The following is a 144,179-nucleotide window of genomic DNA, read 5'->3' as shown; positions in this document are numbered from 1 at the left end:
CCCTTCCAGCCGGGGGCTATAGGATCCGCTAGGTGGCGCCCCCCGACCGCGCAGCGCGGCCCCTCCGGTCCCGTCTTCCCTGGGGCCGGGCTGCGCTCCTCCTTTCCCGGTCTCCATCCCGCTCCCTGCATCCCCACCTTGTCTCTGTGTCCAGCTCCGCTCCACAGCTGCTGGTCTCTTAAATCTCTCTTTTCCTCTTCAGGCTGCTGTTACCGCGGGGCTCTCTCTGAGCCCAGTCCCCTCAAGCTCCCTTCTCCCATGTCCCATCTCCCTGTTTACCCACCCTCACCACCAGCCAGAGTAAACCTTTGCTCCCCGGTCAAACGACCCGGCACAGTCAGGCACTGGACTTCCTGAAACTGACCCCTCTTTGAAACACAGCATCATGTATGGGATGTGCTCCAGTCGTGGTTCACAACTGGACAGTGGGAAAGGATCCACCACGAGCATTCGCTGAGCTGCTGCTCTCGGTTGTTGCTATCACTGTGGTTGGGGGTTCTCTTGCAGAGGGAGGGAGGGGGGAAAGAAGCTTTAAAAGCAGATAAATAAACTAACTCCTCACCCTTGGAATATCTGGTAGCAAAAAGCCAAACTCTCCAGTGGAGTTGTCTGGTTTCTATTCATGGATTTAGAGAACCATTTAGGTTGGGAAAGACCTTTAAGCTCACCCAGTCCAACCATTCCCCAGCACTGCCAAGGCCACCACTGACCCATGGCACTGGGGGCCTCACCTACACAGTGTGTGAACACTCCCAGGGACGGTGACTCCAGCGCTGCCCTGGGCAGCCTGTTCCAATGCCTGAGCACCCTCTGGGGAAGGAATTGTTCCTAATATCCAATCTAAACCTCCCCTGGTGCAGCTTGAGGCCGTTACCTCTTGCCCCATCACTTGTTACTTGGGAGAACAGACCGACCCCACCTCACTTCATCCTTCTGTCAGGCAGTTGTACAGAGCAAAGCAATTGTAGAGGGTAGACAGTGGTTCGTTTGACTTCATCTGGCTCCGTGGAAAAGCTCCCAACAAGGTTTACTTTGTGGAGCTGTTGACGGGTACTAATGCGGGTACTTCTGGACTTGATGATCTTAAAGGTGTTTTACACCCAGTTGATTCTATGATTCTATGAAGATATTGTCCTTTTGTGATGGTTTAAATGACCAGTCTGGGTTCGCATCTTCCCGCAGAGCCCTTGCTATAGCAGCGGTGCTGGTGTGCTATCCTGTGAAAAGGCAGGTTCTGCCCTTGCCTCAAGGGCTTAACAAATGTATTACTCAGTGCTTTAAACACTTAGTTCACGAAAACTGAAAGTCCACTCTCACTTCTTTGGTGTGAGGCATTTTCAGGATGGGATGCCAGGTCGGTTTAGAGCGGGTTACTCACATGTGACTCAGCAGTTTGAATGGGATGCCTCAAATGACTCAGCTGTGTCTTAAAACAATGCACTTTGGTGAAAAGGTATGAATCAGAGAATCAGAATAATTCATGCTGGAAGGGGCCCCCGGGGTCATTCCACTTCTGCTCAGAGGAGGGCCAAATTCAGATCAGGTCGCTCTCCTTGTTCAGTCATGTTATGCTTGTCTCTAGGGACGGAGATTACACAAATTCCTGCTCTCTGTGTCTGATTGCTTTTTCCTAAAGTCTGCTGGGTATGTCCTATGTCACAGCTAGTGCCTGCAGCCTCTTATCCTGCACGAATAGTTTGGCTCCATCTCCTTCCCACCTTCTGCTTAGGTAGTGGAAGGTTGCAGTAAGATCTCCCCAAAGCCTTCCCTTCTCCAGGCTCAGCAGGCTGGCTCAGCTTCTCCTCATACTCTACATGCTCCAGCCTCTGGCCATCATGGTGGCCTCTGCTCATTCCACTCCACTATGTTCATGTCTGTCCTGGTCTGAGGAGCCCAGAACTGGACCCAGCACAAGACAAGAGCAGGGTGCTCAGAGAAGCTGTGGCTGCCCCATCCCTGGCAGTGTTCAAGGCCAGGTTGGACAGGGCTTGGACAACCTGGTCCAGGGGAAGGTGTCCCTGCCCATGGCAGGGGTTGGAACTGAATGAGCTTTAAGGTCCCTTCAACCCAAACCAATCTGTGATTCTATGATACTGATGGTCTGTCTCACCAGTGCTGAGCAGAGGGAAAGGATCATGTCCCTCAGCTTGCAGGCAATGTCCTTCCTAATGAAACTGTTGGCTTTTGGCCCTCCTTGCTCCAAGGGCTCATCACTAAGTCACGGTCAGCTTCTCCACCAGCACCTTTTCTGCAGAGATGCTGTACAACTGGTCAGTGACCATCCTGTACTGGTGCATGCGGTTACTCCTTCTGGGTGCAGGACTTTGCATTTGTCTTTGTACCACTCCATGATGTTCCCATTGGGTGGTTTCTCCAGACCGTTGAGCTCCTCTGCATGCAGCCCTGCTTCCCCTCCAGTGTAAGGCCCATTATGATTACACCACTGAATGCATCCCGGAAGGGTTGAAATGGGAACAAGCAGGTCACACACTTAATACATGCTATGGGATACTTGGGTCTCACATGCCAAATCCAAGAGGTTATTCAGGGTGAAACCAGTTTAATGACAAGCATGAAACTGATGACAATTTATGCAGTCATTATTAAGTGAGCAAACTACCACACGGTGTTAGAGAAGATCTGCAGAAAACCCCATTAATAGACTGTTGGAGCAAATGTGGAAGTGCAAAACTCATCGACTGTGATGTGCACTAAAAATAGAGACTTGATCCTCTGTCCTCCCTTAGGAAGCCTTAACCAGGACTAAAGAGAAAGCTTTCTGGCTGATGTCCAACCACTGGATTTTTAAGTCCTGTAATTAACTTTCTTTTCATTACTTTCTGGTGGGAAGTTTTCTCTTTTCCCCGTTTTTGCTAAGCAGTGGTGTGTGTTCAGTTGCTACGATGATGAGAATAATGGCATTCCCATCACAGCAAAACGGTCTAAGTTGAAAAGCTGATGTGAGTTTCTACATTCTGGTGTTAAAGTTATAAATGACCCGTTCATTATTTATGCTATGCAGGGTAAAGCTTTTAACAGAAAGTTGTTTTTCAATTCACCTTCAAATTGCGTGTTTTCTGGCCTAAATGTTTTCTAGATGTGAACTATAACAGTATAGGTCTTTTCAACTTATTCAGCAGAGCTCGTAGCTGTAGTTCAGAAGCTGCTGTGCAGCAGAGCTGGAATTCACCAGACCTTTGTCCAAAGTCAATGGGTAATGGGGTTTTGTTTGATCTATAGAGATCTACACTGCTTGCCTCAGGTCTCCCTGCCCTACAGCAGGGATAAAAATGCTGCCTCCAGAGTTCAAAGCTACTGTTCACTCTGAAGTGCTCCACAGCCATAGGGACTGTCGGGTTGCTTGTTTCTGAGCAGTTTCTAAGGGCTATAACAAAACAGATTAAAACCCTGAATGTCCATTTCCAAGTCCAGGCAGCACATGAATCCAGACGATGGTTCCTTCGCGATCAGCGTCACAAGGCAATTGTGTGACTGCAGATCACAGTGAGAACAGTGGGTTACAAAGTATTTTCAGATTGTAATGGAACAAGATATAAAATACACTGTTATCAACAAAAAATACAGTGATATCTTCCACACTGAGTTCCACACTCTCTGGCTCCCAGCCCCAGGAGACTTGATTTACGCAATGACTTTGCCTATAGCTGCTGTCTGGCTACCAAGTCCTTCCATCATGCTGCAGCCTTGCCCACATAGCAACCTCAGGAGTATTGAGTGTGAGCTGAAAAGTGGTTAACTGGAAGTTAGCTCTTGAAACAAGCCCCCAGGCAGTGGTGGAGCCTCCCTGCTTCCCTGTGTTCCAACCAAGGTCTGTTTGTCATTCCTTTCATAGCATGCACAGCTCCTTGGAGCAAAGGGGGGGGAATTACTTTTCAGGAGGAGTTAACCACAAACCTGCCACCAGCAAGACAAATTTCAGCAAAGAAGCAAGCAGGAAGGTGTGATCCAGTGCACACGTTCCTGAAGAGGAGGAAGCAACAGCTGGTGAGGCTGCAGCATGATGGAGAAACATCTGGAAGCCATGGGAGTCTTTAACCCAGGCGGGACAGCGTGACGCCGTGTGTCTGCCTCGTAAGAGCTTTCTGGGCCAGCTTCATAGGGAAGCTGTGTATGAGATAAGGGAGGTGCTCACACCGGGTGTCAATGGGGTCTGAAGTGGAGTCTGTTGAAGCCAGGTTTGGGTATTGCTCTTCACCACTAATACTGATGAACTAGAGCGGGTCCAGGGATTAGTGAGCAGTTGGTTGCTGTGAGGAGCAGTTAACAGCTTTGCATGGCTTTCATCTAGAAAACACAGGTTTGAAGGCAGGGAACACACAAGTTCAGAGATGTTTGCTGCATGGGGGCCGGTGCTGTGCTCTTTTCCACAGACAAGAGCAATCAGCTTGATTCTCAGTGAACTGACAGCAGTGGGGTTTCTGCAGACTCTCACTAGCACAGCCCAAGGCACTGCAGTTCCTGGTGTCAGCCGGAGGCTGATGGGCCTGGAGCAGACAGCTGTGACAGATGCTGCAGCTCAGCAGTTGATGTGTTAATTTAAACCAACACGAATCGAGCTTTAAGTTATTGCACGAGGCTACGACATACAAGAGTTTGGGATGGGACCGCAGGATGCCTCTCATCCAACGCCCTGCACAAAGCAGATCCCAACAAAACAAGGTTGCTCAGGGCTTCATTCAGCTGAATTCAAGGACTTGGTCCCAGATCGGAGGGTCCACAACCCCTATTTGTGATATCTGACCACCTTTAGAGTGATTTTTTGTTTTCCCCTTATATTTTATTACCATTTCCTGTGTTGCAACTTGTGCCCATTGCGTGTCCCCTATCATGGTGCAATCATCAATAACATTAGTTATTACTTAATAAATCCTTCGATTAATAGCAAGTTTCATGGTAACTGTCTACTGAGCTCTAATTTCCTGATGCAGGAGCAGAAGGCACACACCATTCCCACTTCATCCAGGTCTGAGCATCAGAACAGGGTGGCTGCAGTGACTAAGCTATGGAGACGCTGCTCTTCCCCTGCACAGCCCCAGCTGTGGCCCCGGGACAGCTGCCTGTGCACAGGGTGATGAATTCATCCCTGTCTATAGTTGGTGCAATAGAAACCACTCTGAGATCCTTGGGGATGAAAGGCTCTGTAAAGACCGGAGTTGTTTATGATGATGATTACTGAAATAAAACTGTATGATGTTTTGATGTAAGGAGTTCATTGGAAGGTTTACAATTCAGGGTGTTTTATGAAGGGAGAAATTGCTTCCAAGAACCATGTTAGAGTAAGTCTCCCCTTAGGACGATGCAAAAGGAGAGTTCCAGTGTATTACAAAATTAACATGGCTATAGCTCTGTAAGCTCTCAAGATCCCTCAGTATCAGGGAGAAAGGGGAAAGGACAGTCAGGCAGCCAGAACGGGAATGTGTCTCTATTGGGAAACCATTAAAAAGATGCAATGTGGTGGCTGGGACCCAGGCAGAATTTGAATGCCATCCCTTTTCTATAAATAATACATACACATCATCATATTTTTAATGCAGAGTCCAGACGGAAATAATCTCTCTTGATTAAACTGGGATAGAACATTTTGGACTGGAACTTAGAGGTCCCAAGTTCAGGGGTCCTGAGCGGTGTGTCCCAGCTGCTGGGTGCTCTCCTATTCCACTCGAGCATCTCAAGAGCAAAGGTATGAGGATGCTGCAGCAGAAGCAGACCAGAGGGCTGCAGCCTCCTGCTGTGGGGGCTATCCCAGATGTACTACAACCCCCACTGGGAAAATGGGGTGTTTACCATGAATGATTTTTCATCTCTGGACCATGAGTGGAGCATTTACCACCCAGATCCAAAGCCCCATTGTTGCACCTGTGTCAGTTCAAAGTGATGCTACTTGGACAGAAAGAAAGCTTTTGGGGCAAATGTTGGAGTTTCCTGTGGGAATTCAGGGTGGACAAAAGAGGGCACATCCCATCCAGCTTTCAGGAGCAATGCTGCTCTGTGTCTGGAGCACTTACGTGGTGCTCAGTCACTGTGAGCTCCAAGTCACTCATGTATTACTGTCATGATGCCTTACACGCTGTCCCACAGGTGGTGGGATGATGGAGCAAGGCCTCAGGGGTCTGTGCTTCTGAAGTCTGGAGAACCTGTTCCCCTGCTGTTTTATGCCACATCAGATTAACTTGCATGTCCCTGTGGTGTAGTCTGGTTTGCCCTCATTCCCTTTCAAAGCCCATTTGCACTGCCTTTGTATGAGCTTGTGCTGGGCATGGGAATTTGGCTGTGACTTGACATCGCTCAGCTCAGCTCTGCTTTACTGCAGACAAGCAAGGAGAAGTTGCTCTAACGTCTTGCCCTGGATGACAGGAAATACCACAGCCCCTTTCTGCTAAGCACTGAAATCACAGATGTGCCCCTTGTTTAGTGTTTATGACGTGGGCAAGGCATGAGCAAGGCATTGAGACCAACATACACAAGGGTTAAGCAACCTGGTCAAAAGACTTGCAAAGTGGCAAATGAAGTGTCCAGGTCTCTGTCGAGTGTTCCCTTTGGTGAGAGGCACTGCCTTGCTCACCTGTCTTGCTGCCTTTGAATTGCTCTATGTGCAGTTTCTATGGGGACTGGGTGATTTACACATCCTGCCCTCTCTGAGCCTGAACTAGAGAAGAAAACTGATGGAACAGAAATGAAGTGGCTACTAATTAGCAATTAGTTCATTAATAGAAGGTATCTGCTTCGCATTAGGCAGGGAGAGATGAAAAAGCCTGAATCCCATATCCCCAGTGACTGGGTGTTTATGGAGTCTGCATTAAACCAGGAATCTGGCTTTTTTATGGTTGCTTTTTTCCCACCCTGGAGATGCCTGTGTGTTGAGGGCTGAGCAGTGGTGAATACCAGAAATGACACAGGCCATCATGCAGCACAGGGGACTCACCTACAAAGGACCCCATTCTCCTGTGAGCAGGGGTGATCCATGCTGCCTTGCATCCTGCTTTATTGCTGGCTCTGCCTCATCCAAATTCCAAACCTTGGTGCGGGCAGAAGCTGGGAATAGACACCTAGATTTGGAAAGAGAAGCTGGGATTGCCCCTGCAGTGCATTCAGTCGGGCTTGAGCCTGGGCTTTGTGCTACTGATGAGAGCAGTGTCCTGTCCCAGGTGCCCAAACCCCTTCCCAGGACATGCAGCCTGCTCCAGGGAAGTGATGGAGCTGAGAGTTTGCTCCTGTGAGTGCAAAATCCCAGTTACCGGAAGAGCACCAGCACCTGAATGACCAAACCAGTTGTTAAAGCCCTTTGAGCAATTGGCTTCCCCAGCTGCTTGGGTGCTTCAGGAAATGCCCATCACTGCCCTGGGTGGGTATTTAAAAGCAGGAGCAGGAAAAGGCACCAGCTCTACCAGAGCAGCGGCTGTTTTTTCCTAGAAAGCAGGGAGGAGGATGAAGAGTTTCACGTGGGATGCTGTAAAACTGCAATCCCATGAAATCCAAAGGTGAGCTCCTTGTACACAGCCTTGAGAGCACTGGGAAGAAGATGCCAGGGTGGTTCTTGTAGTTCTGCTTTCTCCTGGAGCGTTTGGAAACCATGCATGTGGAGAAGCAGGGCTGGCCAAGAAAACAATTACCAACTGTGGTTGGGAAAATGCAAGCTATCTTTCCCTGCCCATATATCTTTCAATGTGTCTCCCTCCCTAAGTTTTCCCAAACTCCTCTCAGTTATCTCTCTGTCCAAATTTCCTTCCCTTCCAAAGCTGAAACAGTTTCACTGTATTGAAATTAAATGGAAAAAGAAACCCCAAACTAAACCTGAAAGTGATTAAAATGTCTTAATATAACCCCCCTTTTTCTTCCTTGAAATGACTCTGATCAAATCCTCTCCTATCAAAGCAGCAACAGAGCTCAGGAGGGACAGGATGGGCACCAGGTTTTGGCACCAACAAGGGCAGCAGGCTCCTCTTTCCCTGGGCACTGCATGGATTGTCTGCCATGGATTGGGAGTGTTTGGATTTTGAGGCTTGTCTACCAGGCAGAATTGTCCCAAATAAGCTGTTTTGCAAGAGCTGTTCTGGAGCTGCTGCTCATCTGAGCCCCATTGAGGGAGTGTATTCCAGAGCAGTAATTTTGCTCTGGAAGTGAGTATCAATTATTCCACTGTAAAATGACTCTTACCATGGGAGACAGTGGTCTGAGCAGGGATATGTTCCAAAGCAGTGATTGTGGAATAGGTTATTCTGCAATAGCTTTTCTGGTCAAGTTCCTTGTGTCGGCAAGCCATGAATCCCTGCTGCAGCACGGGTGGGAATGCACCCAGCACACGCAGCCTCCAGCTTTATGGTGAGCTGATGAATCCAATAGTGTTATTATTGTGCTTGCCTTCGATTGAGAAACATCTCTGTTAACACTGTCATCTCCTGGATTTTCCCGCTCTGTTAAGCATTACGCACTCATCTATCTCAGTGCAGACATGTGGGGTTCCTCAACCCTTCTCTCCCTCCCTTCCCACTGAAAAGGTGATGTTTTATTAATGGATCCAAATGGATGAAACCCCCTTTTATTCTAACTGCATCTGGGACTTTTTGCCAGTGCTCCTTGGATTCCCTTTATTGTTTCCCCGGATGGCTGGTGAGGTTAAACCACAGCATGCAGCTCAGCCCCACAGCAAGAGCATCACCCTGTGTCATTACCCAGTGCTTGCAGTCTGCTCGAGCAGCTTTCTATCGGTATGACTGTTTTCCTGCCTGAGCCAACTTGAGTTAATTTGGAGCATAAGATTTCAGGGACTGTATCAGGTCCTTCAGTGAATTCCAAATGGATTGCAGCTACTCTGCCCTCTATTAACCCCATCATCTCGTTATTGTGTCCAGAAAATCCAGGGGGAAGAGCAAAGAAAGCCGGAGTCTGGCAGGATTTTGCTTCCACAAAATCAAATGCAAGTTGGAAGCAGTGTAAGAAACGCTTCCCTGGAGCAGGGTGGCAGGTCGGTGGGGCAGATTTCCTTGGCTATAACATGGACTTGTTTCTTTACCTCTGCGTGCCTCTTTCATCTGTAATTTGAACAATGTCTTCCCCAAAGTGCAGGTATTTGTGTCCTTTACGGCTTGTAAAAAACTTTCTGAAGCATCTCATGGTTTGGGATGTTACGTTCTTAGCTGCTATCGGCTTCCAGGGGCACTTCTCTTCCTCAGGGCTGGGCTCTTCAAAGCAGTTAAATACAGAAAGTAATAACAATTAAAAATACCCTCTCCTTTCATTTCTCATTAACAAAAGCTTCTGGAGACCTAATACTGACAAAACCACCCGGTGCTTTTTAGGACTTTGAAAGCTGTTGACCTCAATAGTGCTGTTGGACACAAACCAAAGGGAGAATCTTGCATCAAACGCTGTATCTTCTTCCCAGCCCTCCCAATCTATATCATGTTGACTGCCTCTGGGCCTTCTAATGGGTACTGGTTCTGTTATCCTCCAGGTGTTTAATGGTTTCTCTTCACTCACTCATTGCTTTCTTTCTTCTCCCCCCCCCAGCCCCCATTATATGGCTTCTATCCATGTAATGATCTTTGGTATTTGCTGCTCGCCACATGTAAGTGTGTCCTGGTCTTCAAGCTCATGATGAGAAACCAAAGCAGAAACCTCTTGATGGTATGAAACCCAGCCAGTCAGTGCCCTCGCTGGGATAAGGGGAGCTGAGCAAGCTTATTTGTGCGTGTTCACTTTACCCAGCAAAGAAGAGATGTCTCTTCCCTAACCCTGAACCTGGCTGGCAGAGCCCTTTCCTGCTAAAACATCCCGGCTTTTCACTTGCGCCTTTGCCACCGGAGCAACCCGCAGACCAAAGTGGGTATTCCCATGCAGTGTCTGTGGCTTGGTTGCAATGGAGATGTAGTCAAAGCCAGAGCCTGCTCCAGCCCCTATAGGAATTGAGACGTTCGCTATCGCTGGGACGTGGTTACGCACTTTGGCCTCAGCATAGGCTGCTTTGTTGATCCCAGGGGTTTCTCAATATAGGTTCTATCAGAGTACAGAAGGAAAGAGATTAAAGATAAAGCCTTGGGAAATGGTTTCTGGGAAGCTGCTGCGTTCATTCTGCTTTCCTCCCAACCGCATTATCTCACCACAATGTCATAGGGGAGCACTGAGGCATCTTTGCCACCTCCTGTCATGAGGTACCCTCCACAGCCAAATCCCAGTCTCCCTTCCTTTAAAAATCTCCAAACAAAACATAAGCCTCGAAAAGCATATTTCCTCTTTATTTTCCTATTTGCAATGTATACTTCTAGAGGGATGGCTCCTCCTGTGTATTACTTTCCAGGAAAGTAGTTTCTGGTAGGACACTTCTTTCTTAGTACCTGCAATGCACCTCAACACAGATTTATTTTTGTATTGAAAAAGACCAGAAATTCAAAAAGGAGTTGTTCCTGTAGAAGAACTTCTGATATATTTGAATAGTAAAGGATGAAATAAATTCCCCAGGCCCGTGTCAGAAGAGGAGGATCTGGAATGTCTTTATGCTTTCTTTAGCTCTGGTATTAACCCTCTGTGGGAGTCTTGCTTCCTGGAGACCCTGTATCGGGAGAGGGTCCTTGCCCCCCTGAAGCTCTTGGAAAATTCAAGCTTAACTTCTCTGTGTCTCATTGTTCCTGTCTCCAAAGCACAGGTTGTACACAAACCCAGCTCAGCTCCAGGTGTTCAACTGATGCCAAGCAGAGCACCTCCAGCACAGCTGGTGCTGGCCATGTACTCATCTGCTTGTATTGCTTATAGCTCTTATCCTTCCCCACGTCCTCTCTCCCCGGGTGATTTATTTGTGCCTTCATGCTGTCACATCTTGATTTATGCCATTGCTGCTGATGGCAGGGCCTTGTCTGGATGCTCTGCATCTGGTGCACTCCATGGCAAAGGTAATTACCAGTAGCAAAGAGCAAGAGGTTAATTCCAGGCTCCTTTCCTCTGCCTGGACCAGGCATAAATTCCCACTAGGAACAACTGTGCAAGCAGCTGCCTCTTAGTATGGAAATTAATAATCCCAGTTCTAAGAAAGTGAAGTGTTTATGCAGTGCATAACTGGAGAGGTAATGTTTAAGGCTGGTTTTGTGGTATTGGAATTAAGCCTTCTATGTAGAGGTTTAAATACTGATTATCTCAGTCCTTTTTCATTCGAAACCCAGCACATGTAAACTGAAGGGAGCAAGTATTTTTAAAGGGTCTAGAACAATAAGTCTGATTTTCAGGCTGATGGAGAAATGTTAAATATGTGTTTTCCTCCTTCATTTCTGTTGCTTTTATTATTATTATGTTTCCAGTAAGGGGGGTGAAGAATATTTCCCTGTCTAGCACTCTGTTTCATTAAGCAAACTGATTGCTATTAAATCAAGCTTAATTTGCTCCTCTGTCATTTAGTGACTTTACCTGTAACCCATGAAACAGGCTGATGTTTGATGCAAGCAGAGGGGGCAAAAACACGTACAATGAAGTGGGGTTTTTCCTTATACTCATGATAGTTTCAGTCCATCGGTGGGATGCTGCACACACATGGCTCAGGTTAGATTGTACATGGGTATTTGTGGCACAGGGTGTGAGAGCTGCATTTCTGTCCTGCTGCCTCAAAGCCCAGAACTCAAAGAGGGCAGAAGCCAGCACAGACCCTGCAAAGGCAAGGCACAGGTGGTTTTAGACCTCACTGATGCTATAGAATCACTGTTCATGGTGCAGCTGCGGTGCCTTTTATTCACTTTATCTACCTGGCACTCATCTCTTGCAGTAGCTCATCAGTTAGGAAGAATTTCTCATCATTTGGTGCAGCTGGGTGTGTTTTTAGATACCATGAAGGGAACCAGAACATGGGCTGCATAGTCCATAACTTACTTAGAATCATAGAATAGTTAGGGTTGGAAAGGACCTTAAGATCATCCAGTTCCAACCCACATGCCATGGACAGGGACACCTCACACTAAACCATGTCACCCAAGGCCTTGTCCAACCTGGCCTTGAACACCGCCAGGGATGGAGCATTCACAACCTCCCTGGGCAACCCATTCCAGTGCCTCACCACCCTAACAGGAAAGAATTTCCTCCTTATATCCAATCTAAACTTCCCCTGTTTAAGTTTTAACCCATTAACCCTTGTGCTATCACTAATGAAGAGTCCCTCCCCAGCATCCCTATAGGCCCCCTTCAGATACTGGAAGGCTGCTATGAGGTCTCCACGCAGCCTTCTCTTCTCCAGCATGAACAGCCCCAACTTTCTCAGCCTGCCTTCATACGGGAGGTGCTCCAGTCCCCTGATCATCCTTGTGGCCTCCTCTGGACTTGTTCCAACAGTTCCATGTGCTTTTTACGTTGAGGACACCAGAACTGTACAGCCCAAGTGAGGTCTCACGAGAGCAGAGTAGAGGGGCAGGATCACCTCCTTCGACCTGCTGGTCCACAGCCAAGGTTAGGGTGCAAGTGCTGACCGAGTGATCTGCTTCCTGCTGTGGAACTGGAGAAAAGTCCAGAGCAATAGCCACAGGTCTGTGTTCAACAAGATACAGCTCTCAGCAGCAGCTCTGAAGTGGCTGTCAATGTGGGTCAAACGTGGGAGATTGCACTGGTGTAAGGCCAAGGGGAGCATGCTGCAGTCGTGTAAGTCCAGGAGCTGTGACAATAATGTGGGGAGTTTAAGAGGTAAAAGATGGGTTTGGTGATGGACCTGGGGAGCAGATCAGAAGTTGCTGCTGGGGATGCAGCAGCAGGCAACAAGGGAGTGTCTGAACAATGAGGTTTTTACTCACGTCTTTTATGTGTTTCCTTAATAGTCTTGGCACGAAAAGCTGCAGTTTGTCAGTAGGAATTCCTCCTGTGCATTTCCTCGTGCTGTGCCTGCTTGTTGTTTGGTCTGTGACCTGTAGTTAGTAGTGAGCTGCCCCTGGCTGGGGCTTCACCTGAGCTGCAAAGGGAACAGGACATGGCTGAGCAAAGTCGGGGAGATGTGTGTCCTCAGTAGAAGGCAAGATGCTGTTTCCTGAGCCACAGGAACCACTGTACCAGGCAGGCTGGTGTGGTGATAGCATGGAGATCTCCTCTTCCCAGCTTCTGGGTTAATGGGAGAGGCTCAGGTGAACAACCATATCATTAACAAAACCTTAAATTCGTGCTCATGCTTATTTCTCCTTTGGGCTACAACGCAAAAAGCAGTGAGATGTGTGGGTAAAACCTGAAGCATCTTTGTTGAAACCAGGTTTAGGACTAATGGAGGGGTGGCAGGAGGGGCTCAGGTCAGGGGAACACCAGTGTAAATCCTGATTGTCGTGGTGTGGTTTTTTTGTTTGCCTTTTATTTTGTATGAATATGGGATTTATTTACAATGGGGATTCAATTAAGAATGTGAAATTACTGTCTTCTGAGAGAGTGCTTCAGAACAAAGCAAAGGACACTTGGAGTAGTTTGTGAAGGACAGCTCAGCGGATGCAGCAGCCCCAGCATCCCTCCAAATGTTCATTGTAGGATCCTGATGAAAGAACAGCTTCTTATGACCAAGATTCTGGTTTCCATTGCAGAGTCCTGTTGACTCTTGAAGCAGGACAAATGGTTCAGTTGAAAGACGACAAAAGCTTTGCATTTTTTGTAATATTCTTATACCTTATTTTTCAGAAAGGAATTGAAAATAATCCCAGCATATGAACCTCGCACTGCGAATGAGTTTCTGAGTCTGGCTGGTGTGGTAAGTGAATGTTTAGGAGTTAAGTGCAAATAAGGTGCAGTTATGCATTTAGGACCTATTCTGATGTGCTTTTCTTTCCTGGAGGAAAGTCACTTCTTCAGAAAGGATTTAAGGGCTGGGGAGGGACTAAGTAAAAACCCAACAGGAGGATAGTTAAATAGTGATTTTCTTTTCCTAATCCATTTTATTCTTACATGTCTGCCCAGGTAGCTCACATTGGTTTGATGTTGAACAGTCTTCTGAGTCTAAAAACTGAAGCAAACGCAAGCAACTGCAGATGTGCTTTACCTTTGAACACTCGTGTAGCTGCATGTCTCATAATTACACTCCTGTGAATACTTCTGGTGGACCCAAGGACTTAATCCCACAAATCTCACTTGATCACATCACTCTACGTGTGAATTTATGCTCACAGGATTAAACCTTGCCTTCAGCTATGAAGCAATTAATTGTTATAAGCAGAAAACATGCAGGGGTGGGGGAAGAAGGGCCAGGTTAAAAAAACCTTACACTGTAAGTGGAAGATCTTTCATTACTGGTAGGTATTTCTGTCGCTAAGGCTTATTGCTGAGGAAGCTGCTGTCCCAGGCTCTTTGCTTACAAGGCAAGGGCTGATTTACTCCATTTGACACACAGAGGGAAATGAAACCTGATTGTGATTCCAGCCATGTGAGCGTGCATGTGCCAGAAATGCTTTCCCAGGAGAGTCCCTGCAGTTCATCGCTCCGGTTTGCTGATTCTCTGATTGCTACCAAGCTGACAGAGCTCATACAGGAGCAAACCGCTGCTGCAGATGGGAGCTGACCACCCACCCAAGGCCAAACTGGCTGGGAATGCTGTGTAAATGTGCAAGGAGAAGGCATGGGAAGGGAGGTTTGACTCTGAGTCCAGGGCTGAGCAAGACGTAAGCTGAGTTGGTTCAGATGCCCAGCTCTAAGTGCTGCTCCATGGGAGGTGTTCCTGCTCAGGCTGGATTGGAAGAGCACGATGGTGTGTGAGTGCTTAGGGAAGGGACTGCACAGCCAAAGAGTAGTTGCCCAGTTACCTCCAATGACCTCCAGCAGCTCAGCTGCAGACTTGAGCACACTTTCCACTTGTTTGGGTCTGTGCTCAAAGCCTTGCTCCTGTGGAAAGGAGTTTTCTTCTTTAGAAGGGATCTGTGCTGCATTCTCCTGAAAACCTTCGGTGTAGTGCACCCAGCCCCCCAGCCCATCCAATCATATGAAGATGAGGTTTTGCTGACTACTCTGGTGTAGTTCATAAGCAAAGCACACTGAAGTCACCTGGTTGTTGAGGAGGTCTCATCTGCACCCAGATGGCTCACCTGGTGATGGTGAATCTCATCCCTGTTTGGTGTAAATCAGGAAAAGCACTAATTCACCTGCTGGTGGCATTATCACCTCTTGTAATTTACTACTATCCTATGACTGAAGATTTAGATTGAATCCCTTTCCTTCCTCAACAGTGAGGGGATAAACTGGGATTTCCAAGAGGCAAGAGAAGCAGTTTGGAGCTGGCCCACAGCCATCCTTTGCTTTCAATAGCTTTAAAGTTGTGGAAAGGTTGTCACTGCACATGTATGGAGCAGCACTGAACTACTGCAGCCATGATGGTCTAAGGGTACATGCGAAGAAAAGCTGGATTTTAACTCCTTCATTTCATCTGAATACTTGGGGTAGGGGGAAACAAGAAACTCATGGACACCTGAGCTTTTCTTCCCATCTGTATCTACCTGCGTGTTCTTGTGTGACCACTGATACGCATGGGGTGTCTCCACTGAGACGTTCAATGCCTGTATTTGAATGAGTAGATCACAGACATCCAGGGTGTTCTGCCAGAAGCCCCAGTGGTTTGGCAGGTTTCCTGAAGCTCATGCCCCTTCTTGCTTTCACTGATGTCCATCTTAATTATTATATATATACTGTTCCTTGCTGCACGTAAGAGTGTTTCCACAGCTCAGAATGTGTGAGAAGGAGGCTTTGTTGTCTGTTTTCACTCACATAATTAGGCAGTACTGGTAACTTTATGTAAAGGAATAGGAAAATGATTAGGTTGCTTTTGGCCAAGCTCATTGCCAACATCACAAACCCCTGAATCCAGAATGATTTCATGGTTTGCTAGGTTGCTGTAGTCTTTAGATGAGTTTAGCTAGTTAGGTTGATGGTTGATGATACAACCAGTCTCTTCAGGGCTTTCTATCCCTTTTTTGTTATATATCAACCTCTTGAATCATGAATCAAGCCACTACCATTAATAATGGCTGGAACACATCTTATAGTTAGAACTAGACTAGCCCACACTCTTTAACAATCTGCAATGGAAATGCTTGTCACCAGCTCTGCTAACAGCGTGTAAGTCTTAAACAGCAATGGCTCTATAGGACTAAAGAAACAAATGGAAGGCTTGCTGTTTTATTAGCCCAACAAACTACAGTTCACTCCGGTCTCTACTTCCCTTTCTGCATAGCAATCTATGCCCCACTTCCAAAACGCTCATGTAAACAATGGGGAGGGAAGCCTTTTGTGTGGCTTTTGCTAAGAGCACAAGTTGTGTGGGCAATGCAACGCAACAGAATTTCAATGAGATTTGCAAGCTTATGCATGGGGAGTTATTTCATACCTTGTATTCTCTCTTAACTGACTCCTTATTTTTCGCACATAATGATGTATATGAAGGTGAAAAGGGGAAGTGCTTTGGCACAACAGTCAAGCCTGTCTTTGAAGAACCCAAGGAAAAGTTGTCTGGGTGGATTTATTCCTTCTGTAATTAAAACACTTTGGTGCAATCATGGCATACTCCACTCTCTGTAAACTGCTGCTGTGCTTAGTGCTCCGAAGGTCTCTTCTCTTTCCATTAGTCAATGTTCTGCTCTGAATTTCATGTTATGCTTTCTTTTGGGAACAACTACATTTGGATTTTGATATTGCTTTTAATGTTGATGTCAAGTCTTCACCATTTTGCTCCAGATGTTCAAGCCCCCATTGTCTGTGCTGTATCCTCATTCATTGTTGATGTCTCTACATCTATTGCTTTATCATGACAGTAAAGAGAGACATAGGTACTGCTTGCAGGGCCCAAATTTACGTGCATGATGAGCAATTCAAATTGCTATCTACTTTACATTATGCAAAGAATACACTTGACAAAGAGCTCTGACAGCTCTGGACAGTGAGGGCTGCACTGAAGCAAAGTAGTAGGACTACATTAAGTTTATGCTGGGTGCTCCAGGAGACTGCATGTGGCTTTCCACCTCCCTGTTTGCAGATAGCTCTTGCAGGGCTGAACACTTGCACATCTGTGTTTTGGGTTTGCTTTTCCCCATCATTTCCCTTATCAATGCAGTCTTTTCTATGTACTGGTGGCAGCTTCAGCAAAAGGCAGATCCTGTCATGGTGGATAAAATCAAACATGCATAGATGGCACAGAAAAAAACACCCAAACCCCCCAGAAAACCCCACCAAAAGCAAAATGAATCAAACAAAAACACTTCAGCCATCTCTCATGAGGTAAAAACACTCACAAGGTGTTTTTACATGAAGAAGTTTCAATACTATGAGATTGGGATGGAAGGTAGGTAAATTCTTTGCCTCCCAACTGTTTGCATCTTTGGAGTTTTGAAGGAGTTGGTGGGTTTTTCCTATAAGAAAGGAGTAAGATACTTAGGAGCAATGGGGAAAATGGGCCCAGAGAATCTGGACACTGAGGCTGTTCTCCCTGCCTGGCTGCAGAACAGCTCAAGGTGTTTCACCCCTTCTGGGATCTCAGGTGTGATCTTTCTCAAAGCCCATCAGCTGCATTTTTTGGTGGCATAAAGTGTGAAACCTCCCGGTTTTGTGCCCCAAAGGAGGACTTGGAGATGCCCCAGTGGGCAGAAGGTGACTGCCCCAGGAAGCACCACCTGTGGTACCCGAGGCACCTCTGATGCTGTTGGCATCAGCAGGGCCTTTTGTTTTGCCCTTGGCAAACACTGGTGGTGCCAGTTTCCTGGGTGAGAGGATGCACAAAGTGGGATGTGGAAGCCTCTGTGGGCTCAGAGCGATTCCTTCCATGGAGAGCCTCTGTGCTGAACCTTGTTCCCATCTGTGCTATTGCAGTCACTGCTCTGGAGCATCAGGCAAAAATACGGCTTTCAATCTCATAATGTGCTGCCCAAGCAAATGTGAAATATTTAATCTGGCATTGCCAAAGGGGTGCTTTATGACTTATGCCAAATTACATTATATAAACATAATTAAAGGGTTAGCTTTGTTTGAATCTGTCATTCCGAGCAATAAAGATGTCAGATAATTTATTGTTACATTCTGATACTCACCCTATTAAGCTAATAAGTGTTTTTGTGTGTGTGTGCATGTATGTATATGCAAGCAGCATTCATGGAGTTAGTTGGAATTGTTTTGAAGGTGACAGGGTGTGAAGATATTGCTGATGGGACCTGTATGTGTTAAAGGTGGAATATGAGACCAAAATTGTTAAGCTGTGATGGGCAAGGGTTTAACAATGTGAAGCATTAAAAAGACATGATCCTTCTCATTTAAAAAGGGATTATTAATGAGTTACCTCTTCTGCCCTGTAGCCCCTTCCTGCCTGATACACTTCATTTTGCCCTGTAGAAGGGAGCATCCACTTTTCCAGTGTTCTTCATTAAAAGTCCACCACTTTAGGTAACCTTGTTATCAAGGTGGAGTTAATTGGCTGGCTTATTGAAGATGAGGGATGGTTTAGCCAGGTACCTGCTTGTGCTATGGGTACCAGTGAACAGCCTTGGCACAGTGTAGGATGGAACAGAGCAGTCTCCAGAGCCTGGGACGTGTCTGTCATTATCTGGGGTGGATTCAAGTCACTGTAGTGCTTCACACGCTGGGGCTGGTGCAGGCTGATGTTCTTGGTACACACTCAGCTGCTGGAGCAAAACCCCTCCCTCCCTCCTACCCTGGGTACTCTATTTCCAGACCTGTGTTACAACCACTAAATCAATGGAAAAACAAACCCCAATCCTGTCAAGTACTAGGACAAATATTTTCAAGGCTATTTTAAGGTTTATAAAAAACATTAAACTGGGGAGTAAAATACACTTGACATGATTAAACTGCCTTTATTTTAGTCACACATATGGATTTTTTTGCTGCAATGCAGAAAGTAAAGATGCCCCAGAGTCTCAGACTTGCATTATCACTGAGTATTTCTGAACTAGTAGGTGCAATTGTTCTCTTAAAACCTGTTGTTAAGATAGGCTTTGTTTAAAGCAGGCTTTCCTTTTTGTTGCTGTTGAGTAAATGCACTGAGCCATAGCATGCTGTTTGTTCACCTCTCCAGAGCAGGGGGTGCACACAGAGCTGAGTTTGTGATTCCTTCACCATTCATATAGCATAAAGCCTCCTATTTAATATCGAGAGGTTGCAGTTGGATGCCTGAGCAGCCCAGGCATACTAGAGGATTAAAAAAAGAGTAGCTCAATTAAAGACCAGGGCAAAAATAGATTCACGGGTTTTCTGGTTCAAATTAAACTCTTAAAGGCCTCTTTCCCAAATTTCTTCCATTTGAGTTTTGGATCCAGTCCTAAACACTAGGTCTGAAACCACAAATTGCATCGCAGTTTGTGCCCATGTCAGTGACAGCCTGGATCCAGACAGCAGGTATAATCACAGTGAAACCTGGGGATGATGTGTCTCCTGCCTAGCTTCAGCAGAGCCTCTTTGCCTTGTGCATCCTCTCTGCCATGCTGGGCCATCCCCATCTGATCCATCCGGGGCCAGTCTGGGTAAATATAATCTGTTACACGGCTAAAATAGGCTCTGTGTTAGCTGCAAGGACCAATAGGGGTTATGTTGTTTATGAATTCAATTAATAAATTAAACTTGGTGGGGGACCTGCAGCATTTCCCAGTTGTTCTCCAAGTATCACAACAAAGCTCCTCATTTTGGGAATGGTATCTAGGGGGGTATCTGGCTTTCTATTCCGGGGTTTGGTTTGGGCTCATCTCTACCCAAAATATTGTTTTAACCACTCTTTGTATTTCGTTTCCCTACTTTTCCTTCGGAATGCTTTGAGAAAGGATTCTGCCAAAGACAGAAATGCTTTGAGCCCTGGAAAACATTTTTTGCTGTGTATATGGAAGGCGGTGTTTTCCTTGGCTTCGCTTGTGAAGTACATGGCACAGCATGCATGAAATATTTGAGGCTGTGAGGAGACATGAGCAGCTCTTGAAGGGAGGGGATAAAAAAAAAGAGAAAGGAAGAAAGCTAATTTTCATTCAATGGTCTCATTTGCTTATAAGCACTCCCAGACAGGAGTGGGGCAGAGTGAGGAAGATGAGATGATTTATGAACTTGTACTGTTAAAGGTGTTATAAAGTCAGAAAGAAACAAAACAACACCCCCCCTAAAAAAGCCCAGACTCAAGGTTTCTACATCTGTGAGCAGGAATTAAACCATTAGTGTTTGATATAAATTCATGAAGCTTTTGAAACACTGAAGGTTGAGATGAAAGAGCTGCCTCATGTGCCCAGATTGTGGGGGAAAAGGGATGCCAAATGCCCTCGTCCTCACCTGGATGCACTTTTCCTGTGGAGGGTGCAGTATGGGGTGGAAGGTAATGGGAGTTAATAGGGTTGTAGGACAATTTAGGGTGGCAGGGACCTTTTGAGCTCAAAGCAGGGTTGGCAGTGAGTTGCTGCCTCCATGGGCTCCTCTTTTGTCCTTAGAGTGGCCAAGTGGGTCCCAGTAAAGACATGGAGTAGAGATGGCAGACTCAATTAAATGGGGCTCAACCCACTCTTTAGCACCGAGCCCAAACTAGAGCAGTCTCTGGGTTGCCCTGTTTAACAGTAGTGCTCCATGGAGGTCCCAGGGTGATGGGGGGATTTGGGGCAGAGCTGTGGCTGCTCAGCCCACAGCCCATGCCTGTTCCTCCATGGAGTAGTGCAAAAGGGCTGCTTGACCTCATGTCTTCAGTGTGACACTTTGATCTCCACCCGTTGCTTCTGCCAAGATTATGGCTACAAGAAGAAGCTGTGATAGCAAGGGCTGCTTCCAGACAGTGTGTTGTCATGCTGCTTGCCAGCCATGCATGGGGTTGAAGCAAGAGGAATGGTCATTCTTTAAATCCTAATACTCTTTTGCTCCTAATAGAGCCCTGTGATACCCCACCAGAGCAAACCATGATGATAATTCTACCTCTCAGATTCCCAAATCCAAACCACAGCCACCAAGATGCAGGCAGAGCACTGCCGGAGGAGAGGTTGGGATTGCTGGGAGATGCATCAGCCACGGGGCATGACCTGGCTCTTCAGCACTGCTCCTGCCTGCAGCTGATGGGCACTTTGTGCTCTGATGTGCTTGTAGTTCGTTGCTTCATGCCTTGCCTGGCAGCTTTCCTGACGTGCCTCCACCTGCAAGCGAACGCCTTCTCCTGCAGCCCCTGGCAGAGCAGTGCCCCAGTTGGGAAAGCTTCTCCATGAGATGCTGGAGGGCCTGGGAAGGAGAACCAGGGCTTGGAGGGGCCAGACGTTCCCTGGGACAACCCCTCACTCCATCCAGGCACCGTTCCGCTTGTCAGGGGAGCTTTTATTTCTCCAGAGCAAATAAAGTTGTTCCGAAGGCAAAGAAGTGGTAAGGTTGAGGCTCCATGGGCACCTCACAGGTTGCTGCTTGTTTGCTTCTGAAAAGCACTGAGTGTTTTAATTCAGTTGTGAAGTGTCCTTTGAAAGTGCTGGGGTGCTGCTAAGGGCAGTTTCTTCAGCACAGAGGGAAGTGAGTGGATCTGAACGCTGCGAGACAGATGGGATCAACAACATGGATCAGCAATTTGCTGGATTTGGGAGGTTTGCCATGGTTTGCATGGCCAGAGTGGCATGGGTTACCCTGTTCCCGTGGCCTCCATGTCCATAGCACAATGTGGGCTCCACATCAGCAGCTCAGTCATGCCCCATGGCTCTTCAACACCTCTTAATTTTGCTGCTGCTTGTCAGGGTCTGACAGGCATAACTGGTGTTTTGGAGGGGGAAGAGGAGATTTATAGACTTTTAAGTTCAACAAAAACCATTGCAATGAGTCTGACGCTGGCCAAAATGACTTGATGCCACCATTGCTGCCAGTACCCCATGTTGTGGTTGGAGCTACAGCTTCTCCTTCACAGCATGCTGATGCATGGTCCTTAGCAGTCCATATGTCATTTCTGAAGGGTTCCAAGACTTCATTTACCTCTTCAGGCCTCCACAACCCCAATGCAAATATAGTCAATAAATCAAAAGAGGCTAGAAGCTGTGTTTCTAGAAGGCAACGTTGGCTGTCAGATGATGCTCACGGTTGTTCCTATGGCTTCTCTCCTCAAATCTATACTTTCCTGCAGCTGGAGCAAATCTTGGCAGGCACACGGATGTTGCACTGGGATGAATGAGAGCAAAACCATCAAGAAGACCTTAGAGAGGATGGCTGGTTCCTGATACAGTTTGTCTGCACTGGTGCCTCCCAGCAGTAGTAGCTCCTCTAATCTATCAACCATTGAACCATTCAGCCTGATCTCTGTAGCTCATCTCCAGCTTGAACTCTTATCATAATTGACAGGAAAAGATTGCCTTTTGAGTGGAAGAGAGTCTCTCCCTGTTGGGCTCCGGAGGCAGAGCACGTGCACAGGGCCCTGGCACTTTTGCTGCAGGAGTCATTAAATCTGTTTAATTTGGCTCTGCCTGTGTGCCTGGTACCTGCTTCATTGCAGGAGAGCCAAGCACTGTCACAACAATGCTTGTACACCTTCCTATAGAGACTTGGCTTCGGGATGGAAGAGAAGGGAAACAGGAAAACCGTTTCAGGGAGTGATGCTTTGCTATTGCTTGATAACGATGATCTAAGTAACCCACTGGGGAGCAGGCAGGAGGAAGGAGCATCTGTCTGCCAGCTAGAGCTGTTAATTGCTAGTATCGAGTGAGCAGCTGCTTGGTTTTGGTGCACAGAAGCTGTGGAGCCTGCTGAAGGATGGGTTTGGGGATAGAAAGGGATGTTTTTGCTTAGGAGAGGGAAGCATGGAGCAGCTGAGACAAGTGCAGCTGGTCTCAATCAGCTGAGCTGGGAGGGAAGGGCAAGGAAGCCAACCTGCTCCCCATGGGGGAAGAAGAGCTTTGAGGAGGCAATAAAACACAATGAGGCTGGGGAAAGGTTGCGCGGTGCAACAGGGAAACGCTATGTGTAATGCTCGGATCTCCCCAGAGTCTGGGTGGGATCTGGGAGGAGCAGGGCTGGAAACGAAGCATCCAAGGATGAGCGATGGAGATGTGGGGTCATGTCCCAAAACACCGACCCCTCAGAGGAGTGTTTCCACCTTCTTCATCCTCACCGTGGTGCAGTGTCCTTGCAATCTCTCTTGATTTAGGGCATGGCCTAGATGTAATTTGGAAGAATAAAGAACTGAGCCAAAAAAGCCATCCTGGTGCTTCAGTGTAGTGAGCATGAGCCCCAAAAGGGCGCTCTGTTTAGGCAGACAGGTTCTGCTGTCCATGCTTGGTTTGATCTTCCAAAATAACAGGGTGCGAACTTTGATATTTCCACATCGTATGGCAAGAAGTAACGTGTCTGTAACAGTCCTAATCCTGAGTATTACCTCTCCTCCAAGCCTCAGAGATGTACTGATATACACACCCTGCCTTCCTGCATGCGGGTGGATAATTAGGAAGAAAAAATCCTGCAATCTGTATGTTGGTACATGTCCTTTCAAGCAATCCTGTTTTCCATAGGGATCATGTGCAGCTGAAGTGCAGCCGTTGCTGGTGTCCTGCGTTCTTTGCAATGTGCTCATAAGCAAGCAGTGATACAAACTTCAGTTCCTGATCATTTTAGACAAGAGAACAAAGCAAGAGCTTCAGAGCCGTGTACAAAGGCAGGAATGAATGAGTCTGAATTCTCTTAGAGGCAATTTCAGGGTGGTATAAATTGAATATATTGGATTGAATGATCATGTGGATTGTTACCTTTGATTTTGTTTTTAATATTTCATGATAAGGGTAAAACCAACAAGTCAAATCCTCTAATTAAAATCCTCTTGGCTGGGGATATGAATAGTATGTAAATGGTTCCATTTGCTCGTTACACATCCAAAATGGGACTACAGAAGTTCAGAGTCTACATCTCCAAGTGATAATATCTCTCCCACTATCTTGTCATCAGCCTGGTCCAGTTGTCTGCATTTCCCTACGTTATGCACCCATGAGTCAGGAAAAAAGGCCTTAAACCTAAGACAGTTATAGGGGATCTTTTTTCATTTTCTTTATTTTTTTACTTATTATTTTTGTTCTAAATAATTCATAAAGGCCTCTTTTAAAGAATAAAGGAACAAAGGAAAGTCTTTCACCTTCCTCCAGGTGAACACCAACTACTGACTGAGACAAGACAGTAGCGATGCCTCTTTCTGCTTTCAACTCTAATATAACTGAGCTTTTGTGACATAAATTGAATTGTTCAGATTGCTGGACACAGGCTGAAATGTGAGTGCATAACAAGAATCTATCAAGTGTTTGAAGAGATCAGGGGATGTGGGGGAATAATACTTGGAGTTAAAAGAAATAATTCCAAAATATCTTCACTGAAATTAATGGGTTTATTTTGGCTTCATTCTCTTGTAAGCAGGAGGTTGGCAGCAGTGGGGATAAGAATGTGGCTTTCTCTGAAATAAGAGAGAGAAAGTAAAGAATACAAGCTAGGAAATGGTGCAGAATTGGGTTCTTAATAAACCCCCTCTCTTTCTGTAACTTACTTATTGGACCTTTTTGGGGAAAAACAATTGTAAAAATTGAGTGGTAGATAGGGGGGTGTGTGTGAGACAGGACTGGTTTGGCTTAAAACCTGAGGTTATTCACGTGGTCTTGTCTGGTTGCATTAAATCTAATAGAAGGAGAATAAAAAGGGTGACGAGGGAGAGGACACCAGCCCCGTCTCCAGCAGTGCTCAGCAAGGCGAGTTCCTCTCACAGGATCAGGCAGCCCCTTGAATCCATTCCCCTTCTATGTACCATGTGCATGTGGGTTGTGTGCAGACTAAAGACTAACAAGCAGTGCTGTGCCCAGGTTGGGCTGTGGTCCCTTTGTCATTAAGAAGTTCAGACCCTGGTGTGCAGCAAATCCTCTGCTGTCACAGGGAATCACAGCAAGTGCAGCCCAGTTGTTTCTTGTGAATAAACTGGGACAAGTCCCCAGGATTACTGTGATTTCTACATGTTCATCTATTGCTGCATCTTGGGCAGCAAGGTGGGATGGTCCCTGTGCCCTGCTACACATGAAGCTGTGTCCTGATGGAGCCCCAAATTTCTGAGGAGGGCAATGAAGATGCTCAGACAGCTCTCTTATAAAGACAGGCTGAGAAAGCTGGGATTGTTCAGCATGGAGAAGAAAAGGCTCCAGGGAGACCTTAGAGCAGCTCCCAGTGCCTAAAAGGTGCCTAAAGTAATCAGAGAGGGGCTTTTGATAAGGGCCTGTAGGGACAAGACAAGGGGAATGGCTTTAACCTGCTAGAGGGGAGATTGAGATGAGCTCTTAGGCCGAAGCTCTTCCCTGTGCGGGTGCTGAGGCGCTGGCACAGGGTGCCCAGAGAAGCTGTGGCTGCCCCATCCCTGGCAGTGCTCAAGGCCAAGTTGGACACAGGGGCTTGGAGCAAGCTGCTCTAGTGGAAGGGGTCCCTGCCTGTGGCAGGGGTTGGAACTGGATGAGCCTTAAGGTCCCTTCCAATCCAAACCATTCTGTGATTCTATGAGGTTCCCAGGAACCATGATGTCCTTGGGGTAAAGCACTGCTGCTTGTGCTGCCTGACACCAGGAGACACTGGATTAAATGTGGCTCACCATGGCTGGATATGCCACCAGCGGGACTGGGTTTGTCTTCTGCTGGACTCTCACCTTCTACAGTTCCTATAAAATGCTGTTTGTCAGTCCACAAATACTATCTACAGCCTCTTGTCAGGTGTGAGGATGCTACTTTTCATGGCACTGGTGAGGTATTTGTTGACCCATCTTTTCCTGTAACCAGTTTTCAATTTCCACCATTGCACATGAGATTTACAGAACCAGTTGAGTCAGGTCAATTGAATTATCCCATTGCTGTTTTGGATGAGCCCAGGCAGGTTGGGGTCCTTATGAGACCATCTGCAACCTCTCCTCTGTCTCCAGAGGCTTAAATATAGAAATCCAGTCCTGCAAAGAGGCCTCCAATATGCTCTATTGGAATGGGAATTGTAACACTCCTGGACATGGCTGTGAAGTGTTTGCAAGATGATGGTGTAGTAGATAGCATAGTGCTATGATTTTTGTTCAAGTGCATCCAAATGGCCTTAAAGGAAAAAGGAAAGCACCCCAACAGCCCTGAATTGGTCAGACAGTTGGACTAAATGATTGACACAGGTCCCTTCCAAATAGTCTATTCAAAATATCTAGGATATTATACTTTGTCATTCAATCCCAAACACACGTGGATATGTTTGTGCTTAACAGGAGTAGTGTGATAAAAAATAGGTCAGTCTTAAGCGTTCATTCCTTGCTTCTAAGCTGTGTGTAGTCCCAAATGCTGCCCCTGTTGTGGCATTATCATAAGCGACTGTGTCATTTGGGTAAGTTGTTGAGATGAGTGTAGACAGAACGTAATTAAGAGTGTGAATGAGCAATAACTGGTTGCCATTCTGGCAGCAAGATTATTCAAGGGCAACCACTAGCAAGGGTATCACAGTATCACAGTATCACAGTAGGTTAGAGATTGGAAGGGACCTCAAAAGATCATCTAGTCCAATCCCCCTGCCGGAGCAGGAACACCTAGATAAGGTTACACAGGAACGTGTCCAGGCGGGTCTTGAATGTCTCCAAAGGAGATTCCACAACCTCCCTGGGCAGCCTGTTCCAGTGTTCCGTCACCCTCACTGAGAAGAAGTTTCTTCTCAGGTTTAAGTGGAACCTCTTGTGCTCCAATTTGTATCCATTACCCCTTGTCCTTTCATTGTTTGCCACTGAGAAGAGCCTGGCTCCATCCTCGTGACACTCCCCCTTTATATATTTATATACACTAATAAGGTCACCCCTCAATCTCCTCTTCTCCAAACTATAGAGACCCAGCTCCCTCAGTCTTTCCTCATAAGGGAGATGCTCCACTCCCTTAATCATCTTAGTTGCCCTGCGCTGGACTCTCTCCAGCAGGTCCCTGTCCTTTTTAAACTGAGGGGCCCAGAACTGGACACAATATTCCAGATGAGGTCTCACCAGGGCAGAGTAGAGGGGAAGGAGGACCTCTCTCGACCTACTAACCACCCCCCTTCTAATACACCCCAGGATGCCATTGGCCTTCTTGGCCACAAGGGCACAGTGTCGGCTCATGGTCACCCTGTCGTCCACCAGGACCCCCAGGTCCCTCTCCCCTACACTGCTCTCTAACAGGTCGTTCCCCAGCCTATACTGGAACCTGGGGTTGTTCCTGCCCAGATGCAGGACTCTACACTTTCCCTTGTTATATTTCATCAAGTTATTCCCCGCCCAGCTCTCCAGCCTGTCCAGGTCCCTCTGGATGGCAGCACAGCCTTCTGGCGTGTCGGCCACCCCTCCCAGCTTAGTGTCATCAGCAAACTTGCTGATAGTACACTCAAAGCTGAGAAACACCTTCAAGAAGGCAAAGCTGAAGCATTTTTGCCCCTGCCATGTGCTGGGTGATGGGCACAGGGCTGAGATCAGTGCTGGGGGCTGTGTTTTGCTGTTACACCCTCACCTGGAGCAAATTGCCTTCAACTTAGAGATGTGAAGTGCTCCTGCTAGTGCCAGTGAAGGGGAGAAGGCACGTGCCCACCTGGGAGAGGGGCAAAGGATGAGGAGCCTGACAGACAAGTTCCCTAGGGAAGGGCAGCATGGATAAGCCTTTGGATGGCATCAGTAAGGTTGTGGTGAACCAGGGCTTGCTTTTCTCCATGAATGCGGCACCTTGGGTGTTTTCAACCTGCCCCTTTCCTCCTGACTGCAGTTTTTGTCATAAGATTGAGCTATTAAAACATTAATACAAAATAGTTAGTCCCTAGCATGCTGTAAACTTCTGTACAGTTTTTCCTCTCTTTATGCACACACCTATCATGTCCCGGTGTGCCTGTGCAGTCATTCAAGGCTCATGAATTAAGGGAAAGACAACTTTTGTATAACATTGGTCTGACAGTTCTTGCTCTTCTGAAACATGGCACAGAAAGAGGAGGTAAAGACACAGGGTTACAGAACTGAGCCAAAATTCACAGCACCTCTTTTGCATAGCATTTTATTTTAAGAGGCCACACTAACCTCTTGTCCTAGGGAAAACTGATAGGAGACTAGGGTTTGGGATTTTACTAGCCCTAAGGGAATAGTAGCTCTGAATTAGCATAAGGAAGATAAAGTTGCGTAATGGTTTCCATTATAACTCGTTTTCCCTTAGCAATTTGTTACAATTTTCAGCTTTTGGGCTGAAATTTTCTGGGCTTGTTTTCCACCTGGAAAAAAACCCCCATACATATGTATATATATATATGTATGTATATGTGTATACTTACATCAACGAAATATTACCAAGTCATCTCTGCATCTAAGTTTGTGGCTCAGTAAAGTTGCTGTCAGGGAGCTGAGCTGCAAGTGGCTTCTGGAGCACAGCTCTTTGCTTAAAGGTGTCCACAAAAAGCTCCTGTACAGAGCAAAAGTAACAACTAACTTGGTTTGTGTTGAGCCTGTGAAGGCTTCAGCTAATAAAGGCTTGGTATCTATGCCTTGATGAGAAGCATAATAATAAATGTGGTTGCTATATATCGCTTAGGAACATCTGAGGTGGAGGGAAGAGGTTCCTACAAGGAGCTAAAGAGCTACGTCTATATTCCTGAGGCTTTATATGGGGTAGCTTGGGGCTGTGACAATAACCTTGTGTGAGTGTTTGCATGGGGCACCTTCCACTGCTGTGAGATAAGGAGGAGCATTATCTCATCTCCCAACACTGTCTCATGGGGGTCATTCTCTGCTGCATGATGTAGCCTGTGTGTGGGGCAGATGTTGCAATAGTGTGGCCAAACACATCCCACGTATGGCGCTTCATTAAATACAAGCTATTGCTGTTCTTCTTAGTGTCAGGATTTGTGGACAGTTTTCTTCAAAGGTCATCTAGTGCAACCCCCCTGCAATGAGCAGGGACATCTTCAACTAAATCAGACCCTTACAGCTAAAATTGCTTTTAAATGTGGACCTTGACATTTGAGCTGGTGGAATTTTCCAGTGATAGGTAAAATTAGATCTTTTTGTTTGCTATCTGCCATTCATTTTGTTTGCCTTGGTTAAGTTTCCAGTTTTCCTTTTATACAGTCTTTGCACACTGGTTAAACATGCTTGGTGGGAACACTCTTGTTGCCTGGTGTGTAGGGAGATGCCTTGGTAAGCCAGACCTATAGACATCCCAGTCTGTAAAGAGCTTCCTTCACTGGAAACTCAGGCTATTTTCCCCCGTTTGAAATCAGGTCCAGTAGCAAGTACCACAGCCTGACTCACACCAGATAGAGCCAGGGTAATAGCCTGAGTGCTTCAATGGCTGAAGATGCAGAGCTGGAAAATATATTCTTGCCTCTGCCAATGATGGTTTCAAGAGTTTCAACACATCACATATCCCCCCTGTACCTGTTTAGGCTAATGGTGATTTTCCTCTGCGCGCTGTTATGGACCTCATTTAGCTCAGCCTTGTAAACTTAAGACCCTCAAACAACTCAAAAAGCTGCTTCAGCACAGATCAAGCTCCTGAACTACCCTTTTGGTATCCAGAGCTTCTTCTGGTACTGATAAAGGTGCTTTTTCATAATCAGAAACTTTTTATCAGCTCAAGATTTTGCTCAGGAGTTGGATTCTTAACCCCCGCTGTATTCCACTGCTGAAGCCACTGACATGGGGTGCAACCCTGCTCCTGAGCTCAAAATTTGTGTTGGTAGAAGAAAATGAGCTCTGAGGAATTAAATACTTGCTTCAGCTGCAATTATCTTCTATTGAATGTCCAGAACTATTGCAGGAGTTTGATCTTTATAGATTAGACTAAGGTGATCTTAGTTCCAATTTGTGTCTACACTGTGGTGACTGGATATCAAGGATATCTCCAAGTGTCACCTTCCAGTCACTTTCCATTTAATTCGAGAGTGCTTTTCTGGCTTGTGCTTGCCCAGAAACTTGTCTCCTTTCCACTCTGAACATTCATATTCATGCAATTAAAGGTTTTATGCAGGTTGTGCCATACCTTCCTTAAAATAGCACATGTATGTGTTTAATAGAAGGCCATATATGTATACGTGTATGTGTTTAATAGAAGGTCATTCTGGAGGGTTACAACTATCCTAACACCTTAGAGGACATGAACTGTTTTCATGAACAGTTTAAATCAGGCAAGCTTTTTCCCCATTAAGGCAAGGAGCTCTTTGCTCAAGGCAAATATATTTCATAGGGAAAGGAGAACTTGTCCTTCAAACCCAGCCTTGAAGACATCATGGGTAGCTATGGAGAAGTCAAGCGACCAAGTGAGCCACTTGTCTGCTCTAGCAAGTATCCAGTGTTTGGGAAGCTGGGCTGTACTGGGCAGTAAGGCATGTACCTGGGTTGGACACAGCAAGCGCTCCCAACTGGGAGGCTGATGCTTTCTGTTAATAAATGGGCAGGCTTTGGGCAGGGAGTATGCACAGTCTGTAGGAAAGATCTCCTGCGTCCCGCTGAGCAGAGGCAGTGCTAACGCATCCGCACCCAGCTTCAGTGTGCAAAGGGAGATTTGCTTTTCCCAGCTGGCTCGCCTTCCCCTGCCAGCCATGGAAGTTATGTGGGGCGAATAAATAGCTGGAGGCAAGAATGGGAGGAAAGGGATGAGGTCAACTGATGGAGAGATGCAAGTTTTCCTGGATAAAGACATCAGAAGCAACTTCCCTGCAGGCAGCAGTGCTGAGAAGTGCCTGACATGAGTGTTCCCAATGGTTTGTGGTTGAGTGTCCCAGTTTCCCAGCTCTGCTTCAGCCAGTCACCCCAGCTGGCACCTTGTGACTGCATCCTGCTTGCAGTTGTTTGAAGAAGGATGGTGTTATTTATAGGTGTAGTTGAGAATGTACTAAGGAGGTAATTTCACCATGACAAGGGAGTGACTGTCCCATCTACATGGTAGCTCTCTATTCTTGTCCAGCATAAAGTAGATTGTGCTATTTGCTTGATGTTAGGGTGTTGCCTTATAAACTTTAAATGTCTATTGAACTTGCTGAAGGGACAGGGGACTGGTGTTTCTATGCTTTCAATACTTAGAGGCTTTGACTCATGTGTTTGGCAGGAGGTGTCCATACAATATAATGAATTTGGGGTCATGAGATTTGTCCATCACAAGACATTAGGTTTGAAGAAAGGCCACCTCCAGGCCACTGGAATGAAATTGATCATCCAGAACATCCCTGGGCAGCCGGAAGTTCCCAGGAAAGGTGAGACTGGGATGCCAAAAGGGGTAAGACTCTATGGGTCCTTTGCTGTACCACCTCAGAGGAGTAAGGTGTAGCCCAAACTGCACTGCAGTATAAAAGGACCATAAGGATGATTAGGGAACAAACGAACTGGCCAGCCTTGTCTCCATATGTGTGAAGTGGTGAAACAACAATCAAAGAAGTGACTAAAGCCACAGGAATGAAAAAGCTGAATGTGATGATATGAGAAAGTCCAGTTAGTGCAAGTTGTGGAAAGTGTTTTCAATGAACTGCCTTAACCAGGAAAGGGTTGTAAGGGAGGAAAAGCTTTGCTCTGTGCATTTCAGCAGTTGAGAAAACAAATAGAGATGAGGGAAAGGAATGAGGTGGGGACAAAACAGAGAGAATATTGTGTTATCTGCTACAATAAGCAGCATGCCCTCATACAGCACAAAGCACAAGGTGCTGGCCACCTCGCTTTAGAGGGGAGGCTGAGATGAGTTACCCTGGTAAGAAGATGAAGGAAAGGGAGCATCATGGTCATGAGAAAGCTTTTGGTTTTCTTATTGGTGAAGACAAAGAGAAGTAAGAAAAGACTCGGCAAAATGGAATAGTGAGGAGTTCAAAACCAGTAAGAAGGTGAATGCTTTCATGCAGCATGAGCCTGGTGGGTCATGAATACATACCCCTGCGCCACAGCCTGGCCCAATGAGCATGGGATAAAGCGAATTGAGTGCACTTTGATTGCTCACATTTTGTATTCATTAATTCACTCATTCATTCATGAGCTGCCTTAAGGTGCTGCTGGAGTTAAATCCTGAAAGAGATACACAAACAAACCCAGCATGCAAAGCAGTTCCTCGAAGGGCTGTGCAGCAGGCGAGCCCTCAGAGAACGCCGAGAGGAATACAGCAATCAGGGCATCACTCACTCTGTTAGTAACGTCTTTGCCTCTATCTCATGAAGAGTTTGTTTTGGCAACTGTGAAGCTTGAAGAAATACTGGGTGTTCCAGTTGTAAGTATTACGTATCTTTCCTGATCTGGGGAGAGCTGCTTGGATGGAGAAGGATAGGATCATTTGCTGTAAGGGATGAAATCTGTCAATGAAAGGATAAGGCTTTCCTGCTAAGAGCAAGGAATATCTTCATTTGATGCCTGGTCTAGCTTGGCAGCAGACAGAAAATTGCGGACCAGTATTTGTATTAATCCCCATGGAAGATTTGGGTAAATCTAGGCAGTCGATGTGGATCTATATTCAGTTCCAAAAAGGACAGAGTTGTTTCTACACTGTAGTAACTTATGCATGTCAGAAATATCTCTGTAAGATCCTTTGAGACAAGGCACAGATGTGGGTTTTTTTGCAAGGCAGCAAGGTAAAACAATTGTGAGTTGGGTGACGGATGACAAGAACTATCTACTTACTGACTTATCAGGTGTGAAGCCCTGCAGAACCTGGTATGGCTCCTGCCATCCTTTGGTGCTCACAGGGAACAAAACATCAAGCTCAAAGAGAAGTGCAACATCAAAATAATCCTCTTGCCACTCTGTATTGATGTGTGAAGAATGAGCATCTTACAGAGGTCTTTTGAGAATCAAACCAAACTAAGAGTTACTGATAGCATTTTGTTGTTAAAGCTTGTGGGAGTGCTGTGTAAGCAGCATTATCTGTTCTTTTGTTTTTATGTCCCTTTTTTTTGTGCCAGATGGGTTGAGAGGGTGTTTCTGCATTGGCCACCCTTTCTTGGGCCACTGTAGCAAAGATGATGTAGCAGGAAGCATCTGACAGCCTTGTAGATATCTTCAGTGCATTTGTGTTCCTTGAGCTGTCAGGATAGGCCAGACCATCCTCTGGTGCAGGAAGTGAATTATGAGCAAACCCTGAATTGTTTCTTCATCTGGATCTGCACTTCCATACAGCAGCTACAGGACCTGCATGTCTGCCGATGTGTGCTCCTGCTCTACAAGAGCAGATTCACTTCTATTGTCTGGTCATCTGAGTGGCAGGTACTACTGAGATTCTTGAGGCCAACCAACCTCAACAGAGGAATAAAAGGTTGTAGGTAGTTCAGCACACCGTGGCCAGTCTGTGCATGCTACAAGTGGTTTCACACTGGAATTGTGCTCTTGAAGCTGAGCTTGAGCTGGAGTCTATGCAAGGAAGACAACAAGAACTTGAGCTTGTGTGAACTTCAGCCTGTTGCTGGTACCCAACTGAAACACAGATGTGGGACCTGAATGAAGGTGCAGTAAAGCTAATAATACTAGTGTCCCCAGCTAAGACCCATGGTGTAGGCCCTCAAAGGAGAAGTTGGTTTAAGCAACTGGATCCTCATTCATCTACCATCAAACTCCACCATTCTGGGTATAAGGTCAGAAGTTGAAATTCTTAAACCTACTAGATAGTACATAACAGTTAGAGGCACTACTTCACCATAGGCTTTGAACAGTGTGAAGAGCAGTTCCCATGATCATCTTGTTGTCTGTATTAACTGTCTCAAATCCTCTTACTCACATTGCCCCACAGCCTTTGCAACACTTGTAAAGCACATCATCTATAAACAAGGGACCAATAATCTCTGAAGGCCAAATCCTTTCATCCAAACCCAAATAACTGTTTAGTTAAAGTGTTCTATCGAAATGGGTACCTTCTTCCACAGATGATCAGGAAAATTTGTCCCTTGGAGGAGATTTTGGCTCAGATCATAAGTCGTGTCAATTCTTATGACTGCAGAATAAACTTCTGTTTTGGCAGCTGCAGTGTCTAGCCTTGTTAGCTTAGTTTATTTCTTTGTGAGATCTGAAGAGCTTGGATTAAGCTCCAAGAAGTGTTGACCATAGCAAATGTGAAAGAAGAGCAAATCTCTTGCTTTACTCTTCCTTGTCTCTGAGGCTGGATGCTTCATCAGGGCTTGGTGCTGCAAAGACACCTCCTGCATCCACACAGATGTTCAAGCAATAAATCTTTCTTATCTCTTGTCCATGCAGCATCTGAGGATGATGGGGATCTCCCATAGGATTCAACCTACCTGTGTTCTAGCCATGCAAGCTTCTGACTGATTTTGAGGGTTGTGGTAGGATGACTAGTACAGGCACAGAGCAGAGGAACAGGCTACAAGAGGAGTATGAAACACAGGAGGCTTGGAGGGTTTGTTTTGTTTATCTATCTAAGAAACATCTGTTTCTTTTCAATAGCAATAACAGGCTGGATGTTGCCTTGATCTATTATTGCAATTCCTATTTGTATTATTGTAAGGGCTAACTGTTAATGGCAACGCCTCTCCTGATCACTGTACATGTTGTTGTTTGGCACCAACACAAGCAGCAAAACTGTTCTCATTTGACTGGCAGATCTACCCAACATCCATAGCTCACAAAGCAGCTCTGGAAGCTGCTGTCCCCTGGGAATGCGCATGTGCTTGAATTTATGAGGCTGCCTTGAATAAAGGCCTAGAAATGCTGCTGTTGAGAAGAAAGTCTTAATGCTACTGTGTGTGTTTTCTGGTTCTGGGCTTTTTTTTCTTTCTGCAAGCCTCTCCTTTATAATGTCTTTCCCCAGTGACTGTGTTATTTTGGTAAGAGCTTTCATTTTTCTTTTTCTTGGCAATATTATCATGATGCCAATGGAATTTCTCTTCATCAGGGACTGTAGCAACAGGCCAAGGGGGAATGGATCTGAACTGAAACAGGGGAAGTTCGGGTTAGATATAAGGAAGAAGTTCTTCCCTGTGAGGATGGTGAGGCACTGGCACAGGTTGCCCAAAGAAGTGGCAAATTCTTCATCCCTGGCAGTGTTCAAAGCCAGGTTGGACAGAGCCTTGGGTGACATGGTTTAGTGTGAGGTGTCCCTGCCCATGGAAGGAGGGCTGGAACTGGATGATGTTAGAGTCCTTTCCAACCCAAGCCGTTCTGTGATTCTATAATTAAAGACTTTGGTTTAGAGTCATGATGAGCACAAGGACGTTATTCCGGCAGTGGACAGTGAATGGTTAAATACATTTAATTGGCTTGCATGTTTTATATCAGAATAACATGTGAACTGCCAAATAACTAATGCTCCATGGACTACTACAATTGCACACAAAAGCTATAAGAATACCTCTGATAAAGCTTTATCTTGGTCAGTGTTTATTCAAAGAAAGCCACTTCAAATGAGTTATTGCAAATTTCCTCCTTGCAGGAGTAAATTACTCCATTCATTGTAAATTACGTCCCCGCGAATTCTGAATGATTTGTGTTCCTGTGAAAAGGTTTTTCCTCTGTACGCTCCATGCACTTCCTATTATTCCACGTCCAGAGAATTTCTTTCCAGTGCCTGGGCTCACTCCAAGCATATCTGTGGCTTATGTCGAAAACTGATCACGGTAAATACTCTGATTGTTTCAGCTGTGGCTCTGTGTGTATCTAGCCTGAGCTTGGCTCAATATTAATACAGTTGAATGGGGATGGTTTGTTTTCCTGTGACTGCGTTTGTTCCGTGGATGCTTCCATGTCTCATAGATTTTACTCCAGTTGAGCATTTTATTGAAGTAAGCACTGATGAATGTGCTTATTTTAGGAGAATCTGACAAAATAATAGATCATTGCACACACCCACGTCTGAAATGAGCCCTGTGCTGTAAACAGCACCTGTGATTGTCAGAATCAAAACCGCTTTACAAGTGCAATTAATTTGTGGCTATTTAGTGCTGTCATCATAACGTATGTTTCTGTTCCTGATTTTTGCTGATCATTGTGAACACCACAATGTTTTGGCTTCGTACAGTACAAGTAAAGAGTAAACCGGAAAGCTGCACAGTTTCTAAAAGCTGTCATAAAAACACTTCCATTGGTGGGTGGCCAAATCAAAACATATTTAGTAAACATGAAAACAGCCATCTAAGGGCATGCCTGCATGGATGGATGCAAGCAGATGTGAGCTCCTCTCTTGCTCCCCAAGCCAACTGGGCACAAGCCAGCTTCATTCAGAAGCCATGAAGCTGTGTTCGTGAAGTGCTGGGCTTAGATATTCCACCCTGTTAGGAGCATGTTTTAGCTCCCCTCAAGAAGCCAGAGAGCTCATGCAAGCATGGTGTGATGCTGAAGCCAGCTTAATTCAGGCTGGCTTGGAAGGCAGACAGAGGAGCCCACGTGTGTCTGCGCCCATCTGTGTAGACATGCCCTAAGCCAGGCTGGGTGAGATTTGGAGCCTCAATTAAAAATGATGTTAATTAATTCAATAGGCCAAAATGTTGCCTGCAGTCAGTATGAATTTCTATTGGACACAAAGAGTGTTTTTCCACTTCCTGAGCAGACAAAATAATGGAGTTTGTATCTTTGAAGTTGGAGATGACAAAACTGACTTAGATCGCTTCTGTTTGAAAATGCCTTCGTGGTTTTATCTCAGGTTGGGTGCTCATGTGGTTCCCATCCCCACAGTGCCCGGACACCCTGTGGCCTTTGATGTACAATTCTAACAACACCCCTGTGAGAAGGGAATGTGATGTTTTTCCCATTGGGTAGATGGGGAACAGAAGCCCAGAGACAAAAGGGAGCTTTCCCAACACTATGTGCTTCCTCATGCAGTGGTATCCTAAACCAGCTCCTCCAAGGAGTTATAAAGTGTCTCAGGCCTCCTTCAGAACTTCCCTTTGGGCTTTTTTTCATACAGAAAATTCAGTGTCTTTGCTTTTCTAACCTCTAACAAATCATGCACTGACCTAGCAGACTAAGGTCAGTATGGGCAAGTCACTCTGCTCCATGACCACTAATAGACATGCATGGCCACCGTGTGGTCTTGTGCCCTGGCCTGTGACCGTCCTCACAGTTTCAGTGCTAACAAATGCCTGCTTTAATTAGCAATCTCAGATCTGGTGCCCTGGCACCATCCAGGGGAAGATATGAGCATGGGGTTGTTCCCAAAACTTCTCTACTTGGGATAGGGAGAACATGCACTCAGCCAGCCTCTCCTGTGTGTTTTGCTGTGCTTTTTCCTGTGTGCTTTCCTCTGGTCCTGTCCAGGGCTGGGGAACAGCCCTTTGCCCTGTTTTATTTGGCCTTCTAGGCATCATATCACTTCATTTTCAGAATGCCCCCATGGACTTCCAGGGAAATTGGGATGTTGCTTGGCCTCCCACTCGGGTGGGACAGGATGCGGGGAGGAACACTGCATCGTGGGAAAACATCTGAATTATGAGCCCCTTTGGGGGTGAGTAACTTCATACCAATGACCTGCAAGCAGAAAAGCAGGCTGAATTAGTGCAATAAAGTATTAATTGAGGAGATTGCCATAATGTTACAGAAATATTCCTGTGCTGGTTTACCCCACTGCTGTCAGGGAAGCGGGTTACTTGATATTTGACTTTACTCACTTGATATTTGACTCGGGTAAAGCCTTTGGGTTGGCACAGATTTTTGTGGCAGTATGCAGTGGGGAGAGCAGGGATGTGATGTGGAATAACAGGGACTCAGATGTTTTGAGACCATGCAGTTGGCAAGTTCGTCTTGTCTCAGGCAGTGTGAATGGATCAGCAGTGCTTTGCAGGTGCAGAGGGGAGGGTGTTTTTAGGGCACCTCTTGATTCCCAAGGTAGGCAGATGTGCTTTGAAGAGGCTGAGGTTTCTGAGCTGTTCTCATGGCTCCTCTGCTTGCCTAAGGACAGGGAATAGGGCTGGGCTTCAAACGATGAGTTGAATCCTGCCCTCTTTGAAGTCATTGGCAGAAATTCTCAGTACCAGCTATGAGGTCTGTGTGTCTGAAGGCGCTGCAGCAGAGCAAAGCACCTTGTCTCAGGCTGGCCAGTTTAACTGGAGAGCCTGGAACCCACTTGTCTGGGGGGACCCTATGGGGCACATAAGCTATGTAAGTTCAGGCTGAGATGCAGAGTGCTTTGTGGCTCAGAGGCCTCATTAAAACACCCTGTAAGTATTTATTACAACCCATCCCTATTTCCTCCCTCCCTTGAAAGCCCATACTTAACTCCTATGAACAACCTTTAGTCTGGGGGTATTCAGACACAGTTCAACGGGCTGCAGGCAGGGTTTTCAATGTTGAAAATTAGAGAAATAAAATACTGCAGAGAAACAGAGCCAATTGGATCTGGAAGGTGTGGAAGAGAGAGAAACAACACTGTCAAGGCTCTTGGCATAGGAATGCTTGCATGTGTGTTTGCTCGGCTGTGCTTCTGATAGATGCCTCAAGCTTCCACACATGGTGCCTGGCACAGCCAAAGTGGTGAGGTGCAACAGTCATGGGAGCTCATGTGATGGTAGTGGTTGGCTTTGACTCTTTGTATGGGTAAAGTGGCTCTGCATTCTTCAACCCCTCCCATAGGCTTGTACTGTCCTCCAGTTTGCATGATCTGGCACAAAGTTATAGGTGTTAATGCAGTTACCAATGGGCTGCAGCCATGAATGAGACAGGACTGTGCAGCATCACAGCCCTGGATATATTGCACTGGCCCAAATGTATGAAATCTATGGTAAGACTTCACTTTACTGTGTAGTCACTGATGACAGCAGTCAAGAACTCCAGATGTTGAGCTTGTTCTTTGTCTCCATGCCCCAAGGCCAATAGGGGCCAGAATACCAGAACCGGGTGCTGCAATGGCACAAGATGCTCTGGGTCACTACTGCGAGCATTTGTCCTAACAGCAGTTATGTGCAGTGCTCCTCCCAAAGGGTGTCTCTACTTCATCAGCTGGATGGATGCTCCCAGCTGGGTTGAAAAACAATACCGTGGCTCCATAACATGCCCATTTCTTTTTAGTTTGTTTTCCATTATGCTAAATGTCAGCATGTCTGATGCCATCTTACATTTAGACCAATAGAGCAGGTATCTGCAGGACTGCAAAATCACTGAGGCTGAGTAGTCAGTTATCTGCCCTCTCCTTATTTGACTGCTGTTGCTCTCTGTAGCCTATTCCTCCCCCTACCAAGAGAGATTTGTTGCTATCAAAGTCCTGCAGCTGGCATATTTCTAATTGTCCCTTTATTGCAGTCTATCTTCTGTAAACAATTAGCGAACCCTCTTTGGGATCTGGAGTTATTGTGTTAACTTCCCCATTGCATAGCTTTTTTTGGCTCTTTTATTGCTTGGCAAGAAAGATTTAGTGGCCAGAAGACATTAATATGCTTGCTCTCCAAGTTCCTGGGCTTTGGTTAATCACTCCAGCTGAAACCTGTTGATACTGGATGATTTCTGGAACTTTATTATGTGAGGCTTTATAGTACATTTAACAAAGGAGCAATAGATGAGTTAGGTGGCAGGCACGTTTCTATGACGGAAATTGCTCTCCCCTTTGGGACAGGATCCTAAGACCACTCAGGTGAGTGAGATTCTTTCCACTAACTCAGTGGTGTTTGCTCTGGTCACTGAAGGAGGGTAGAAGGACTGTCACCCAGCCACTTGTGGTTGGGGGTCCTTTGCTACCACTACACTCTGAGCTACACCATGATGGGCCTGGGCAAAGAGCTGTTGGTGAAAAGCCCGAGTTATTGAGGGCTTTAGGGGCGCCTGTCAATGTGAGCTATGCCTAAGGACTTCTCCCTGAAGAACCTCAGTATTATGTTGTTGTTTTGGAGTCACGTGTACAAAGCGGAATGATTTTAATGTATTTTGTTTCCCGATGTAATGGTGATTGTGATTCACAACTTACACAAAACCAGAGCACAGCCATTAGCTGGGTTTGCTGCATGACATTACTTGAGGAATCTCAAAACCGTCTTTGGTTGAGCTCCGATGCACCCACCATAACAAACTGACTCAGACCAGCCTGTTTTGACTGTGAACGCTGGCCTTTTATCTCCTTGTGTTGTGCCATCGTTTTATCTACACGCTGAAAGCTTTCTTTGTTCAACTGCTGAAAACTGGTTACTCATCAGACTTGGAAGGGGTCTGCTGTCCTGTCCTGTCCTGGCAGGCTGCTGCTCCCCCTAATCCAGGGCACCACATTCTTCTTGAGCTCTGAGGAAAAGGGATTCCTCCCACCATTTTCCAGGCATTTCAGTGTCAGCATATTACATAATTCATGCACAGTTCAAGCCATGTTAGCGTTGTTTTTTTTCTTGATTACTCCTTATTATAGTGCTATGTCAGCATATTAGTTTGTTTTCTTTCCTGTTAGCTTCCAAGATTTTGCCTCAATCCCTGACATATGTTAGTGCTTTCATTGGCCAAAATTATGGTCACTGTGTGAATAAGCTTTATGCAGGGAAACTGAGCATCCACACTGGGATGCTGTAGAGGAGGAGAAAGGGCTGAGGAAACACTGAGGTTTGGTGCCTGAATTGCCCATGGCAGGGAGTTGGATCTAGATAACCCTTAATGTCCCTTCTAGCATAAAACATTCTATGATTCTGTGATTCATCCCATCTTGTTTCAGTACCAGAGGACGTTCCTTGCCTTAGGACTCTGGTGGCCAAAGATCCCTCTTCCTTCAGTAGCAAGAGACAGACCCTTCTAGAGGGAAAGTTGCTTCTTTTAGCAATGCACTAGAGATGCCTGTTACTATTGGAGGCCCAAAGCTTAGTTTTGGTGTGGTACCCAAGAAGAGTTAATCACTTCTGTCAGTTGAAGAACTGGAGAAAGCAGTAATGATGTGCTTCCCCCTCCCTCTTCCCCTGTGCCCAGGCCAGTAATTAAAGTATTCATCTGGGATATGGGAGACTCCCAGGAGTGATTTTCCCCTGCTTGATGGGACTTGAACTTGCTTTCCCCAAAGAAATGTCCAAACGCAGCTCTCAAAGCCTCTCCCAGGCTCTAAAACTTTTAAAGATGTTCCCATTTGTATAAAGTAATCAAATTGCCACTGGAACAGTCCAGGTCTCCCCCCTTCCCAGCTCAAAGCCCTAATAACAGGCTGTGATGATTCAGGAAACCTGCCCACACAATTCGTGGCTTCTTTTTGAAGGGCTGAGATTTCAAAGCCAACCTCCATCAAGAAAACCCTCTCTGACTGAGTTACCAAATCCCAGCAGGGTCTTTCCACCAAACCACAAGGTGTGTTAAGCGGAGATGCTCCTCTCTTCAAATCCTCATGGGTATGCTAGGTCCTACAAAGAAGTACTTTATTCAGAGAAGTCACCTTGCCTGTGGAGCCCCCAGGCAGCTATCTGTAGTTGATGTAGGGGTGAATCATAAGGAAAAAGGGTCTTGTGTAAAGCAGGTTTTTCTCCAGCTCAGACTCAGGAGTCTCATGGGGCCAGAGGACCCCATCAGGAGGGTGAGCTTTATGTGCTCCAGTTCAGTTTTTACTTTCAAGTTTGCATTCAGCAAGGCCGTGAGTATTCCAGACCTTCTCTACCATAGGTTTGCTGCTGAGGACAGCTTGGTGGGCCATGGAGGCTTAAACCCCTTCTGTAGCAGTATAATATTTCACTCCAAATGAGGTTTTCCTATTAGCAGCAATTTAAATAAGCAGTAAATTTCCCTGTGCAGTCAGTAAGAAGCACTGTATTTCATCAGCATGTGAACAGGGATTCATTAATGTTCTAGCTTTATTTTAACACATTTTTCTAAGCATTAAAAAAAAAAAAAACCAAAACATTCCCTTTGCAGTAAAATATTTTATTTTCTGGTTGGGGAGGGGGGTGTTCTATTTTAAACACACACATTGTGTGTAAGTTTATATATTTTTATATACATATGTATATGTATATACATAAAATAGGTGTGTGTGTGTATATTTTATATAACATAGGCTTATGTGTGTGTCTATATTATATTTGGCCTCTATCCACTCTGGCCTGACTGCCCTGAGCTTAGAAACTAAACAGTTTCAGGTTTGGCTGGTGCTGGGAAGGTGGGGAGGGACCACCTGGGAACCTGGGTGCTGCGGGGACCGGCCAAGGAGTCGTGGTTAAACACGTGGTGCCTTTTAGACCGCAAGAGCTGCATGAGTGGAAAGACTTCACTTGGCACCATTGTTGCTGCTGAGCTGATGGATGGGAGCTGAAAAAGAGGAGAAATAATTATATATATATATATATATATGTCTTAATAAGTGAAAAATCCCTCCTCCTCATGGCTGGGTGTGGTGCTTCAGATGTCTGAACAGCAGAGCCTCCCTACCCTCCGGAGCTTACACTGCGAGGCCTTGAACCTGAGAAAACAAACACAAATATGCTTAACAGTATGCATGTGAGAACCTGCAGAACTGTTTGCTCTGGAGCCTGGGGGGAGCTCTGTGCAGGGAGCTGGAGGAAAGCCCATGCTGGGCATTGATAGAGGCTTCAGTGTGGAGTAGTGTCACCATGGGCTTGTCCCCACCGCGTTTTGACTGAGTGTGGTGAGGATGCCAGTGCTGGCAGTGGGGAGGAAAGAGCCTTGGAGCTCTTCTTTTAAGGTCTGGAGCTGGTTTCACTTCTTTGTATTTATGTGCTTAGATGAGTGTGTCTAAAAAGCAGCTTGCCCATCTTTCCTACCATCTTGCTCCTTCACGGGTACCAAGGGAGATGCATGCAGAAGAGGTGAGAGATTCATCCCAAGAGGTTCAGCAGAGGTTTGAGGGGAGGGTTTTGGCTTGGTTTGCATCACTTCTGGACCCCTTTCTTCTTGGCTTTCCCTATGGATAGGAGTATGTGTGCACTTATATAGCTCAGGGCACCACAGTACATGCCTAGGGGACAGCCTGTGAAGATGCTTGTTCTGCCTTGTTGGGATGCTGTTTGTCACCCTGTCACCTCTGTGGTCACTGGGGTGTGCTTTTGGGATGCATCTGCTGTGTCTTTGTGAAACCTTTTGCACAGCCTGCTGCCAATACTCCGACAAGGATGATTTTATACTATAAATCTCACGACTAGTTATTTATAGCCATATACGTAGCAGGGGCTGGCCTTGGTGCTGTGTCTGGAGGGCTTCACCCCCAGTGCATTGCCAAGAAAGGCCCCCAGACAAAAGCAGAGATATGAATAAGGGCCAAGGATCATTACCTTGGGCAACAAAAGCCATCCAGGAGAACAAAAATAGCACAGAAAGAGCCCACAAAAGGCAGAAAATCCTTCCTTCCTGCCACCTCCTCTCCAGGCCTTGCCTCCAGTGCAGGGGAGTGCAAGGGCAGGCGATACCCTCGGCGAAGGAGCCGCAACAAAGAGCGCATCAGCACATCCCGGGCCCCAGGGCTACCTTTGCAACCCCACCGTGCCCTTCCCTGAATGGGACATTCATTGTGTGGGGACACAATGGCGGAGAACCCCACGGTGACACTGAATGAGTTACAATGCCAACATCTGTGTGACAGTTTCTTTGCCGGGTGATGGAGAAGAGGCAATAAATTCCTGATAGGCTGACTTGGGAGAGCAGTCACCCATGGCAGGGCCGGGGCACGCAGGGATGGAGTCGCCTATTTAATGCTGCCGCATGTGTCCCCAGCTCCCTGCCTGTGCCTGGAAACGGGGGGTCAAATGCTGCAGCCCCCCTCTGACAAGGCGCTGGTGAAAGTCAACAGAGAATTAGGGACAGGCAGCAGCCACCGAGCCATTTAGCTCATCTTCTTGTTGCCGTCTGCTCTTTGTTCGGCTTAATGTGGATTGACCCGGTGATTGTTGGACTGTCTAATTCTTCAAGCTGGAGCTGAGATGCCTGCTTTTGGTTGGGGTGGTTTTGTGTTTTTATTTTAATGAAATGACTTTCTCCAGCTGCCTTGTCTCCAATGAAAGGGTGAAGCAGTCTGCAGTGGCGACAGGCAGTAGTGACAGTTTGAAGCTTGAAGAACGTGGGTTGAAATAAAACTGAATACAGAGATCCCCTCTGCTTCCTAACTTGGATGTGGAGCAACAGGGAATGGGTATTTTCTGTTTGAAAAACAGCTATTCATGACTTTAAAACTATTTCTCCTCTTAACACAGCCTTGCTCTTTATCTAATGCAGGCTGTGTGGTATCACCTGGTGATCCTGCAGCAGGGCCATCCCACCTGGCTGAGATCCAGCAGCTCTTTCATAAGAACATAACATCAGCTTTGGACTGAGGTTGTATTTTCTTTTCCTGCCACGTGTCCATCTATTCATTATCAAAGACGAGTTGCCTGCTAAAAATAAGCCCTGGCATTTACATTTGCCCATTTCCTGAGGATTTCTTAAGAACAAAGAAGTGCTGATTAACGATCCTGTCACTGATTAATTATCAGAGTTTTAAGAGGCCATGTCTATCTGCACGGCAGCACAATTCCATGTATGTTTAAACATTCCTTCTGCTGCATTATACATCATCCTCTTGGGACTACTCCCCATCTGACTTGGGAAGCGTTACAACTTTTCAGCTCTTGTTTGCTGCAAAGACCAGCCTCCCTTTTAATGGTTGAGCCTGTGTAAACTTGCGGGTGAGTTAAAGCAAGTTTCCCTTCTGAATCCAAACGTCAGTCTTTAGTGATGTGCAAAATTGTTTTTGGCAGAGCTCCTCTCCAGTCAACATGCTATCTCCAGTTAATTATTATAATTTGACCTAAAACTGTTACATGTTCTGGAAATTCTCTGAGATTGAAGGGAAATCCTTTGAGTTCTTAATCCCTTAGCGTGCCATCTAAAACCAACTGAAAGCTGATGCATTGATCTGTCTTTTGATCTTTTCTCTCTGAGACTATAATAAAACTGCTGATCCATGATACCCTCAATTTGTCAGCAAAAAACACTGCATATTTATTTATTTGTTACTATATGGATCTTCAATTTGACTTGGTCTCCCTGAACCTCTTATATCCTGGTAAAGGTACAAAAAGAATTGTATAGGAGCCAACAAGAAAAATCACTTCTAAAAAGTCATTCCTTGATGGAGTTGCAGCCAGTAGGACCAGAAAGTCCTGTTAGATCATCTGGCCTCATCCCCTATAAAATACAGAGGTCACAGAACTTAGAATCATAGAATAGTTAGGGTTGGAAAGGACCTTAAGATCATCAAGTTCCAACCCCCCTGCCATGGACAGGGACACCCATTTAGTTCTGTATTAGGCTCAATATGTTGTGTTTCACTGAACTGTATCTTTCAGAGGAGTATGCAGTCTTAATGTTAACATGTCAGAAGAGAGATAATCCCCCTGGGTAAGAGGCTGAGCGTGCACAGAAATCAGAGATAAAACCCCTACAAAAATATAACCCCTCCATTCACTTCTATTAAAGTAGGATTTTATTTAAAATACATTTTGTCTTCTTTAATCCAGTGTCCATAAAAACTTCTGAAACGTGACTGATTTCCTTTGACAAATTACTCCGTTATTAAAGGAGCTCTGGAAACAGTAACTGATATTCAACCTATGTATATTATATTTCATTCCATTTCCTTAAAATGGCCATACCTGTTGTTATTTGTCTCATTCTATTGCACAAGTGTTTATATTTACCCCTCAGGAATTTTTGTCCCATGTACTGTACAATTCAAAGGAAAAAGATGATCCTTGCTTTAAATAACTCACGCTCCAATTGTTTTTCTCATTCAACCCCCCTAAGTTTCCTTTGCTTTGTTGGTGACTAGATCCTCAATGTACCTGCTTTGACTCCATCATATAGAGATGGACCAAACCACACACAGCCTTCAGCATCTGAAGGGCTTGTTCGGTTATACCCTAGGAAGTATAACTTGTTCAGTTATGCCCTATTAGGCTCATCCTGTACCTGGCATAGCTGGGTGTAATAGCAGGGTTTGCCCCTTCTCATGTCCCAGAGTGGTGGACAAGCTATTTTGCCTTGACCCATAGCCACAGAGATGGCACACTGGCTTTGTCTTCCCTTCCTCCACATAGCAAAATCTGTCCCTAGATTGTCCCCTATTTGCCTTAAGGGAGGAAGCTTCTTTTAGCTGCTCGAGTCACTGGACTTCTGGGGGACCAATGTGACCTCCTGGATGGGATTTGGTGTTTGGTCTGACTAACATAAGATTTTAATGTCTGAGGCACTTGAAGCATCTGAGTCATTCCATTAAAATCACTAGAGGCAAAGAATTGAGGCTCTCTTGTATTTCCAAAAGGGCTGATTTTTGCCATATTTTAATCCCCCATTCTTTTTCAGGACTGAGCATTGCACCAGGAGCCTAAAGGCAGCTCTTCCTTTTCTGCTCTCATTTCTGACTGTCACTTGGCACTTCTTGGTTGCAGAGAGGTCTTGACTCCATTGCTGGAGGTTTCTCCTTTAGGCTTTTCCTCAGACTGGTTGTCAAGACAGGCTCATGGGAGCAATGTCTTTGAGTCCTCTCACCATGAGGAAGGAACTGAATCCAAGTTTGCTGTTTCTTGGCCCTGTGCCGTGGCTGCCGTGGTGCTGAGAGCTTCCACTTCCCGTTCAGGACATGTTTTTGGTAAAGGTGCCATTGGCTGCTGTGCATCATGCTGACACGTCATGTTCAATTGGCCCGGACATTACACGATGGTGGAAATCCCTGGTGTATCCCAAGTGATTTGGGCAGAAAATGTTTTCTTTTTCTTGTTTTATCCAAGGAGGAAGCATCTCTGAAACAACTTTGATCACCCACTTACACATGATGGAAATGTAGGTGATTTCAGCAACTATTTTTTCATCAAATAGGAAATTTGATATAACTTCGGAGCCACCGTGTTCTTAATCCAATATTGTGGCAACACAATTACAGCTGACCCAGAGTGGGGTTAGCACAGCAGGATCTGGATACCAGTGGCACACAGCAAGGAGAGGAAGGTTAGGGGACCTGACAGGGCTGTGCAGCAAGGCAGGGAAGGCTGTGATGCTTTCACTGGGGGCACTGTGAGCTAATGTACAGACCTGGAGGAGCAGGCTGGAGTGAAAGCTTTGGTGATGATAATTTGTGCTGATCTTAATACTCAGGGGACCATCAGGATTCATTTTTTTCATAGTTCTTCTCAGCCTGGAATCAGGTTAAATCTTTCTTCCTCCAACCTGTGGATTGGGATATAGCTTCAGAAATCTGTCCTGGATACTGAGGCATTTCTTATTTATAACTCCATTCAGACCTCATTAATATGTTTGATAATCCTCTAGAGCCACTGAAGAGGATACTCCATGTGTCCTACTGGGTTTGTAGATATGGTGTGTCTGTGAGCCAGAATAGAAATCTGAGCACCCCAATTCACATTGTCTTTGTTGCTGTTAGATGTCTCTGCAGCTTGGATTTATACCCATTTTTTCCTGACAAAGAGAGAGATGGCTCAAAATATAGAAAGTCTGGGAGCTGTCTTCAAAATTGGACATTCAGGCATGTCTGCACAGAGAGAGTGTTGATGCAAGGTACGAGAGCTCTTCTGGTGTTGGATTAGGAGCTCTCGCAACACTGTCATGGAAATAAATATCTTTGTGTTCCTTGGAGATCAAATTAACAAGTCCCTTGTTCCACATTAAATGGAATTTGTACATTCCTGTAGCCTTTTTATTGTGTCTCTTTGGGATTGTATCAGCAGCTGCTTGGGCAAATGCCAAGTGAATGGGACTCTGCAGCCACTTTCCATGGAGAAAAAGAAGCCAAGTGAACCCTGTGCTTGAAGCTCTGCTATGGATATTGATGGTTTTGCTTTGAGCATGCAGGATCCAAAATGCCAGCCTGGATGCCAAAGGAGCTATGGCAGCAGGGGCTAGCACAAGAAGAGCTCCGGGAAGGCGATCCTTTCCTCTCTGGCTCTGTCCATCTGGGTCTGGCTCCTGTAGTGGTCCCACTGCTGTCGAACCCAGTTGAGCTCCCACAATACCTTCAGCTTCAGGAATCTACTGCAGAAAAGACTCCATGTGGCCACAGCTGCCTCAAACCCGATCCTCAGCCTTTCCTTGGAGCAGGTGTAAAATGTTGGCAGTTGCAAATTCTTCTCCTAAACCCCTTGGCTTTAGAGTGTTCCCATTAGAGATAGTTGTTTTCTCTCCCCTTCCCAAAGTACTGCAGCACTGGGCTGCCCTTGGAGCAAGTTCCAGCCCCTCTCCTCACTAGCTCAGCCGTACTCCTCCTCCAGGGCTTGTCCAGACTTGGCACAAAGGTGCTAACACGCTTGTACTGACACATTTCCAAATGCAAGATGACATATTTTCAACTGAGCAGCTTTATCTTTTCCTGCTAACACCTGCTCAAAGCAGCTCCTTCTGTCCACACTGGGATTTCAAAACCTGTTTGCTCAAATATTTTAGCTGCCATGTTTCAGGAATGCTCTTTTCCCAGCCGCCAGGATAGGCAGGACATAGGGGGCTGTGTTCCCTCCCCACGTGTGAACCTGGAGCTAATGACAAAGCCTGGCTTTGGATAGTGCAGGATCAGGTTTAAAATGAGTGACAAGCTCTGTTTGCTTTCGCTCGGCATCCAGGCTGGGGTGGGAGAGGAAAGCTTCACAGGCCAGGCTGCAGACACTGACCTCGTGCAATTCAACTTCTCTTTTCAGCTTGTTCCAAATGAGATCAATTTGTCCTGACACTTCCACTCCTTTCTGACAGTGTCTTCAGTTTTGACTCATTTTTCCTTGCCCATCTAAGAGCATCTAAACTTAATCAGAAAGATGATTAATTCTTCATTTTCAAAAGAACTGGCATCAGGTACCTCTGGCAACAAGAACCGCTTCCAAAGCCAGTTGGATTGAGCTCCTTCCTCCCCCTACATAAGTCAGGTCAGGTCAGGATTACCTGAGGTCTCATCCCAAAAATCCTCCAACCTCATCCACACATGAAGCTGTTTGTGTAATACTAGGAAGAGCTGTGGGAGTGGAGATTGCAGGGCTGGGCTTATGAGTTTCAGGCCTTTTGGGGAAGAAATCATTGTTCACTGTTTCCTTCACAAGTTATACAGGACCAAACCAGCAGAGCAGCTCTGCTAATGAAAGGGGCAAGTTAAGGCTCAATAATGATGCCCTGTCGGGCTCAATTCTGCCTGCAGTGAGCTCAGTCTCAGCACCTCAGTCCTCAGGTGCTCATGCTGAATGTACCGGGTTCCCTCTTGGGAATAAAGAACAACCCAAAATGAAGGAGATTGGCAGAGTCTTGCCATTATTTAGTGAATGAGTAATGAGATACTTACTGCTCCTCCCAGTGCGTAAGGAGTGTAAGACATAAAGCTGGAACCTGTGTCTGAAAATTTAGGCAGGGCTACAGCAAGATTTATTTCAGGGCAAAATCTGGTAGAACCCAGCTGAACCGCCCTTTGTGTGGCAGTGCTTCCCAAGCCCTGTGCAGTCTTCCAGATTGAGCAACACCACCATTTACCTTCTTCCCTTTCATGTTGTGCCCCAACCTGCATCTGCCCATGACTTGCTTTGCCAGCCTGGATCTGCGTAGCACCTCACTTTGGTGGGAGCTCTGCCGAAGATGATGGGCTGTGCTCGAAGGGGATCACGGCCAAGAGGAATTCCATGGGGAATTCACATGGGAAAGGTGATGGAAAGATGCTTTGGATAGTGGGCCAAGTGGGGTTAGCTGGAATGTTGCTTATCATTGCCAGAAGACAAGAAACCTGGTGAACATACATATCTTTCTTTAAGGTCACCCCTTGGTTCTTATACACATGTGCTCAGTGGGGGCAAACCCCTTCACTGTATAACCTAGAAAGAGGCCTTTGTTTCCCAATACATTTCCTTAAGTTAGTAGTGTTTAATAATATTAGTAGTGAAAGGAATAAGGGAAAACCCTCTGTTTGCAACTGCAGTGACAGCCAGCTCTTGCATTAGCTGGGTTTGTTGGTCTAGGTTGTATTTTCTGTAGGCCAAACATTGTCTCCTGCAGCTACTGAAGCAACAGGCAATTCTGTTTGTGACAGCTTGCATAGCTTCTGAGATAGTTTTCATTTTTCATAGGAACAGGAAAGAATTGTTTCAGAATGTTCTCCTAAAGTGGATTTTCATAACATTAATGTGTTTGGGTCAAAAAGCCCATTAAAAAAACTATCCATACCAAATCATTACATCTCTCCCATTATAGATTCCCCAGACTTCCAGAAAATCTCCTCCAAATACGTGATCAACCCCAAATGTCTTTGCCTGTGCTTCCACATGGTGACACATTTTGATGAAATGGAGATTTTCAGTGTTTCCCTTAAAGTCCCTCTGTACACAACCTTTGAAACCTCACTTCATAAACCTCTATTTCTAACAAACTTATCCGTTGCTCAGAGTTCCCAGTGAAGGCCCTTGGGTACATTTTTTCACTGGTTTCACTAATTCCCTTGCTGAAAAACTGAACTTCTTCTCTTAAATGTATCTGTAAGGCTGTAAATCCAGTTCAGTCATAAAAAGTGGATCTACTTGCAGAACATATGCATTTTCCAAACAGACAAATCTTAGGGGACTGACTGTGTTCTGGTCCATGGAGCTAAGCCAGTTTGCCCCAGCTGGCCCCCTTTCTAAAATGAAGTGATGAAAATGGGTCACACAAATGGTAACTGCTTGGTGACTTTCATTGCCCTGATCTCAGTGATGCAGTGTGATTTATGATCAAAGCGTAGCATGGATGGGAATGGTCGGCTGTTCCTCAGGTACATTCCTCTTCCAGTTCTTGTGTTCGGCTGGTTTGTCACTGATGCACCTTTGACTATTCACACCTCATTTCAGATGTGGACGTAAGTAGCAGTTTTTATTTGACGTGAAGAACAGAAGTAATCACAGTGCTTGGAAGCAAAAGGCGCTGTTTGTTTTGCGATGCACACAGGGATTCCTGTTTTGCAGCTATGTTGCGCATATTTCACAGCCTTGTAGACAGCTTCTGTCAATTAATGTGAATTATGGCTCCAGAAGCATTCGTTTACCATAAACCTGCAGTACATTAACTCCTGAGTTTTAATCCCTGCCAGCGGCAAATTCATTGCAATGCAAATAGAATGATTTTGAAACTTGTGACTAGAAAGACATTTCTCTTGCAGGACTGCTGCTTCGGATGCCTTTGTATAGCTCATGATCCCGATGGGGACACTTTGCATATCAGGATCAGGCTACAGGCTCCTCCTGGAGCATGGGACTACTTGCCTCCCATTCTGTCCCCACCTAGAGAGGGAAGACCATTGCCCCTGGAATGGTGATAGTGGCACAAGGTCGTAAACCTGGTCTATTTGTATGCAGAAAGCTCAAGGAAGAGGACAGCTCCTGCCAGCACAACCCAGGATTCTCTCCTAAGAGAACACAAGAGCCCATACAAGGACAAGCCCCTGGCTCACTCCTCTCCTTCTTCCCACCTCTGCTGCAGGCTATGTGGTCTCAAAGCCCCTCCTGAGCTCTGGGGCTTGCCAGCTCCCTCTCTGAGATGTTCACTCCTACCCCCAGTGAGCGGCCCCATTCTTTAAGAGGCAGATGAGTCTTCTGTTGGTCAAGTGCTTTGTACTGGTTCATGGAAGAGTATGCTAAGGGTAAAGCAAGGGAGCAAGCAAGGTGGCTAGCAGGTGGGAAGATGGAGTGTGGGTTGATGTGATGCTCCAGGGTTTAAAAGATCGAGTTCATCTTCTGGCATTGCAACCTGGGAACTTGGGTTTCTTGTGAACTCTGTAGGCCTCTTGGTAATGTTTGATATGTGTCATGGGGAGAAAGACTTAGAGCTGTAAACAAAGTTAATCTTAGAGAGCAAAGGGAGATGATTGCCTGCAGGGCCTATATCCATGCAGATAACCAACTAAGTCTTGTCTTTTAATAGCAAGGAATGCAGGATTTATTTAATTTTTTAGGCAGGAAGAGTTCACAAAGTTCTGCAGAGGACTTTCTTTCCTTTGGGATCTACAGATGGGATGCTGGCCTGTAGAAGCACATCCTGTGTGTAGAGGTATTTAGGCCGTGTGATCAGGCACTCCACTGGGAAGGGTAGATAGATTTTGGGTGGGGGTTCTGAAACGGTGCTCAGCTGAGAGCCCATCTGCACTCTGCTAGAGGCTCTTTTAGAGTATTTGGTCCTTTATCTAGTCTAGCCTGCATTTCAGTTGGCCATTTTTGCAATGATGGCAAGAGAAAACACTAATCCAGGCATATCTATACAGTGTGTGGATATTCTGCTCAGTGTGTCCATAAAAGCACCTGGGCTGGCAGATAAGGCAACTTTCTGTCTTTTCTCAAGCCAGGGGAAAACTTTCTGAAGCACTGACTTTCATGTCTGCTCCCAAGGTAGAGTTTTCCTATGAAGCTAGGGTAGCTGTACCAGCTGCTCTCTTGCACTATGGCAATGCAAAGCAAACCAGAAAAGCTGGCTAAGCTGCTAAGAGAAAGAGCTCCCATGGACTGGGGGATCCTCTAGTAGGGCAGAGTCAGTGCAGGACAATTCCCACTACCAGCACGTGGACTGGATTACAGCCAGGGACAGTGCCAGTGGTGCCTGTATTCTGATGCATAAGTGAGCTTGTAGAGACATCGTTCAGATGATGACAGCAGCCTTTGGAGACTTTTGGTAGTGATCTATGCATTGGTTGAATTGACTTTGCATAGTCTATAGCTAAGTGAAACCCGAAAGTTATGATGCTCACTGGTTGGTTCCCCAGTGCTGCTCTAATGCTGCTGTGCTGACTGACCTATGCTGATCTCTGCCATGGCTGAAGAAGAGTTTCTTTGCTGTATAATGCGCTGTTGAGAGCTTTTACATCTCCCAGATGGATTAGAATGTGTGTGTATTTTTGACATAGCAGACACTTTTCACTGTATGTGTACAGGGTGTTAGGAGCAGCTTGAGGAAACATCTTAGCACAGCAAAGCAAAGCACAGCAAAGTTTGATATTTCTTGCAGACCAAGAAATTATTCCTGGGTACATAGGGTATTAAACCAGAGCATTTGCACCTCATCTACTACCTGCTGGCTTAGGTAGAGTGCCTGTAACCACTGGAGAGTGTGTTCTTAAGGGAATAAAATGAGACAGCTTTTGCAACTGAAACCTTCACAACATCAGCTTTGAGAAAGCATGACCACAGTGGAAGGAGCACAGTTGGATGGAGGCCGGGGTATGGACACTGCTCCCAGGCATGGGGAAGTGCATAGGGAGGAGAATCGTGCCTGTGAGCATGGTTGTGGCAAGTGGGCACAGACTGAACTGTCTTCCAATAAGCCTTTTGTAGTGGGTGTGCATTGCTAGTGCAGCTGGAAACCAACTTCCACCAGCTCCCAAGACAGGCTGGAGCTCACAGCAATGCCCAGTTCTGCATTTCAAACTTTGCTGGAGCATGCAGAGCTCTTGCTGGTGCCAGTTGATGCCTGGTGCTCGAGGGCTTGTTTCCATAAGCTGCCATTGCTTAGGACTGCCCTTTTATGAGAGACTCCTGCTGGTGTGGGTGTTGACCCATCTCATATATACAACCTCAGAAAGGTTTTCATTTATCCAGTGACCACCGAAACTAGTTCCTTTGCTATGGCTTGTCTGTTGTGGGAGACTGCCTTGTGTTGGAAAGTATATTATCCGACATGCCTTAACTAGCATCACGTTAAATGCTGCTTTGCCCAGCTGTCCTTGCTTCTGCCAAAGGCAAAGTAATATTGAATATTGTGGTGGTGCTGATCTAATCATGTTAACGAATATATTTTCTAAGGCAAACTTTTCCACTGTAGACATAATCTGAAGTTTTAGACAAGTAAAGAGTACATAACTGATTCATCTCTACTTGGTGTCTGCTCCTTATGGTTGTAATTACCAGCAGCTTTTACAGAGGGTTTTGTTAGAGAGAACATTCACCCATTTATCTCAACAACATAGTTAGTGGGAACAGTGGGGAACTTGCAGAAAAACTTATTGCTCTCTGTTTCTCTTCCAACATCAGGGCAGGTGGGATGCAGGCATTAAGAAGGCGGTGAAAGCCATTGTAGGCACAAAATAAGGAGCTGAGAAGTGTGCTTTTGGAGCCTCATTCCTTGTTTTTCCTGACCTGACCTTGTGCCATGCATACACTTCTGAGGAACGTGGTAAACCTTCTAGTTTGAGTCAGGAAAGTGGGTTTTGAAAATCATTATACCAAACTCTAACCAGGGCCAGCACATGCACAAGGGCGCCTACATGCGTCTGCAGCTTGCACCTGGGTGGCAATTATTAGCTGGTCATCCCAGTTCATGGCTGAAATTCCAGCATTACCACTCTGCTTGCAGGGAAGCCAGAGTGAGCTGTGCATAACCACCCATTTAAACTTATAGAGGAGTTAGGCAATTTATGGAGGTTTTTAAACATTGCAGAGATGGAGCTGGAGTTGGGTTCAAACCGTTGTTCAGTCTTAACTTTCTCCTGCAAGCCCAAATCAGCACAGCACTTCCTATGGGAACCACTTCTGAGATTCACAGGCAAAAAGCACGGCTGATAAGATGCATGGCTCTGAGGGGTGATTTAACAGGGCTTCCCTTCCACATGGAGCTGCGCCATGGCAGTCCTCATGGTCACAAAAAGCTTTTCATGGGATGGACTGGAATTTGAGGGAGAAATGCCCTCGATCAGCTTCTGGAGCACTTTAGGAGCTGAAGATGATGAAACAGTGAGTGAGGCAGTCCTGCAAGATCTGAGGCACCGCCACCGCTTATGCATGGATGTACTAATTGGTGGGAGACTGGAGGCAAATCTGAATAAAAACACACTGCACAATTATGAGAGATTAAATCAAGTTGGATTAATTGAAAGTGCAGGAGCGAGGGGAAGGAGCGCACTGCTGCAGCTTGAACAGGTTTTACAGAAACTATGTCCACCAAACCTCCCTGACACTGAGCATCCAACCAGAGGCAACTCTTGAGTAACCAGCTGGCTTGCAATGCAAACCAGCTCCTTAAACAACCCTTTTTGCTTAACACTTGGACCACTTGGATAACTCTGCTAAGGACTAAGTAAAGAGGTTTGCAGAGATGCATCCAGAGAGGACTGGAGGTCAGAGCTTTTAGGTATTGTAGGGCTTACGCTCATTGCTTGACTTTCTTTGGTGCTGTCTATAACCTGGCTTTCCACCTCTGCCCTTGCCAGAGCAACCACTGTGCGCTGCCCAATGCCATGAGATCTCATTCTTAAATCTCACTGATACTCAAATATAATTAATAGTAAGGTTAACCCAAGAAGCCCAGGAAAGGCTTTCTGCCCATATCTGCTCAGGGACTGCATCTCTATGAGAAAAACACATAGAAACTGCAAACTCGAAATGAAGCTCCAAAGGAGAGTGCTGGGTCATTTGAGAGAAGAAGTTTTAGCAACAAATCCAGCCTAGCTACCCATAGAGTGTTAAAATATTACTCGTTTTTATATGGCTGAAGATCAAGTGAAACACAGGTGTGACTGAAATACTACCTGTCACAGGGGTTTTAGTGGCCAGTCACCACCACACATATAAAAGGCTGTTCTACTCCAAGCAGCACCAGTGTCAGAGTGAAGACAAGGGGGGAAGTGCAGTCAGAACTGAACTAGTAACTAGATTTGCAAAACTTTTATTTTTTTTCATGTCTGAAGATTGCCTTTTTTGAGAAAAAATGTATCTATTCTAGCTTAAATACAAGTGAAAATCAGAGCTGGTAACTGTCACCTTCACTTCCTTTCTTTGGAGCTTCAGAGGCTGGGGTTGTGATGCTAAATGATGTTTAGATCTGTAGTTGCAAAGAAAAGCTGTAAATGGCCATTGGAAAGTCCCCTCCAAATTAAACAGTGAGAGGTCAAATAAAATGAGCTATGACTGGTGACTTAGACTGAAAAGTAGCAATTATCCTGCTTCTTTGGGCTGGAATTAGAAATCTGGGGGTCTGGTAGTATAGAAAACTGCTATAAACCCCATACCCTGCATTTGTCTGGCACAGCAGAGTGTTGTCTTCTGCTGACCAGAGCAGGATGCTTCTTTTTTCCATGTAGATTCTTTGGTGTCAGGAATGGATCACCATGGGGGAGTTGAGGAGAGTTGTCCTAGGGGCACCTTTTCATAGAAGCCAAGGTGGAAACACAGGCTGGAAATCCATTCCCTGGCCTCTCACTGAGCATGGATTCGCATGGTACTGTGCAGCCGCTTGCTCACTGAGTCCATTAGTGACCTGGTCCACGGGTTAGTCCTGTAGTGACCATAGATGCTTTTTGAAACACATTATGGGAGGAAATGGAAAGTATTTCACCTTATCTGACTCAGCGAACCCCCTTTTGCAAATGGGGCTCCTAAAGTACATCAGTGTTCGTTTGCCCAGTGAACCCCCTTTTGCAAATGGGGCTCCTAAAGTATATCAGTGTTCGTTTGCTCCTTTTCATCCCTAAGCGAGAAGAATTGAAGAGGAACGCGCTTTCCCTCCTGTTAAATACTTCTTACATGTCAAGCGTGTACATTGCTGCTGGCAAAAAGCAGCCAGACCTGTAGAAGGAGAGACTGCTGAGGAATGTGTGGGGTGTTTGGGTGGAGCACAAAGGAGCAGATGTTCCCACAGAACAACAGGGTTTTATGGTGAATGCACAGAGGTAAAGCCCTGGCTCCGGGGCAGCTGGATGCGTTAGGTGTACTCCAGAGTAAGAGTCACAGATGCAACAGGACTGCAGGAAAAATAACTGCTGGGATGTGCCTGAACCCTTGAAATGCTGCCTGTGTGGGTTTCCCGCTGAGGGAGCTGACTGGGATGGTTGTACATGGGATGATCTGTGTCTAGTTTGCAGTCTCCCTCAAGCACAGAGTGATGAGGTTTAATGTCAGGTAGAAAAATGCCTGTAAAAAGGAGAGGTGGGGAGTTTCAAACCTGGGCATTTGAAGATGAGCCAGCTAAATCCACGTCTTAGTTGGCAATAGTGAAATGCCGTGTTTTTGGCTTGTAAGTCTTGTATTTTTTAAGGGAGTGGTCAATAAATATGAAATACCTCTGCCACCTCACCCAGGCCAAGACAAGTCAATCCTCTGCTGCATGCCAGCGTGGTCCTCATGCCAGGGTTCCTAGGGCTACTGCTGCAATATGTTGCATGTATGATTAGCTAGTTAATGAAGCTATTGCTTTAATTTGCATCATATTGGGAGCTTGTGCTCTCAGCCCTTATTGAAATAGGCGCCTTAGCTTCAGTGTGTGTGAACTCTGGTGATTAACTGTTTAAACTCATCTGTTAAGCTCAGCAGCTTTGGCATCATCCTAAAAGATTCCGCAGGGATCTGGAGAACCCCTCTTGTGCCCCCACTTGTCTCTGAACCCTGTCTACCTCTGTGTTCGTGGAAGACTTGCCACCAGCTCACCCTGTTTCTTGAGCTTGAATTGCTCTTGCTGTGCTCAATGTACAAGTCTTTCTTGCTTTGGCACCTTTAAGAAGTGAAAATAGATTGATGGTTAATCATGCATTTCTCTTCTGATTCCCACTCTCTGAACATTATGTCCCACCCAAAATCTGCTTCATCAGTGCCTGTACTTCAAGAGTAGCTAAGATGAATGGCGTGGGTTACGCTCCTTGAGTGTTACTGAGAGCTTGGTGATATCTGATTTCCTCTGTCTTGGTTGTATCTTGCTCATGCGTGCATTCTGCACAGAAATCTGACAAACGAATCACCAGGCTAAATTGAGATGTTTCGCCTCGTCTGATATTTAATGTGCACCATTGGCTCCTTTGAGGCTGGAATGAAGTATTAGGTTACAGTTGCTGTAATTAGCGGTTGTGTGAAATGATCGTTAAATCTGCTTTCTGAGCCAAACAAATTATTCAGACATTGAGGAAGAAAACTAAACAAAGGTCAGATCAGCTTTAGATTTCATCATTTGGAATTATATGCAAAATAAGCTGGAAGGTTTGAATGGCAGAGGGGCACAGGGACGTGGAAGGTCTGTCCCTTTGTGGCCACAGATTCTCATTTCCCAAAGGGAGACAAAAGCTCCCATCATAATCCATGGGGCTGTGTTTGCCCTGGCTGTCTTGCATAGCTGAATCATGAGAGATGATGTGGACTTTGTAAAGGAATATCTGTAGCACCATTTCAGGTGCTCCTGCAGTTGAAGGAAGGGGAAATCGGCTGATATGCGAGAACTCTGAGGAGCATTCCAGACCAAGAACCACAAAAAAAACTAGTTACTGGGTGAATAAAGAAAAAGCAGGTACTGTGGCACTGGTGCAGCTTCCCTAGGAAATGCTGAATAGCACAGGCTGGTCCTGCCATGTGCTGTGTGCAGGGGTGCACAGGGAGGGACACACCGCTCCCCAGTGCCCATCTGCAGAGCAGGCAGGAGCTAAAATAAGTGATGACAGTTTTAGCCTCTTATTTGAATGCTGGCATTCAGACTGAAACTTTTCGGTCAGCTGAAGTGACAGTCTAATTTTAGGTATAATTCTCTGCTGCTGAGAGTGTGAAGTGACCCTTGTACCAAGACACAGCTCATGCAGACCTGGAGTTCAAGGACAAAGCGTGGGGCCATAGGGGTAGTGAAGACTCAAATTAAAGCATTGCCTTTGCCCTCCCCTTGCAGGGTAATCACAGGTTGACTTGTCACTGAACAACCCCAACTATAGCATATTCCACAGACTTTTCCTGTTGCATGGAGCCATAGCGATGTGCAAGACCATCACTGCTGACACTTAAGTACTGGGATGCAGCATTACAGCTGAGCACTCAACCCTAACGCTGCATTGCTTGACTGCTTCATTTCCCAACTTTAATGTTGCATAAACAACAGTTTTTCTGCCCTGTCCTACATGCTCACACATGCACAGAGGCCTTATTTCCCTCCCACACAGGCTACCCTCCCTTGGCTTTGCTGGAGATTTTACCTAACAACTGAAATAATGGCCTTTTATACAGTTTGTTACGATTGACTTAAAGGATGAGGATGAGTGTCTCCCTCTTGGAGAGCTGCCCGCTCTCCTTGCGCCCATAGTGCTCTTATATTCTTCCCTGTTCATAAAACCCCTGTAATACACTGATTTTGGGCAAGGCAAATATGAGGTAGCATCACCTACCTGAGGGTTGTGGTGCATTCAGAAAAACTAGCTAGCTTTTGGTCAGCCAACCAAGATTATTTTGGATTCTGTAACCTCAGAACCGCCCCTTTTGCCAATAATTTCTTGCCCTTTCTCTACCTTGTAAAAATTTCTTGAATTCTATATTTAAGTACAAGGCTGATGGAAAAGTCAGGACTATTTCTGTGCCAGCATAGCACTGTAATGTTGTAATGAATACAGCACTCACCTTTCTGTGTTCTGAATGTCCAGTAACAGCTTTGCTTTTGCAAACCCAGTTCCTAAAAATGTTATTAAGATCACTCTCAGAGAGTGGAGCTTTGCGTGAATTGGATGTGATATCCAAAGGCTCCCACTGGCTTTGGTTTCTTAACTCCCGTTTATTCTTTAAAGAGGAAAAAATGTGATCCTCACAAATAAATGTTAATCTGGACTAAAACTAAACCAAAATGTGGTGCCAGTGTGCATGTACCTTCTGTGCTCTGACAACCTTTAGGTGAAAAACCGTATCATGAGCTAGTTAAAGGGGCATAGACTGGGGAGTGGATGAGGTGTCTCCAAGCTGTTTCAGCCCACCTAAGACTTCCTCCGGGTTAAGGCAGAATTATGACCTTAGTACTAAACATCAATAAAACTGGTAAGCAATGTGAAAAGCATCCATTTTCCCAGAATATTTATTTAACAGCAGAACTCTTTGTATGCTGAAATTGTAACTAGTAAGTATATAGATACATGACTATGTATTAATAACTACGTATTTGTTAATTAGCAGAAAAAAGCACTGTAGCAAAGGGGAGTGATGTCCCCCTGGCACACTCCAGGTACATTGGCCTGCCCTCTCCACAGACACTGATATTAGCAGAAACACCAGGTTTTTGCTATTATTGTGTTGGAGGAGGTCCTCTCACCCACCATAAACACCTTTGCTCAGCCAGTACAAGAAGAGCTGGAAGCCCCTTTGCCTTCCTCAGCTGCAGCCTGGGACCTGCCCCCCTGTCTGGATGTTGGTGTTTGCTTAGCATCAGCCACACAATGTGTGCTACTTTTATCTGCATTTTTCATCTAGTAGTCACTGTGCTGGTCAGGAGCCAAGTATGGTGGTTCCAGACCTTGGTGGTTGCCTTGCCAGATGAGAGCCCCTGGCCATTAGGGGTATACTGCACAGTGTTTCCTTTTCTATCCTGGGCTATTTGGAAGGTGGTAATACTTGTAAAGGCATTACCTGATTTTCAGGCATATCTGTCATTCTGTTGGGGTATGAGTATCTCCTTGGGTACTTTGTGAAGGGCTGCTTTGCAGATGATTTTCGTTGGTTTTAATATCAGTTGGTGTTTATACACCCCAGGCTGAGGCGATGAAGGTTGTTCTGTGTGAAATGGCTTTTTTGAAGAGGGAAACTAATCAGGTTCTCATTAAGATGGCCCCATTCTGGATTTTCCTGGTATTTCTCAAAAGTCTGACCATAAATGACTTTGGGAGGTATTTGCAGAGGTTTTTCATGTGCAAGCCATAAACCTCCAACAGAAGTATTAGGTAGGAATGTGCATACTGACGAGGGTGTTTCCACAAACATATTTTAAAATGCCCAGATCAATCAGTCCTAACATTTGCCTCCTGCATCTCTTGTGTAGGTTGGAGTTGGCTGCATGGTTCCTGTCCAAGGAAGGATAACCACCATAAATCAGGGTAACTTGCATAGCAAGAGCTCTGAGATGACATTCAGACTGACATGACTTTGAAATCTCACGTGCAGGTTGTAAATGAGTGTCTTTTTTCTGACAGCACCACATTCCCAGTGTGTGAACTCATGAGTACCTGGAAAGATGTTGCATCTTTCTTAGGAAACCATCTGGCAGCTTGGTCCTCACCCTCTTCTTACAAAGATGACTCAGCTTCTGCCATCCATGTGCCCGTCTCTGCTTTTCTCTTTGATTTCCATACTGCCCTCACCAGCCAAACATCTCAGTGACTTTCTGCTGACGTGTCCAGCAGTGCCTATTCAGCAATTTCCTAAGGCTCAAGGTCCATGGTCACGTAGTTAATGTTCTGCTGCAGTTGCCTTGGCTGGACCAGGCAATGTGCAATGGAGGCCAGACTGCTGTCTGCTAAGACAAGCTAAACTCCTCACTGACATCAAAGAAGAGAAGACATCCCTAGGAGACTGCTTTAGGCAAAAAGATTGGCAGGTAACTGGGAGTCCTCTGAAGGCGCTGGCCAAGCTGAATCAATTACACACATTCAAGAGCTGATCCTGTCCAGCTCCTCAGCATTCACAGTGGTGCACAGTGAAGGTGTGGAGGGCATCATCCATGTAATATCAGCACTTGAGTGCATATTCCTGTGTCACTTCACACAGATGATTGTGTTAGGACCCTGTAACGGAGGTGTGCAACAAGCCCCTATCAGTGCTCATTGAGTTTACTCCTCCATAACAGCCTCAAGCACCATCACCAGTGAGTCTGTCATCATCTGTAGGACAGAAGTGGCTGAGGGAGTTGAACACTGCAGGGAAGCACAAGGCTATGAAAGCAGATCTCTGTTTCCTGTAGTAAGAAGAGATTACCAGGTTACCTGTCAGTACTGCTGAAGCAGGTTTAATTCCCGGGTCTGCTAAAAGCAACTTCTGCAAAGTCTGGCAAATTCTTGCTGTGGCAGAAAATTGTATTTGGTGCCTCCCCCATATTACTGGTGGAAGTGGAAAACTCAGCATTGGCTGATAAATGTGTTTTCTGCCATGTGAGCAGACTAGGGAAGTGTCTGATGGAAGGTCAGTGCAAAGAATCATTTTCTAGCCAAGTTATGGGTTATAATGGGAAAGAAAGACACCCATGGTGCTACGCAGGAAAGACATGGAATGACTTATCTTGGGGTTTTTCTGGTAAGACCAGAGCTATCTCATAGAGCCAGTGTGTTGGCTCATGGGGAAGTAGCAAGCTGCTGGCTGGATCCTGGTCATCCAGGCTGTTTCCAATATTTGTGAGCACATCAGGAGTGCACAGCAGCACTTCTCCAAAGAGCAGTGGGCTACATCTGTGCAGGTTGTGATCACTTTGTGTTTGCTAAGTTACTCTCCAAAGCAGATAGCTCCTTGAGGCAGCTCAGTGAGGGTTTGTAGGAATTTGTTTGGGGTTATTTTGCTCAGTTCTACCAGTCTGGCAGAATCTTCAGGGGATGTGCTATGTTTTGTATTGCCTTTCTCAGTCTTGATTTTCTACCATTAATACTTTAGGTTATGATCTTCTATTAAGAGGTTTTGTCAGTATGAAGCAAAAGGGAACAAGTTTTACCACCCCTGCTTGCAACCTGTTCTTTAATAAATCTCTAACATCTGGAAGTCTCTGATTTCTCTAACATCCATGTTGACTTTGGCTCAGGGCAGACTGAATCCAAATGCAATGTCTACCTGAGATGTAAGGTGCCTAGCTGAGATGTAAGGCACCTACCTTTGATGCAAGGCAGTGGTACCACCTTCCACCCCTGCCACTCTAACATGCCTTGAGAGCATGCAGAGGAAGGTGAGGCAGCACCAGAGGTGAGTCTGTGTGGTGTTTAGCTGATTGCCAGTAACAGGGGTTAGATAGGGTGTGTTATTGCCAGAGAAGCCATGTATGATTATCCATGGTGTTACCTTGTTCTGCCCAGTGTTGGTTTTAGTTTGTGCTGCCTGATTTTCTGGCCAAATGCATAGGGAATGCACCCCAGGGCCATGGAGCTGTGGAGGTACCTAATGCTCTACTGGTGCTAAACTTCCCCTTGCTTTCGTTGCTTGGGTTTGGTGCCCAATGCTTATTTGGATGTAGCACTTGGCTAGAAGAGGCACCTGACTCTGTCCGTTCTCCCTCTTCTCCTCTCCCACTGGGTTGCATCCTCCTTGATGGCAAAGCCACTTTTGCTTTCACTGGTGAGGAACCTAGAGCAAGTTATGCTTGGTGGGTGATGCACACAGATTTTGGCCTTTAGCAAAATCATTCGTGAGCCAATCCCATTTGCACATTTGTTAAGGTATCTTTCTTCTACTTTCAAACTTTCTTGTCCCATCCCCTGCTTCTGCATGCTGCCCCCCAAAAGGGCCTGAGTACAATGGTTATGGGTAGGTCTTTGGTGGGGACCAAGCAGGGGAGCTGATCACACAGTGGTGCATGTGGTCACATACGACCCTGCAGGGCTAAGAGCCAATTGTATTACCACATGGTAGGACATGGATTTCTTTCGTGGTTTTAGGTAATAATCTTGGGGGCAGGGCTCCACGCTCCTGCTTGACATGTTGCCTACACCTGAGATGCTGCTTGTGAAAAACAAAATGATAGTGATGAAACAGAGAAACTAAATCAGAGCTAACATGGCTGACAAAGTGGAGGAAGAAGAGGGTACAATGAATGTCTCTTGGTGAGCCCATGGTCCTGGGTCAAGAAGCCCTAGAAAGCTCTTCAGCTCCCGGCATCTCCTCTGAACATTCCCTTGTGTCCTCCTATTGTTAGTAGCTCTGTGGTTTTAAGCAGATCCATTGGTCCTCTTTAATATTCTATTTTCATGTCAACACAGGCGATGACTCCAGACTCCCTATCTGCAGATTATGCAGCCTCTGGGAAGGATGCACTTGCTCAGAGGAGTCCACCAGCAGGAGACACCTCCTTCAAGAGTTTTGAATGGCACCACCGCCAGGAAACTTTGCTATTTTAGTTCTAGTTGCCATCTATCACTGACACCTGCAGAGCCTCAGACTTCTCTTCCTTTTGCCAAATCCTCCCTGTCTCATCATGGAGCCATAACCAATGGGAATAAATCAGGGTTTTAGTAATTTGTTTGAATGTTGCTATGGAGCAGGTCATGGCGTCCAGTGCGAGGCCCTATTTGTGTAGTCACCAACAGAGGAAAGAAAACATTTGTTTTGCTTTAAGAAAGACCTCTTTCATGTGGAAAGGGCAGATGGCTCGGGTGGAAGGCTGTGGCCACCACAGGATGAGCTGCAGTGGGATGCATATTCCTTGACACAGCCCAACTGAGCAGCTCCGCAGATGTTCCTTTAGATTGGTTTGCACGTTGCTCAATGCACATCACACACCACAGCCAAATATTCATCCTCAGCTAAGAACTGGCTCTATTGTAGAGCAATTAAAGTAAAGTACCACCTCCTCCTCCCTAGCCCACAAGCAAACAGTGCTGTGGGTGAAGGCCAGTGGAGGAAGAATGACATCATGAAACCCAAGAGGGAAAGCAAACATCACACCAGCTCCATGCGCGGGTCAGCCACTGCGCCAGGACAGACATGCCTTTTTGTGACTTCTGTGCTCTCTGTGTGCTCAGAGGACATTTTTTGGGTTGCAATGAAGCATGGGTATTCTACACACGAAAACTAAGTGCAGAGCGATCTGTCCTTCTCCTGCTTTTCAAGTCCTAGTGGCGAATGTTGCACAACCTCCTCAGCACCCTGCCGTGATGGAGCTGTTTCCACATGAACCGTCAGAAGGCCAGTTAGCTGTGCTCTGACTGCAGCCCTGGATGGCAAGAGATTGGTCCCTGGCCCATGCTACTCCTGCTGGACAGGGCTTAGGGCTGGCCATCAAAGTGTGTCCTGAAAGCATGGAAACAACTCATTCCAGGCAGCAAGATTTCTCACACAGTAAAGTGCATCCTAATAGTATGCAATAAAGAGAAAACAGACTGTTTCTTACAGTGGCAAATAAACTACCTAAAACCCCATATAATTCTATTTTCTGCTAGGATGCAATAGTGGTGGCACCAGTCCCAGGGCTGCAGATATAACCTGCTATATGTAGGTAGATAAACTTGTATGCAAAATTAGGGTATCTGGGATGCAGTTCAACAGGATCACTTATAGGAATCTGTTAACATTATGTGGAAGTGCTGGTAGGATTGGCCTGATGTTTCCCAAGCTTCCCCTTACATCGTCTACTACCAGCAAAGCAAGGATTTAGTGAACTCCCTTGCTCAACCCCTCCAAAACCAAAGCCAAACATGGGCTCCTCTGGGAGTAAGGCAGGGTGAAGTCCCTTGTGCCCATCCCACCAAGCACCGGGTGCCTGCTCCAATGCACCCAACTTCTCTCTTCCCTAGTGGTGGGCTCCTCTTGTGCCCTTTTCATTTCCACCAGCATCTGCAGGGCTGAACATAGCATGAGCACCACCACCATCACACTGGGAGAAATCCGCAAGAGGTTTACTGAGCAATTCCTACCCTCATGCTACTGCTACATGCTCAGTCCTGTATGAGACCCCCCTATGCCCACACTACACACACTCCCAAGTAAAGAATATGGCCCTTAAACCAAAATTGTTATAAATTTATTATGAATATAAAACCTGTGCTGGCCAGGACTCACAAAGCAGCAGTGTCAAAAATAAACCCTCCTGGCACTACAAATCCCAGAGCCGAGGAGATTCGACTTTGTAAAAGACCCCCCACAACAGGGAATAAAGCCCCACATTTAACAACTTGTTTATTTCGTTTTGTTTCCTTGTAAAAGTAAGTTTGCCATGTTAACAAAAGCAGAATAGTTTTATTTAGTGTTCATCTCACACCTTGGACAGCTGCAGCTGTCAGGCACAGGAATACAGTATTAAAATAAACCGAATAAGAATTGCTCATCAAAAAGATCACACTAATGCAAACCTGTGGATTGGAACATCGACAGTATAAAATGTAACAAAATTGGAAATTTTAATTTTTAAGCTTTTAAAGATAATAGTCCAGGCTATAAAACTATATAAGCATTGAATAAGAAATGTTAAAGTCAACAAGTCTACAACAGATACATCTTGTAAAAACTCAATAAATTATATATATATTTATAATATCTAGTAACATTTGAAATCATGCACAGTTTTGTACATTTTCTTTTCTCAGTACAGGAAAACTCAACGCTTCCAGTACTTGGAATGTACACAATTAGCAGACATTTGTAAGAAAATACCAAAAAATTCTTTTATTCCAACAGAACAAAACAAAACTCTATAAAAATCTACCTTCTCAACCTTCCATTGAAGTAACCTCAAAACTATAAATTATTTCTTTTAGGATAAGGATTTTGTGGCTCTAAGAAAACAAAATAATCTTAAAATGAGATGCTCTCATCCTGTTATTCTGAAACATTGATATGTAATATGCACCAGAGGAGAACTGAAAGGATGAATTCAGGATGCAATTTTCCTTGCCTCGTTGTGGTAGTGAAGTCTTCTGGACAAAAAAAGCCCACTCATAAAAATAACCCCAGCCCAAATCTTCCCCCTTGTCAGCTTGATCCATGCTAATATTCCCTAGTTCACATCTGTGCTTTTAAACAGCTATCTGACATCAAGGAACAAACCCAGCGCAGCATTTTAAACACAGAAAATGGGGCACCACTGGCACTTTCCAGTGTGTTAGATACAACAGAAACACGCAGTCGCTGCACCTCTCCTGCAAACACTGTCGCTCTTCTTGCTATTTTGCTCGCATGGCATTTCTGAAGCCCAAAATACAATGGTACTGGCAAAAGGGGCGAAAAAAGTTACCCCGCATCATCCAAAATCAACAGTGTGTTTTGCTGCACACCGGTTATTAAATCGACCACAAAGAATACCTTCATTTGAAAATAGAAAAATAAACACCCCCCGCCCCCTTAATGCACAGTGGTTAAACTGATGGAAGAATTCTTGGCCCTGTTTTTCTGAAATATGTAAAGAATCATCTCTCTGCTGCTATTTGTTTGGTTTTAACCACTGGTGATGTATTGAAAAATAAACTTACCTTTGCTCACTGCAATCCAGGATAAACTAATATTTTGCTTTTTAATGAATATATATATATATATTTATAACATTAAATGTACTTTGTTAAAGGACTGTACACCTATACACTCTTTCAATATTTCCCATAAACACAAAAAAGAAAAACTTGATTAATATATTTTTTCTCCATTTTTTAATAAGTTAAAGAAAACCCAACCCTTAAGCTCGGTGAACTTTAAAGTTTACAGTAACGCTACGCTATTTAAACCCATGAACAGATAATGTTAATGTCTATAAATAACTTCTTTACAAATATACATGTTAAGGTACAATTTTTAAAACAAAACTGTGAAGATATAAAACAAACAAACACAAAAATCTTTTCTTTTCGCCCAGATCAGTATATCCTAGATTGCAATGCTCCTATTTTGAGACTCTCTCTCTCATTACTGCTTTATGTTGCATTAGTATTATACATTCTTTTTTTAATATATTTATTTATATATATACAGGATATATTTATAGATATATACACAGATTCTCTGGAATAAACCTTTTTGATATAAGTTAAAGGCTCTTGCCTACAGGTACCCGTAACTTCTTTCTCCGAGTCACTGCACGTAGATGGAGCCAAACCGCTGGTGTCGAGGGGTGGATGGAGAAGTGCCCACTCACCCTTGGCAAGCAAAGATGCACAAACCCCAAAAGCAAGATTTTTCTCCCCAAAGTGGTTGTTCTCAAAGGTCAAGATGTGGCTTGAGACGCCCATCCCTGGGGTCTGCTCCAACCTCAGCATGGCCCCATTGCTCCCAGCCCAGTGCAAGGGCCAGTGGCATGGCCAAAGCACTGCCATTCAGATGACTTGTCTGTCTCCTTTTATGTTCTTTTTTTTCCTTTCTCCATGATGATTTGCATTTTACTTAATTATCATTTTTTCCTCTTCTTCTTCCAAAAAGGATTTTTTTCTATGTAGCTGGGCAGAACGATCATGAAGCTATAAAAACGACGACAACAAAAATATAGATATTTTTATAAATATATGAATCCCTGCAGGCAACGTGGCTTTTCAGCTCCACCAAAAAGGTTCATGTACAGATTGCATAAGCGAAGAATTTCTACATTCTTTACACTTCTTTTTTTCATTTGTGTTTTTTCTTTCTTATTAAAAAAAAAAAAAGGAAGATTTTCTTTCCTCTTCTTCGTATTGCAGGCACAGTACGGCTACTCTGGCACTGGAAACGCAAGCGCGGAGGCTGGGAGGTCAGTGGCCCCCCAGCTTCAACATTCTCCTTAGTACAAAAAAAAAACCAACCAAACAACCCAAAAATGAACCCCCCCCCAAAAAAATCTCAGATATGATAAATCATCTTGGCAAGAGATTAGTTCCTTCAGGCCAAACAGTGCTTCTTGACTCTTTATACAGCAAAAGGGAAAAAAAACCAAAAGAACCAAAAAAAAGTTAATTATATTTCTTTTTCTACCCTGAACAGCTTGACAACAACACACATCTCTGGGCACCACCATGCAGTTCCACTGGAAGATCCTTCATCCTTGGCACCCCACATTCCTGTCTCCATGGGCACGCTGCCTGCCCGTCCGTCCATCCATCTTTCTGCCCAGGATGGCTTCCTCACGTCCGGATGACACCGTTGCAAGGGGGGTGCTTGGGCAGGCAGGGCTCATCGGGCAGCAGGTCATGTGCAAAGACTGAGTCATCCCCCGAGGAGCACGTGCTGTGGGTGTCCTGGCCAGCTGGTGAGTACTGCTCGAAGGGCACCGAGAGGTCCAGGTACTCCTGCCAGGGCAACACACCCATCAGTGCTGGGTGCCCACAGTGGGGACCAAGCAACCCCTCCCTGTGCCCACCCCATCACACTCACATCGGTGGATGTCACGGTGAGGACCCTGTCCAGGTCTTCCACCAACTGCTTGAAGGTTGGCCGCTGCGAGGGGACAGCGTGCCAGCATTCCCGCATGATCATATACCTGTATGAGAAGGCAAAGGGGACCATCACCCATGGTGAGGCTAAGTGGCACTCAATCACCCCCAGATCACTTGAGAGAACAGCTATGGCCAATGCAACTTCAGCCATGGAGACCTTGGTGCATGCATGGCCAGTTGAGTAGAAGAGGAGGAAGGTTTTGTGGGGCCATGATCCTCGTCACTGATCAACTCGTGTGCCCATGCTCTCAAAGCAGAAGGACCTGTCCTAAAGTGACATACCAGAGTTGCAACCCCAGCCACCACCTATCAAACCAGGGCAGGCACGTTACACAGCTCAGCAGTCATGGGCTGAGCTGAAATGAGTAGGGGTGGGTAAGCTTATCTGGAGATGGCATAATCTCACAGTGGGGATGCCCCAACAGACCCAACCACAGCTTCAGGTGGTATTTGGCCACAGAGGGAAGGTGTAAGGACATCAGCCCCATCACACACTCACAAGTCATGGGTGCAGTTTGCAGGTTTATCCATCCGATGGCCTTCCTTCAAGAGTTTGAAGAGTTCTTCAACAGGAATTCCCGGGTATGGAGACCCTCCCAAAGTGAAGATCTCCCATAGTAGCACTCCAAAAGACCAGCTGGAAACCAAAGAAACATCTTTAAAATTCAATGAGGTTTTTTCCAAGCCCACCCCCCCCACACCATATTCCCTCCCCCCGCTTGCCTTTATTTCTGTGCAGCCATGCATATCTAACAGAGTCATCAATAGCATGACTAATTGCCTAGGCCATTTTTACTAGTTACTTGGAGATCTCTGCTGATCCAACTCAATAGCAAAGAAATCCCAGGCACCAAGTCTGAAATTGAAATGAGCATTTAATCAGATAGGTGACAGCCCATCTATCACCCACAGCTCTTTGTTAGGTCTTCCACCAGCTCCACTGAATGGAACAAATCAAATTATTCATGCACGGCTTCACTGAATTGCAGGCTTGGAACCACAGGCCACTAATTGTGCAAGCTGATACCAAAACTTGCTTGTTACAACACTCATTTCACTGGCCAAGCCGGGAGGAAAATACCCCAACAAGCATCAGTGGAGCACTAACGTTACACACTCCAGTCCTGCAGCTGCGCCCTGGGTAAAAGTCCTCTTTTTCAAACATATCTTTTGCCTTCTTCATTTTCTTTTTAAAAACAGGGATTATCTGTCCCTGTTTCGCTTTCACGCACGCTCGCTCTCCCGTTCTCTAGCTTTGATTTATGTGTCATGCCCGCTGCAGCATTACCTACGCACGGAAACTATGATTTAAGATCAATGAAAGCCAAAATATGTGAAAAAATACAGAAATAGATTCATTTGTCCAATTGCAAGCGGTGAGCTTTGGGGAGCAGGCACTGAGTTAGTGCAGAAATGCCATTATCAACCACAGGTTGAAATAAAAAAGCCGGCGTGCATGCTGAGCTAGTTCAGCCCTTGTGAAGTTCAGACGTGACACAGATTTACACATGAGGCAGGCTCTGCTGTTTGCTTACCATGCAGAGGCACTAAAACGGACAAGACAGGATTAGGAAAAATAAAGGAAATAAATGAAGCAGCAAAATTAATCCAAGAATGTATTTGTTGAATAGTCTCTGATCAACTCTACTAACAGCAGACAGAACGTTTCAAGCTCATCCCGCATACTCAGCTGAAATGCAACTGTCTGGGGCAAAGTGTGCAGGAAGCCAAGGGCAATTCTTCTGCATGGAGTTTTCTTTCTGCACAGTTTTAGAGTGAGGAGGAATCACCTCATCTGTAAAGGACTAAGGAATACCTGTGCTTGCCTTCCAACAATTTTTCAGCAGCTCACTAGAGATCCTCGGATGAAAGCAACTAGATAACAGTAAAACAAAACCACGTGTGCAAAGCTGCAGCTTGCAATCGAGCCATTTCCTTTTGCATCCCCAGGCACCCCAGCAGTGAAGGAGCCCTGCTCATGCCTAACAGTACTTTGTCTTTAAGATACTATAGGTGTTGGTTTCCTGGTAATTTCATTATTTTCCTTTTAAAGTGAGGGTATGCTTACACATCGCTCTGGTGAGTATAGACCCGGTCAAACAAAGCTTCTGGAGCCATCCATTTCACAGGCAGCCGACCCTGTAATTAGGAAGACAATGGGAACATCCCATCAGCATATTCCCCCAGCCACAACGGCACCATCTGAATCTTCTTTTCTAATCCAGTTTGAAACATTTTCATTAACAGCCACATCTGCCTTCCCGGTCACTGGGCAAAGCAGGAGTGGCCACGTATAAACAGATTAGAGCATTTGATCCCTGGATCTTCGCTGACGATCTGTGCAGTAAATGCTCTCTGTGGAGGACTGTATTTCACTGCCAAGGCAGGTTTAACGTATCAGCGCATCTAAATCTTTGCATGGGAACAGCATCCATTGCTCATAAATGCAGCGAGCTCTGCAGCTGAGCTTAAGACACTTCCCATCTCTTTGGTTGGAAGAAGCAGTTGACTCAGAGTCTGAACCTGGCTTGGGCTGAACTTGAAGGGAAATTTCCAACATTGAAGACAAGGGCATATCCTCTAAGAAACAAATCCTGATCCTGCTGGGGGCTGAAGGAGGAGGCCTGACCCCGGGTTTCCTGGGGAACATCCTACATCAGGGTCATAAACATGGGTTGTCACATCTGAGATATATGAGATGACAAAGATCAGATTAATCATAATTCTCTGGGGCGTTGCTTGGCCCCTGGAGGGAGTCAGGAAGGACTGTTTTGTGTTTGAGGCATAATTCGGCTGCAGGGGGATTCTGTCCTCTTCTGACCCCGTCTCACTGTGGCAGACAACTAGAAACAGGACATAGGCAGGATGCACAAACAGGATTATGCTCTCAGCTGTCCAACACAGCTCTAACAGGGAAAGTCCATCTGACCTATGATTTAAATTCCCAACAATTGTCATTAATTTTTGATTAAGAAATCTTTGTAATTAAGAAAGATTTTTGATGTGATATTGCAAAGGACCAGTATGGACATGGTGAGCTTTGTAGGACTGCCTGGATATCAGACCTCTTGTAGTCACAAAGCCTCAGGTTTTGCAATGCCTTCAACGCCTTCCATTGCCATCTCTGAACTGTTGTAGTTGCAGCTTCAGGTATAGAACCAGGTGATATTTCTATGTCAAGGACTCTGGTGGGACAGAAGTTGGCTCCTTGGGACCTTTACTCACAGTAATGGAACAGACTGGAAAGGGCTCCATTCCCCTTTGGTTAAAAACTCAGTTTCTCTTAGCCTAAAGCCTCCTGGCCAGAGCTGACACCTCATAATCAGATGCTAGCAGCAGCAGTATCTGTCAGGAAGAAAATGAATGGTGGGTGTATTGCTGGGACCAGCTTATCTACAGTTCCTCCCTAGGTGATGCCACCAGCAGATTTCTTCCTCCTAAGCCCCCCTAGAAAGGGAGACGTGGGACAAGGGTCACTTGCTGCAGGGATGACTGAGCTGCCTGTCAGAAGGAGAACTGCATGTCCTTGGCAGCTCTATACTTACATTGGTAGTTTTCTTGTAATAGTCGATGTTGTGGACGTCTCTAGCGAGGCCAAAATCAGCTATTTTCATCACATTGTCTTCAGTGACTAACACGTTCCTGGCTGCCAAGTCGCGATGAATGCACTGTGAAAGGTGAGCAAGTCAATAAATAAGGGCTTGTTAGCTGCTCGTGCCTGGAACCAACAGCACCGTGTGGTTTATGAGCTGCCATTTCATTGACTCCCAAGCTCATAAAGCTGTGGGCACTGCTTCACTCCTCACTTTCTGTGTCACTGCCCCATCATGCATACTCGGTGGGAGCCACCTCTTAGCAACACCTAATTGGCAGCCGCTGCGCTGACACAGCCATGCACCTTTTCTCTCCAAAGGGGATGATGCACAGATGAGAAAGCTCACCCTCCTCTTATGTGGGCACTTACTGGGATGTGAAGCTGCTTTTCTGCCCTGCTTCCTCCAGGAAGAGGAGTGCAGGCTGATGTTTGAAGGAAATAATGTCCTAAAATTAAGACGTCCCAAATACATACACAATACATAGAATCACAGAACAATGCAGGTTGGAAGGGACTTTTAAAGGTCATCTAGTCCAGTCCTCAATATCGCAACTGTTAGCTGAGGAAGAAGCTAGATTAGCCTGCACTGTGCAGAAAGAGTTTAAAGCCACCAAGAGCCATCCACCCTGAACTGCAGTCACAGGACAAACACATCTGACATCTGAAGCTGAAGTTGCTCTGGCCATAGTGCTCCCTGCCCACAAAAGAGGACACACTGATTGGTGCACAGCTTTGTGAACCCAAAGCCTGATTCTCCACTTGCTGATGTCAGAGCAAATCAAGACTTAATCCCAGGGTATGATGTAAGCAAACACAGCAGCCAGCTCAGTGCCAGCAAAGTGCTCCCCAGGGAGCATCGTAGCCATATCCATGTATTGAGCCAAATCCACCACCAGTTCCACTCCGACTGAGCCTAAAGTACTGGAGACAGCCACAAACACGTGAGCTACACCCAAGATCTCAGCTTCCTCATTAGTGCTCTGCATCTTTAGTGCTCTCAGAAGGAAGATCAGGGAAGGATCAGAAGGAAGGACAGGGGATGCAGATCCCGACTGTTGTCTAATGTAGCAGTGACATGGTGGAAGCTTCAACTTGGCATGATGCTCACCCTGACCGCTGCTGCCCGAGCCTCAGGATCACACATCCGAAAGACAGATACCTCTAGAAGTGACAGAGGTTGAATAGGTGAGGACAGGCAGCAAGGTCTGCATTTTTTGTGCTTTCATATGCATTTTGGGGATACTAAACAGGCCTGCAGGTCACAGCGAGGGCTGTACAGCTGCATGATTCATGAATGCAGCCAGCTTATAGGAACTTCTGCATATGGATGAAGCCTCGAGCAAAACACTCAAGACACTTCATACAGAAAAATGTGGTCTCTGAAGGGAGAAGCCTGCCAACACTTTGCCTGAGGTTGTCCTACACACACACAGAGCATTGAACGCCTTTGAACACACGGGTCTGACTGATGCTTCTACCAAATGAGGTTTCTCAACTCACTTTCTGAGATGCCAAGTACTCCATGCCCCGGGCCACCTGGTAGGCGCAGGAAACCAGGTCTTTAAATGTCAACTGCTCCTCGGGCAGCTTGCAGGTGTCGAAGGAATAGTCCATGCCAGGTGGGCGACGTGCCCTGAGGTATTCCCGCAAGTTCCCCTTTGACGCGTATTCCACCAACACATAGAGCGGTCCTGCAAGCAAGAGCACATCAGGATCCAGCGGAGGAACAGCCCAACACCAAAAGCTCATCTGGGATGTTCTGGGCAACCAGAGAGTAGTTACACAGAAGGGACAGTCAAACCCAAGCCTCCCACAGCCCTGCGAGCTGCTTTGCTACGTACCGTCCTGTGTGCAGGCACCAAGGAGGTTAATGATGTTTTTATGCTTCCCAATCATTTTCATCATTTCCATCTCAGAGACCAGGTCAGAAAGGTCCTTGTCTGTGGCATCGTCTGGGGAAAGCAAGAGTGGAAAGCAAAAATGTCAGGAGGAAAGTAAGTGTTTTGTGAAGCAGTCAATACAACTGCTGCATAGACACGTGGGGTTTTGGTGGGGAAAACAGAACGCAAAATATGGCAGTGCTTGTTTGTTTTTATCCTGCTTTGGGAAGAAGAATCAAAACCAAAGCTAACTACCGCAAGGAAAGATAAAAACCCAAATAAACTGAGATAAACATTCATACGCGAATTAACAAAGCCTTTCATCTTCTGCTTCATCCTGTGAAGTATTAAAGAAATAAAGCCACTTTTAGTACTTGGGATAATTTTGCCTTTCTGATTGTTTTCCTCCCTCACCTCCATGGGCAAAGAATTAAGGACTGTGGAAGGTCAGAGCTGGGAGAGGGGCTACAGGAAGGAATGCATTTTTTTGCATGGAAAGTTTTCTGCAACAGTAGAAAAATAAGAAGAAACGTCCCCAAATGAACGCTTTGGTTTAACAAGACGGAAATGTTCCTGCTTCCAAAAGCAACTTCAGAATGACAGAAATGTAAATTAAACAAATCCTTTTCTGATAAGAACTGTTATTTTTGTAAAGCTGTCACCCCATGCAACCTCAAACCCGGGCTGCTCACTGCTGGAGCATCTGCCCTGCTTGTTCCAGCTGAACTCCCCAGGGTGACTTTGTCTGCATGTTGTCTGTGTTTACTGTGTAGAGGGTAAGGATGGGAACAGACTCGTGTGAAGGTGCTCAGTGACTCCTCCACTTCTGGCTTCCCTTTAACATCTTGGGAGTTTGGGATCAAGTGTCTTTAGTGAAGAAACTCCTCACAAAGGAGTCTGTCAACCAAATATCTGCAATCTTCACCTGAGCTTGTTGCACGAGGCTTTGTGAGAACAGGCAGCGCTGGTTACAGGAGGAGTAAGGAGTGGGCTGATTCACAGGGCTGGCTAGACGGGAAGGGGGTTCCCCTTTTTCTCAGGGATGCTATTACTCCTTGGCAAAGAAACGGGTTAATTCCCAGTCCCTCTTCCTGATGGGATTTGCACTTTTAGGTGCTCTCCAAGGAGACAGCCATTGCCCTCAGGCTATCTGGGTGAAAGGGGTGAAAAGCTGTTCTTACTTTACTCTATTGTATCTGTATAAAAGACTTAGAAGAGAAGAGAGGAAACCCCAGTGCAAGTTGCTGTTCTGCTCTCTGTAGAAATCCCATACCTTTTAACATCTTGACAGCAACCGTGATGGCCTTGTTTGGCTTGTCCTTATCGATCCCAATCGCTTCCGCCATCACTACTTGGCCAAAACACCCTTCACCTAGCGGCTTCCCCAAGGTCAGGCTGAAGGGAGGAACAAGCAGTCACATTAGTGGCTATCAGGATGGTGGCATTACCAGCAGGCACTGGGATTGCGACCCGTGGGTTTGACTGACCGAGAGCGCGCCAATTCCCACTTGGGATCTGGAGGCAGTTCCAGCTCGGAGACATTGGCCAGCATCGGCCCATCGCTGGAGGAGAGACGTGTGATCCGGACCAGGGGCGTGTTGGAATTCATGGAAGAGTTGGACTCCAACGACACCTGCTTGGGTAGAGCAAATGAAGTGTTATTGCCAACTGTATTCCCAGGCTGGGCACTGCCTGAGATGGATCATGGAGAGGGTTTGAGCTGTCTTTGTTCAGTGACACCTTTCTGGCAATTTCTAAATGGGAAACCCTCTACTTCTCCCCACTTCCTTGCAGAGCTGCACTGCAGTCAGGTTGTTAGCTGGTGGAAAGGAGGGATAGGTCAGCTGTGCCCTCTAGCAGCCAGGTTTAATCCATTCATTTGTTCCATGTGTGTCTCCACAGCATGTACAAGCTACAGAATGACTTCTGATTCGGCACTGTAAATGCCTACCATGAGCTTGCAGCCAAAGCCGTGAAATCTGTACTCCTCACTCTGTGGTTTTACATGGTGCCTTTTCCTCCTGCCCCTGTCCAATGACACGTGGCAGAGCATCACTAAGTGCATGGAGAAAGAGGACCCTCTCCCACCTCCATAAGAATTGGCTTGGGTTCATCAGTGACCTCTGTGAAAGCAGGGACACGCACAATTAAACGTGCTCCATGCTTCCCAAGGAGCTCCTCCAGGGAGCCTGGACTAAAGTGTTCCCCTGCAATATGTGCCTTCTGCGGCATCCATGGCTGCACTGCCAGCCCCTTTTGGACAAGGGCAACTGAAACATAGCTGCTCATGAACCAGAGTCAGCTGCCACCAGCTACTGCTCCACTGGAACAGAAACAAATCAATAGGAGGGGGTTAAACTCCTAGATGCAGCCAACTTATGTCCCTCTTGGGCAGTGTTTTCCTGGCAGAATGCTGGACCTAGAGAGAACATTTCAGGGAGGGGAAGAAAGAGAGGGATGACCATAGGGGGGAATAGGAATCTTGTATCTACTTTCTGTTACCTGTCTCTTTAGTGGGAATTTGGAGACTTTCTGTACAGTGGGGGTGTTCATGGCTTTTTTGTTTGGCATTTTCATCCTGCAGACAACCACAGCGGCCACCACCAGGACGAAGAGAATAAAGCCAATGCCGTAACTGAAAATGCCAGCATACACTGAGCCCGAATCATCCATTTCCATGAGCTCCTCCGCTGCGGGGTGACAAGAGACACCAGTCAGGATGGGGTAGGCAGATGCCTACATGCAACTATACAAAAGCAGTGCAAAGAATTTGGGGAGGACTTGCTCATTTATGCGAATCTGGTGAGTGACTTCAGTAAGGGGGCTCTCCCAGGCCAGTGGTTTTCAACCTGCTGCTGTAGCTAAAAGAGTTGGCCTTTGGGGGTGTAATTTTACTGCACTTTGATGCAACCCTGGGGTTTCTAAGAGCCTTCAGCCCACAGGTTGAAAACCAGTGCTCTAGGCTGAAGGCATCACGTTTGTGCTGTTCCTCTGATCCGGATCTTGCTTTCCCCACCCATCCACACATAGCTGGATGTCTTGGATGTGCAAAGGCTGCAGGATGAGGGTTTGATGCATTTTGCTGATTTGACTTCTCCAGCAAAGATTTCCACTGGACCAGTGCCTGCCCTGAGGGACCAAGGAGCTCAAAGGGCACCCAGGGGTAAGGCATCACACAAGGCAAAAGCCTCACAACCGGCACAATTATTTAACGGAAACTTAGCTCTGCTGAGAAGAGGCTGGAAGGTCTGACCCAGAGAGGTGGCTGAGCTGGAGTGATGGCATGAACCAACCAGTCATGGCTACCTGTTAGCAAGGCTTTTTTGGGACCAGCAAAGCTCAGCTGTGTTTCTCCCCTTGTTCCTTTCAGGACAGGCACAGACAGCGGAGGAAGAAGGACTGGTGGGACTGGTTTTCCGTTCCCAAAAGGCGTGCTGGCATCAGAGGAACAGTCAGCGGTGGGAAACTTTATAATGAAGTCATGCCGGCGTGGTTAGCTCGCTAACGGATCATGTACATCACTGCTGCCCCAAAGCAGCATCTTCGGCAAGCAGCAGGAGCTTTCCCCTGGCAGCAGCAGGCTCCACATCTGTTCTTCAGTGGCTGTGTCCAGGGGGACATAGGGAAAGGGCTGTCGGTGACACTAGGGGCTGTGTCAGCGGTGCAGGGCCTGATCCTGCATGGAGCCATCTCCTCCTGCGAGGAAGGGTTACCAGACCTCCTGGGATCAGATGTTGGTGCCACAGCCCTGCTGCTTCTGCTCCACATCTCCCGCAGTATGGACAGGGAATTACAAGCAGTCGGGCTGTATCCTGTGCCCTCTCTGTGGGCAGCACTCTGGGGCCTGCTGCTGCACAGGCAGCTGTCAGTCACTGCATCTGACTTCAGTATAAAGTTCCACTTCGGGGTTTTTGGTGGGTTTTCTCCTGCTTATTCTTTGCTTAAATGAGAGGTGTGATTTGACACACGGTAAAAACAGTTGGATGAGACAGCACCAGGGGGTTTTCAAAATAACAGAGACATCAGTCTTATAACCAAAGGAAACAATTTCTCATCCAGTGGATAGCAGAAGCAGAAACAGGATCAGATCAGCTATTATAGAGCTGGCAAATACACAGGGGAAAGACCAGCAGCAGGTTCAAGCATGAAAGACACCTTGAGCCCCAGAACAAGCGATTACATCCGAGCCACCCGCACAGATAAAGTCAAGATTAGAAATGCCACAGTTCCCAGTTCCTAAACACATCCTGAGATGGATATGTTGTGAGTTGGACCCAAATGTGGTCTATGACTGCGTGAGCCAAAGTGGGGTGTACAGGATTTTCTGCGCCCTTTCAGTAAAGCTCTACTGAACATACTCCAGGTCTGTCCCTGCACTCTCTGCAAGGCACAACACCCATGAGATTCTCTGTGAATACTGCTGGTGCTTTCCTGGAGTGTGCTCAAGCCTGCCCCATAGGTGGAGGCAGCTTCTGCAGGTGAAGGGACAGCACAGTCTCATTCCCCTCTTTTGAAGAGCAGACCTGTCTGTTGCATATTCTGTGCCGACTTTATTGTCAATGAGAGCTTTTGCACATGAAAGGACCACAAAATTGAGGTCACCCTGGCCTTGAGTTTTTAAGGCTGCTGCAGCTTTCATTGATCCCAGCTGGAGCAGGCAGCACGCAATGCCCCTGGGAACCGGGACTCCTGGGCTCTGCCTCCAGATGAGTCCCCTCGACCTTCTGTTTGAGATCGCTGCCTTGGCCTGTTCATCCATGAAGTGGAAATAATGCTATAGGCAGGGAAGGGTGTACTCACACCAAGCACTTATGCATCTCATTTCAGGTTAAGATACGAGATGAGACAGAAAGGTTCCTCCCTAAGATGATCCACAGGCCATGTCCAATTTAGGTGCCCTGGATCACCTGATGGGGAGGTTTCCTTCTCCCACTGTCAGTGTAAAAAGATAAAGCTCTTAAATTTGGCTTAACAAGGAGGCTGTGAACACTTCCCTGTTATCTAGATCCTAGAAGACACTGGGCATTCTATGTCATTACTGCAATAATAATGCAAATGGTGAGCTGCAATGCAAAAAGTGTCAGCTGTGAGTATGCAACAGGAGCCTGCAGCAAATCCCAGAGGATCTGCTCCCAAAGAACACCCCCTCTTTCCAAGCACGGGGCGGTGTGAAGGAACTTGGCATTTCTAGAGCAAAACATCAAGGCACCCTGGAGAGGAGAGGCCAGCAGAGAAGAAAATACCTGGTAGCACCGTCAGCCAAGCAGAGTGATGTGAGAACCCAATAGAATTCCCTGCGAGACAAGTATATTCCCCAGCATCCTCAAAAGTAACATTTCGCAAGTACAGAATCTCTAGCTCCTTATCCGTTGTGTTAACACCTGCCGTCTACGGGGGAAAAAAAACACACACGTATAGAAAAGAGGGAAAACAGAGAATAAGCCACATTCCCAGCAAGTGTGAGGACACCACAGGCAAATCTCAAAAGCAGATTAAGGTGGTTTGGTTTGCATTATTTTCCAATGGCCCATCTTCCACATTCATTTATTCATTCCCCTCTGCAACCTGTAGTCAAAAGCAAAAAAAGGTTCCCTTCACCAGGTTCTTACTCTGTCCCACTAAAGAAGCATGCAAGCAAAGGCATCCAAATGAAAAATTGCCCCCACAATATGACTGACTTCAGGTTAGTAGGGTGAGTACAAGGGTGGGGAAAGGAGGGTGGTAAAAGAGAAGAGGAAAGACAGAAAGAAAGGAGGAAGGAGGGGAGATGTAGTGGGGAAAGACTCAAGTGCTGACCAGAGGAATATACAAACATTTTGGTTCATTTCATCCAAAAACCAATGAAATTTGGGGATTTTTACAGATTTTTCAGAGTGGGCATCTCAAAGCATGTATTGAGTATACAGCCCTTGATACTGCACTATAACTCTGGCCAAGAGCAAGAAAGTGCCTGTAAAGGAACTTTCCTGCAGTGGCACTGAGCAACACAGCAGCCCAACCCTCCAGGCTGGAGTCAAACCCCAGAGCCCAGGAGATTGCTGCCGCTCTCTCTAGTTAACATGTTTCCTCACATGTTGACATTTATTTCTCCATTACTTCTCCAAGGGACAGAAGTGATTGTATCAGTTTTACAGGTGAAAATCTCCAAACAGCTTGGGTTTCCAGAGCTTTGAACGTCACAGGTCATTAACATGCAATTCTGTTATCAGCACTCAATTGTAAAGAAGGGAAAGGAATAAAAGCGTGAAGAGTTGATAGCAAAATCTGACAGTCATTTTATTGTGGGAATTTTTCCATGGCAATTGCTGTATAGGCGTCACATTCTTGTTTAAAAAAAATTAGCAAGAAAATAAGATCAAGCCATTCAGCGTCAGTTGACAGGGTATAATACAAAATGAATAGGAATTTTAATCACTAGCTTCTTAAAATTGTTATAGCTCATTCTCGCAGTTGCCAGGGCCTTGGGACAGAGTCTGTGGTTTACCTGGTTTTGGTTTGCGAATGTGGAGCCAAAATGGTTTTTCGGCTATGCCTACGAAATTGTTGGCTCTACACAGATATTCTCCTTCATCTTGTTCTGTCACATTGAACAGATTTAGGTTAGCATCGGCTTCAGCGTTTTTACTGATCCAAGACTGCAGGAATAGACAGAAACCTGAACTTCAGTAAACCAAGCAATACCTCATCACACCTATATCAGCTAGGATTGACTATTCACGGCTATTTTCGGCTGTGGCAACATCCCCAGCTCACCCTATGGTGAGAGACTTAACCCAGGACCTGGGTGAGGAAGAGGAGTTGCATTTGGCCCCCAAACCACGTGCAGGTGAACGCCCTTCCCTTCAGACAGACCAATTCCCCACTTCTCCATCAGACAGCAGAGGCCCTATGGTTTCTCCGTAACTCATCAGACAGGAGCACCAGAGAAAGGGCTTAAGCAGAGAATTGTGTTTGCAACCCAGCTCAGCAAATACTGTTTCAATTATCAGATTCCAAAATAGAATTTGGAAACAAAATATAAGCAGTGGCGGTCTGAAAACTCACTGCTGACTTTGCCTTTCAGAAATTAGCTGTAATTTTTTCCACTGCTTATAGGAGCCTCTTCTTTACTAAATAAAGTGGTGCACATAAATCAAACAAACTTCAGACTCTTAACCAAGGCTTTCATTTCTCTTCTTCCACGCTGCCACAACAGCACATCAGGTTTTTTTTCCCTAAACACCAAACAGTTGTTTTTATTTTGGTTGAAAATGCACAACCATTTTGGGTGGCCTCAGAAGCAGCCTAGGGAAAGTCTAGGAAAACTACCAACTGAAGTTCTGGAAATGAAAATAAGCCAATTGCTCTTCTCATTTTTGGTCTCTCCAGCCCAGTCTCAGTGCCTTCAAGGCCTGATCCTGCCAATATGACTTGCAGCCCTCTAACATCAACCGGGCTGCCAAATCTGATAGGTTATTAAGAACTGAACCCACAGGTGGCATCAAAAGGAAGCCCCAATATTCATGGTTGACAAACAACACCAGTTTTGACCTGATCTCATCCCTAAGGCTTATGTGCTGGCAAGTCTGTCTGTCCTAGCAGGGAAACGTGCCTGCCTGCTGTTGCTGCCTTGTTTATAATTAAACCGGGCATGTTTCAATGCAGAACATACAGTTTAGCCTTTGACAAAGCTTGGGCACAGTGCTGCCAGCCCACTCTCTGTAACTGGAATGCATTTAGTGCTCTTCTGCAAAGAAAAAGGGGTTTCCTTTGATCACAAATTAGCCCAGGCTTTCAAGAACTGATGCAGGTGATGGCTTGGTTTTGTCAGGCTGTTAAGAAATAGCTTGAAAGTACAGCATTCAATTTATCCAGCTGGACTGGGTTGGGTTTTGCTCCCCCCCTATTTAGATGTAAGGGGGGGAATTGCATGTGCTGGGCACCTCTCTGTTCCCCTTGCTGCAATGGAGACCATGATACTCCCCATATATAAACTGCCCCATAGCGGCTCCTACACTCCACAAAATCTCCTGAAAGCAGGAGGGAAGAGCAGGCTGATAAAAAAGCCTTATCTCCCTGGAGGCACCACAGTAGTGGGCAGGAGGGAGCCTTTTCTAAAGCAGCTGTAGGCACGGAAGGGCTGTTAACAGCACCTGGCTCCAGCAGCATGGCCAGGATGCTGGGTCAAAGCAACAGCAGTGTGTGGCACAAGGGGATCGAACCCATAAAGCCAGCAGGCGGGCCTCAAGAGGACAGTGAGATCACTTTATCAGATCTTTAGTTTTAAAATACAAGCACACACAACATAAAAACAAAATCCCTGCAAAGCTGGGCCTGACACAGCTCCATGGAGGCCCAGTACTAGTGCACAAAAGATGCATCCCAAAATGGAAATGCTCCATGCCCCAGCGCTGATGCCGGCATTAATACAATTCAAAGCATTCCTGATTAACCAGAAGTAGTAAATAGACGTGTGCTGGTCCTATTCAGCAAAAAAATAAAACCAAACAAAACTTGTGCATTCAAACTCCTGCCTGTGCTCCCCTTCGAGGAATGCGGAGCCTTTGCCGTTCACAGAAGAGAAGGTATTTGGCAATTCTAATTACCTAGCCACCCCGGTGCCGCTCCAACTTCATTTTAAAGCACTATTTATGCGGACTATTTATATGTTCTTTGCCACAGCAAAATGGGAGCTTGTGCTTGTGACACAAGGCACTGTTCGCAGCGGCTCTGCAAACTTCCAAAAGGTAGCACTCTATCCCACGGGGACCACACACGGAGCCCGGAGACTATACTAGATGGCATGTGACACAGGCAGCTATTCAGAGCTTGGTACTGGGCTGTGAAACCAGGGGGGAAATTCAAATATGCATAATTCAAACACATTTGGAGAGACAGCGAGGAAAGAAAACGTTCTATCAACTCGCGAGAAGCACGTGTTGCCAATCCTGAAGAACGGTCTCCAGCCATTTCTTCCAACCAATCTGTTATTTCAATCTGTGTAATTATTTCCAGGGTCTCTGGCTTTTATTATCATGTATCTGGCTGAGTTACAGTTCTGTAGATGATGTCTGATAAGTGGGGTGTTTTTTAAGCTTCATACAAAGAGACAGAGGGTGTGTGCAGCAGGATGTGTATGGGGTATGTCCATGCACAGGACAACCTCAGCTTGAAACTGGAGGGACAAAGTCTCCTTTCAGCTATAACTACAGAGCCAGAAAAACTCCATTTGGCCCTATACATTTTAATAAACACTAACACAGAATGCCTTGAAATGCTTAAAGGAAAAAAGAAATTTTAGACATCAAATGTGCTTTTCACTCTCCATTCTCTACCTCTTATGTTTACCTAGGTTGAGGGGAAACCAGACCCACTGGCTTTGTTCTGGCTGTAATCTGGAAATTCCTTTTCATGACAGCATTTTAGCAAAGTGAAGTCTTACTAAGAGAGTTTTTGCTCAATAAAGGTTTTCCTGAGCACGGATAATAGCAATGTTCACAAATGTTAGTGGCTGGAACAAGGCTGTCTTGGCTCTCAGGTGCTGGTAGCTCAGCATTATTTAGTATGTGCACGCTACAGTGTGTTTACATGAAAACGAAAGAATGTGTTTTAGTTGGGAGCCTTTTATTTTAGTAAGTGCTGAAAATACCTCTATTGAAGCTGTAAAAAAAAGGTTATTTTTACAATTTCAGGTCAAACACAATCTGACAGCTCTTTCATTATACTGCAATTCTCCCAGTTGTCTCAGCTGCTACAACTACTTTGCTTATCTATGCCACTACAGTAGTTGTGTTATCTCTGGCAAATAGAAGAGGCTGGAACATTGACTTTAGGACATTTTTGCTGTACCCCCTCCAAAAAAGCAGAGTATTCCACTGTGTGAGCTTAAAGAAGGACTGCCCTGAGGGTGAGAAGAGTGAGTGTGTACCAACCTTCAGCACTGTGACATAGGGCGTCCCATCAGGGCCGTATTTGCTGCCATTGACTTCCACATGCTTCAGCCATTGGATGTGAGGCTGGGCATCGCTGTAAACCTTGCAGTGAAACTCCACATTGCTCCCTACCACCACGGTCTGGTTGGCAGGGAGCCCTGCTTGCAGGATTGGTCGGTGGGGCGACCTCTCTGAAAAAGAGAAAATAGAGGGAAATCCTAATTAATTCACTTGTCCTTTTTGCAGCATGGATTCTTCTCTGAACCCTTCATCTCCTGCCCTTTCAGCAGAGAGGGTGAAGACTGGGACTGACCCCCAAAGGTGTTCTGGCCACCACTTTACCCAGTGCTTCTCAAGCCAAACAGGGAAGAACCATCCAGGAATGGAGGAGGCATCTCAGCCCTGCCATTCCTTCTCTGGCTCCTTTGTAGACCAGCTAAGTAATTTATTGATCAGATATCCGAAGCTGAACTGTTAGATCAAAGGATGCTTGCTGTTGGTTTTAGAAGACATATGATCCAGCATTTTGGGAAAGAAACCAAGCTCCCATTTCCCATATCCTGTCACACACCACAGATCAGCCGTTGAAGGAGAACAGTGAAATCTCACCTAATACATCGAGCTGGTACGTGTGCCTAATGTTGCCATATTTGTTCTCCACAACACAGGTGTAATTTCCTCGATCTGATGGCACAACACTCTCCATCACCAAGCTCCACTGCTGGTGTCGCAACTAGAAGAAGAAATTAAACCATCAAGCTTGCGGTCAAGTACCATCACCACCAGACTATTCAAACCAGTGAACAATCAGTGAGCTTCTACATACTTGGCCAGCATGAATGGACCCCAGAATAGGCCCGAACATCACAAGGACCCATCTCAAGGGTCATTAAAGGCTTAATGTGAAAAGGAATTAAGACCAAGGCAGCAACAGGTCAACACATCAAAACACGCTGAGATTGCAAGGTGACCTGTTGATGCTGCCACAATAACAATAGTGAAACCAGCTGAATGTGGCACCTCTCATTAGAATACAGAAAGCATCAGCTAACTCTGATCTGCTGGTCCCCTCTGCCAGACCACTCTGGTCCAGAGACTTTGTCAGCTCAAAGTATTGTACTCTCATCTGCAGATCTTTACCAACCGCTACATATAACCCATAAGATGACTACAAACAAAAATCATACTACTGCATCTATGATATGTTTTAAAGATGTGTGCTATGGAAGCAACAGGTCATGGCATCTGTCTGAGCAGAAATGAATGTCTATAACTGAGTTAGTCCCCTAAAATCTCTGTAAAGAACAGAGAAAACATGCCCAGCCTCAAGCCTGGTCCCTAGGATGCTTGGTTGGCCCTTCTACTTTGGCACCAAGTTTTATACTGCTTGGTTTTCTGGATGTGGCTCAGGTCCAGAGTTGTTAGCTGCTCAGTAGCAGAAAGGAAAGCACAACCCATGTCTCCACTCTGACCCGGTGCCCTGTGATCCCAGCTAGAACATTTGTTTCTAATGAGTATAAAGGATATAACAGATATGCAAAGCAAATCTTGAATTAATACAGAAAGCAACCAACAGTAACAAAGATGATTTTAGGATGCATAGCATACAAAAGCTCTCCAAATCTCTGGATATTATTTTAACGCCTTTGGCCACCCAGAGCAGAACACCTAACTTCACTAAACATTTTGAAGGTGACTCCAAGGACACAGAAGCAGGAGATTACAATAGTGCTGTGCTATAGAATGTGAAAGGCTGATGGAAAAAACAAGGGCGTAATTGCTCCTGGAGTTTTCTTGCTGCAGCAGGTGAACTCTAATATGAAGTCATTTAACCTCTTTAGCTACGCATAAATTGCATCCACATGCTTTCCTTTAAGGGGCCAAGTCACAATTAAAGCCAGGGTTTCACAAAGAGAATGTTTAAAAGTCACAGAACTAGTGTGAGGTATCCCTGCCCATGGCAGGGGGCTTGGAACTGGATGATCTTAAGGTCCTTTCGAACCCAAACCATTCTGTGATTCTATGAGCAGACAGCCTAGTTGCAAGATAAGCAAGCAGAAGTCATTTTAACAAAGCTTTATAAATCTCTGCTTCCATGAGAACAGCACTGCTCAGCACCCCACTTTTCAGGGACCGCTGAATTCAGCATTTAATTTCAGGTTATAGGAAACAGGAGGCTGTGGCAAAGTCTGTACAGAAATCCTGGTTATTGCAAATGTCTGGTCAGGTCTGACTGCACCCTTTGCCCACCCAGGACAGCACAGATGGAGCTCAATGCAGAACTAACATTCCACTTTTCCTAATGCACCGTCCCTCCGTAACAGCATGGGAATTACAGGGTAAAAGGAGTTCTGAGAACAGAGAACCTGGACCCTGAGTTCACAGCTGAACATACCAGACTGTCAAGGAAGTTTCAATGCAAATTTGTGGCTGCTCCGTGGCTTATTTCCATACTGGCTTGTCTCATAGTTGTGCCTAAAAGACTTTTTTCTAACCCACTTTTCAGCATTGCAAAGCACTTGCGTCTGGAACCCCTAGGAGCTACTCCAAAGAACTGGGGCTCCAGGTACATGGATGACTCCCTAGTCTGACCTGTATTATAAAACCAGGTCTGAATTAGGTGTTTTACTTAGCATGCATTTTCAAAGATGCTTTTCTAACACATTCAAAGCCCTTCTCATTGCCAGGTTTGTGATGGGGACTTTGAAAAGAGAGGAGAACCTGGGGGGCATAGGCCTATGGGGAAGAATCTGTTTGGAAGCAAGAAGATTATTTTATTTGTTGGTTTGTTCTGGGTTTCTTTTATGTTTGAGACTGGCATCTAGAGTTAAAGGATAATAAAAAGGGACATTCACAAATTAGGACAGTCACCACACTCCACAGAACATTAGAAACATGAAGTGACTTTGTGCAGGCATTAATCAATTGGGTGAGATACTGGAAATCCCTCTGGTTTATTTGGTGTTGTCATTCTTGGCTCCTGTGAAACTAACACTTGCAGACACACTTGGAACCTCAGCCTGTGTTTGCCAGACTGGTATGCAAGTCAGTGCAATGGTCTGGGGAAGGGATAATCCTCTATCTCCCCTCCCCCTCAATCTTCCCTTCTAGGGTCATTTAACACACAGAGGCTTACGATATTAGAGATTCCAACAAGGATTTAACCATTAATGCTCTTTGGGAAACTTCATATGATAAGTCATATGAATTTCTTGTCTTTATCAGTTAAGGATGAACTGTAACAGAACTGGGTTAGCCTGCACTTTCTGTTTTCAACACCCGCCCTTCTCTCTTGCCGGCTTTACATTGGGCAGTCACACAGATCTAAATCCAGTCTGCAAGAGGCAGCAGTGGAAGAGTGGTCAGCTTTCATCCGGTGACCACAGACCTTTCACAATCAACACCAAAACTTCCACACACTGAAAACAAATAAGAACAATCTCAGCTCAAGGATTTCTGGGTTAAGACCAGATCTCGAGATGAAGTAAGCCAACCAAACTCTGCCAAATCTGGATATTTCCCATTCTTTTCAAGCTGCCTAATCCTGTTATGAAGATATGGTGTAACGGGGAATTTAAATCTTAAATGCATGAGACACTGAGCAGGTTTTCAATTTCTTTTTCTGGTTCAAATCTCAGCTGATATCTATCAGTATATTTATACTGGATGAGGTTTACATTTGACTACTTATATCTAACCCCAGCTCAAGAGTAAAAACAAGCAAATAAGGGAAGGAAATTTACAGAGAGAGAAAGATGTCTTTATATTAAGGACAAAGAACTACACCTAGACAGATAGAGAGCTTAAACCAATCTTGCTGTAATTGGCCTGACATTGCCTTCAATAGCTCTTTTAAGCGTTGGCTTGTTGCTGAAGGTGCCCCTAGAGGAACAAAGCACAGAGAAGCCAAAGACTCACTACCGTGTTGCAGAGGATGAAATGTGTCAATTTAAACACAACGATAGATTAAAACCACTGGGAAGTGGGATGGGGAATTGCTTTCAGCTTTAGGTTTGATTCTGCAAGCATAATTTAGTGCAGCTGACGTTACATAGTTTTGTAAAAAGCCATTTGATCAGTGCACACAAGCCTGAAAACACTTCTTGATGATCCTTACCGCCTGCAATTAGTAAAAGATGCCTGTGCTTTGTGAATGCTAACTGCTGAAAGGCTGTTTACCCACAGGAGTTGCTTCCCCACTTCTTTTCCATCCTTATCTTTCCAGAAGATCCAAACCTGAGCATGTCCTCAGCCTCATCCAGGCTGGAACAGGGAAAGGACTGAGGAGGGAGCTTCAAAGGCTTCACTGAAGAAATCACAAAAGGCTCTTTCAGGAACAGGTCTGAGCTAACAGGAAAGAAACAGCCCAAAACTGTGGGGAAGGAAGACTTTCTGAATCCTGTTCTGGTTTCTGGAGCCCGGCACACTTTGCATGCCTAGCTGCCTTTCAAAATGCTACAGATGTGGTAGGCATCAGCACACAGCTATTCAGAGTACTGATGAAGGTGCCTTGCTAAAAAACACCTTCTTTCCTTACTAGTAGCCATGGGTATGCCAGGGCTGACCGACTGCAGGCAAAAATCACTGCTCAGGAGTCCTTTTTCTGTACTGATTTTTGTTACAATCAGCTGCTGCCAGTTTTATTCTTCCCAAATAAAGCCATAAAGGAGCCTGACTGTGACCTTAAGGCACAAAGTGACCTTAAGGGACAAAGTAACAATAACAAAATCAAAGAACTGATTTTCCTGTTAAAATCCTGCCACAATTCATCATATCCAGTAGCACAGAAACTTCTGGCTAATCAAATCATTTGAGTGCTGTGGGTTTTTGTATCCCTTAGCTCTATCTATAAACACAAGCCAGAGCATTTTCCAGAACATCTCCTGGTAGAAAGCAAGGAGGTAGAAAAAAAGCAGCCAAGGAGCAGATGCTATTACTCTGGCTACAAGGGATTCCAACACTTGACCAAGGGTCAGTGATTTATACCACAAGAATGTTAATGACCACCAGCACGATGGCCCAGCTCTTTGGTGAGGTCCTCCTACACCTTCAAAGGATGCCGTGTCAGTTTTCGTGGAAAGCCTGGAAAGCCGGGAGCAGCTATGTCTCAACACACTGGGCTGATCTCCAGAACTTAGAACAGAAGTTTCTGCTCCTGCTTTCTCATCACTGCTCACAATGCAACCATAAACCCAGTCTCTTTTTTACCTATTCACTGAACAATCACTGTAGATAAGCCCAGAGGGAATTAGCCTTCAATCCAAAGGGACAGCAGCCCCTTTTAACCCTTTGTGTTGAGCAGTTGCTAAGGTTGCAAGAAACGCCCCCGCTCCATCCTCACACGTGTTCTCATATGTACCAACGTTAATTCCTGTGAAATACAATTTTCTACTGGTAGGAAACTGCTGATGAAAGAGATCAGCAAGGCCTTACCTTGACGCCCCCGCTCCATCCTCACACGTGTTCTCGTATGTACCAATGTTAATTCCTGTGAAATACAATTTTCTACTGGTAGGAAACTGCTGATGAAAAAGATCAGCAAGGCCTTACCTTGATGCCCCCAATCCTATGCTCTCCTTTGAACTCCTTGCCATTTTTCAGCCAGTAGATGGAAGGGGTTGGGTTTCCACCCGCCGGACATCGGAAGCGAACGGTGTTGGCGGCGGGAACTGCCAGCAGCTTCTTCTCCATCTTATCTGGCCGGGTCCAGAAGGGGACACCTGAGGAAGGAGAAACCAAGATGAACAGGCCCGTTTCTGCCACAGAGGATATCAGCTGGTGAGCAGATGCATTTGAGGAGGCTTTGGCATGTGCGGAGTGACAGTTAAATTGCTACCTGCTGCAGTTAAGATAAATGACACAGAAATGCTTTCCAGCTAAATGACTCTCATAGACGTAGACAGGGTGTTTGCATTTCAGGTTTGTGATGAAAGGTTCATGACCAGGTTTTTGTCCCTGTAATGCCAGTGTAAATCTAGAGTAGCTGCTTTTAAATCAACAGGTGGAATTATCCCAGATCAGGATGAGAGTTTAGCCTCAGTGTTTAAAAAGATACAGATGTACCTTCGGAGACAATGGCAGCCAAGAAGCACGAACAGCAGAAAGATGTTGGAACTGCAGAAACACATTGATGAGCCAGCAAGGGAGCAGGGAAAAAGCATTAGCTGAGTGCACTGGAAAACTGCTTCTCAGCGAGCACAAACGTAGCCTCCTTAAGGGAAGGCAAGAAGAAAACCAGCCAGTGCCAAACTGGTTTATCATGTTTATGTTCTATAAGTACAAGTGATTTTAGTTTTAAAGATTCATGTTACCCTTGAACAGGGATAAGTTGTTCTAAAACACCAGTGTTAGCATGAGATACTTTTTATAATCTGCCTCAAGAGCAGTGATGTTTCTTGGCTACCTTACAAACATTACATATTCACTCCAAATTAAGGCAGCAGCAAACTCATTATACTGGGAAGAAAGAAGTTTTTTTAACAGCCTCCCAAGCTTTCATTTCTGCTTAAGGAAACACTGCAGAGCTGCATGTGGGGTGCTTCCCCTCTCACACAGAAGGCCACATCCAGCCCCCCCAGCTCTGTGCTCCACACCAAGGCCAAAGGGAGATGGGGGCAAACAGCATTTGGGCTGCAAAACAGCAAAGAGGAAGCCAAGGATTTTAACTGGGTATTTCCTCTGGATGGGAAGGAAGCACACACAGACACAAGAGTACCCAAACCCACCAGTCAGAGACACCTTCGTGCTTCTGGCCAAGACAAACTGAAGGTGCTGGTCCTTCAGTAGCTGCTATGGAAAACACAATGGCCATCAAAGCTGCTGGGAAAGCATTGGTGCTGGCTTCTCCCGCAGCGGTGACGATGCTCAGGGGATGCTCACCACCCAGCATCACAGACCCACCTCAGTGCTACTCTGAAGCCTCTGCAACCCCCTCCCCCTTGATGACAGAGCTGTACAGGGTTTTCCTTCTTGCTGCATCCCTCTGAGATGCACCTGAGCTGTTCTCTATCTCCAACACTCCCTGATTAACTTAGCCCCAATGTGTTTGGCTCCACAAGACCCATCCCTTTGCCATTCCAGACCCCACCTTGGTCTAAGTATCCTGTGTCCCCCATGCAGGCTTCTGCTGCATTTCAGCTCCAAGGATTTTGCAGGCAAGGTCACAAAGCTCAGACAAAGCAATCCATGCACCCATTGATTTTTAGCACCTCCACATGGCCCTGTCTTCCCATGGCTCCTTGTAAAGCACACCTATCCTTGAGGAATGTCAAGAGCTACATTCAGGAGGCCCTCCATTTGCTGGAGATGGCCCTGCTGGGAACACTGTTCTCATCTCTTTCACAAGTCTTCTTGCCAGGGTGGCACTGAAACAGGAGCACGGCTGGCACAAACAGTCAGAAAGAGGAATCCCTGCAATCCCCATGCGCCTGCTAGATCCCTCTACAAACTGCTGTGAACACACAGCACATCTGGGAGGGCCTTCAAATGCTACACGGTAATGCGGGCTAAATAAAGCTGGACATCATGTTGCCATCTACCTTCCGGCATCTGAGCTTAAAATGTCGGTAGAAATGCACAAGAATGGGGAACGTTCCAAAAAATGCTAGAAGAGTGGGTGCATGCCATAAGGGAAGAGCAGGTCTTGATGGTAAAGGAAGATGCTGCTATCACACACGTTGGGAAAAGGAGCAAGAAACCAAGCAAAGGTTGGGTGAAAGCCCAGGCAGCAGCGGGGGGGGTGAATCTGGAGGAGATGGGGTGGTGCTGGGAAGCCTGAAGGGGAGTGAGCTGCAGAAACCATGTTGGGAGACATCTGGTCTTAGGTTTCCGAAGCATGGGCTATTGCCTAGCCCAACGCTTCCTCTTGGCAACGCACCCTGATTTCCCAAAGACTTTACAGGAGGTTAATGGAGCTAAACAGGATAGAGTTCAGGGAAAGGCCAGGCACGGATGGAAAAGTCCCTCTTCTCTGCTGCTAAGGGCAGCCAAATAACCTGCTGTTTGTTGTTTGATTATCATATCTGTCTACAATAAATCCCATTTTATGGTGTCAGTGACACTCACCCGGGCACGAGGATGTAACTAGATCACACCAGGACTGTGCTCCTCCTTGTGCTGTGCTTTTGGGGAGTCTTCCCCTTTCCACACTGGCTGCGTGTGCTGCAGGGTGAGGTTTCACTATGTTTTCTCACTCAAAAGATGAGCCTGAATCTCACAGGAGTCCCATTAACCCACTGGCTGCAAATGTTGTCACTGAAGCCAAGAGGGATTTTGCCATCAGGCATCAGGGAGGAGCAGGAAAGTTTCCAGCTGGGGATAGTCTCCATATGGAGCAAAGGCAGGATCCACTCCTCCCTCCTCCAATTAGACACTGCTTCTTCCCCAAGTGCCTTCCCTTCGTTTGGGTGCTCTTCCATGCAACTCAGGGCTTGCCAGAGCTGGGCACCCCTGCATTGATGTGCCAAACTTCAAACAATCAGAGCATCACTCAAGTCAAACTGGAACTGGAAGAAAGTGTCTGTGCCTTGAAAACAGTGCCTTTGTTCTCACTTGCAGGAGCAGCGAACAAAACATCACTGCTTTCGGTTTGCTGTGCCCCCAGAGTCCTTTCATTACCACTTTTTAGGGGGGTGAAAATGTTGCTAACTCTTCTTTTCAAGCAATGCTTGCAAAGCTCCAGAGAGTTTCGGCAGCGAGAAAGGAGGAAGGATGAAAGACAGGAAAGATTTCTAGACCCGCTCTCTCTAAATTAATTACAAGCAGTGATTTTGCATGTGCAGGTGTGAAAAGAAAAGGGATCTGAAAAACATTATCACCGGCTCTTTGCCATCATCAAACACCAAACCCGACACGGTCCATTTTGTTTGGTAAAGACACCGGCCACCCATCCGACTGGAATGACCAATTAAAACAAAATGAGAGGGATACTTGGAATAATTAATACAGCCGAGCACTCATTTAGCAATTAGGAGCTGCCACAAAATTCTGTGGCAGACAGAATCAACCCTAATTGTGTAATTTCCCCAGCTGACGCCTCCAAGTACACAGCCAGATTTAATTGGAGATTATAGGGGCTCTTTGAAGGTGCTGGGGCTACGCAGCAGGGGCTCCAAACAAACAGATACAGGCGGGTAGGGAGCACTGGGGCAGAAGAGCAGTGTGTGAAAAGGGTGTTTTGTTTTTGTTGCAGGGCCAGGAAATACAGCTGTAGAGAACAGAGGTATTGGAAAGCCTCTTTCTGCAAAGGCAGAGCGCGGTTTGTGACAAGGCTGCAACAAACGGGCCAATGATTTGAAGCTGCTCGAGTTCCTCTTTCTTCTTTTCTGCTGCCCACCCCTAAGGGATGCCCCATTTCTATGCGGCCCTTCAGAGAAGATGCTTGAAGGACGGTGAGCAGAGCAGGGCACTCCACGTGGAGGGCCTATGTGCTCTCAAAAAAGGTTTTACACCAAATATTGATTTATTTTAAGGCAGATTTCCTCTCATTCTCTTGCTTTGCTATTTCCAGCTCAAGTTAATCAACACTTTTGGGTCAAGCCCCCCAGATTAACAAGATTAGCTTTAAACTCATGATGCTATTGGAATCAGCTCTCCAAGCTCTTATCTATAGATATAAGGATAAGAAATTCTCTTGAACAACACAATTAAAGCAGAAAATTAACTTATCATCACAAGAGGCCAGGAGACAAAGTTTTTATTCAGTGACATGCAATATGGCAAAAGGCAGTGAGCCAGTCCTGGATGGATCAGTCCCCCCTTAAATATGAACAACTATTGGTTACATTTTTCTTTTGCATAAAAGCATGCTTATTGCCTTCACTCCTCTAACTACTGACCATGGCTATGTCTGATGGACAAGCAGAGGCCCATACACCCCATTATTAGGGTATCCTTTTGCCACAAGAGATGGAGGTCACAGATCCTTGGGCTGTCCATATGACATGGCACTGGCTATACCCATGTACTCAGGAGGGTCCTGCAGCCCCTGTGGACTGTCCCACAGTGGTGGTGCCAGGGTTAATAATACAGCTCCCCAGACTCAAGAGAAGAAGTTTAAGTGGAGGGTCTGACGTCAAACAAAGCAACATAAAGCACATCCATGTCATGACATGCCATGAGGCTTCACCATGCTGGCACGTTAAGCTGATGAACCATTTTTAAAGCAGAAGAGAATCCAACTTTTTATAACAAGACCTTTAAGCAAAGACAAGCCGTTACCTTCAGGTCTAAAAAAAGAGACAGCCTCGAAGTCAAGAAGACCCAGAATACAGGCTATAAATACATGTGGTGAAACGTGTGTTTTCCTTTTCAGTGGAGAAAACCATGTCTCTCTGTACCGTAAACCAGCTGATGGTTTTTGATATCTGTTGCTAAGAGATAGAGTTAACTACAAACCACATAATAAAAAGTACAGAACAATTAATTGTGCTCATCAGAACCTGTTCTGCAGCAGGAACAAATCCTGCAGGACCAAAACTGACCTTTCCTACGCCTCTACCAGGCTTCAGCAGGCATCAGGAGCACTGAGTGCCTCTGCAAAGGTGCCCGCCACCTTGCAGAATCCAGCCCTTAATTAGAAGCCATCAGAAAACCACTAACTGCTGCTGATGGGTCGCCTGGCACCATAACTCACCACTGCTGTTCATATACTGGATAACACAGCTATGTGCTATGAATTTATTACAGTAGGAGACCTGTTTTAAAGAGTTCTGCATGTCCAATGCTATGGGCAGCAGAAATTTTCCAGTCATGTTGAACTTCTGCCAATGTACACAGCTGATTGGGAGTTCAAATGCAAGACATTTATTTATTGAAAACACATACACACAGGCAGCTCACTTTGCAGAAATATAAAGAGCATAATAAAACACCACACTAACGCCTCTGAAGCATGTAATGATCCTGATTAATGCTATTGCGCTTAAAGAAACAAGCACTGGGACTGAAAGAGATTCAGAGTAAAAGCACTGAGAGGCTCCATCCTGGGGCTCCCTTTCCTATGTGAGTGAAAGAAAAAGGCAGTAAAGTCAAAGGGGTTGCTCCTGCCTACAGCATCAGTTAATCTGGCTCTTGGATAGTGTAAATTTCATGCTCTGACTCCAGCCAAGATGTTGGTAAGCACCAGAATCAAACCAGCTAAAAATGAAGCAGGTGAAGGTTTGCAATGGTGTAAAACTGGTGTAAAGTCAGTGAAGATAAAAAAGGTAAGCAGGTTTGTCTGGATTTACATTCAAGGAGAATTCATAAAGTCATCTGCTCATCGAGGCAGATCAGCAGAATCAGGTCTCAAAACAAATCACACTGCTGTTGCTGTTGGATGTTATACCACTCTGGCTGCTATTTCTAACTTTTTAGATAAGCATCATCATGGTACCATCCTACAGTCACTGATTTCAACACAGAGAAAGAACATCTGTCTGACCAGGTGAACATCTGGATGAGCTGCTCCACTTCGGAGCCATGTTGCCTTCAAAGAAAAGGCCTCTGTATGCCAGAAAACCAAATTACCTGTATCTTCTGACTCGTCATCATCATCTTCATCATCACCCGATGAAGGGGAATCTAAGGAAGAGAAGGAGAAAGAAGTGAAGCAGAAAGAGGATGGCATGCAGGGACTCCATTCTCAACAAGGCTGTTGGTGCCATGGTGGGCTCCAGTGAGGGAGGACATTCCAGTGATGGGTCAGCCTTCTTTGCAGCTCCACCAGCCCGTCCCTCCCATGCTGCTGGGAAGGTCAATTGGCCAGGAGCTTTCTGAACTGGGAGAGAGGTGTCATGAGTTTGCTAATGTTCTGCCACCAGAGACCAGGGTCCAATGCCAAACACTTCTCCCTGTGTCAAGTGCTCTTCTCATAAATACAACAACAGTTCCAAGAGGGAAAATTTCTTTCTGAAGAGCAAGCTCTCCTCCGCGCCCCCCCCCCCCTTTTTCCCCTAGAGCATTCACTCTGAAGACATTTTATTCCACCAACTCTCAAAATGACAGGTCAGCATTTCTAATTCACTTTCCCTGCATTTTTCTTTTACCTCAATACACCCCTGCCACGTCTCCCTTTATTAACTCCTTGCTCAACCATTCAGACTAAAGCTTTTAAAACCTCCCCTTGCAACTAAACCTCTCAATCGACCTTTTGATGGCTGCTCCATGAACAGTTCCATCCCGTCATATTCCTCCTACAAAGACACCTCAAGGCAGTAACCGATTACAGGTTAACATCTGCATCTCTCCAAAACATCCTGATCTGTTTCTCTTAATGTGGTCTAACATCTCACCTTCTCCAAGCTGTCTACAATGAAGTCTCAGTTCCTCTTCCCCCCTAAACAAATGACTACTGTAAACGTAAATCCCATTATCAAATAGCAGCTTAGTGTTTGATTTAGTTTACACGATTTAGTACACTTCAGTGTCTGGAAGATTTAGCACCACTGACTTCATATAATCTCCAGGAATGTCTTTTTTAAATAAAAGCAAAAGCTAGCAATCCAGCAGCCTTTATACACTGAGACAGTGGTGAAAGAACTTGGCCTTAAACACCAGAAAACAGGAAACTCTGAGTCTTCAACACGTGGCCAGAAATGCAGTACTTCAGACCATGCCAGGCAGAACCTCCTTCATTTCAAGTTGCACTTGAGTTTTCTGCTGTTCTCTGACCAGCTCAGTGGAGGTAAAAATAAGAGGAGAGGAAGGTGGAAAGGGGGAAAACAGAGAGAAAAAACAAAAGGTAAGGGAAAGGTAACAACAAATGCTATTTCTCTGCAGAATCTGAAAGGACTTTCCAGACATATCCACCATCTGCAGGAGGAAGTAACACAGGAACCATCTCTATAGGCTGTAGTGGTGCACTGGGCTTTGCACCTTCTCCTTGGCAAAGTCTCAAGGAAGACTTGCAGCACGTATCTAACTGCAAACCTCCAGCTGAGGTCCTGCTGGCAGCAGAACCAGGGAAATGCCACGGGGCTTGCTGAAAGTGAAGTGGATGTTTAGGAGTTTTAGCTGAACCAGCAGGTTTACTCAAGTCCTGGCGAAGGCAGAAACCCAGCCAAATCCCCACCAGCATCGACAGAGAAACCAGCACATTCTCAGCCCTGCACTCTCAGGTTTGCTTATCCATATATTAACATGTGATTATCATTTACTTCTGCTTTTCAATGAACCAGTCATGAGCAGAAGAGATGAATCAATTTTTATATCAATTCGAATACATTTCCACAAGGCTGAGGGAAGAGACTTTGACCCTGTTTCATGTTTCAGGTGAGAGGTGCAGCTTAGGATTTAAGACCAAATATCCCATGTTTAGAGCTACTGTCCTGTTCAGGTTACTAAAACATCACGTTTTTCAGAAGGTGACTGGAAATTTCTAAGCTATTCATGAACCATTTACTAAAATAGTAAACCTATTGTCAGACATTGACAAGTATTGGCATTAACAAGTGCTGCTAGATGCTATTCTCAAAAGACCTTTAATTATGAATGGAAAAGGGCTTCATTTTTTTAGTCAGCTGTTTTGAATAGCTCAGTCTTGGATATTTTGGAAGCTTTTTCTGCTGGTACCAGCCTGCGGGTCATGCTCATCACAGGCGTGCTGCTCAGGCACTAAATCCAAAGGCTGTTCTGTACATGAAATGATTGCAGAAATGGAGCTTCTGCCAACAGGGCTGGAGATCAGTTTGTGCATGCAGCCTCTATTTCTGATCCTCTTCAAGTGCTCAGGTTTTAAGAGGACAGTACGTTTCTTTCTGTAAGCTAGCAAAACACGCAAGCCCGTGTCTGTCAAGGGAGGCATTTTGAAGAGATTAAGCCCTGCTATTAATCAGCCTGGTTTTCAACCCTAAAATGTGAGCTTCAACATCTCGTTGCCCTACCTTCAGCATCAAGCATATCACTGTACACACTGAGTGTCACTGTGGAAGAGGCAATTTGTTGCAAACTCAAAACTCAGAGCTCCACATAGGAAAATCCTGATCTGCTCCCAGAATCTGGAAGCACATCTCAAAATGGGACTTACGTGTGTACTAGCTAATTCTGAATACACCCAGCCTAGTTTTCCTCACATAAGAATACACATCAGAGCAATTCCAGATTGTTAGTACAGATTTAAACCAGTTTTATGCAGAGAACAACTCCAGCCCCAAACATCAGATGCTCACATAAACACCCGACCAGACACCTGAGCTAATCGCTGGCATTACCTTTAAGAATTGGGAACACAAACCACAAACCTCTGATAACAATCTCATCTCCTCAGTGCAATCAATACTAATTATGAAGAAATATCTGCACATACAAGAGGCGCCACTATTGCCACATAAAGCAGGGCTTCAAAGTTTAAAACAAGTGCTGCTGACAGCTAAGACGGAGACTCCCACATTACCAGCACTTTGGTGGTAATGACAGTGGGCTAATAGAATCAAAGACTCATAATGCTGTCAGAAAGCAGGTTCAGGTTACTCGCTTGTTCTTAAGCTGTTATTAGCTATTATTAGCGAAGAGGAAAAACACAGGGGCTTAAACTTTTTAAAAGCAGAGGATTATCAGCCCTTCCACTATTAAAAACAATTTCTCACTTTACAAACTTTTGGGGCTGGCAGCTGTTTCATTTGAGCGTGTAACCAGCTGCCCTCTTCTGCCTCCCTGCTGCCCCTTGAACTCAAAAGCATTTAAATGTCACTTAAAAAAAGAAGAGAGAGTAACGTTTCTAACAACCTGCAGTTCCTTGGATAGTTCCCATAATCGTACCTAGTTAAAGGAAGCCTTTCAAGGGCCAAATACTCCTTTAACCATTTAATTGATATGACCTTGAAGCATTCACAGCAATCTCCAGTAACATTCAATGAAAAGCAGATGCTGGTGGAGGCTCACTGAAATGAGCTTTTATTCTCATGATGGTTTGATTCTCTCACACAAAATCCTATTTCTGGCACCAGAAAGCCCTTTATGGAGTGGATGTGATTTACAATCACAAACATCTATGTGTTTGGTTTTCAGACAGAGCCCCTCACTTTCTGAGGGAACTCAACTTTTGAAGGCAAGGACCTACTGTCCTGGGATGCTTGAAGAAGCTCCAACAGTTCAAGGGCAAAAGAAAGTTTTCAAAACCTTAGATTTAAGGGGTTAGTTCTTTTGAAAATTGAAGCTTTTAATCTGTGTGATCAGAAGGTTTTCTATCTGCTCAGTGATGAGAACCCGTTTATCAATGCAGCGGCCTGAAATCACAGAGACAGTCTTAGTGCTAGCCATTAGCTAGCTATCTGAGAACAACAGATTTTTCTGGCACATTCTGTTAAGTGATCTAGGCTTGGACAGCTTGTAGCTGTTCTCTCCTAATCATGAAAAACACAGCCCAGCAAATGACAGCATGTGCTTTCCTAACACAGCACTTGTTTGTAATGTATGAATTCCAGCAAGTACCTCTGATGAACCACATACTTGGGACATATACAACTTACAGATAAACTACTTCAGAAATAAACTAGTAATTTGTGATAACTGGAATGGAGGGAAGAGATCTATCAGTAGAGAAACGGTTTTCAGGAACCTCCAGCTTTTATATGCAATTTTGCCACTGATGTGTCACATAAAGTGGGAAAAGTCACTTAACCTCCCTGAGCCACAGTTCACTCACTCACAAAAGACTTCAAAGGCACATGTAGCATTGCATCTATTTGAGTGTTAAGGGGGATTTGGGGTTTAATCTGACTAGCACCGTTTCTAAGTCTCTCTCATCAAGCTTTAACATTTGGTATGGACACACAAGCATTCTTCCATTGGTTTCTTTTGCCCGTCTAATCAGTGCCAGGAGTTACCAGGGAGGTAGAGACCTACCAAGTACGGACAAACACCACAAAGCACCAGCTGTGTTGAACATGTGGAGGCCAAAAGTAAGGATAAGTCACCGAGAGAGCTGTATTTCTGCACGTACCTGTAACCCTGACTGTAAAGTTTCCCAGGACCTCGTTGGAATGCCTTGGCTTGCAACTGTACAGCCCCGAGTCATCATATGACACATTGATTATCTTCAACAGTTTTTGTCCAATATGAGTTCTGTTGGTAGGTGCAATCCCGATACCATCTTTAAACCAGAAAACAGACACGGAAGAGCCTTGGGTGTTACAGGAAAGTTCAATGGTATCTCCACTTCCAAACACCAGCTCTTCTAGAAAGGCGGTCTCGCTCCTCAAGTATTCTGCAAAGGGAGAAAGAAATGGGAATGAGTAAATAAGAGCAGACGTCAGAAAACAGAAAAGCTGTTAAAAAAGAAATGTGTATCTTATGTTTGTCCTACTGATGCTTCCACGTGCCCAGAGCAATTCCAAAGACACATGTGCACACCATAATCAAGTAGCTGATCTACAAGGATGGCTTCAACCCTGTAGTAACCAAAACACAGCCATCACCCCACCAGGTGCATCACAACAGAACAGACCTCTATGCAAAGTCATTGCAAAACCCGATGTTGCATGGGGGGGTGATCTGGTAGATGTTAAGTGTTTGCTTGCAAAGTCCACAGTTCAGTTTCTGGATCTCTTTATTCCTATTGAATCTGTGCACAACTGCTGCAAGACCCACGACGGAGGGGATACAAGGAGGAGTGGGGATAAACCCATTTCTCAAGTGGCTCTGGATGGCCTAAAGGCAAATTCTATGGGATGAAGGAAACAAGGAAGGCTGGACAGAAGATGCAAGCTGAAATGGCTGAAATAAATGAACCCATCACTAGCTCCTGGCTGCACCCTCTGTACAACAAAGAAGTTCAAACCCAAAGACTGAGCATGAAAGGTTAAATCCCCATTTCTTCGGTCTATCAACCAGCTGCAGCAGTTTGTTCCTGATGTTCCAGAGTGATGAAAGCGAACCCTGACACATGGTGAAGAATCTGTTTTACCATAGGATAAATACAGAAGGAAAGGTTCAGGCTCAAAAGTCTCCTCATGGAGGAATGTGGGGCATGCTGAAAGTCTGGTTTTTGCGTCTGATGGTCCTCAGGCTCATTTTAGTGACATGTAAACTCATTCTTGACATTGAATGGTTTATTTATCCTTTCTACCAGTTTAATAAGGAAGAGCAGGCTCTCTACAGCTATCCTCAACCCAGCTAGATCAACAGCAAGACTGTTATTCTCCCCACCTTGTATTTGCTAACCAACATTTCCACTTGGCATTGCCCCATCTCTATCTTCTGGCTTATACCAACTTCGAGGCTCTACGCTTCACTAGGCAGAAGAGTCTTGGTTTTGTACAGTATGTATCATGTGGAATCCTATTCCACAATGAAGGCACTTTGATGCTACGATTACGTGATTAGCAAGTAAAAAGTAATTCAAGACGGGTAAGTCTGAACCTAATCCTACAATCCAGGTGGCCTGAGTTGATCTCTGATAGTAATGCAATATAGATAGAGATCCTAATTTTGCAGCTTAAGCATATTCATAGACTACAATTTGACTGTGAAACCAATATAATTACAGCAGCTCTGAATACCTGAGGATGAGGCATTGGCTTCATGCTGCTCTTCTGCCATTAACTGGAAGAGTTGGAGCGTTTTTAAGAGAAAAATGCATTGCTTTTCTTGTCGAGCAGGTTTTCATTCTTGTGGAAATGTAAAAGTTATAAATATCAAAATGTTTCAGTCAAGAGCCTTGCAGGGTAGAAATGAAGAATCCCAGGGGCCCCAAAATGTGGTATTTCATGGGAGGTATCGTCTCACAGGAGGCAAAGCCCACACTCATTGGGGTTTCAAAGAACTTTTGCTCTGATACCCTGGCAGCATTTCCCACTGAAATAGTTTTGGGTTTGGCCAGAATGCTGTGGTATTCCTACAGTCAAAGGTTGAGGGTGTTGCTTTTTTTTCCTTGTAATGAACAGATTTTCCCTGAAAGCATACACTTTTAGTAAGAAGAAAAAGAAGATGAATACCCAGCATCTCCTTCGTATCAGACCAGCACTTGCTGAGACACTGAGTGTTTGCTCATGGTCTCTTCCCAACCGGACTATATCCTCAGGGAAAATATGACTGAGAAACATTCTGGTTTAACTGTTCCTTTCAGGTTTTTTCCTTCCTTCTTCTAGACTATAAGGATTTCTTTCAATGGTACCAACTTTGGCTACCAATTAAAAAGCCCTGCATGCACCTCTGCACTAGGACGATGGGTACTGATCTTGCTTTGCTTGTTGACTCTGATGGCAGCTCTTGCTACTTTCATCTACTGGAAAACAAACCCCATGCAGCTGCACAACCCCTCCATACAAAATACACAGGTCTGCCCCAAGATGTTTGCCAAATGATCAAGACTTGTGTATTTTGGCTTTTGTATCACAAACCTACCAAACAGGAACAAGCCCAGACTAAGTACAAACCAAAGCGCACTGTTCAGCCATTTAAAAGGAAAACACTCTTTTCTGAAAGCCATATTGAACCTGGGTTAATGAGAAAGTGACAGACTGATTCTATAAAACATTATTAGGGAATGCTGAAATAAAGAGGAAATTCAATTTAGGCTCAGAGCAGAATGACTGGGGTCTGAAGCTTCTTCTGTGGGAAGGAGCATCATCTCTTGTTTCTGACAACTCTATTTCAGCATCTCTGTTCTCAGTCCTTCCAGCAGATAGTGTGATACAAAGTTCAGTCCTCAAGATGCTTAAATGCAAAGTCCAGTCCTAGTGACTTCTATTCTTACTCCCTGGGAGTAGCATCTAGAAAGACAGTGTGGTGAATTAAAAGGAGAATGTTACTAGTGATTTTAATGTCACTTCTTTAAACAGCTGTTCAAATTTAAGTTTATATGCTTATGGCTTCAAAAATAAACAGGATCCAAACCGGAGACCTCCACAAAGCACTTAAATGTACACTGAGGTGCTTAAGTACTTTGCCCAACTAGGATTTGGAGAAAGAAATTTTACTCTTATTCCTCACATAGCTTTTAAATATAGTGATACATCCAAAAGTGGACACAGGCTCCCCTCTTTGCTGGCTGAGAACAGCTGGAGTTTAAAGCAGGGAACCAGAACTCACATCTCCTACTGGGTGCACAGAGCCCACCACCTCCTTCCTGCCTTCCAGCTGCACATGGCTCGTGTTTCCAACAACTTCTCAACAAGAGGCACCAAGACGTCAAGGAAACACGAAGTTGCCCCCTCTGAGGCCAAGCATCCAGCCATCAGACTGACTTGCAGAAGTCATGGGTGTTTTAGTTACTGCTGAACAGTGATTACACAGCATCAAGGCCTTTTCTGCTCCTTACCCCACCAGTGAGCAGGCTGGGGGTGCGCAAGATGTTGGGAGGGACACAGCTGGGACAGATGATCCTAGCTGACCAAAGGGATATCCCATACGGTATGGTGTTATGCTCAGCATGTAAAGTTGGGTCGAGAAGGGGGACATTTGGAGTCACGGTGTTTGCCTTCCCAAGTCACTGTTATGCATGATGGAGCCCTGCTGTCCTGGAGGTGGCTGAACATGGGAAGTGATGAGTCAATTCCTTGTTCTGCTTTGCTTGTGTGCACAGCTTTTGCTTTACCTATTAAACTGTCTTTATCTCAACCCACAAGCTTCCTCACTGTAATTCTTCTGCCTCTCTCCCCAGTCCCACTGCAGGGGGAGTGAGCAAGCGGCTATGTGAGGCAGAGCTGCTGGCTGGGGTTAAACCACAACACATCGGGATAAATTACCGGGAGTAAAATCACATAGGGATTACAGGAACCCACTCCATCACTTCACAGCAAGGCAGGGATTAATGCATTTGCTGCTTTAGCAGGTTCTTAGAGAGGAGTAGACAATCAAGGTTGTGGACTCCCAAGATATGACTAAAATGCAACCATTTATTACTTCAATCCAAGCAGCAACGGGCTGAAAATCACCAAGAGGTGCTTCTGATGCAGATCAGCACTTGCAGCATTATCAACTGCTGCTCACAGCAAACATGGTACAGAGAGAGACATATTTTAAGCTGTTCAGAAGAGCAAAAAGGCAGCAACTAGTCAGGAAGCACCTTCTACAATGAGAAGCAGCTGGCCCAGCTATGTTAAAATGCTTTTGTATGTATTCACTTATAAGGATAAGATACTTCATCTCTGTAGCTGCTTGGCTCATCCCAGTGATAATTCACTTTCTGTGTGGTTCACAGCTCCAAGTGCTTAAGTGTGTCAGTATTTCCATCAGATGTCTGCTCCTCTCAGACATCAATACTTGTTTCTGGCTGAGCCTGGAAATGTTTTACTTTGGTTGTAACGTAGCAGCTCTCAAGAACTGGGGGGAGTATGCAGTTATATACATTTTAGGCACAAAAGGACAGAGAGGTGGAGGATGATGGATATTCTTGAGCTGCTTATGCACCCCCACCCCCCCAAACTCCAAGCCAACCTAGAGCCTGGTTGGGGCCCTCCTTGGGTCCTGTGTCAAAAAGCATGGAGGCTGCTACTGGGCAGCCAATGCCTACCCTGCCTATGAGAGGCTCTATAAGATGGGGGGCCCCAGAGCCCCACACCACGTTGGAGGGTGCCGAGACCTGGATCCAGGACATCCTATCCAGTTGTTTCCCTTCATTTGTGCTTTTCTTCCTGGAATAGCTTCCCACGATTCCACTTTTCCAAACATCAAAGTACTTGGGAGGCTCCCGAGGGTCTGCTCAGGTGGGAGCATCATCATCACCCTCCTCCTTCAGCGAGGATCCTGCAGCTGTGCACATCCACCACACAACCCAGAACATCCCACTACAAAGGGCTCAAGGCACACAACCTTCAGTCAACTATCAGCAAGATATTCCTCACCCCACCCTGAACTCTGGCAATCCCAGAGAGGCTTTTCGGGATTGCTTCAGAGCCCAGTGCTGGAATGGAATGAGTTTCATTCCAAAGAGGATCATATTTTCCCCTTTTCAAGCTGGACAAGCTGCATTTGGCATGTTAACAAGCAGCAACATAGCAGCACTCCGTGTATTTCTCTCTTCAGGTTAATTCAGAACTGTTTCTTGTTCTATGCATTTTTTTGCACCAAATCCACCGTGACAGGATATATTACAGGATCACTGGGAAACAACCATGCCAGAGCCTTCTCCTGTTGTGTCTGGTATCCCGTTCCCAAGGGGCTCGTAGTCACAGCCACTGAGTTGGTGGCTAATTGCTGGAGGGATGCAGAAACTTCCAGCATCAGTGAACAAGGCCGTGATGGCAAACAGCACATAGACCAGAACCATGTCCTCTATGCATGCATAACCCTGGTTTAGTTTAAGTAAGTGTTCCACCTGTATTAATAGGAGCCTATAGTATTGTTCACCCCTTACAACAGTGTTCTTCCCAACACCTGTGTGGCTACTTATGACATAGGGCTGCTTCCCCAGCTCGCCTAGGTATTTCTGCACTGGGAAGAGCAAACCCCAGAAGGCAAATAAAACACTTCCCTTGCAGAACGAACCCTATTCACTGGGACATGCCTTACTTTAAAAAGCAGCCAGGAGGGACAACAGGCAGGCCCACTGCCACCTCCCTCCAAGCACCCTGCCATGACCCTGTTCCCTCTATCTCCCTAGAGGCAGACAGGCCCCGGGGGCATATTGAAAACCACCAAACCAGCCCCAGGCTCTGCACTGAGCAACAGCCCTGTGAGAGGTGGGCATGATAAGATCATGGGATTGCCTGTTTATCCAAGTACCTGCCTTCTCAGGGCAGATAAGATCAAGGGAGCGGCCCCCACAGCAAAGCGAGCTCACCTACAGTCACCACATACCCTCACTGCACTGTGGGAGCTGATGGGGTAGTTTTGATATGTGGGTATTTGGTGGTGCTTTATGCAAAGCCTCCTCTCCTTTCTGCAGCATCCCTGCCTGGCTATGGCTCTGCTGCCCCAAAAGCTCATCACCAGCCTGGCACAGCAAAATATAATACATACATAATATTATATATAGTATTTTGTGCTTATGATATTGTCTATTAGATTTTAGATATATAACTATTATATGAAATAGCTATATCCTGTCTTCTCTCTTCCAACTCTTGTCTCCCCCTCCAGGGTCAAGCCCCTTCTCAGAGCACATTTCCCAGCATCAGGCTGCAGCCATCCTGGGATGAAGGGATGAAGGCTCTCTCTAGCAATCACAGCAGCATGGGATGCTTTGCCAAAGCAGTATCATTTCCTGTAATGGTGTTCAGCTGGGTTATCTCCTCTGAATCATAGAATCAGCTAGGTTGGAAAAGACCTTTAAGATCATCACATCCAACTGCTACCCCAGGGCTGCCAATTCCACCACTAAACCCTGCTCAATGGGGCTCATATCACAGCAAGAGTAAAAATATCTGGTTGCCTCTGTAAACCCTAAGCCATGATCAGGCAATGTGACTTTAGGAAACCACCCCTGAAAAGGGCTTGCCTCCATCATTTGAAGATGCCACTTTAACTTTCACTGGTTATGCGTTCCCTTGGCAGAGGAGGGTTGGATCTGGAAAAACTTAAAAGTAGTTTTTTTAATAATAATGCAAGGTAAACTGCTCATTACCACAGCAGTGGCCTATGTAATTGTTACCAGACAACGCCGCTTCCAAAGATGCAACAAATATGCTGCGCTCTATTACCACCCAGTGGGGTTTTTACTTTAGGTCTGTATTACGAGGAAAGCAAACTTCTTTCCTAGTGAATTAGCAGAACAATAACCAGGTTTAGTTCTATCATATGCAGCTTGCTTCATAAACAAGAGATTATGGAAAAGAGAGGAAGAGAAATCTCCAGTGTTTAGCTTGGCTATCCCCGACTGCGACTTTGGAAGAGCCTCTAGAATGGAAAAAGCAGATGTTGCAAATCTGCCTTATCTAGGGAGCAACTGTTGACTCTGTTGTGCAAATCCTAATTTACATCTGCATGAAAGGTTTCAGAGATTAAATGGCATTCAAGGAGGAATATTAGCTTTTCTCCCTCCCTCCAGCCCTCCTTTGAATGGATTTACTACTGGCAATTAGCTTTCTGTTCCACCGGCCAAGTAGAAAACAGGATTCATGAGGACTCTACAGTATCCTCCTTTTAATGGACTGTTTTCTCAGATCACCCAATTCAGATGCTGGGAGTTAGAAGAAGAAATAAATAGTCACAAAGCTAAAACAGTTACAGAAACACTTTGGCCAGGAGGATTTCCCTGGATTTCACTTGAAAAGCCCTGAGGAGAGAAAGGAAACACAACAGGGAACAAATCAAAGGGGTCTCCTGGCTACACCCAACAAAAATGGGAATGTAAAAAAACCCAGGAGACACAAAGCCTTGGTTGCTGCTGAGAGCCCAGGGCTTGTCCCAAGGACAGCCTTTGGCTGGGGTGTTGCGGGCTTAAGGGAACAGGCAGTGATGGGGAGTTCTTAAAATCTGGCAAGACTGTGCAATCAAGTATTTTCCTTGGTTCCCCACTCAGAACACCAGAGGGAAGGCAACCACCACCTGTATCTATCTCACAGCTCTGCATTCCTTCTCCAGAAACAGAAGAACAGATATGAAACATCCTCTACTTCATCAATGGTCCCCAAGGACAAGGAGCAGTGGAGGAGAGGCCAGGCAGCGCAGGGATGCTGAGGTCCCCGCACTGTGCTGTTCCATGTGTCCTGCAAGAGATGCTGAATCACCTCAAGGATTCCCACCATGCAGATGGTTCCTACTGTCCCCCTTGCTGAAGCCTTTGTGCTTTACTCCAGAGGGGGCCATCAATGAGTTGTTATCACATCTCAGCAGCCCAGGCTTGCAGTGGGGATGACACCAGTCTCAGCCTGGCACACAAGCGAGTGCGTCCTTGCAGCCACATCACACAGCCCTCCTCACCCAACCACAGTGGCCAAGCGTGGCGAACCCAGACAGCTCCCTACTCAAGGCAGAGTGACAGGACACCCATTGGGCTGAACCTATGTGGAGCACAAGACACTGTGCACATCGGTCACCGTCCTTTTAGTGTCTGCCTCTGAAGAACAGTGGCCAACTTGGCCTCAGCTTTTGAACAGCTCAGCAGGGGCATCTCAGCTTGATCTCAACACATAGATCCCACCACAAAGTGGCTGATGTTTTACATTCCTGCTCCTCATGCCTGAGGGTGTCCAAGAAACCTCAGCATTGCAGAAAGCAAGCAGCTGCCGCAACCCCTTTCCGAAGCCAGTGGAGACAGCTATGGAAACTGAGGCACAGACTGAGGGCTTCCCAGCACCCCAATGGACTGGGCAAAGCTTGTTCCCAGCTTCCACTGGAGCCAGACTGAGTCCTATGACCAAACGTATACTCTTCAGCATCAGTGCAACATGCCATCCCTCCTGCTTTGCTGGACCAGGTTACCCAGCAGGTCTTTGTAGGTAATGTGTACCAAGCAATTAGCACCAAGAACGATTGATTACAGAAGTGAGTGTTCCACAAAGCATAAAGAAACTGAAATTTTGGAAATACTTTAAAACTTCCTAATAAATCCTTAAAAGGATCAGCACGCATTGCTGAGTAATTCCTTTGAGTTACTTCTTCTGGGCTCTTCCTCTACACCCACATTTCTTTCCTAAAATCCTTCAAAAATTCATTGTTTTGGGAGGTTTGACCTCCAGGATGAGTTTTCACCTATTCAGTGAATTCTAGCAAAACATTCACCACCTCTTTAGTGCTTTTGTAGATGATTTTTAAAGCAATACATATGGCCCATAAGTTTACCGTTACATCATATGAACTTTAAACGGGTGCAAAGACCTTTACAATGGTCCCTTCACAATTCCCAGGCAGGCCTGGCCCTGGTAGTTACTTGTGATGCTTTTTTTGGTACTTGTGATGCTTTTCTCAAGTGGGCTTTGAGATCACATGGCATCAGAAGAAATCTGCCATAAAGCCCCAACCTTTCCCCTTCGGTTCACAGCTATGCAGCTCCCAAATCCCGGCTCCTCTGCATTTCCCTTGCACTTTTAATGCGCGCTCCTCTAATCTTCATTTAATGCAGGCAGCTGGCTGCAAATACCCCCAAACAATGACTTTAATCCTAAGTATCCTGAAGCCCCCCCCTTCCTCCCTGCACCAAAACTGAAGGGGAAAAATGAAAAGAACAGCCTCATGACAGCAAGATGGAGAAATCCATGTTATCCACTGGGCCAAAGGAGCAGAAAGACTCAATGAGCTAAATTTTGCCTGGTTTGCTAATTAAAAACGGAAGCTACCCCACTCCAGAGCCAAGGCGGGAGATGGGGGGAGTTTTCATGCTATTCACAAAACCGGCTTCCAACCGGGACCATATTCACTCCCCATTAATTGTCATTCCAACTACGAGTGTCCTAGTTTCAAAATGAAAACTGCCCTCCAATGCAGCTCGTGAAAACTAACACCAGTGTCGAGGCATTAAACAGAATTTATTGATTGCATTTTCCCACCCACTAAAACTTTAATAAGCATTAAAGCTCAAACTCCTGGCCCCGTTTCCTCCCTCTACCTTCTCTCGCCATAAAAAGGGTCAGGCTCCTCTATATGGAGATTAGGACTTAATGTTTGGTATTTGTTTATGAGCCTATCAATTGCCTCTATTTCAGGAGGGGGAAGCACATCTCAAAAAACCCCCACCCTCTTGTACATGGATTAAGAGAGGGCAAAGGTTTAGGGTAGTTTGGGTGGGTTTATTTCCAACTGATTGTGGGGTTTAGATATATGGCGGATCATGTTCACGTGAATGAAAAGGAGGAAATATTGCTCTTTTTTGCAAGTTTCCCTTGAGTAACGTAAAATGGTATTTTTCAAAGATCCCCGTTTCTCAGTAATAAGACGCAGAACTTCCAAGTCTCCTCTGCTGGCTCTTTCCGGCTGTGTCAAAGGAAAAACAAAACAATTTGGGGGCCGCTCTGTCTGCGTACTTAGTAAAGAAAACAAAGGTCAAACATTTGAAATGCAAAGGCCGGTGATTAAGCCCAGAAATCCATATCTAGGCATCAAAATGAATAGCCAGATTTTGAGAGTGCTGAAGCGATTTAAATGCAGAGCCTGACCTGGCTCAGCATCTTTCAAAACCAAGCCTGTTATTTCAGTGCCTCAAGCAAGATTTAGGTGCCAGGTACCCAAGCTGGGAGAAGTTTAACAGTAATCTCCTTTTGGGAAGCCTGATCCACTTTAATCTAAAGTCACGAATGACAAATGGGTTTTGTTATTTAGAAAGCACATCTAACTGAAGCTGCAACACTTTGTCCTTGTGCTAAACTCAAGTCTTATCCTTATTATTATTAGGAGTTGGGAAAGATAGCAAAAGAAAAGTAGATGTTGAGAATTCCTTTATTTCTCCTCTTTAAAGAAGGCTGCTAAAGGGATTAGACAGCTTTGAGTTCACTGCTCTGTTAAATCAACCTTACAATATTTTTTCAGCTTGTTTGACTTGCTGTTCTGTATACATTTGTGTTTTCACCTTTCTTCATTCAAATCCCACGCTTAGCGTTTGTTCTGTGCTTTTCACAGGAAACTTGGTCAGTTCTTTATTTGTATTAAGTCTGCTGAGTTATGGAAAACAGACTTGGAAAACAATCCCTAAATTAGCAGGACTTACCAGCTTCCATGCATACGCGCACACACACAGGGCATCACATACCATCCGACCCAAACACAGCGGTTTATCATTTCCAGCAGCAACAGCAGGGCATTGGGTTCACCAGAACGGACCTTTTAATGGTCTCTTGCAACCGTATCTATTACGGTGGGGTTTGGACTGCACGTAATAAATTAGGAGAGAGTTCAAGGAAGTCATGCATGTCTTGGTTCCCGCTGCCTTCAAGCAGTTTTAATGCCCCCAAATAATCTCTACAAACTACTACGTTAGTCTCCTGTATTACCAGAAGCAGGTTAGATGTCCCTATACACAGCTATCTTAATGCTACCATAAGGAAAAGGGCCCTCTCCAGTGTCCTGCAGCAGGACATGGCTGGTCCTACCTGCACCAGAGACCTTCCACTTTTGTACACCTGCCCTATCCTCTACAGTCTGATTTACGCAGCTTTCCCCTTCCTTCCCCCCCCTCCCAACACTTTTCTTCTCCCTGAGAACAAGCATCCAAGTGTCCGAGGTGATGCTGTTGTGACAGCAGGGATGGTCATTGCAACAGGCAAGCCAAGGGAGAATAAAACAGCCACTTCTCTACGGCAGATAGAATATATGTACAACGAAAAATGAGCCCAGCAGCCACTCAAGGGCTGGGTTTATCTGAAAGTCAGGCACCAAAGGAGGTTGGTCAACCTCCTCGTGTATTTGTACCTATCCACACTGACATATACACCCATAAATGGAACAAGAGCTGCCCACAGCATTCCAGCCCCTCCACTCTCTTTCAGAGGGTGGGTGGCTAATGCAGGGCCATCTCGTCTTCCCATCTGCCCCGAGACACTATGCTGGTCCTCCAACAGTTCTTTTTCATCCCTAAAATGACCGGGCTCAAGCAGTGGGTGAAGTTATTCCTGCAAAGACTGCCCTGTTTGTCCGCACTGCATTTCCTATGCACTGGGAGGAGGGGGACAGAGGGGAAGAAAATCTCCACTTCAAACATTCACACTTATTTTGAAAGCACCTGAGGAGGTTTCAGGCCCTTCTTTGCCAGGACTAACACATTCCACCCACAAGATGACGGTGTTCGGGTTGCTGAGAGCTCCTCACAGGAAGGATTTACGTTGTGTGGTCACCAGACCCAGGCAGACAGCTCAGTTTCTCGACCCATTGTAGGAACCAGTGGAAGGTACAAACCCGCCCCTTTTTGTCCCTGCACCAAGGGAGATGGGGCACAGGAGAACCCTCCGCTGTCTGTCCCTGTGTTGTTCTCATCCCTCCATGAAGACTTTTCCCCCCAGATCCCCTGATGCCAACAGCCTACACATAAAAATGAGACTGAAATCTCATTCCTTCGTGAAATAATAACACAGGTTGGAGCCCCAGTACAAATCATAAACACTTTCTAGGAGTTATTTTCCTTTTTGTCTGGGCATATTGCAAAGCATTTCTGTGGCAGGAGGCTTCAGGTTTGGGTTTCCTTCGCCTCCTTGTCCAAATAACTGCAATACTAATTGAGCCACTGGCCAAAAGAAAACTGTGACCCTTTCATCCATACTCCCAGAGTATGGACGATGTTCACATTTGCTCCTGCAGCTCTCTCTGCTCTAACTGGAATGAAGGGAAGAGAAGGTGCTGCTGTTGAGGTGCTGCCTCTAAGATACTCAGGGCTGAAAGTAAGGTTGAGCATCTGTAACACTATTTACTTAAGCGCCACAGCATCTACTGCATTTATACTGTAACCCAGATAGAATGGGAGCTGAGAGTGAAGGGAGGTGGCTTTACCCCAGTATCCTCAAGACTAATGCCAGCATTCCCCAACAGCCGCTTATACTCTTGTTCCCAGGCCAGGGAAATCAGGAGAATGGAAAGCCTGAAACTTGTTTTTTATGCTTAATTACAGATCTCAAGTGCCTGACATCAGGCTCTCACTCATTATGCTTTTGCCACCAATGCTGAGCTGGAACCAACGCTTTGCACTCACTCGCTCATCACTCACTACGTTCATGAGTGTTGTAACTCTGAAGAAGGTGGGTGATGGATTTGTAGCAACTTGAGGCAGGGATGCAGAGAGGACACCATCTGCTGTTCCTTATTGCTGCTTTCCCCCTTCCTTTCTGTAATTAATCAATGCACAAATTGGGAGGGCAGACTTTTCCTGCAGCCTCCTCTTCCCATCACCCTTGCGAAGCAAAGGCTAAGGACGCATCAGGGTTGCTGCAAGGTCTAAGTGCTGCCCGTGGAGCGTGAAGCAGCATTAGGGCCGGTCAGTGGGAGTGCTGGGCTCCCAGCCCTGCGGCACATCCCACCCAGGGGCCTCCCAGGGCCCAACCCACCACACACAGCAAAAAAAGAAGAGGCTTTTTGAGTTTTGCCTGGAATAAATAATAATGCTTTCACAGAAGCCATGCATAACACACCGGCTGTAAAAATTCATGTGGTTTTTCTTTCTCTTTCCCTCCACCCCTTAACTCTTAGCTCATCTCTTAGGGCAGTAAATACCAGCTAATTTATGCACCTCCATTTACCAGTCCCCCCCCCACTTGAATCCCCAGCCTATTAACATAACTATGTAAACTGGACATGTTTTCTCAAACATTCTTCTTTCATAAACTGCCAAGTGACAGTTGTTTACTGTCAACAAGCCTGGGTACTCTAAGACAGGGAGAAATATGCCCTTTCAAAAGGCAGATGTATTGGCTACCAGAGGAAGATTAAAATCTGGTGTTTTTCTCTTCTCCCTCCCCAGAAATGCTTTATTCATAGAGATACACATGATACAGATCAGGAGAGATGGTTCTCTGCCTAATTCCAGTCATTCTTTTAATTAAAGACAGGCTCACAGAGGATTTATCTTTGGTTGCACATGCTGGTTGTCAGGGCACACTCATAATCTTCCCATTGCAACTGGTTTTTCCCCTTCACTTTTAGCTCTGATACCCCCCATCTCTCAAAGCACATCTTGGGGAATCAACAGGCTCATCTTGCACAGATCCTGCTACTGGCTAGGAACAAAACTCTTGCCTGGGGGAATCTATATAGACAAGTTATTAAAACCTAAACGAAGATCAAATCATCAGTTGGCTCAAGACCTGCAGCCTCCAAACAAGCTGCTCAAGTACTTTGCTGGGAGGGGATTTCTTCTGCTTGAGTCTTGCACATGAAAGAGGGGGATATGAAAAAACAAACCCCCAGTCCTCTGAGAAAACTCTTTTCTCCCCTGCTTTGACAGCCCATAAACTGCCGGGAAAGCTCCTCACAGGCTCCTACCCCGTGCAAGGGTCTCGGTGCAGGGAAAGCCGGCTCGGCCCCGGCTCGCTGCGGACCCCCGCAGGGGATTATTAACACTTTCCCCGGCGCATTGTGCGGCCCACAGATCACAGCACTAGGGGCTAATGCCGGCCGACACTGATATAATGGCAATAAGGATGGGGCATGAGCGCACGGCGGCCGGCACTGCGGCTCGGCTCCAGGCAGGACTTGCGCCAGAGTGATGGGGGGCGGCCGGACAGTGACCATCACCGTTGCCTCAGGTCGTCACCGTCGCGTTTGGGCTGTGATGCTGCCGCCGGTTTGCGCCAAAGCCGCAGTTATAAAACCCAAGATGGGAAGCGAGGGTCTGGCTTTACAGCAGGGTGAGAGGAAGGGAAGGTCAGAGAGCCGGCTCCAGGGATTGCCCCCATGAAGCAGCACCAGGCATCTCCCCACCCCCAAAGCGGGGAGCCCTTTTACTCGCCGAGTTTCCTCTGCTTGTTAAAATGTTTGGGTCATTAGAAAACTTCCCAAACAATCCCTGCTTATGCTAAATAGCTGCTCCCACCACGATCTGTGAAGGGCTTCAGCCTGCTCCCTTGGAAATCAATGGGGGCTTTTTGCTTTGGATTCAATAGGCGCAAGATCAGGACCTCATTATTATTTTTACGGGACTACAAGCAGCAGAGAATGGCAAAACCCCTAAACAAAGCAACAACCCATGGCCAAGCTTGCCATGAAGGATCTTTACAAGCTCTGCCAAGCATCAAAGTAAAATTAAAAATCCAATTCTTGGGAGCTTTTCAGGGTTTTTTTTGACAGGGAATGCATAAGGTCGATAAAAGCTGGACTCATCATTTGAATTCAGGAACTTCTCCCATAGCTCACCATTCCTCAAAAGAAAAGCCTCCATAGATGCCTATTTTGCCTTCCCCAGGGGGAGTAAGAGGAGATAAGTAGTCAGTCCAGGGTGATGCAGTTACCCTGAACACCCCATGGAGCCCTGAACTGAAACAGCCTCAGGACTTCACATCATCTCCTCTGCCCCACGGCCATGATGAAACCCCACCAGTCCCTCTGTAGAGCCACCATCAGCAAAACACAAGGGACCAGACAGCTCCACGATATGGGTCCTGCTACGGGGACCATGTCTGCACCCCAACCTCCACAAAGGCCAAGAGATCACCTAGCAGTGATCTGGTCTCCAAAGCTTCACTGATTTAACTACATCAGCTGAAATAGTTTAGCGAGATTCCTTATGAACAGCACAAGGTAGTTTGGTGCAATAAAGGCACGACTATAAAACACTCCATTTTCTACATTAAATGAAAACAAGCTGATAAATACTTTCATCAGTTATCAAACAGCAGGAGTTGGGAAGCCAGCCTTGTGGGTCTCTGGCATGCCATAGTGCACCATGATCGCCTGTTATTTCCTTTCCCTAAATGCCTTATACTTGGCTCCTTAGGTAAAAGAGGGACAGAAAACCCAACCAACACACTGCCATGTGTCAGCTTGACACTTGCAAGTGGTTCAATAGTGCACAGTACAATCCCTGGGTGCAAATACAGACGCTGGGGTTCTCATGCTGTGCCCTTCCCAGGGAAGAGTGCTTTCAGCACACACCACAGCGTGCAGAACTTCCCTTGCTTGCAGAAAGTGATCCTAGACTTCGTCCTTTCCTCACCCCAAAACTTGGAACCCTTCTCACTTCTGAGTCATTAACACTTTTAACCCCTCGCAACCTGCAGAAATGGCACAGCCCCAACATCTCACAGATGCTAAGCGTGTAAGCACATGGTAATTGTTTTGCATACAGTTCTGCGTGATAAAGAAATCTCCTTCCAAGTTTTAATATCGCCTCTTTATTTAACCAAGTCTTTATCTTCCTCTGCTCTCTAGATTTGACAAAGCAAGGCCAGCACACGAGACCTACCTCCTCCTCTGCAATAAATACCACACCTTTTTTAGATGAGCACATCTGAAGCTGAAGCAGTTACTGGAGAAAGGTTTTCTTGCTCAACTGTGCTGCTATATTCTTCATTAAATAGAAAGCTTTGCTACATTGCATAAGCTGAGTGTTACAGGAATAAACAAAAAGTTAACTTCCTGGCTAGTCCCTATCCACCTGAATGCAACAACCTCCCCAGGAGAGCCTATCAGAATAACAGGGCAGGTTTACACCTGATTACCTTTCACATTTTAACTACTAAGTTTACCAAAGGTTTTACTCAGCTCGTATCTCACAGTTCTTGTTTGCTTTTGATATTACAGAAACTTCCTGGTCATTCAAGCCAAGGAGCAGACACTTCAGGGGTAAGCACACCAGCAAGACCGCATTCACCGCAGGAATAAAAGCCCTTCTTCACACATTCAGGGCTTTAAATCATATCTGCGGCACTTGGCAACCTGAGCTGCGAGCGTACCAGAAAGGGGGCACTGGGACAGTCAGAAAAAGTACATATTTCTTTACAAGATCCCCAGATAAGCAGCCAAAAGACCAGCAAACAGTAAGCTGATAAGCTCTGTAGGAGGCCAGGGAAAAGCAGTCAGGGTGTAACAAGGTATTTAAGGTGCCTTCGGTATCGTACGTGTCTTCAGACATGGGTTTAGCCCAGTGTTTGCAATGGGGGTGCTGTCGAATTTACTCCCCCCTAACAACAGGGACTGACCGCTTCCACATACCATGACTGGCTTTGCTGAACCACAGTCCCATCTGCTGCAAAGAAAAGGACGTGAGGCAAATTTTTACCAAGCCACCATCCTCTCTGGCATCCAGCCTAGTACATGAAGGAGAATAAAGTTTATTAACTAATCAGTATTAAAAAGAGATGAAATGGCAAACACCAAAACATCAAACCACCCTATCAAACGGCTAGAAGGGTTCTAAGTCAGCAGGCAATTTCAAGCTGGGGTTTGTATCTGGGTTTTGGTTGGGTTCTGAAGGATCAGAAAAAAACAAAGAAACAGGTATGGAGAGCCAAACAAGCTCCCAAGACACAGGAGAAGTTACAAGCATGTAGTAGACTAGGAAACAGGAGAAAAAGCTACTCAAACGGAAAACAGATTAAAGTCTGTTTAATTGATTGTCTGTGTATCAGGTTCAACCTAGCTGGGAGAAAGTCACCAAACTGGAGAGCAAATTTCACTGCTATTTTTAGTAGAAATATCTGAATTTGCAATATTCCTGATGGGTCTACCCCACATATACTAAAAATTGCCAAAAGCTAAACTATGGCAGTCCTGGGGTAACGGTTGGACTTGATGATCTTAAAGGTCTTTTCCAACCTAGTTGATTCCATGAGAACCAGACAGCCACTTGTTCACCTATTCTGAAGTCCAAGGGCTTATACCCAGGCTCCTGCACTGGACCCTACACGCTTGAAAGACCAGCCAGAAAAACCAACCAGCAGGCCATGCCCTAAAACCTTAGCTGAAATTACAGTTCAGCTAATGCCTTCAGTCACAGCTCTGTGTGCCAGCTGACAGATCACTGTCAGAAATGGCTTGGTCAAATGCTTTTGTAACCTGGAGCTTTAATAACTGCTCAGAAACTGGGCTGATTCCCTGTCTTTTAGGGTCTCCAAGTGAAACAGCAGATGTACGCAGTAAATTTTCAGGGAGGACAGCTTTCTAAGCACAGAGCTGGGTGTCAAAGTTCACTTTTATTGACTATATTTTAAGAAGAAATGTTTTGTTTCCCAGCCTTATAAAGGGGGGAAAGTCCTCCTCCAGCTTCACACAAGATTTCAGCTCTGTCCAGGCAGCAGACTGGGTCCCACTGGATGGAAACGGCCCAGATGCAGCGGTGATGCAGCCATCAAGACTTCTTTAGTGTTTGCCCAACTTCCAAACCCACGCTCAGGCAGGCTTTGGGACAGGTACACTTTCCCAAACAGCACTGAAGACTTGTTGGAGGGAGTCATAACAGTCACTGTGCTGGTCAGAATGGCTTGCCTTAATTGTGTGATTTAATTAGCAGATCAACACTTCACTATACCATTTTCAGATTTACTTTCATCACGTTCCCTACTCAGTGGTTGTTAATAAAGTCTTAATTAAAAGAGAAAAGAAACCATCCAATTTAATTGGAGTGACCCTTGTCAATACGTGCAGAAGACCTGATACTATACAGCCAGTATCAAATATATTGAGTCTATCTCTCTACTGGAATGGACTTTGTAGCTCACTATTTGCTAGCTAAGAAATAGATTTTTATATAAGCCATATTTTATTATCCTTTACTTATGTTCCTTATCGCTCAGTAAAATATATTAATCTCAACATTAAAGATTTTATTTGTAGCTGTTAATGAGAACAAATAGATCAACTTTTAATCTCAGAACTGCATCACCCATAGCTGCCCACTGAATCTAAAGCATTTCTGGTCTCAAGCAAAAGTAAGAAGCACCATCAATATATCAGAGACTCTTTTCAGGGGGTTTTAACACATAAATCCTGAGGACAGCTCCAGGAATGGTTGGTGCCATTTGGGACTCACTGCAATACCTCTTTAATTTCAGGGTGAAATTTGAAATGCTCAAACACACAAAGCAAAGTGACGCAGATCACCATACCCTACACCTCGGACCCATTGCTGGGTGCGTGCCGAAAGGCTATGAGAGCCTGGCTGCCTCCAGTTTCATGAAGAGTAACACCTCAACCAGCTCATCACCAGTTCTTCCCAAGCACAAGAGTCATAGGAATTGGTACATGCCCTCCCATTTAACTTAAGCAAAACCCCGAAAGAGACCCTTTTCCATCCTTTTGCCTTGAAATCCACCTGGGCAGTAACACTTGAGTGACAATTTGACTCCGGTGCTGCACAAGGGAACTTCAGTTCCTGCTCCTGACAGATTGGAAGAGCTCTCCCCTTCCCGCACAAACCTGCTCAGACATTAGTGGCTCTCTATACAACTCTTCCAATGCACACAGACAGCTTTAGCAGCTAACTAGTGCACTACGAATCCTAAGAAGCCCAGAAATTCCCTTTTTCCCCGTACACCGTATGCAGACAGACACACACAAACCAGCCACAGGAGACACGCCGGTTATCTGAAGTTTTTAAAAGCAAAACTCTCCTGTTTCAGTTGGTCTGCTCTCTAAGAAAACAGCCAGCGTTACTTGACATGCACAAATCGTACCAAGTAATATCTTTATCTGAATACTAATGCAAATTGGACGGGCTTTTTTATATTGATGTCTATTCTGTGGCTGCTGAATAGAGTGACCGCATGCTCAAGGCTGCAAAGGAGTTCACTGACCTCCCTAATCATCTCTGTCATAGCCCCTGAATGACATACACATTCAATCCTGCCTCGCCTCTCTACTTTCATTCATAAAAAAGAGAAAAAAGGGGGGTGTGGGGGGGAAATTTGACATTGTTCTTCCTGCAGCAGCCCCGAGAAAGGGAGAGAAGAGAAACTCAGCCCAGATGAGGCCCCTGGTGTTTTTAGTTTAGCTTCTATTCAGCAACAGCCCCGCCATCTGCCTCCTTCCTGCCAACAGCCGAACACCTCCCTGCGGAGATGTTAAAACCTGCACCCCCTCCACCTCCGCTAATAGCGAGTATTCATATTAGCAAACATACACATACCTCCAGAATGCCTCCCTTCAATGTGTGTTTTATGTAGCTGAGTATAGGCACAAAGCAGTAGCTGTTATAGCCTTCACAGCCCCGTGTGGAGAATTAGATCACTGGGGAAAAATCCTTCCAAGCCCCTTTATGGAAAATAAGGCCTTGGACTGTAAATGCAAAGCCCAGCAAACAACAACCCTCAGTAATGAGCCAATACCCCACGGCCCATTTGACTAGGAGAAAGAATTTGCTTTTTACCATTCAATTCAAAAAGACTGAAAAAGTAAGATGTGTTTTTACTTGGCTCTGAGGGTTTATATTCTTTACAGTTTCTTTTGCACAACCTTTCCCTCCCCAAGTCGGATGGGCAGCGGGTGCCCCTGTGCTTGCGGGGCTGCTGGCTTCAGCATGGAGCTGGGCGAGCAGCACCAGCTTCACGCTTCCCCGCAGCACACGTGGTTGGTGGCGGTGGGAGAGCCACCAGCATCCCTACGCAGCCCCCAGCCTGTTCATAGTGACGGGGTGACCCTTGGAGACATCGCTGGGTGCTGGCGTTAATGGGAGCCCTCTGCACAGAGCTGAATCCTGCTCCCAAGGAGCACAGAGGGGGTTGACAGTGACAACTCTGCCTTGGGGAAAGCTGACAGCGGTAAGAGAACCTGTCCTGAGGATTTCTACTGGAGCCCCTAGAAATCCCAACCCGTCGCTCAGCTCACAGACATCTGATGATGTTTCCCTCAGTGTGAACTCTGAGTGTGCCACTTGTTACATTTCCAACAGCATCCTAAAGCCTTAACTCGCAAAGGTGTCTTAAGAGTACGAGGAGGGTTAAGCACCACTTCAACACATTATCAACCCCCAGCTACAGGCTGAAGGTGTGGGGGGAAACCCAGGGGACCACCGAGGTTGCTCCCTACCCGACTGCTTCAACCCTGTCTAAAGTGTCAATGCCAATACGTACTTAAGCCTAAACCAAGGAGAAGTGGGGACGCTTCGCTTCTGGCACTTCCCACCCCTACAACCAGCCCAGGCTGCTCCCTTCCTCCCGCACACCGACCTCAACTGCTCTGACCAAGTCGCCGAGATGTTGCCCCATAAATCAATTCCTTTGGCTGTGAAAAATGAGCCAAACGAGTTACACTAGGAATCTGGTGTTTTATTAGGACTTTCTTGAAAACAAAACCAACCCCCGGTGTGATTTATAGCTTTAACCAAAAGGGGTATGAAAGTAATGCCCCCACCCCCCAGCCACCACGAAGCACATTTATTCCCCTGTCACTTTTTTGGCAAACAGGCTTCAAACCCTTTCCTGAACAATGGAAACTTTCTGCCGGGTACATGCAACCCCGAAACGGGGGACTGCGAGGGGGCTGCCTTCCATTAAAGAGCTTTGAAAAGTAAACAGGGACTCAGGTAGCAGCTGAGGCGTATCAGAGACACGTTTCAAACCCACCGTGTATCATTAAGAAAGCCCCAACAGCAAACTAAACAGCTTTTGTCCGACGTGTCAACTTTCCTTCACTTGCAACCGCAGCGCTGCCACTCGAGGGGGGACCTTCGCTGGCTCCCCCGAAATTCTGTTCCCTCCTCAGCGCAACCGCAGTTACTAAGCTGCGATCCAGCGTGTGCCCGCCTGGAGCCGGCGCAACTCGTGTTGCTCCTAAAACTTAGCTATAAACGACTCTTCCTCACTTCTCCCACCCAAGCACACAAACTCCCGGAGCACTTCGGATGTGCGCCGAAGATGTGCGCTACGGAGGCATCCTTCCTTCCCCAGTCGCAGCCATGGGTCCCACCGGGGGTGCTGCATGCACTGCCACGGCGGGGAGAGAGCTCAAGGGAGACAGGCAGCGTCTTAAAAGCAGTTCTTCCCTCCCGGGCTCCTCTGCGGCTTGCCCGAGCCGCGGGGAGAGGAGAAGAACCCGGCCCGCCCGGCTGCCTCCTCCCGCGTCCCGAACTCCCTCTCCAAGACGGCTCCGGCGGTTCGCACCCGCCCCGCTCCGCACTCCGATAAGGAGGCTCGTAGAGTTAAACCGATCCGCAGCGCGGAGCACGTGTGCGCGGCCGCGCAGGCTGCCTTACCTGCCGGCTGCCCGCCGCTCCTCTCCGCCACCGCTCCGCCGGCCCGCCTCCCCGCCGGCATCCCTGCGACGGCCGCCGCCAGGCACAGGCACCAGACGGAGCCCCAGGCCGCCCGCATGCCTCCGGCGCGGCGCCGGGGCAGCGCACCGCCCGCCTCAGACATCCCGCGGCCGCATGCTGCCGCCGCTCACCGCTCCGCTCCGCCGCCGCGCTGCCAGGAGAGGGAAAGAGGCGCTTAGGGGAGGGGAGGACGAAACCGCCCCGCCCCTGGTGCCGACACGGAGAAGGGGGGAAAATGAGAGTAAAAAGGAAAAATAGTAGTAAAAAAGGAGGGGAAAAAGTGGTGGATGGAGTAAAAACGCGCGGGGGGCCGCGCTGAGTGCGGGCGCCTACCTGCGCAAGCCCCGCGGCACCGCGCATGGAGGGAGCGAGCGCCCCCGGCCACAGGAGCCCCGTCCGCCGCCCTCCCGCCCGTCCGTCCACCCTCCGCCGCGGCTCTCCTGCGTCTGCTCGGAGCGGCGCGGGCGCGGAGCGGGGCGGCCGCGATGTCTCCGCCCGCCGGGCCGGGCCGCCCGCCCCACCGCCCCGGCCCGCCCCGCCCCGCCGCCGCCGCCGCGGGGGGCCGCGCCCGCCGCCCGCTCCGCTCCGCGCCCGGCCCCCGGGGCTGCGGGGGGGATGAACGGGGCTCCGATGGGAGGGGGAAGGAGGCGGCCGGGCCGCTGAGCTCTCCCGCCAAGCGCTCGGGGTGAGGCAGGCGCCCTTTTCCCATAGACGTGAGTTGAAGTTGGCTCAACCTCCCGGCAGCGCTCCCGTGGTGGCACCCGTGCGGTTCCTTTCTCTGGCCCTGGAAGTGCGCGGTTTCTGTGACGAGGCGGTGGGAAGGGGCTGGAGGGGGTCCGTGGACCAAACGATGAGCAGCGAACGCTTCGGCTCAGTCTGAGGACTTGCACAGACAACACGCAATGCATCCTCTCCCCCTGCATGGTTGCCATCCTGTACCCCGACACGAAGCCACCTGTAACCTGATTAGAGGTGTCCCCCCTGGCTTCACGCACCAAACCCCAGAATCACTGTGTTTTGTTGATGGGAATAATCACAGCCTCTGCAGACTCTGCATGTTTCTTGCTTTAATAAAACCTAATTATATGTCACTTGCATTTAGTTATGATTACAATGATCTAGTTATGGTTTGGGATCACAGCTATGGTTTAGGATGGTGTGGTCATCTCAGAGACCCCCTGACACAGCTGAGCTGCCTAAGTGACATGCCTCAGCTCCTGCTGACAGACGATCCGAGCGGCTTCGCAAGGAGAACTCACAGCTCTGCTTTAATCCCCCTTGACGCAACAGCTCATTCGCCGAAAATAGATGCAAATATTAGCAGAGCTGAAAATGCTCTGCACAGGGGGCCCCAAAACCCCAACCTGCGTAAGAGCCAAGCTGAGGTTGTTCGGGTCAGAGGAAAAGCCGGGGCACTGCGGAGGTTTGGCATAAGTGAGGGATACCACGGGGAACCGCTGGTGGCCGCTGGGGAGGGCTCAGTTTGTGCTGTTGTCCCTGGGACCGGGATCTGTCTTGATACCTTTATCAGGCACAGAGGCTCTGACATCTCAATACTGTCGCATTGTGTGAGGAAGCATTGAGACGGGGCTGCGGCGAGGAAATCCTACATGTCAGCAGAGACCCTCGCCAGTGACACCATCGGTTTAAATGAAAACAATGGGGAGAGACGCAGACAGAGAAATAAAATGTGGTTATTTCACCGTCGCAGAGGCGGCTTGGCAGCGTGTCAGGCTGCGAGATGTTTGCTCTCACAACTGCTGCGCTGGAGGTGCCAGCAAATCGATACAAATAAAAACAACAGCAGCATCCTTAGAACACTGCATGAGAAGCCACTGCCATCGTTGACTTTTGGCAAAAGCATGGCCAAATTCTGATCTCATGTAAAGTCAGCAGGGTAAGAGCAACACCCATTATTGTTACTATTCTGAGCCCCATTCTCCAAAAGGAGAGCACCAAAGGAGCATCGGGAGCTTCCCTAAGCCCTAAAATACAAACCAAAGTGAGAATTCAGGGTGGTTTCTCACACAGTGACTGCATTTCAGAAGCGCTGCAGTGACTGTTCCTCCAGGTCAAGCGAAGGCAAACACCTTCATGGTGCTCCTGGAGTGGGGTAATAGGATGGAAACAGCTGATCCCAACCCAGGGAGCTTTAAGGTTGCTGGGAGATGTAAAGGTCTGCATCTCAGATCGAGTCAGCTCAGCCCTTTAACGGTTTTGAACTGGTTTTCATTTGGAGGAAAACTAAAAGCTTATAACATTTGGAAGCCCTTTGCAACAGGAAATCAAAGGGGTATTGAGATAGTCCTGTGTGAAGGACTTCAAGGTTCGCAGTTTTCCCTAGAGTGGGATATTTTTAGGTTTCCCGTTTATTAACCTCTAGCGCAGCACACTCATGTGAGGCTGGGGAGCACAGACCCGATTAAGCACACGTTTGCTGAAGCTGCTTCGTCATTGCAGTGGCCACCGAGGCAGAGCCTGGGATGTAGGGCTGTGCAGCAAAAACTACGGCTCTGGACTGTGTCTCAGCCACTTTCTTACCATAAAAAAAAAATAATCCATGTCTGAAGCCTACTAAAGCCTGCACAACACAACTGCATGTATTTTAGGACTGTTATGCCATAAGCCGCATATTAGCCCCTAAGTTTTCCTTCCCCCCTCAAGCTAGGAACATGCCCTCGCCTTCACACAGGGATACTCTGCCAATGTGTTTGTTCTCCTTTTTTACCCTTTATAAACATTCTCTTCCCAGAACTTTGTATTTGTTTATCCCTTTAATACCCAGAGCTGTCAGTGATGAAAATCAAACCCCTTTCGGCAACTCACGGATGATGAGCCGCTGCCTTTTTCTGAGCTAGGGGCTGAAATACGGTGTGGCCAGCAGTGTGCTTGATGTCCAAGCCTGTCCCTGTCATGCTCCCACAGCTCCTCCATAAGCCTGGATCACACTAAGGGCTTGGCCACCAAGGGCGGCTGTCCTAGGGAGGTTTAGGGGGAGATCCTTGTAGGACCTGTTGGCATTGGCGTGGCTAAGCCCCCACTTTCCCTTCATGCCTCTTCAAAGCCCTGCCTAGGAGAAGCTCCCAATCTCTCCCTCTAGAAATGAAACCTTCTGATAGTCTCAAAATAAGTTTAACAGGATGCTGTCAGCAAAATCAGCTCCAGGTCTGAGTGGCTTGAGCAGTCCCTTTACCTTTCCTTCCATAAGATGGGCATGGGACAGGCTATGAGATGCCTGTCCAAATGCCCTCTGGGATGAGGCTTCTTGTGAGTCACCTTTGATGATATTGCTGGAGGAGAGCGTGGGATGAGATGGGATGTGGTGGCACAAGCTGCTTCCTTTCCCGTGCCATGTCTCCAGTGCATTGTTGTAAGGTGTTCCCCTGCACTTTGTGCTGTCGTATTTAGCAAGGCAGACAGCAGAGCAGAGGGATCACTCTGAGCTAACCCTGTGCTGGGCCTGAGAAGGACCTTGCAAAAGAGATACTGGGGACTGGTACCCCCACACTCCCAAAACTCGCTTCTTTGACAGGCAGAAAGCAACTCCTGAATCAATACTGAGTTGAAGCAAAGCAATGAAGTACTTAAAACTTTCATTTAAGTTTTAATATGCTGGCAAGTTTGATCAGAGGTGTGGTCACATGAGTCTCTGAATCATATCAGGTTAGGTACACAGAATAAATATCGCCAAATATTCCTTATCAGCACTGGGGCTTGTTAACTGACCTGTATGCCAGAGCGAGTGCTGCAGCCCCACAGTGCTGTATCGAGCTGTCACTCCAACCCAACAGACCATGACATGAGACTGAATTAAAACACTGGTTCAGACACCAATATCAGTGTGCAGGAGTAGGAGCTCAAGCTGTCCACCCTTAGCATCCAAGGGTTAAATAGCATCAGTGGATGTAGACACTGGGGTATGTTTTCCAGAGCTCGTGTCACCATCCATTTATATCAGTAAGGTGCATGGGAATGGCTAAACCGTTTTTTATTAGCTAGCCAGCCCAAAGGACTGTGATTCCAGGCAGGTTTATTGAATTTCAAGCTGAAAAGTCGTTGTTGCTAAGATTAAGGATCCAAATGATTGTCAGGGTAAACACTGGGAGAGGTTAAGCCAGCCTGTGAAGACTCTCTCTATGCCTGCACCCTCTGTGAGCTGATTGCAACACAACCTTCATCCTATGGGATTTGTTTCCCACCAAACAGAACGGACACATGAGGAATAGAGGGCTCTGGAAGGGTAAGTTGTTTGATTTGCAGGGAAAAGAGAAGGAATGAGTGTGCTGGAGAGACATACAGCAAGCCTCTTCTGCAGGAGCTGTGCATGGGGAGGTGCTGGTAGAGGTAAAATAAGTCATCAACTTGAAGAGCAAAGCAAATGATGGGAGAAAGTGCAGAGAAAAAAAACAAACCCAAAGCAAAACAACAAGCCTGTGGAGGGTGTGAGAAGCAAAGATTTAAAATCAGAGCTCGAAATAATGCTGACTCAGCACATCTGCTGCATGCGGGGACTGCGCTGGGGTCACAGTGGCTCCCCGAGGTGCCACTGACCGCCAATGCAGGCTGGGTGTGCCCTGTCTTTGGAGTAAAGCAAGACAATGCTCCAGAGCATGGGGAGGAGAAGGCAAGAAATCGTTTCTGCCTGCCAGAACTACTCATGCCATCACCACTAGGACACTTCAAATGAGCTGGAGCACTGCAACTGTGGGTGTAGGAGGACACTTTACTTTGGGGGGCTGTTTGAAATGAAGCCACAACATGTTTAATCCCCCAGCAGCCTGTGCACACTGGTGCCTGTGAGGAGAAACCACGCACTGCCAAAATGAGCTTCTGGGAGCTCAATGACCATACTCAAAGTCCTCTCTCCTGGATATGAGCACAGACCCCTATAGGACACTGTCTGCCTATCACTGCCTGCCCACCCTGGCTGCCCACCTGCAGCAGGAGGTATGGAAACACCCCTTGTATCCAAACCTTTGGAAATATCACACACTGGGCTCTTCCCCAAGTCCTGGCCATGCTGTATAGCCTGGTGGCCATATTCTCCAGGGGCTTTTCCCTTGCTCTGCCCCACTCGAAGGCAGGGGAAGGGATGTGTATTGAGCAGCATGAGAGCTTTCAGAATAAGCAGCCGTATCCTAAAATAAATGTGAGCTAAGATCTTGCAGGTATTAGGGATGGCAGAATTTTAGTCAACATCAAGGCACCTGTGCTACAACTTTTGGGCAAGCTCTTTCTCAGTGGCATGTTGTCTTGCTTGAGGGGAAGGCTCAAATATGGGGACAAATCAGCCATTCTTAATTCTGCTTTAATACAGCCTGTGTGCTCCTGCAAGCTGGTGCTGACACAGTGCTGAGTCTGACAGCAGCCCAGCCACAAACCTAGAGCCTGATTTGTATGGCTATCTCCTTGCCATTCCTGTGGTAGTGTTATTTTTCCAAAGAGCATGGTGCAAGCTCTGCTCTGGGTATATTGCTGCAGAGATGGGGTGGGTGGATGTATCAGTATATTAAATACACAGGACGTGTTACAGAATTGGGTGGCTTCATAGCTTTTACTGGCCTTTGAAATAAGAAGCAATGTACACATGCATTCCAGATCCTCTGTGCACATCCAGCAGCTTTGCAGTGGAAAAGCAATTGAGGATCTCAGGATACTTTAAAAACAGATAGCTCTACAGGGGATAGTTAAGTGTTATTATCCCCATGGTACAATTGGCTGCTCCAAAAAGCTGAGGAAGGTGAACTGCCTCCCCAAATACCAACTCCTGATGTGCAGCTTGGCTCGCGGGACCTTGTCCAGCTCTGTTGTAATAAAGTGATAACTACCTCAGGGATCCTGTGCTGTTGCAGAAATGTGATTCCCCTCACGCAGCGCGCTGGATGTCCAGATCAAACATCATGAAGAATGCAACCTGTGGTCAGGGAGGTTTGGCCTCCGTCCGCCCTGAAAGGCCTCTGCGTAGTAATTGTGGCATAAATCATTTCATTCGTCATTAAGAGAAGAACGTTTGTGGTGTGGAAAACAGCAGTTACATAAGAAATTGGATAGGAGGCAGGTAGGTATTGACTTTAAGACGTTGCATGGAGCCAGTGCCTTTAATCAACAAGGGAAATGTTTGAATGTTAATAGAACTAACAATGAAACCGGAGTCATGTTTTGACAAGTATTTCCAAACATTCCAGGAACACTGCGATGCTCAAGCAGCCTCTTTCCTGGGGGGAGGAATTGATTGCTCTGGTTATAGTGCACAACCAGCCTTGCCAGTGCCTATGGTGTTGCGGTGGGCAGGGGATGGATAGTGGTCCTGGTGGCACTGGGGGACATGTGCAAGTCAATACTTTGACGAAAGGAAAACACTTTCTTCCCTAACTGGACAAACATCCTGCAGGCTTCTGTGAAGTGAGCTCAACACTGGGCACTCTTCCTGGGATAGAAATTCCCTTTTGTATTACCCCTTTATATGAAGAAATTGCTCATGATACGTTTTGGTGATGGCCCCCTCCTCTCTTGCATTTTGCCCCAAGTTTTGGGGGGAGTTTGTATATACTTTTAGCACAGGTCAGCTCTATCTGTTCTGAAAGGAAACCCTGAGTCATTTAAAATGTGACCAGAAAAGTGCTGGGGAACAGCTGTATAGTTGAGAATCAGCCCTGCTGTGCTGTTCACAGCTAATTTTGCTGTAGGTCAATGGATCAGATGAATCATTAATAAGCATTTGGAAACACTGGATGCCAGGTACCCCTGATCTTGAGCACCTTGTAAAAGATTCACCCATGGGCCAAAGGTTATTATTTATGAAGAAGATCCAAGGTTTACCCCCAGATTTGCCATTAACTGTGTGACTCTGGAAACTCTCCACCCTCTGAGCATCTCCTGCCTCTGCAACACTTTGTCACCCATGTCTGCTTTGGTTTTAAAACCCACACAGCTTCAAGTTAGCACCTGAGTTAGGAACCTGGTGGATATGGGCTATCCTTGTGCTCAATGGAGAGGACTTAATATCTCCAAAATATACTTTTTGAACTTGGATTGCTTCTAATGGTGCCAGTATCTGCTGATAACGGATGGATCCTGGATGTTCAGTGGCTGAATGGGGGTAATTTTCACCCCATTTTAGCAGCCTCACCTGTTGCCTTCAGTGAGTGAAGAGCTTTAAGGCTTCACTGTAGGGATCTAAAGAGAAAGAGGATCTCCCAAAGCCTGCAGGCACTGGCTGGAAGTGCCAGAGGTGGTCTAGTGTGGGAGAACCATGCAGTCTGATGGCTTCATTTCTCTAAACCACCATCTTGCCTGAAGTTAGGGTCTGTGCCCCCCTGTTTCATACAACACCATTTCCCATTTGTGCATCACCATTACATCCAAAAGATTACAATTTCTTTACAAATCCCACTCAAATATGTCTTCAGTACAAGTGAAAGATAAATAGACACTTCTAAAGGCATTTTTTAGAGCACAACTGTAGTCTTCCTCAAAAAATCCCACAGCCAGAATAGCCAGCGGCTTTCAGCCAGTGGTTTCCAATCTTCTTCATTTGCAGACATCCACATTTTTTCCCAGCACAGCTTCAGCCCCTTGTATAGTTAAATTGAAGCCTACTGACAATAGGCTTTATTTTTCTTGTTAAGTTTTGTAGACCATTCAGAAGAAGTCAGTGGACCCTGGAGACCCACAACTACAGTGAAACCAATTGAAAACTACTATATACTTATTTCTCTGTAACTAAATATCTTTTTTTCCCCCCCATATATTTACACAGACTGACTACTGCAGCCTCTACAGTGTCTGGAATCTGTGGACCTGCTAGTTAGGGGGGACAGAGGTTTGCTTCAGGGCTCAATCTAAATATTAGGTAGATATTTTCAATCATTTAGTGATACTAGTACGTGTAACTACACATATGAGTATCACTATGGGAGTGTAACTATGACAGTAACTGGAAACTAACATTAAGGGACAAACTCAAGCTACTCCTCTTACTCGTTAGTCTCTGAACTTGATGCAATAAAGGCAGAAAAGAGTTTAAATGAATCAGAAAACCAGCAATAATTGCCAAAAGGCTTAATGTACTTTACTTAGAAATTGCTTCTTAATTGCTCCTGGTGGGCTCATGGGAGGCATCGTGCAAACAGTGCAGATCTTGCACATCTCTCTGTCCTAGTTCGGGAGAGCAAGCCTCATTTTCTGGGTGGAAAAGTGTACAAAGCTGGGCACTTCAGAACCATCAACAAGCAGGCAGCTGCAGTATCCACTCTGGTTCGTACAAGTCACTTGATTGTGACAGCAGAATTTGTGTCCCTCTCCAAAATTCAGGCATAGTATTAATCATATGTCATGGTAAGACAAAAGGGTTGCAGATTGCCAGGAATATATTATCTCCTTTTTCAATTGAGAACACAAGTAGGAACTTGGTTGAAAAGGGCATATTTTCTCTGTGGCTGTTGATGCCTCAAACCATAGAAATATCAAAATATTTGTAATAGTTTGTATCTTACTACAGAGTGGAATGGGGGTAATGCAGTGTCAGGCTGACTTCTCTGCAGAGAGCTGTGCAGCTGTGTAACAAGGAATATCTATACCTGTAAGAAGCACAGCAAAATCAAACAACCTGGGCTTTAAAAACACATTCCTCTCTGCACTGACTGCTCAAGTTAACCTGGGAGCCAGGCAGCAAACCAACAGAAAGCTAAACCCACTACTTGCTTCCAGCCAACAGCCTGGCTCATAGGGTAATAAGAGAGACAAGGACACCACAGAAAAGTTAACATTTTTGCTTGAAGGATGTGTGACAAATTTCCAGTCATTTCTTTGCCAAAATAGTTTCATAAATACTGGAGACATTTGATTTTTATCCACCCTGAATTCATAGAAATGTTGAAGCATGTTCTCACAGGTAGCCACAGTTAATCTGTGTAATCTTGAAATGGCTTCCAGCTTTTAGAAGTTTACATTAAGTAAAGATTATCCAATTATAGTTTTCTTTAAAGATAAGAAAGATAAGGTTGATGGAGAGACATGCTCGATGACTAAAGTATGCTACTTATGTGTTTCATAGCATTTTTCACAGTATGCTGTGAGATGATTCTAAAGATACTGATTTTGGCTATGCAGGACTGCATGACATAGCACAGCAATTGAGGCATAAACACAAATAACGTTGACAATCGTTGGTCATAAATATGACTGCTATCTAAAACCCACCATGGCACCATGGGTTTCCTCCAGAGTTACACATTAGCTCTCAAAATGCCTCACTTCATATTTTGATCGCAGCCAATAAATTACCTGTGGCTTGACTCAGCCGCTTAAAAATCAATGTTGACTGTTCAGGAAATTGTAAGCATTACTGGAAGGTCTGAATTCTGACAAATGGCTGGCTATGGATCATTTTGCAGGAGGGATATTGTGTTCAGAGAAACGAGAAGAGCATTGGTGAGTTTGATGTTAGGAGACGCGCTCATGTACTAACTTTAAACTGCATGATATATTTTGTATTTGCTTTGAAAACTATTCCTTTTGTGAGCAGGCTTGGACAGATCTAAGAAACCTGGTGAGCATTGGTCCTGATAAGGCCAAACATCAAGTTTTGATGTGTCATCATAGCCATTTTGATTGTGTCAGGAAAGTGTTTCATGGAATGACTTGAAAACCAGACATTAGGGTAATGTGCCTAACTGGTAATAAACACAATTAGAAATAAGGTATTGCAGCTTATCATCATGAACCACCCAGCTGAAAGCAAAAGGATAGCCTACCTGCAACTGAAAATACAGGATATACCTAAAGGAAATGGTGTTTCACCGGGGGATGCTTCAACTGGAGCATCATTTCTCTCCACAAAGGTCTGTCCCTACAGCTGGGTGAACCTGCTCTGCTGTGTCAGAGAGGAAAGCTGCCTGGATGCTGCCCTGAGAGCACCCTGTGGGGGCAACTACCCTAAATACGTTAATTACACCAAGCAAACAGCATGGCCATGTTGCCAATGGCTCATCTAGTTGGAAAGAGCAGTGCAGGGCCATTATTCACTGATCTAAAAGGAGACTAACAATTTGCCATCTGGATTACTTGCTCTTTCTCCTCCTTTTCTTCCAGTTCTCTGACCTCCTTTCCCAAGGCTGTTTCCTTTAGAGGTCTGATGCTGGTGTCACGCTGTGTGTTTCACAGGCAGTTGAAGGCTTTTCGTGTTGAGAAATGGCTGCTTGGTTTTTGTATCTGGGGACCCTTGGTGATAGCCAATGGTGCCCACTGAGCAGAGCTGGGGAGATCCCACCTCCAGCCGGTTCCTGGAATACTAACCATATGCTTGGGCCTGAGAGTGAATAAGGAAAATTCCCCAAATCAAACAGGCTCTTGCAGTGCTTTTAACATCACAAGTGTTTATTTTTTCTGCTTGATGATGTTGGAAAACTTTAAAAGACCTATGAGTTTCACTGGATGGGGTCAGGGAGATTTTTCAGGGCAAAATTAATTCTGCCAGGAGACTGTGACACTTATGCAGGAAAAAGAAGAGAAAGGTTTGGACTTAACTGTTTCCTTGTCAAAGGTACTTGATGGAGGATGACTGAAATAAGTGATTTTTCCTTGGGCTGATGTATGCAATAACCACTTGTCCATATTCTGGCACCTTTTATTCTGTTGCACTCAGTCTTTTTCCTAGACTGTATTTGAAAGCCTCAACCTCACCTACATGTTTGCAATGACCTATATGAAAGCGAATAAAAAGGTTGTGTCATTGTCATGCCTGCAGAGTTAACTTTATTGATATAAAGCTTCTGTATGTTGGGAGCTGGCTGTGCTCTGACACCACAGGTGACCACTGGCAAATCCAAGTTAGAAGACATGAAGTTGTTTGCTGGTGGGCATTACCTGCCTCATGGCAGTGTGGAGTACAGGGGCATCTTAGGGACTGGTATGAAAGAGGATCTGGGATAAAAGGATGGGAGATCTATCCTGAGGTCTGCAGAAGAGAGGTTTTGCCTTGCCACTTTCAGGGTACTTGCTTTGGTACTTGCTGTTTTCTGTGTTTCCCAGCTTAGTCTATATTGTAATTTTTACTTCCTGAGGATGCTAAAACCTTAAAGGGAAAGCCTGAGGACTGCAGCTCTGTGAAATGCTGATGAAAGCCAACTTGGGCAGAAAATACTAGTGGATTCCAGGCAATTTGGGCCAAAATTGGTGGAAAGTCAGTTTTCACTTCTCACCTCTTCAGGCTCACAGTGAGTTTAGAAATCTCCTGCACCAACTCTATTTCTAATTCCAGATGAAAGACATTGCAGGAGGAGGAACTGAGCCGAGGGTGAGCTTCTCAGAAATGAGAGAAGGTGCAAGCAAACAGGGAGAAGCTGAGTGGGCAGATGGAGTCAGGGTCTCTGTTTACATATTCCTTACCAGGGTTCATTTCCACCCACCAGCTCTGTACCTTGGCAGTGCAATGTGACAAGGGAGTATCAGAGCTTAGCAGAAACTTAATGACTGTGTCCAGAGTAAAAAGTGAGGAGAAAATAGTGCAAGCAGCAAACCCCTACTGTGCAACATGATGGAGCTGGCATCAGTGTTTGATGCACTGGGGTCTTGCAAAGCAGCTGCTTCTGTAGCATCAGGTCCCCTTTGCCCACAGATCTTCCCCATGAAGCACAGAGAAGGGTTGAAACACTGTTGGTCTTTGCCTCTCTGCTATGACTCCTTGGGATGCTGTGAATCTTCTACGTGAGGAGAGAGGGTTTGGTCTTGTGTGTTTGCAGCTATTTTTCTCTGCAGCCAGTCCTCAGGATTTTGTTAGCATTGCAAATTCCCGTTTCACAATCAGCGTTCTTCCAGCAAGATGGACAAAGGCATTTGAAACTAGCTGCATTTATCACTAATGCTCGAGCTGGATGAAAGACGGCTGGATCCTCCACAGGGGGGTTGCGCCATAACTCCATCCACCCTGAGGGAGCCATGCTGATTTACCACAGCTGAGGATCTGCTTGGTGGAATTTAATCTGGCAAGGCACTGGCGATGCTCTGATCAAAGGCAGCCTCTGCAGGGAAGAAATTCAAAAGGATGAAGGACAGAAACCCCATGCTCTTGGGGCATGCTCTTCTTTAGGAGATGGCTGGAGAGTTCTGGCTCAGCCTGTTGCACAGCAATGCTGTTGCAGATAACAACCATCTGCATACTTGGCAGTCTCTCTCCAGTTGCATGTCCATCCCTGAGGCAATCGCTGTCCCTTGGATGGCCTGTTAGACCAGGTTTAGGCAGCACTGATAAGATTAAAGAGGTGAAAGAAAAGATACCATATTTGCCCTTGAAAGCCTGTTTGCTCAAGGGCCATCAGTGCTGGGGAACCTCCCATATCTGCACCTGGGCAGCTGTGTCCACGTCAAAGTATAAGGTGAGCACGACCAGACAGGTTGCTCGAGCAGCTGGGAGTATGGCTGCATCCATGCAGACATGTCCTTGGGGGTCCAGCAGGTTTTAAACTCTCACAGCATAGGCTCCAGCATCAAACTCGTTGCAGGTGGGCATCTAATAGTGATATTTTCACAAGCGTGATGGTTTCTGGTTTGGCTTGTGTTTACCCAGCTGAACTGCAGTCACTTAGTTTCAGCTCTGAAGACACTGAAGGCCAGTAGTGGAAACAAGCTGAAAAATGAATAATTTCCTTTTGTCTTCAGCACTTCTGCTTACTCACTCACAAGACTTTGAAGAGTCTGAATTTGGATGTTTCCCTCACCATCAGCCGCTTAAGGCAATTTCTTGGCCATCCCTGTCTAGCTTGAGCTGCTCTTTGCATGTCCTTGGAGTTGCTTGAACCCCATCAAATGTTCACTCCTGGCTTTCTCTGATGAGTGGCTGCATCCATCCCCATCTGTGCTTTCTTCCAGTTGTCTGATGGCAGGATGGCCCCTGCAGATGCTCTGCTTTCATTTTTAGCACGTATCTGCTGCGTGCCTCTCCCTTACTGGGTGATGCTGGAGATTCAGATCTGGTGAACTCTGAGTCCACTCTGGGATCACTATCGTGGCTGTAATGCAGAGCAGATTGATCCAAACCGTATCTTTACCAGCAGGTGCAGGTTCAAATAGCAGCAAAACACACCCAAACAACAGGTAGGTGTGTGAGTAGTTACTCCACTGTGCTGTTTTGTTAGATGCTGTTGACTGCAATGCTAAAAGCTGCTTCAAGGTATGTCTACAGGTTATCTCCATTATAGAGGAGCCTTTGATCAAGTCTTGCACTGTCTGCAATAACTTCATTTATTTAGATACATCATTCTTCCCAAGAAGTTTGCATCCAAAGTAATTTTGTTGGTTCTTTGGAACTTCAGAGGATTTTTCTGGTTTGCTACCCATTTGTTAACATGGAAATAACGTATGAATTGAAGCCTGGGTGATAGGACTTTAAGCAGTAGACTTTTGAGGCTCACATCTTGGTTAACACTGCTGTGCTGACTGCAGATGTGATTTCCTTCCAGACATTCCTACTGAGCTGCACATTGCTGCCAAGATATGTAAATTGCCTCGCTTAGGTTCCTTTGCTTTCTAATATCACATTGGGTTAGGCATTACCTGGCTTCTCATTAAGTCTGCTTTTTTTATAGCTAATTATTTAACCTCTTTTTTTTTGCTGATCTGGACAACATCTTGAGCTCTGCTTATTTATCAGTACAGCTTTCATCTAAAAAACTGCAGCCAGTAAAATCTAAGTAGTGCAGGGTACTGCTGCTGTACCGTATAAAGCCTATGTTGCATCTACATGTGCTTTTTCTCCTGCTGAGATCCTGGGCAATGCCAGGGAGGAGAGGTGAGGGAAAACACCCTGCTGTGATGACAGTGCCCATGAGAAGGCATTTAACTACGCAATCTGCATCACATTAATGGTGCTCATTCATTTTGCTGGCATAGAGAAGCAGAGTGAATCACCATAATGACATTAGCTGAGACAAATAAAGTGTATTTAACAAGGCCTTCAAAACCAGTGACCTCTGTAGACACACCACAGCCAGGACTTGGTCGTTTTTTACTAGCATTGTTCATAGAGAGAAGCATCTTTTTCCTTAAATAGAACAGCTGACTTCAGGGAAAGAGGCTGGAAGCATAAAGCACAGGTAAACAGTTTGAGGGTGAAGCTCTCTCATAGGAACAACCGAGCCAAGCACTTCAAAGCCTCAAATGGGAATCAGTTTAAGCAATATAAATCTGACCTTGAGAGATTGTTCTCCAGACCCTGTGCTGCAAATGTGTTACCCTTCCTTAACAAAAGGAAGGTAGATATTTGATTACGAAGCTTTCTCTCAGTTGTTTAATTAAGACAATTAATGATTAATTTCATCAGCAGTTTCTGTTTTCTTTGTTGGTGGCCTGTGGCTGAAGGACAGCAAAGCTCCCTTTGTCTCAGAGCATCTCAGTGCTGCGAATCACTGTAGTTTTTTGTGCCTTTAGCTTTTGTCAGCAGGACAATTACTCACCCTCCCTCTTCCCAGCAATCGATACTTGCAGCAGCCTGTTTCCTTTGTGCATTCTGGTACTTTCCAAGTTCATTTGGGAGCCCATGAGCTACATCTTGGAAACCATGGTTTGCTTCTTCTGAAGAAAATAAAAATGTAAGTCCCAGGATGCACAGATCCTTTGAAGGCTTTTGGGATTCTCCAGTCTTCAGAAGCCATGGATCTGCTTGGAAGATTTGTCCATCTTGCCATCTTGCTTATGGAAGTTGTATCCTTAACTTGTGGGCTTCCAGAAAGCCATCAGTGTAAGAAACTGAGCTGAAGTCTCTCTTTTATTTCGAGTTCATTGCCGTGTCCTGTTCTGAGCACTTTGGAAACTCCTCACCTAATAAAAACTGAAGGTGAAACATTTCTGTAGGAATAGGTACTCAGGAACACAACAACCATGAGCTCTTTCTGTGTCAAACCCTGTGTCAAAGCTCTGTCTACAGCCAAGTCTAAAGTCATATCCCACCATGGTTGCATGCTTGTTTTCATCAGGGAGTATGAGTGAGTATGTCTCTAAGGATACAAATACAGACTTGTATCAAAAAACACATTTGAAGAGTGGGATGCATCTTACTCAGTTGTAAGCAACTACAAGTTTGTCTTCAAGTGATTGCTTTATAGTAGGCATCCCCTCCAAAGGGAGCATCCCTGAAAGGGTGAGTCACAGAGCTCCTGGATCTGATGAAAGGGATTTTCAGACTCCTTGGATACATTGAGGGAATGTCCTTGACTGAAACATTGCTGGCTTCAGGTCAAAAAGCTGATTCAGTAGAAGTCTAAACTTCTGTCCTTATGGTGTTTAGGAAACATCCTGATTTACTTACTTTAAACAAAGGCAGATATCCGGTTAAAATCCCTGGAGCTGCAGCCAGTAAGTGCCTTATTTCAGCACTGTGCTTGCAACAACGGCTGCCCACCATGAAAACACAGTTCAGGGGGATAAAAGTATTAAGAAAATAAATGGATGTAGTACTTGAATTAGATGCAGATTTGAAATATGTGAGGAAAGATGGAGCAAGTAGAAAGAGCTGACAAAGGATAAATTGGCAGAACCTGGTGACAGCATGCTTGAGCCAGGCTGCTGCATATGGGATGTTTTTATCTTGTATATTTGACTTCTTGCCTCCTACTGAGCAGGTAAGAAAAGGATTTGCACTGCATCCACCTCAGAAATAGCCTGTGAAAGGCTGTTGCTGCCATGATGCAGATCATGGAGAGCTGCAAAGGGAGCTGCAGGGGAAGACCTTGTTGTTATTAGTGGATGCCCTGGTAAAGACTGGATATGGGCAGGTTAGAAACAGTGGTGAGGTGTATTTGAGACACGTTATTGCCTTCTGAGGTTACGCCTGCAAATTGTCCACACCTGCTGGTCACACAGATGCTTCAGTGTCTCCAGCACCATTATCTTAAGTATCTCACTAACATGAATAGGTGTTCTGTTTTAACCCCGGCCAGCAACTAAGCCCCACAATAAGCCATTTGCTCACTTCTCCCCACTCCTCAGCGGGATGGGAGAGAGTCAGAAAAGAAAAAGTGAGAAAACGCAAGGATTGAGATAAAGTTTAATAAGAAAAACAAAAGCTGTGGATGCACATTCTCCACCCCTTATTCCATAGCATTTATATCATACCCACGTCCCACATCATCCAATACATTCTCTTTTCCCCTCCTCCCCCCTTCCCATCCTTTAATATAACACACAGTTATCATTCCCCTAGTCTATGGACCCCCTGTACAAAATGTCTGTAAAATGTCTATAAATGTCTACGATGTCCCATAAATTCAGTTAGTCCATGACTCTGGGCCGAAATTACCCCATCTGTTACGGTCATCATGCAGGCAGGAGAGGTGGTGTATTGTATGGAGTTACTGGACACCAAAGCCAGCTAAGGTCGTGTCATTGCTGCTGCTTGTAACGTTTGTCTTCCATCGGTTCAAGTGGTTCTTACTATAGAAATTCCTATAACATTTAATCATAGAATCACAGAATGGTTTGGGTTGGAAAGAACCTTAAGATCATCTAGTTCCAGCCCCCAGCCATGGGCAGGGATGTCTCACCCTAGACTATGTCGCCCAAGGCCCTGTCCAAACTGGCCTTGCATGCAACTCAGATCATGGGTTACAAGAGTTTAAAGGTATTTCCATTACAGTAGGGTCCAGACCATAAGCTTTAACACTACAATGAACTCCCTTCCACTTGCTCCCGCTTGAACTTATTCACAGGCTGCAGTCCCTTAGGGCTGAGCCTTTATGAGCCACAGTCTCTTCAGGGGTATACCTGCTGCAGCATAGACTAACTCAGAGCCAGTTGCTTTGAGATGAACCTGTTCCAAAGTGGCCTTACCCATGGCCCTTGAGAGATACACCTGTTCCATCATGGCCTTACTCACAGCCCTTCAGAAGTGAACCTGCTCCAACACATCCTGCTGCAGATGGTTTGACAACCAGCCTTTATGGCTGCAACCCATGCCTGCAGTCCCTTCAGGGGTGTACACGCTTTGTTGCTGGCTTATCCACTGCCGCACACTTTGAGGTGCTCCAGCATGACTCATACACAGCCACTGATGCTTCAAGATGTATATGGTGCAGCACGGGCTTATCCGCAGCCACAGATGCTTTGAGGTGTACCTTTTCCATCATGGATTTATCCTTGAGCCACAAACCCTTCAGAGGCATATCAGCTGCAGCACAGACATAACCAAGGCCACAGGTGCTTTGAGATGTACCTGCTTTGGTGTGTATTTATTCACAGCCACAGAGAGTCAAGGGTGCCCTGCTCCCATATGGACCATCCGCAGGTCATAGTCCCTTCAATTCAAGTTCACACTGGGATTCCAGCTTGCCCAGTGCAGAAACATTAGTGATACCATAGCCATCTGCCAGCCCAGGTACATCACTGTTGCTGTTATCAGAACGTTCCCAGGCACAGCAGAGTAAGGTGATAAGCAGCACAACACTACAGCAAGCAGTGAAAGCAAAGAGCAGCCACTAACAAGCACTAGACACTAATCGACAGTAACACTAACAAACCCCATGGCAAGCACAGAAGCCTGCCAATTAATAGCTAAACCACAACAGCTATAATTTCGATCTAGCACATTCCAATCAAATCTGTCGTTATCTCAACTCTTTTAGCACCATGTTGGGTGCCAAAAAGGACTGTTGTGGTTTAATCCCAGACAGCAACTAAGCCCCACACAGGCACTCTCTCACTCAACCCTGGTGGGGTGGAGGAGAGAATGAGGAGAGTAAAAGTCAGAAAACTTATGGGTTCAGATAAAGACAGTTTAATAGGTAAAGCAAAGCTGTGCATCCAACAAAGCAAAACAAAGCATTGACTCACTGCTTCCCATGGTCAAGTGAGTGTTCAGCCACTTCCAGGACTCCACCATGTGTAACAGTGACTTGGGAAAGCAAATCCCATCACTCCAAACATCCTCCCTTTCCTTCTTCCTCCCCTAGCTTTGTATGCTGAGCATGATGTCATACAGCATCTGATATCCCTGGGGTCAGTTGGGGTCAGCTGTCCTGTCTGTGTCCACTTCCAGCTCCTTGTGCATCTCCAGTCTACTTGCTGGTGGACTGCAGTGAGGAGCAGAAAAGTCCTTGGCTCTGTGTAAGAACTGCTCAGCAGTAATGAAACCATCCTTGTGTTATCAGCACCGTTTCCAGCACAAATACAAAACATATCCCTGTATCCTTCTATGAAGAAAATTAACTCTCACCACCAAAACCAGCACAACGAGTTTGGAAAATGGTTTTTGAAAGGTGGGAAAAGGTTAGATGTCCTGCCTGGCTCATGAGAGAGAGCTGGCATAAAGCATCAATATCCTCAAACCCACATCTTAATGAATCAGCTATGTGAAACAAAAAAAAATTGGGTTGCAAAAGATCTTTGAGGGGTCAATGAATCCTTCCCCCAGACCCTCCATTGCCACTCTGCTTTATGTGGCTCTGGGTCAGGGAGATGATGGTTAACTCCCGCAGTCTTTCAGTGTGCCAGGTATGCTCTGAAAGCTATGGCTGGGCATCTACCTACCTGTGGACAAAGTATTTCTCTTCTTTAGCTGAGTCGAAGTATCACACAAAGAAGATGCAACTTCTGAGGTGGAGTTGGTGTTTTGGCACAGCCTCACCGTTGAGATGCTGGTACTTCAAAGGGTCTTGTGCTCTTTTGGGTGAAATCCACTTTAGCCCATGCCTCCCTTTACCCTCATGTTAACAGAGAGGGGAGTGTGCTGTGGGATAAGGCCATCCTGCTTTCAGAAGTGAAACTGATTTGGCAGTGGGGTAAGTGGAGGAGGGTGGTTTCTTGGTTCATTTTCTGTCTTTTTCCAGTGGCTGGGGCTTTCTGAGGCACTTCCCCAATTAGGATATCACATGTGAGAAGACAGCCTGACTGTCACACCCTTTATTGTTGCTGCTGTTGGGACTGAGGGCATCATCAGAGAGTCAATAGGTCTGGACAGATGTTAGCATCAGACTTGGTGTCCCCTGCTTGGGCTCTTTGTAGCGACTCTAGCACTGCTAGACTTGAGTCATGTTCTTTGCTTTAGGGTAATGATACTCACTGGAGTCATCCTGGCTCTGAGGTTAGACTCATCTGGTATAAAAGAAAGGCGAGTTCAGAACAGGCCACCCTCAGACTCTAAACAAGAATGCTGTCGCTCCGTTTATGAATTCAAGATGTCAGGTTTTGCATCCCGAGATCTATTTTCTGCTATGGTTTCTATTCAAGAAGGGCTCTGCCTGTGTAATGAGTAGCAGCTGATGAGGTCTTACAGCTCAGCATTACGCAACCAAAATCAATAGCTTGTATGCAGGAGCCCCTGGCATAGCACAGCGAGGAGTGCAACCTGGGGCCAGTCCCATTTCTGAGGCTTCGACATTGTCCCTCTGCCTGCCTGCATCTTTCATATGTGTGGATGGGGATGTTTATTTCTGCCTTTTTTCCTAAATAAAAAGCCCCTGGCTCTCCTGATTTCTTTCCAAAACCCATAAATCTATCAGTCAGGATGCCACTGTGCCCTTCAGGACAGAGCTGTGCCTTAGTAGTAACTGTGCCTCATCCTCCAGGCAAGGTGAATCCTGTGGGTGCAGATAATACCTTCTATAGTACTTTTATTTTGGCCTAATAAAAGATCTCACATCTCCCCACATCTGATTCACGTCCTGGGGGCACTGTGGGTACCACAGTACCTAACTACCCTGACTGGGATCAAAAAGCCCAGACCCCACAGCAACCCTCCTCATAGCCAACTCAACATGGTCTCTCTTAATCCCTTTGATATCCCTAATTCCCCCAAGAAAAGAGTGCCAGGGAGCTGATGAGTTGATCTAGGTAAACAATGGCATTGCAGGTTCCAAGAATGATAAATAAATTGCCTCAGGTCAAACCAAAACAAATTATTTGCATTTTCTTGGTAAACTGGAAAAAATAAAGGGAAAAAAGAAGATTCCTGTAGGGTCAACCCCAAATAGTTTCTTAATCCAACCCCAACATGTTTCATTTTATTAACCTTTTCACTTAACTTTGTTTTCTTTCAACTTACATTGGTTTGTAAAACAAAAAGGCTGTTTGGAGACACGAATGTGAAAATGCTGAAATGAAACATTTTGGTATTTCAGAAAAACCCAACCCGTTTTGTTTAGAAGATGTCGAAACAATGTGTTTCGAAATTTTTTCACAATTCCCCTCCCACTCTTTTCTCTTTCTTTCCTTTTTTTCCCAGTCCCCCTCTGGCTGAAATTATTAGCTCAGCTCACCCTGAATTTGCAAGGAATTTCATCTTCCAAAATCTTTGATTTCTGGAGTACTTGCTGTTAGTCCCCCCCCCCAACAAATAGAAACAAACGCTCTGTGGTACCTGTAAGAACCAGTTGTGGATGCTGTCATGATATGGGTGAGGGAGGGAAGAGCAGCAGGGTACCTCTGAGATGGACTCTGTCAGCCTAGGATATGGGCAGTAAATAGCTCCGCCTTTAAAACCTCTGTTGCAACCGTTACATCAAGATAGTCTTTTCTCTGTTTTGAGAGGTGAGCTCCAAACTGATGTTGCCTCTTGTCCCCCTGCTCAGCAATCCAAGCCTCCAGCAAGGCTGGTGTGGGAGGCGATTAGCTCAAAGCAAGGAAAGGGTGATGCAGTTGGTGGGATTGTCGCTTGATATCACTGAGAAACTCTAGAGGAGCAGCAACTCCAGCAGGTTTGTTGGTGTGATGCATTTACTCTTTGGGATTTGTTGACTGTGTGCAGAAGATGGGATTGTTCCAGCAGAGCCAGCTGCTGGTTGGCAGAAGGTGCCATGTGGTTTGCAACCCCACACATGTGTTTCACCAACACCAGCCGTGGCCCCAGACACAGGTGGGAGGTATTTGTGGTCCAATATTAATTACAAGAAGCGTGCTGCTGGTGGCAGCTGTAGGACAAGTGAGATGATAATCATGTGTAACCTATTGCCACAAGCCTCGTGGCCCTCAGACCCTGCGGTGCAATCTGTTTGGAGCTGATCCTGGCCATTTGGCCTTTCTGTGTGTCCAAATGCATCTTTTGGGTAAAAGGCCCTGGGATGTCACCAGCTTGGGAAGTGCGGTCCAGGATGCTCATGAGCATCACAGCAAGCTTCACTATGTGTTATGCCCTGAGGGGTGCAGCCTTAGGTTATATGTCTCTAAACAAGGCAGCCTCTCCTGGAAACACCCAAAGTAGAGGGAAAAGAAGAAAAAGGTGGAGAAGGGGAGGGAGCATGACCCTCGGTAAGATCACTGTCTTACACCATATGGGCTAGGAGAGACGAAAGCCAGCTTTGAAGATTACTGCTTTCACTCATACCCAGCCGCTGGCAAGACCTTTCTCTCTTCTCCTCTGTGCTGGTATTGCCCCTGCTCTGTTCTTGCCCACAAGAAGAATGACATGAAATATGAGAGCAAGAATAAAAAATTGAAAAAAAAAAGGTTCTTTTTTCTTTGAATAAAGCAACAAAGTAGCCAACAAATTGGTTCTTTGAAACTGATGGGGTGGAAGGAGTCAACTGGAAATAATTTTTGCTATATAGCCTTAAGACCTTTTCCCTGGCAAACAACTCATATTTTCTTTTGCATTTATAAACACCAAGTTGCCTTTTCATTTCAGTAAGTTCAGGCAAGTAAGAACAGATTAGTCTGTGCGGCAAAGGGTGATGGCAGTGGTTGGGGGGTATAAGTGTAGTTAGTTGTGGGGTTTTTCACGCTGCTCAGTGAATGGAGGGGATATGTGAGGGGGAGGGATGGGGTTGTGTGTTACAGTGCTGCATGCCTCTCACATGGAAAATGAGATGTCCATCATTCTTGCTGGTGTGCAGGAACACCCCAACCATCAGCAACACCATTGAAGCTGCGTTTTTGTTGCTGCCAGATTTTTACTTTTTGTCTCAATATTCACAGGCATCTTTTCCCACAATAACAGCAAAATTTGCATGCAAACTCTGGTGCACCCTGCTGTAGGGGTATTTGACTGTATGGGTTCTGTACAGCGTATGCAATGGCTGTAGACACATACGACCACGAGGACATGGAATGGTATTTCATCCCCAAGAGCAGAGTTGCAGCTCCAAAGGGCCATTTAAGGGGCAGCAAGTGGAAGACTCATGGCTAAGCCACAGCACTGGTGCTTCATGGTCAATGCATCCCACTGCATTGCATGAGTCATGCTTCAGTGCATCCCGCCTTCACCAGTGGTTTGGATCCCTGCTGAAGCACTGCCATCCCACTTTCTGCCAAAATTAAGAGACTCAACCAGGATAATGCAGGAAGCCTGTGTCAAGGGGGTGAGCCCAGAACCTCCCTCCTTACCTTCTCTTCCTTTCCTAACCAGGTTACTAGTCCCTTTAATATGTTGATTCACACACAGCACAGTGCATTCAAGGGGTGTAGGATACGACTGAAGGAGGATACAGGGAAGAAACTCAGTTTCAGTAGCATTTTACACCCACTTCTCACCACTTGGAATAACTGCATGCAGGGCAGAGCAGTGGAGAAATAGGCTCCATTACCATGGGACTATTATGTTACATATCCCATAAAACAAGCCCTTCATTTTGCTCATTAAAATCAGGCATGGTTGTTTGTTGGAGTTCAGCTGTACAGTATTTCTTCTATTTGTGGGTTTAGCTATAAAACCGAAAGAAAACTTTCCTTACAGTTAATTTTCCTTTTAATTGCTCGTAGTGCAGTCCTTCTGACTCCAGACCATTTCTATAATTTACTTCACTACATTCCTCCCCCCTGTACGTCTTTTATAGGGCAGGAGCACTATTTGCCTCCCCTGCATCCAGAATCCTTGTTGAAATGAAATATAGAAATGTAACC

The 144,179-nt window shown here is 46.0% G+C and overlaps 1 protein-coding gene across 7 annotated transcripts; it reads right to left on the bottom strand.

The window, feature by feature from the left end:
• Positions 1 to 65,124: 65,124 nt before the first annotated feature.
• Positions 65,125 to 121,509, bottom strand: FGFR3 (fibroblast growth factor receptor 3). Of its 7 annotated transcripts, none has more exons than XM_061359799.1 (17): positions 121,299 to 121,509; positions 99,819 to 100,082; positions 95,408 to 95,461; positions 89,450 to 89,619; positions 84,509 to 84,632; positions 83,900 to 84,090; positions 80,473 to 80,623; positions 76,485 to 76,678; positions 75,476 to 75,621; positions 75,262 to 75,383; positions 73,950 to 74,060; positions 73,609 to 73,799; positions 72,059 to 72,181; positions 70,582 to 70,652; positions 69,013 to 69,150; positions 68,452 to 68,557; positions 65,125 to 68,366 (listed from the first exon to the last, which is right to left on the bottom strand). In XM_061359799.1, exons 1-17 carry the CDS (start codon positions 121,459 to 121,461, stop codon positions 68,202 to 68,204), a joined length of 2,484 nt encoding a protein of 827 aa, XP_061215783.1. In that variant the 5' UTR covers positions 121,462 to 121,509; the 3' UTR covers positions 65,125 to 68,201. The 7 variants fall into 7 exon arrangements, with proteins under 7 accessions (XP_061215783.1, XP_061215784.1, XP_061215785.1 ...); XM_061359800.1 differs by having other exon boundaries at positions 75,476 to 75,624; positions 76,491 to 76,678; XM_061359801.1 differs by having other exon boundaries at positions 76,491 to 76,678.
• Between the last annotated feature and the right edge of the window lie 22,670 nt (positions 121,510 to 144,179).

Source organism: Neopsephotus bourkii, unplaced genomic scaffold, assembly GCF_033783945.1.
Source record: "Neopsephotus bourkii isolate Nb327-2 ecotype Australia unplaced genomic scaffold, CSIRO-AGI_Nbou_v1 NB_994, whole genome shotgun sequence".
Classification (NCBI taxonomy): Eukaryota; Metazoa; Chordata; class Aves; order Psittaciformes; family Psittacidae; genus Neopsephotus; species Neopsephotus bourkii.
The sequence above is the reverse complement of the archived record's forward strand: the minus strand, read 5'-3'. Positions and strand labels throughout refer to the sequence as shown.

Excerpts from the sequence above, each read along its gene's own strand:
- FGFR3 (XM_061359799.1), bottom strand. The coding sequence starts at position 121,461 with ATGTCTGAGGCGGGCGGTGCGCTGCCCCGGCGCCGCGCCGGAGGCATG. Across the intron at positions 74,061-75,261 it reads TGCTGTCAAGATGTTAAAAG|ACGATGCCACAGACAAGGAC; the intron begins GTATGGGATTTC and ends TGCTTTCCCCAG. Across the intron at positions 68,367-68,451 it reads TCACCGTGACATCCACCGAT|GAGTACCTGGACCTCTCGGT; the intron begins GTGAGTGTGATG and ends TTGCCCTGGCAG.